This window comes from Adiantum capillus-veneris, chromosome 27 (genome assembly GCF_014529385.1).
Source record: "Adiantum capillus-veneris isolate H3 chromosome 27, ASM1452938v2, whole genome shotgun sequence".
Lineage (NCBI taxonomy): Eukaryota > Viridiplantae > Streptophyta > Polypodiopsida > Polypodiales > Pteridaceae > Adiantum > Adiantum capillus-veneris.
This window is the reverse complement of record NC_140957.1, coordinates 48,055,616-48,177,511: the sequence shown is the minus strand read 5'-3', so window position 1 is coordinate 48,177,511 and position 121,896 is coordinate 48,055,616. Positions and strand designations below refer to the sequence as shown.

General features: G+C 42.7%; 1 protein-coding gene across 1 annotated transcript; it reads right to left on the bottom strand.

Annotated features, from left to right (window-relative positions):
* Positions 1-301: 301 nt before the first annotated feature.
* LOC147421912 (uncharacterized) lies at positions 302-91,360 on the bottom strand. Its single transcript, XM_086502986.1, has 17 exons — positions 91,113-91,360; positions 90,756-90,934; positions 90,445-90,681; positions 63,545-63,641; positions 63,384-63,390; positions 62,900-63,009; positions 62,815-62,832; positions 62,415-62,711; positions 62,105-62,336; positions 5,656-5,731; positions 5,322-5,424; positions 4,379-4,447; positions 3,640-3,676; positions 3,486-3,560; positions 1,128-1,179; positions 1,009-1,053; positions 302-585 (listed from the first exon to the last, which is right to left on the bottom strand). The coding sequence occupies exons 1-17, from the start codon at positions 91,358-91,360 to the stop codon at positions 488-490; spliced, it is 1,980 nt and encodes a 659-aa protein (XP_086359112.1). The 3' UTR covers positions 302-487.
* Positions 91,361-121,896: the final 30,536 nt, after the last annotated feature.

Sequence of the window (121,896 nt, the reverse complement as noted above, 5' to 3'; positions counted from 1 at the left end):
TCATGACAGTCCTTTCCCCCGTAAAATCCAAGTGGTGTTCGTCTCCACTTGGTATATCAAACTTTCAACCATGCAGACGAAGAGAACCTTCACCACGACTATGACAGACTCGGCACAAGCATGGGTAACGCAGTACGTGGGGCTGAATACCTACGACGAGGTGAAGGAGTTTCTCGGTGCATTTTGAATGCAACCGACAGCTGCACACGTTCTGAATGCCCTGAACAACTTAAAGCAGAATGATTAAAGGAATGTGCCCACAAGAGATGCAAAGGAAGACTAAGGCCATGAACAACATACAGAACCACATAGAATTTGTATGGTTAATTTGATAAAACATAGTAAATAGGTCTCTATGATGATTACATATGGTCAAAAATTAACAAATAATGTGGGTATCCCCATCTGAGTAAAAACAATCCAATGGTGGTATTGTCAATAACACGTGCTTATAGGATCCAAATCATTTGATTTGGTTACACAAAAATTAGCTTGTTTGGAGTATTTGGGACAACTTTTCACCTATCTCCTCCTTTGCTCTGCTTGAGACAGGTGGGTCTCCAATATAGATGTCAAAAAATGCTCCTGCGGTAAACCCATTTCGTGTACTCAAGAGTTAGCCAAGAATACATGCATGTTGGCATTGCTTACAGACAACCACATGGGCCATGGACACACTTGAAAAACATACCACACACAGGACAAGAAGAAATCAAGTAACATTCACTGCGTAAATAAGTGAACACGCACAGGAACAGCAATTCATGTTGTTACATCCCTAGACATCAGGATGGACGCCTGAGCAGTGTCCGGCCAGTGTGAACCAGGCCCTTCAGCCTAGGGCAGTTATGGGTTTATAGCTTAGGCTAGGGTGGTTATGCAGTCCTATACACCCATAACCGCGCTAGGCTAAACACACTGGCCGGCAGGCGCCCATTCTGATGACTAGGAACGTAGCTCATGTTGTGCATTGAACATGGATGGATGTTTCGCAATGGTAAAGCTTACGGCAAAAATCACGGCTGTGAATGGTTCCAAGAAGCTGTCCATCAACTGCTCCAAACAATAAGCACAATTTCAGACACCCAAACCTTAATATTCATGTCTTTAGAAGTCAGTATACTTACTCTCAGTCCTTAATTGGCCACCAGACAGCCACCTAAAGTCAATAATTGTACCCTGCAGCACCATTGAAAATTGGATAAGTTGAAGAACAAGGCGAACACTCACGTTGGCATCTTAAAACAAAAAGTTAAAAGAGAAGCCCTATAAAAGGACCATTTACAAAGTCTTTTGAAACAAAAGACGTCATGAGGCTCTTCCATGAAGGGATCCATTTACAGACTAAACAAGTGAAACATTCACGAGGCCTGCTAAATTCCAATTAAAGGGTGTGATGAATGGGTAGCTCCTTAGCGTACCAAAAGTAAAATTAACTAAGATTTACTCATCTAGTCCTCGTTTGTAGTTGCATCTGCGAGTATAGCTTTGCTTGCTAAATTAATGTGGAGCAGCTGAGTGATTTATATCAATTTTAGCAAGGAGGAGGACTTCGGTGCCATAGCTGTTTCTTTGCTGATGACTGGCAGAATTGAAGAGCTGGGGTTTAACGGCGCCGATATAATTGCTTGCTGATGATTGGCAGCGTCAAATGTGATGGGGAGCTGCTTGCGTAAGTTTGGATTCTCCCCTACAGAGGTGATCACACTGTTGCAGGGTTTAGCACTGGGTTTGGCAATAAAAGGAGCTATAGAGCATGCTGCCATTGCTAAGATGGGGCAAGGAGGAGGACAGAGGGCAGGCTAATACCTTCTCAGCCTTCTGTCTCGGCACTTCCCAAAAGCCTGAAGAGAATATCGTGAGGTGCCTTCTTTGAGGATAAAAATGATCCCTATCAAAAATGTATCTAATTAGCTTTTTAAAAAAGCTACTCATGATCGGTCCACCACCCAACCAACCCCATCACTATAGATCATGTTTTAAACACGTTCGGACGATGGATCAGTCACACTCGTAAATACATGGAAAGAGGGACCTCTGTGTCATTTTCAGAAGGGTATCTGCCATCCACAAATTGCTCAGTATGCAGGCAAACTCTTCACGGTACAACTTGCTCGATTTCTTCAAGGAGCAGTTGGTGCAAAGAGCTGATTGAAAAGGTAGACTATGTGTTGGGCTACATACGATGGTGGCGTTGTGGGGTGTGGGTCCTACTCGCTCCCAGATCTGCAGAGCAAGCAAAAGCCATCAGCAAAGTAGTCACGCCCTCTGATCAGGCTCTACAGCCCTGCAGTGGCTCAAGCCATACCCTGCCACAGAGTCACCAATAGCATTTCATGGCTGTTGGTAAGCTCAATGAAGCTGAAGCCGATTGCTTTGCTCCCTCCAGTTGTCAAGGGCTGTCCCCCGATTGTAGCAACCCATCCATGGTGCGCTGCCCCTCGCCTCAAACAACCTCAGCAGCCCAGCAGCGGCACAAATACCAAATGTTGCTACCGCAATATACGCTGTTCTGGAGCCACCTCTCGACCTAGTCAATAGCTCCTGGGACCCGCTCATGATTGCACCGAAGCGGATCATCGTATTCATGATTAGCTCACCTGGCAGGCTCACCTGGCAGAGCTTCAAAATACAAGTTGATCTGCACATCCATTGTCAACAAGACTCCAACAAGACTCGTGCGGGCCCGTGTGGCTCACACAGAGGTCTTACTCCCCACTGTTGCCTCCAGGCTCCAAGAGGCCGCCTAATCTACCTTTGGTGAATGCGTTCTTCTACTTTATGCTGCTCCAATTACCCATGATTTATGGGACACATAAATCTTTGCATCATTACCTTTACCTCCATTCTCTCTCTTGATCGACCACTATCTCGTTCAACCAATGGTATATTTTCTACCAGAAACCAGAACAATATAATTTTAACGTCAATCAAAAAACTGTGCATCTAAATTAAAAAAACCTCTCCTTTTTCATTAGCAAAAAGGGGAAGCATCACGAAGGCCTCACCCCTTTGGGGCAGGTCAAAAATTGAATTCAAAAATTGGGTTTGTATAAGATCTGCTGCCACTACGTTGTGCAACTTATAGTTGTATTTTTTCTAAATCTGCAGCAGCCAACCCAACCCAATTCCAACACCCCTGGCTGGGACAAATAAGAGAGGGAGAGCTCCTAAGGCAGTGACCTAAGCCTGCTTTTTTCGAATGACAAATATAATTTGAACCTCATTAACCACTCATCCTGCCTGATTTTTGCCATGTCTCAAGCAAGAGTTTAAAAGAGAACAGTTGACATTGCCTTTTGGCCTTGCATGTAAAGCTATCCATCATTGCACACTTCATACTGATGACCCTGTTCTTTAGGGTTTATGCCTCAGTAGTTGTAAAGTCACTTACAGCCCAGCTTTTGCGACATAGGAGGTTCTTTAATTTGATTAAAGAAGCCTTGTTTTTGCTCAAAAAGAAAGAGTTTCAGAAAAAACAGTACCCGAGGTAGTAACAAATTTTGTGAAAAATAAGAGTTGAAAGCTTCCAGGCCCTCATCAGCTTCCGTGCCTTTCATCTACTACCATGTCCAAAGAAATATTATACCTCGAGTCTTTTAGCATGGGAACAACAAAGACATCCAGAAAAGAACTGACCTTTTTCAAGCGCTTTCTTAAGGACGTATCAAAAGCACTGCGAACAGGCAAAAACATCTCTTAGGTCCATATAGCTCAGTTGTTGCATAACCACTAGCTCCACATAACTCAATACTGAATAGCAAACCCCCTCTCCCCTTATTCTCTTTCTTTGAAGCAACCCAAAAAAACAAGAGTAGTTGTTTGAAAGTTTGCATTCTCTTCTTTAATGCCTGGACTGTCTGTATGGCACAAGGGCCATAGTGACATGTGAGAGAGCAACCTTGCTTTAACACCACTTCTTCGAAGAGGAACAGAGAGAACTCAGTAGAAACTCCACATGAAAGTTGGAGCATAAAAAAATCAAGGACTATTGATCCCTAAATTTTAGGTTTTGTGTCCCCAGTGCTCCCCCTTATGCTGGTTGTCGACACTTGCCCTCCTATAAAAAGACCCTACATGCCAGCTTTCAGTATATGAATATGAACCTCTGATTGGCCAATCATTGCTACTTTTGGCAAGCTACCCAACTTCTCCATGGCTTAAGGTGAGTTAACTGGTGTCAGCCAAATTGATATTTAAGGGGAGACCGGGTAGGTGCCGGGCCTCTGGCTGTGAGAGACACGAGAGAGAGAGAGATTGACACAGAGACGAAAACCACACAAAGACGTTAACCGATGTATCATTTATTTATAGAAAATAGGTACATGGAAGAAAGTAGAGCTTCTGCCTGTATCCAATACAAACACCAAACACATACCTTTTAACCATTCCCATTTTCAAAGCTTTGTAATGCACCATCAAACGCACAGTCATTCCCAGGTCATGGCTGGATATCACAAGACAAAGACAAAATATTGTCATCGACGATTATATTATAGCTTGATACTTAAAAGTCTTACTACATATACCACTCAATTCATAGGCACTTCAGAGGAAAAGGGAACAAAGGGTCCCTACAATATAGGAGAAACATACCAAAATACACATCGGAGAGCTCACACAGGTAAAGAAAAGAGTAGTAACAAACCAATGCTAGTAAGAAAAGCAGAAGCCCAGAGAGCACAACACATGGCCTTTCAAGCTAATTTACTGACTCAGTCAGCCAGGACTGCGGTGATCCTGAAAACATGTGGTGGGTGTCCAGCTGGAGGTCAGTTGGGCATGTCAATGCAACATAATTTAAAATATTTATGAGGTAAATTTCCGCATGCAATACCTTGGATAATTGTGAATTAGATGGTCAGCTGGTAATCCACTGGCCATGTTGATATGCTATGGCACAAAATGGTCATGCCACTCCCATGCACAATCAAACAAACAAGGTTTGGAGCAAAAATTTGGTGAAATGAATTTCACACAAAGAAGCAGAAGAGCATCGAGACAACCAAATAATTTGGTGATGAAGCATCAAGCCAACCAAGTAATGTAAGTTCATAAACAGTTTAATGCACTTGAATTAGAGGCTAACTATGTCACATCATTATAATAAAATTGAACATGGTATAGTGCCTTGTCCCCATGAATTTGTGTTAACAAGCTTCGTGCAACATAGCAAATTGATATCAACAAAAAAATGTGAATGGGAGACAAATGAGTTTAAGTGTTCATGACATTAATGCAGAAAAGCAAAAGTAAGCTGCTCCTTGAATATAATATAGTCAATGTTCAATTTACCATTTTCTCAAACCGTTTAATAATACCTTAGAAGGTCTGCAAAAAAACGTTGGTCATGTTTCAGCTCTTCAGAGGAAACAGCACCGTACTTATCACTCAGTTGGGCTTTAAGCATGTCTGGTCTGATATCTGCACTACTCGAGAAGCATCAATGGTGTCATAGATAAAAAAGGCCTAAAACCGCTAAGAGTTTTAAGAGGATGGGCAGATGCATAACATCACAGAAATTAAAGTTCTAAACACATTCATAGTAGGTAGGGTACTTGAACCACACAGATGCGTAACAGTGTCATTAAGCTTTCTTCATGAGAAAAGATACCCCACTGAAAGAATCTAAAAATTAAAGGCCATTGTACTTACACAAACCGAAGGCATAAATCTTGATGGACTTCAGCTTCATCACGGTCAATCCTCTGAGCCCTACTCCAGCTAGTACCTTCAGAAACAAAGTCCAAAACACAGTCAACTTCCAAAATGAAGGAGCTGCTTAGCATAAAATCCACGAAAAATTTCAGCTCAAAAGCACACAATTTGTTCGTTCGGCCATGAGAGATATTACAGCATACTTTAAATCTCCTTTTAGATATCTTGTAAGGAGAAAATAGACACTTTTTCACTAAGCTGCGAGCATTCTTGAATTTATATGGGTTTAAGGAGAAGCAGTGACAGAACTTAGCTCTCTCACCATTATCCACCCATTTGTTTTGGCAATGCCATATATCAAGGTAAATTGAATTCATCTCTGCAGATATGTGGAGCAAAGACCCAAACATCCCCACATTCCATCGTGGCACACTGTACTTTTACTTGCGATGGGCAAGGCAAGAAATAAAAGACTCTGATAGCACTGTAAGCAGCTTCTGCTCTGTCAGAAGGCGGTAAAGACAGGGAACCACTATATCTGAAATAAAACTTGCAAAAGATTGCAAGTTAAAAAATGGAGATAAGGTAAGAGAGAAAAGTATCAATTATACCCAAGCAGTCGTTGACACATTGTTTCCTAACCTTGATGTCACGTGACACATCCCAACCCTATGTGTCCGTGGACAAGCCATACCACAGCAGGGTTCAGTCAGTCCAGTCAGTTTTGATTAGCAGTGATCTGGCACTTTTGTGAGTCTATTCGTAGACAGTGCATGCCCAGTCACTTAGCATAGATGCATATCCTCTGGTTGCACAAAGCATGATTATCGGAATTCCCATCAGAATCCATTAGCATTAGTTAGGGGATTTTTCCAGTGCATTTAGCCTATTTTCCTATTTATTGGTTATTTTCACTTATTATTTTTAAGTGACTTTCCAACAAAAGTAGGTAGGGCAATTTTGCTAAGTTAATATATAAGCAAACCCAAGTTAGCACTAAATGGCAGAAGAGGCAGCACGAGCTTCCCGCTCAACAGGCAACTTCTCAGCAGTACCCCCCCTCAGCAGTAGAACCTCGCCATACCTCTCACCATCCCCTTGGCGTTTTCACTCCCAGCAAGCAATCGCCTACAAGTCCTCTTGCCTGGCGTTTTCCAACCTCAGCATATACATCCCAGCCAACGTTTTTCAGCCTTGACATAAACGCCAGCATCACTTGCAGATTCAGCATTTTTTCAGCCTTGTCAAAAACGCCAGCTCAACAGTAGCAAAAACGCAGAATTCAGCAGTTGGATTCTCGCAGTTTTCAGCTTAGCCTTGTCAAAAACGCCAGCTCAGCAGTAGCAAAAAACGCAGAATTCAGCAGTTGGATTCTCGCAGTTTTCAACCTATGACATAGTAGCAGATCAGCCCATAGACGGTTGCAGATGTTTCCCCCATTTTCAGCCATAAAAACGCAGCCAAAACAGTCATTTTCAGCCACCGAAACAATCCCGAAATTCAACGATCAGAAGATCTCAGATTTCAGCCATCAAGTCGTCGTCGTCATCAGCATAGTCCCATTGCATCAGTCCATTGCATTCGCATTGTACACCTTTGTGCAATCAAAGTAGACCACTCTCGCCGACGAGAGTGGGGCCTTCGGAGGAGGGTTTTACAAACTCTCGGGTGTCGTATCTCTTCTCTCTCCTTCTCTCAATCTCATTCACTTGCACGCACAATATCCACTCACTTTGTTCGTGATCATAGCACTCTCCATAAGACGGAAATCTCTCTCTTTCCTAAGAACTAAAAAGGAACCTTGAGCAATAAAGATCACTAATCTTGAGAAAATACAACATTCATTCCGCTGCACCTTACACTTGAAGTACTTTTCGATCACACAATCTCAGTTTTGCCACATTTCACAGCGCATTACAATTTCCACATACGCACAACATAGCATGTATGCAATATGTTTAGAGTATTTAGCACTCCTATTGCTTCACCTTTGTCTAGGGCATACTTGTCTAGCTAGTGTGTCTCCAAGGCTGGTAGCCGTTGCCCTCTTTGCCCTTTCATTTTAAGGGCGCCCCCATTTATTTTTGTAGGGTGTTGGGTAGTTTTGCCCTACCTCCACCTCTAAACCTTGCCCTTTCATTTTAAGGGCGCCCCCATTTATTTTTGTAGGGTGTTGGGTAGTTTTGCCCTACCTCCACCTCTAAACCTTACATATGTAGGGCATGTGGCAGGTTAGATGTGTATCTATCATTGTCCACTGCTTATTGCAAGCCAGTGGTTCATGGTGGTTATGGGGGCTCTCTCTCTAAACTTACACGAGGATATCCAGCCTCTAGACTTACACGAGATATGCAGCCCCCGCACGTCTGGAGCAGATGCATTCACTAGTACAGTTCCAAGAGCCCCGAACTAAGCTATGGCTGTTTGATACGCTGGTGACATCCACACAATTGTATGGTTCAGATTTGGGGACCTAGTCTTGACCACTGCATGCACTCTGGAGAAACCTCTAACGGGTGGAGGGTGATGAAGAAACCACTTGTCACTATGATCTCCAAGCTGATCCAATGCAAGGCAGCAATACCCCATGAGATTGTTAGAACAGAATTGCAGCTACTCCGATGGTGGTTGAGGCACTTACCAAGTCAGTTATGTATGTACATGGCTTGTGGGACTTGCCATCTTATCGCTACGCTAGATTGGCCCTCAAATCATCCCGCCAACTAGCTTTGAGGGGCGACTCCAGATGTTGGTATGCACAGATGTCCACGTGGTTTCAGTTACATGATTTCACGATGGACAAATTGCCACCTTTTCAGTACTCCTTGGATGCACCATCGCTCGCACTCACTCGCCTGGAGATCAACAAGACAGTCTGACAGGATGTTACAGGGACGGGCACCACGTGCCAATGGAAAAAAACAGAATGAACAACTTTTAGCACTTCAAATAACAACTGATTGAAAGAGATGCCCAACACACGAGATGAGGGTTCCACCCCGAGAGAGCACTGGTCCCAAACGTTGGAGAGAGCACTGGCTCCAAACATTGGAGAGAGCCCTTTCGGTGTTCTTTATATTATATATACCTTCTAAGTTCAGAATAGTCTGAACTCACGAATTATAAGAGGGAATAAAGCACTCATAAAACTATAAAAGCAAGGGACACACGAAAAGAAAAGAAAAACAAAAACAAACAAACAAACAAACTAAATCACTTTGTTTGCTACGAAACAAAACTAGATAAAACAAAACATTATTAACTTAAAAATGTTTTTAGAAAAGGCATGTCTAAAATAAGTTGACGCAACTTACTTGGCTTAAAACAAGTACTCAACTTTAAGCAAAAAAAGGATAAGACATCTTAAAAACATAATCCTAGAAATCAAACTTCACACAACTTATAACGGAACACATTCTTAAGTCCTCAGGTAAGCTAAATATGAAATCGAAAAATGAATACTACTACAAACCTACGAAGAGCAAAGAACCAAACTTGACAATATGTGATCTCAACTTCACTGCTTGTCCAAACAGGAAAAATAAGATTATCACCTTTATCATGCATAGCTTGGACAATAGCTATGACATCCCTACTCACATCGTCAGTGCCCAAGAGTAGGTGCAGGTTTATATAGAGGCCATTCATGCTTTGACCGTACTCTACAAAACCAACGAGCTGAGTTTCTATCACCCTCCGGAGGTGATGGGCATACTCAGCCATGATAAAGGCTAGCAATTGTCAAGCTATAGTGAAAATACTAGAAGCGCTAAAGATCAAAACAACAAAATAAGGTGTTATTAAGTCAAACAATAAGTGGGCTTTTTAGCTCCCCACTTCTATTGAATTTACTACTGATTATCTTAAACATTCCAAAGGAAGAAACACTAAAAATAAACTTACTACGATGCAAAAATGAACGAAATTTTTTCATGATTCTTTTGAATGAGTATCCTTTTTCAACTAGTAAAGAAATAAGATGGCAAGATTGAACAACAAAAGTAGATTTACTAGAACAAAGACTAGAAAATCTAAATAGTTGAGAGCAAATGACACCGTACTTAGCTAAAAGAGAAATGTTCGAAGAAATGTGAGGCCTGGGGATGATTTTTAGATTGGCATATTCTGGTTCAAGGCGCTTATCATAGATATCTACTTCTAATCCCAAGGGAGTCTGAAAAATCTTAAGGTCTAAAAAGGCACAACAATCACTATTTGTGGTATAGTTAAGTTCACAAAACTCCTTGGGATAAATTCCTCCGCCTACAGAACTCGAATTCAAGTACGTAAAATCTTGAAAAGAAGGAATGTCAGGGACAAAAAGATCGTCTACAAAGCGTCTTACATTGCATAACTTGTGCAAAAATATTGGGCAAGTGTTAGCAAGGATAAGACGCTCCATAAAATCAAACTCATAAGTAAAAAGATAGAAATTAGCAAGAAAAACAGCACAATTGGTTAAACTCAGTACAACGCCGGTATTCCATCCTCTGCACATTCACACTGAAGCGTGCCAAAGAATGGGCCCTTGGCTCATATTTTAAGCCCTTTTTTAAGCCCTTGGCCTATGAAAAGCAGTTTACATGAAAAGCATCGATATTTAAAAGCATCTGGCCCAGAAGTTGGTGCCCAAAAGCAACCATCACATTTTGCAGAAATCCGTACAGCTGCCACATGGCACTGTCAACGCGAATTGTGGGACTATCCGTACAGTTTGCCACGTCAACATGTCAACGGAAATTATGGAGTTCCGTACATCTACCACGTGGTGCAATCCAACGCTAATTGTGGCAATCCGGTACAGTTGCCACGTCATCATCTTTGATTGTGTATGTATGTCGACTTTACTTCTAGTGACTTGGGCCCCCATCGGACGGGGTCCAATAAGTTGGTAAAACTTCTTTTGCTACTTTTGCTTCGTCTGCTGCTTCTAGGGTTTAGGCTCCTCGATTGGGATTTGCAGGTGGGCTCCATTTTTCAGTGGCTTGACACGTCAGCAGTTTGTGGCATCCCCCCTTCTTGAAAGAGAGTGATCGTCCGCAATTACAACATATCTGCAAAACAACTCAAGTTAGCTCAAAAACTTTCGAGGGTCATTCCGAGGGACAATCAGTTTTCTTAATCCAAATTGGAGCTCTTGATATCCTGGGTTGTTGGTTTCCCAAAAAAATCTCATCAATAAGGAGTCTCATTTCAAATTGGAGCTCTTGATATTATGGCTAGTAAAATTAGCCATCATACCCAAACCGTGCTAATCTCCAACAGGTGTCTTGATACACTAAAATTACATACCCCAGCAATCTCATTCAACTAGGAATATTTCAATAGTTGGCACATCACAATGCAACACAAATGCTCACATATGCATGTTAGAAACATCTAGCCACCGATGAACACTCCCCCCGCAAATAACCATCTCAATCCGAGCCATGAGCTGTTCAACGACTCCCTCATCACTCCTCCCGCAAATAACCTAAAAAGGTCCGAGCCATGAGCCGTTCAACGACTCCCTCATCACTCCTCCCACAAATAACCTAAAAAGGTCCGGGCCATGAGATATAGAGGCCTTTTGCAACCAAACGTGCCCAAACCACAACCTACGTCGTTTGGAGGTGCGGAGAGTAATATATATACCTTCATAAGTTCAGAATAGTCTGAACTCACGAATTATAAGAGGGAATAAAGCACTCATAAAACTATAAAAGCAAGGGACACATGAAAAGAAAAGAAAAACAAAAACAAAAAAACAAACAAACAAACAAACTAAATCACTTTGTTTGCTACGAAACAAAACTAGGTAAAACAAAACATTATTAACTTAAAAATGTTTTTTAGAAAAGGCATGTGTAAAATAAGTTGACGCGACTTACTTGGCTTAAAACAAGTACTCAACTTTAAGCAAAAAAAAAGGATAAGACATCTTAAAAACTTAATCCTAGAAATCAAACTTCACACAACAACTTATAACAGAACACATTCTTAAGTCCTCAGGTAAGCTAAATATGAAATCGAAAATTGAATATGAAATCGAAAATTGAATACTACTACAAACCTACGAAGAGCAAAGAACCAAACTTGACAATATGTGATCTCAACTTCACTGCTTGTCCAAACAGGAAAAATAAGATTATCACCTTTATCATGCATAGCTTGGACAATAGCTATGACATCCCTACTCACATCGTCAGTGCCCAAGAGTAGGTGCAGGTTTATATAGAGGCCATTCATGCTTTGACCGTACTCTACAAAACCAACGAGCTCAGTTTCTATCACCCTCCGGAGGTGCGGAGAGTAACCACTACTCAGACTTCTTAATACTCCCGCCGTAAATAACCATCCAAGTCCGGGCCATGAGTAACAACAACAATACTCCCCCCGTAAATAACCACAAGGGTCCGGGCCATGAGTAAAAACAACACTTTTCAAACATTCAATACTCTCCCCGCAAATAACCACAAGGGTCCGAGCCATGAGTATGTGCAAGCATTCTCAAACGTCATTTCTCACTACTCCACCTAGGAGTAAATCACCAAGCATTGAAACTAGTATTCAAACCAAAGTCAAACAGTTCCAATCGGCACCAAGACAAGTTTAAAACAGATACCATCCATTTCAAACAAATTTCACAGTACTTCATCAAACCGTTCAAAGTATTTAAAACAACTAGATAATTCATTCAGGTAATTGTTCGGACAGCCAAACTTTGAGGACCACTGGCTTGTCCTTCTGCATCACGGTAATGGTTCGGTTACGGATCTGGAGAGTCGCCTCATTCTTGTCATGCTAACGCATGCCCAAAGAACATCGCAATTGCCCAACTTCATAGTGTGGAAATCGGCTTTTCCGTGATATCCTTGGATGGTCACTGGAAGAGCATCAATGAGAGGTACCACCTTCTGGGTCTGATCGGTGGCTAACTTAGCTTCAATTTCACCACCTTGTGGATCATAATCAAAATCCATCTGCTTCAGGAATTCTGGATGGATAAATTTTTCGTAGCTTCTGGGTCAAAGAAAATTAGGGCTTTCAAGCCGTTGACTTTGCCATATGCTCGACACAATTCATTTGTACTTTCAAGGTGTATGCCATAGACGTTAGGTACAAGTCCAATGGCCGCTTCAGCTCGTTTGGTTGAGGATGGTCCCGCAGTTCTGTCAACCGTCGACGCGAGCCTCGGCTCCGCTCGTCTATCAGTGCGTGGGGACAACCAAAATAGTTATGTCCTGTTTGAAAGCATCCAAAGCATCGGCCTTCTTGTAATAAGGTGTCTCGTTGTTGAGGCGTCAAACGAGGCCTTTGCGGTTGACTTTCATGAGAATCTCAAGAATTTGTTCGTTGTTTTCGCGAGTTCTGGTTATTAGCGTTGTTTTCGCGAGTTCTGGTTATTGGCCGGAGTTACTTCTATAGTAAACTCTAGCTTGCCTTTCATTAATATGTAGCCGACCGCGACATGGTCCATAAGCTCTTGCATAGTTGAGACTTGCTTGACCAGGTAATATTTCTGCAATGGTGATGGTAGTCCAATGGTGTATCTCTTGCACTGGTCCTCCAAAAAAATAAACTTAAAGGAGGACACCGCAAGGTAGACGTCGAGAAACCTTTGGTTATAGTCGTCTATGGTCTCTGTGGCAAGCATTTTCAAGTTGCCCCATTCTACCAAGATCCGAACTTCAAAGAGAGAATTCATATAACTTCATGCAAATATTGTCTTGTAAGCTTGCCAGGTCCTTGGAGCATGCAGTTGCGTCCTGATTGAACTCCACCAGTGCATGGCATTATCTTTAAGAAATCCCGTTGCTCAAGAAATCTTGGATTCTTCTGTATAGTTCCCCAAAACACAAATGTTGTCAAATTGTTGTAGGAACTGCAATGCTTTCTTTCGATCTTTCATCCCGGAAAAGGTAAAAAAAATTGACTTTCATGCCGCCATCCTTGAAATCTTTCGGTTGGTTAGGCGCGTATCTCGGGTTGAAAACTTTGCAGCACTGGAAGATTCTACTAAGGATGCCGCGAAAGAATGTCGCGAAGCTCGTAGAGGAGAAATGAGGAGAAATTGCAGGTACTCTGCCGAATCCATGAATGCCATGTGGTCTTGGGTTCTTTATGGCTTATGCCCCATAAGACAGAGCGATGAAGACAAGAGCGCGCCCATGCGCGATGGAGTAAGGGTGGGAGTGGCTAATAAGTCCGGGGTCGGGACACGAAGATTCTTTATAAAAAATTTGGAAGCGCCGGTTTTGCTCTATCTGCTCATTTATAGAACAAGTATGCTTTCAGAAAAGCACACGCTGGAAGCTCTGATACCACTGTCACGGGGACAGGCACCACGTGCCAACGGAAAAGAAAAGACTGAACAACTTTTAGCACTTCAAATAACATATATCTTCATAAGTTCAGAATAGTCTGAACTCACGAACTATAAGAGGAAATAAAGCACTCATAAAACTATAAAAGCAAGGGACACAAGAAAAGAAAAAACAAAAACAAAAAACAAAAACAAAAACAAACAAACAAACTAACTAAATCACTTTATTTCCAGCGAAACAAAACTAGATAAAACAAAACATTATTAACTTAAAAACGTTTTTAGAAAAGGCATGCATAAAATAAGTTGACGCAGCTGACTTGGCTTAAAACAAGTACTCAACTTTAAGCAAAAAAGGATGAGACATCTTAAAAACTTAATCCTAAAAATCAAACTTCACACAACAACTTCTAAAGGAACACATTCTTAAGTCCTCAGTTAAGCTAAATACGAAATCGAAAAATGAATGCTACTACAAACCTACGAAGAGCAAAGATCCAAACTTGACAATATGTGACCTCAACTTCGCTGCTTGTCCAAACAAGAAGAATAAGATTATCACCTTTATCATGCATAGCTTGGACAACAACTATGACATCCCTACTCACGTCGTCAGTGCCCAAGAGTAGGTGCAGGTTTGTTCTATAGAGGTCATTGATGCTTTGAACGTACTCTACAAAACCAACGAGCTGAGTTTCTATCACCCTCTGGAGGTGATGGGTATACTCAGCCATGATAAAGGCTAGCATTTGTCAAGCTATAGTAAAAATACTAGAATCATTAGAGATCAAAACAACAACATAATGTGTTATTAAGTCAAACAATAAATGGGCTTTTTAGCTCCCCACTTCTATTGAATTTACTATTGATTATCTTGAACATTCCAAAGGAAGAAACATTAAAAATAAACTTACTACGATGCAAAAATGAACGAACGTTTTTTATGATTCTTTTGAATGAGTATCCTTTTTTAACGAGTAAAGAAGTAAGATGGCAAGATTGAACAACAAAAGCAGATTTACTAGAACAAAGACGAGAAAATCTAAATAGTTGAGAGCAAATGACACCGTACTTGGTCAAAAAAGAAAAGAGCGAAGAAATGTGAGGCATACGGATATATTTAGATTGGCTTATTCTGGTTCAAAGCGCTTATCATAGATATCTACTTCCAATCCCAAGGAAGTCTGAAAGATCTTAAGGTCTAAAAAGGCACAACAATCACTATTTGCGGTATAGTTAAGTTCACAAAACTCCTCAGGATAAATTCCTCCACCTACAGAACTCAAATTCAAGTACATAAAATCTTGAAAAGAAGGAACGTCACAAACAAAGAGATCATCTGCAAAGCGTCTTACATTGCATAACTTGAGCAAAAATATTGGGCAAGTGTAGCAAGGACAAGACGCTCCATAAAATCAAACTCATAAGTAAAAAGATAGAAATTAGTAAGAAAAACAGCACAACTCGTGCCCATAGGGATATTAATGTTTGCCCGAAAAGAGTCACCGACGGTTATATATAAATTGTCCAAAAGAAAATCTAACCAAGATATGATGTCAATGTCATCTACAATCCTGATGAATCTCTTTCTTCCTTTGTCTACATCTACATTCTTACTTTTTAGCTATAAGAAGTCAAAGTTCAAGGCTGACTTTTCTATTAGCAATGCCTTGTACCTATCCTTCTCAAGCTTGTACGCAAAAACTTTTGAAATAAAAGACTTGACTCTAAATTTAAGGTCCTCCAAATTTAGCTTCGTGTATAGCGTTGTAAAGTCAAAAGTTTGGAGACATAAAGGAGAAGATTTCTCATTAAGGCTTCTTGAAGCGTTCAAAAACTTTATAACAAGAATCACACCTACTGAATCATTTATAATCCAACTTGAATCGGTAGGTACGTCTGTTTCCTTTAGCATATTTTTTCACAATTCATTTACGCTAGGTAAAATGGCTTTGAAACAATAACTAAGCCATTTGGAAACCTCAGTCAAAGAGGTGTTACAAGAAGCAGCTATAAATCTAGGCTTTATAGGATTCTTGTGGAACTTCCAAACGGTATATAAGGAAGGTAATTTAGGTTGGCACTTGAAACCAAAAGACTTACAAAAGTCTTGATGTTAGAACTTTTTGCATGTAACAACAAAGTTATTAGAGCACTTATCTACGTAAGAGATTACAAAATCACGATGAAATTTCCTAAGAGCATCACGATCAGAAGAAGATAAGCTATTTCTTCCTGAAAAAACGTTCCTAGAGCAAGATGCTAATTTCAAAGAAGCTTTCTTGAGGACTACAGACTTCCAATGGGTAAAAACACCTTGAACTCCTAAAGACTCCTCAAACTTTACTATGAAACTAGAAATTCCTTTCTCTATGGCTTTGAGAAGGCAAGAGTCATTCGAGGAAGGGAGCCTATATTTAGTACCTCTTGAGAAAAGGTCTTTCAAAGAATCCGAAGGAAGAGTAGAACAATCGGCAGTAACTACATGACCCAAAGCTCCATTTACGTAAGAAGAAAAGGTAGTTTTACTACAAGGGCAATCAATACTTGAGATTGCTAGCCTTTCTTGACTTTTAAGATTACGTCCAATGTCACTATAGTTGAAAGCTTTTTGTCCTAAAGTTTTCACAGATTTAAAAGCTACAACGGGCTGGTTCCATACCTTTCTCACACAAGGAAGGAGAGCATAGAAAGCTTCTTGAGATTTCAAAATAGAGCTTAATCCAATCTTGTCTAAGTCAAGGAAAGTGAAGATAGTAATCAACAAATCTTTCTTTCCAACCAAGAGATTTTTCAGACTAGAACACTTGGACTTCCAAACTTTGCCTAACAATACTCGGAGTTGAGTACTATGAGACTCTCTTAGCTCCAAATCTTCATAAGAGTAGTTCTCGAGGGTATACAAGAGCTTAAATAGGATCCTTATATTATACCTTTCAGATAATTTTTAAGAAAAAGAACCCAACTCCATGGCTCTAGATAGGTAAATCAATCTCCGTTTGAAATCCCCATAAGCAAAAAATTCTATGGTTAGAAGGGCCATCACTCTCAATTCTAGAGATGGAAGCCCTAGGGAGACCTTGTACTCTACTAGAAATAGTGTTGTGCAGGACAATTGGCTTCATTTCAAGGATAGAAGGTGGATTTGAACAAGAACCTTTAGGAATCCAAGTTCTTTTAAACTGACTTGAAGGGAGAACTAACTCGGGTTTGGGATGCCTTCGCCAAAGCATAGGTTTCTTATGGTAAATTGTCTTATTTTTACGTAAAGAAGACTTTCCTTCCAAGTTGAAACCTTTAGGGAAAAAAGTATGCAAAGTTCTCATCCAAAACAACTCTCGAGGCCACGTTGATTTATAGAACTCTTTAGAGTTTCTAAAATTACCCTCTATGTGCTCAATGGGAAAACAACGGAAAGATTCAAAGCCATGTTTTGGTATTGCCGCATACAAGGGTTTCACACTTTCACGTATGGTGCTCTTACTTTGAGCTTTTCTCGCTTCTTTTATGTCCCTGAAAACGGACAAAAGCTGTTCGAAAGGTTTGGCCAACATACACCATAGAACTATTATGAATACTATAAATAACATAAATAACTTGAGAGGTATGAGCCGAACTTAAAGGACGATCTACCGCAAGATCTTTTTTCCTTAAACGCCTCAAACGATTGAGGGCTTTTATGGAAGAACTTGTGTGATGAGTACTAACTAAGATATTCTTGAAAGAAGCCCAACGAATAGGACCATCACCAAAAACATGCAAATTCTTCAAATTAAACTTAGCTAAAAACTTAAAACTTTCTTGATACAAATTATGACTACTTCTAGCTACTCAAAAGAAAGAAGGGTCAAAAAGACGTACCTGAGAGTCATCAACATTGCTAGTTGAAGTTGAAGAAGAAGTAAAAGTGTTTTTCATTTTTGTAGTAAGGTCAGTGTTTCAGATCAACGCCCGCCTCAAGGCTAAAGATCCTAAGGCTAGATTGGTGCTAATCACACCCCTCATTTGTATAGCAGGGTTGCTGCCAAGCAATGAGGTCCTTAAATAAGGCTTCTTGCTACACTCAAAAGATCATCGACAATAGCGTGCAATCGAGTGTCTATGATCCCTTGCTAGAATCACTACTCAACCTCTCCTCTCACAACTTCAATTAACAATTGAACTAAAAGAGATGCACGACACACGAGACGAGGGTTCCACCCCGAGAGAGCACTGACTCCCAACGTTGGCACCCCTTTCGGTGTTTCTTTATATTGCTTGAACTTAGTACAACACCAGTACTCCATCCTCTACACCTTCACACTGAAGCGTGCCAGAGAATGAGCCCTTGGCTCATATTTCAAGGCCCTTGGTCTATAAAAAGCAGTTTACATGAAAAGCATCAAACTCTAAAAGCATTTAGCCCAGAAGAAGCTGATGCCCAAAAGCAACCAATGCGTTTTGCGAGAATCCATATAGCTGCCACGTGGCACGGCCAACGCGAATTGCAAGGTTGTCCGTACATTCTGCCATGTCAACATGTCAGTGGAAATTACGAAGTTTTGTACATCTGCCACGTCAGCAATCCAATGCAAATTGTGGCAGTGCGTACAGTTGCCACATCATCATCTTTGAGTGTGTGGGTGTGTGCCCGCTTTACTTCTAGTGACTTGGGCCTCCATCGGACGGGGTCCCATAAGTTGGTAAAACTTCTTCTGCTGCTTCTGCTTCTTCTAGGGTTTAGGCTCCTCGGCTGGGATTTGCAGGTTGGCACCCCCAATAGGACACCCCCTATAGCAGCGACCTCGAGCTCAACAGGCTGCCCTTATACCAACCACTCCCCTCCCCCCCCCCCCCTTTTTTAGTGGTTCAGTCTTTACTTCGATACATTATTTTTGTATTGGACACTTTGACACATGTGATGACGATGTGATGTATTGGTCTCATAGGTCTTTCAAGCCTTTTGTAGACATTAATAAACATTTCATCTCTCTCCATAGGTCTTACGGAGGACGGTTTCGTGACGAGGCCCACGTACATGGACACCCACTTGTCTCATGGGGTACGATGTGCTATTGGCTAGATACGCACATCTTCACACCAGCTGCGGATCGAGACTGGGAGATACAGCGGAGTACGAGCAGAGGCTAGGACATGCCCCCTATGTGACATAGAGCCTAAGACAGAGTTGCACTGCACATGCCACTGCCCCGTCTACTACGAGATACGAGGCCGCTTCCACTGCTTGTTCAGAGAGGGCTTTGGACCACTCTCCAAAGTCATGCGGTACGAGGATCAGAGATGCTTGGGTTTGTTTTTGCTCGAGCTGCGCTGACACAGAGAGAGCCTGATGAGAGGAGAGGCTAGCCAGTCTCAGAGACAGATCACAGACTTCTTTAGAGCACAGACTGGACACCCGGAGGAGTTACTACCACAGCAGAGCTTGCCGCCTCACGCCAGAGGCACACTGATCGACCGGGCGACCGAGCGACCGAGATCCAGACGCCCGCGACTACGGAGAACTACACAGCACCGACGGAGGCTGCATCAGAGGATTCGGATCACTTTGGCCCGACATGCACGACGCGCGGTCAGACTACTGGCCATGGAGGAGATTGATAAGATCCGCCAGCGACCGATGCTGGATCTCTTGTGATTTTAGCTATCCCAGCTAGCTAATTAGTTCACACCTTGGAGTTTAGGATTCCATAGTAGTCATTTAGTCATTTTGTCATATTGTCATTCTCATTTCATTTTGTTACTTTTATTACTCGGACTTTGTATCAGATCCACAACATTGTAACTTTTAGGTCTCATAGGTCACGTTGGCCTTTTGAAGACGTTAATATAACATTTCATTTCATCTCTCTCTCTCTCTCTCTCTCTCTCTCTCTCTCTCTCTCTCTCTCTCTCTCTCTCTCTCTCTCTCTCTCTCTCTCTCTCTCTGAGCGAAACAGACAAGAAACAGCAACATAAGGCATGGTTGTTGAACCAAGAGCAAAGCACTAGGGGCAGCGAGGATAAGGTCCTAGCACTCAAAACAGCAACGAGAGGAAGGCCTACATTCTGAGCGCAAGTGAAAAGGAAATCGCTCTTGGCAAAGGTCTCCTTAAAGCTGCAAAATTGGCAAGGACGGGGCGAGTTAAGCCCTTATTGGCTCTATGACACAAAAGGGGTCGCAGTGCATCTCTCTAGGACATCATCTCCATCGGTTGCACAGGTTTGTTGCTCCTTTGTATTTGTGATACTTTGGGACCATCGCCAGATTGGAGACTTGTAGTTGGGATTGTCGCTGCTTTGGCAATTGGCAGTAATAAGGCGGCACACAACAACAGACTTGCTGGTTCACGTAGCCCTACTTGCCTGCGCACAGGGGCCATTACGATAGAGGTCATGAGCACTTCACCAGTTTGCAAGTCACATACGAAGGCGACCTTCATGCTTACAAACAAGCGGATAACACAACTGGAAAGAGAGATGAAGGAATGGAAAGCAGAGATGGAAGGATGGTGGAAGGAGAAGACCAACCTTCTTCAAATGTTCCTCAACGAAGGCACGCAATGGAAGGAGAAAGAGGACCTGCACGTAGTGATACAAGCACTCAAAGAAGAGGTCTCAGCCCTCAAGCGAGAGCTTGCTAATAGAGCAAGCAATGGACTAGAGGAAGATGAATTCCAGCCCTCGGTGATAAGAGGAAATTAAGGTCATCAAGAGACAGGTACGGATGATCAAAGAGGAAGAGAAACAGAATGGGGCGAAGACGTCTTCGTGGGTGGATGTAATCACGAAGACACAGAAGAAGGCAGACGAGGCCAAGAAATGGATAGAAGTCGCTAAGAAAGGGAAAGGGAAAGAAACCACGTCTATCCCCACTCCTACAATCATCAACATGACTTTAGAAGAAGATCAACGAAGGAAGACTAGAGCCTTGCACATAAGAATAACCGGTCTAAAAGACCGAGATGATGTGGAAGGGGAAGTCAAAGAACTTCTCCGCATGATGGGTAGTGAGGCTACTCATACAAAGGCATGGAGGGTAGGGAAGAAGACACAAGGAAAAAGGGAGACTTCAAAAGAAAGAGCTCTAATCATGCGCTTCCCATCCATGGAGGCAAAGAAGGACTTCTTGAAGAAGCGTCCTACACTAAAGAAAACGGACATATTTCTTGGAGATGACCTCACACTCACACAGCTTGCTCAATGAAAGAAGTTATGCCCGAGATAATAACAGCTCGAGAGAAGGGGAAAGTGGCCTTCTACAAGGATGGACGAGTGGTTATTTTGGAGAAGCGCCCCGCATGACGGTGCGAGACCTGTGGGACCGCACTCAGAGTGGCTACATGGAATTGTAATGGATCTTTGCGCCTTGATGTAGGGGCCTTTGAGGATAGTTTCACAGGGAGAGACATCATTTTCTACTCTGAGACGCATCAAGCCCCGGGGGAGCGGATACAGATGCAAGACAACTTGCAAACAGGAGACTCGCTCAGAGCGCAGAGGACGAGGTTTAGGAGGAGTGGCAATCTTATTCAGGGAGGAGCTACAGTCTCTGATACATAAAGCTCGGAGGGATGAGCATGCGAGGTACATGTGGGTGAGACTGAAGGCAAAGACAAGGAGATATCTCTACATCACTATTTGCTATTTTCCTCCTAGTATGTTGTCAGGAGTTTTTTGGAGCAAGGGATTGCGCATATGTACATACACATGCATGGTGCATAAAATAAAGGATTGCCCATTTTCCAGAGCCAAGTGGTTACGTGGGGCCCATATGTGTACAGGTAGGACAGCATGTACATAGTGCATCGATTTTCACTATCATCAGTACCAGTGTGGTTTTTCTATAATAATGAGGAGTTGGTAACGCGTAAAACTTCTCGAGGAAGCTATCCGCGGGCTGACGACATGAGGTAAGCAGGTGCGTCAGATGGCATCTAGTTGCGTCAAGAGGACGAATGGGGTCAATATTTGCACGTGGATAAGTACGGACACAACGTGGGTGTTTTCTTGTGATAATTATGCAAAAAAGGTCATCATGAGGACCATCGTTTGGGGCCACTTCACGTGGTGGCCGGATGCATTATTGGAAAAAGTTGAGTGCCACGTGTGCGGATGGATGCAGCAAGGTGACAACTATGCACTGCGAGGCTAGTTTTTGGCCTGTTCGGGGTCCATTTGAGGTAAACTAAAAGGCCAAAGGTGCCCAAGTACTAAAGCTAAGTGTGGAAACTGAAAAAACTGAGAGAAGACCAGAAACAACGTGGAGAGAAGAGGAGGAACAGCCGCAACTGTGTTTTTGCTGTTTTTGAAGCCTGTTTTGACTGTAAACTGCTCATCCGATGTCGGATTTCAGTACTTTGACATTGTAGACTGGGGTTTTGGGCCGTTCCGGACGCGATGGCGCTGTCCATTTTGTCAAATTCCTCACTATTTTTCTGTTGTTTTGGCTGTGTAAGTTTCTCCTATGAGCAAAGCTTCTGCTCCAATTTGTGATTGTATCTGGCATATTTTACCCATATCGTGTGAGCTATTTGCCCCATTGGTGTTGGCCCAAGCTCAATTGTATCAAAACATCAGAAATTCTCCTCTTTTGAGCTGAGTTTTTGGGTGTGTGTGTCTCTCTCTCTCTGTATGGAGTGGGTAAATGGGTAGTCTCTCTCCTCTCGCTCCATAGGTGTGTTCCCTGTCTCGGCCAGGTGGGTTGTGTAAGCCGAGTGGTGTCCCATAGTGTGTATGTATATCATCCCAAGAGCGTATGTCGGGTCATTATAGAGGCGTTCTGTGTGTTTCCATCCCGCTCATATTCTTTTGGTGCCCCCACGAAAGATCTTCTTCAAGTACCTTCTGCTACGAGCTTCAGCTTCGAGATTCGGAATTACAGATTGCAGACTACAGGTTACAAGGACAGGTACAGGTACAGGTACAGGTGATTCACACAGGTACAAGTAGCTGGAGTAGAGTGATACACTGGCAAGTTGGAGTCAGTTGCAGTTGTTGTGGGCATGCATCATTTGGCGCCTGTTTGAGCGCATTGTCTGTTGGTATTGTACGTTACTTGTGGAAACTGCCAATTGTACGCCTTTGTGGAGCCATACTTTGTTTTATTTGGCAGTCCCAGCCATTGCTGAGACTTGGTCTAGAAGATAGTCATTTCTAAGACTTGATTATACGCAATTTGCATTAGCCTTCGTGAGAGGGTCGATAGCGTGAGGTTTATTGAGCTGGGGGATTCTCAAATGTGGAGATCCTTTCGGTGATACAGGTAGCTGGAGCACCCTTTTCGTGACCTCGCCATAGGCTATGTACTAGTGATTCCTACTTGATGCTCCGGTTCTATTGTTGACAGCTTATGCATACATATACAGTCTATATTTTGGGTTCTTACTGCTCTACTTCTAGGGAAACTCTGCCAAAATTTTTCCAAGATATGATAGCTGATTTTTTGGTCTTTTGAGCCATTTATGTTGCTATGCTGCTGAAATTTTGGCAAAATCAGAGAATAAGACAGGTGTGCCTTCTTGAGAGCTGCATGGTTGGCTTTAATGGATGATCAAAATGGCTATAAATTCACTCCTTTTCATTTAACTCAAAGAATCCAGATAAATGTTCATGTGTCCAAGAAGATTTTTTTCCAGCAGCGCATAGTCTTTATGTTCGGGCCAAGAAGATTACGAGAGATCTTGGAATGTCCTTTGCCTGTTGTAATTCCGATGATTAACTATGAAAACTCATTTGATGTGCATGTGTTTATCCTTATCTAAAGTTGAACTCCATTGAAGTTTCTAGGGATTGGGATCAGTAAAAAGTTTGGGTTCTTATACGTGTGTTCGAAGGGGTTCTCAAAGCATCGTAGCTTGGGTAGCCATGGCTTTCTCTTATCCGGAGTTTCATGGAAGAAGTGATGAAGATGTGGAAGACTTTTTGGAAAAGATGGAGGTTGCCTGCATTAGCAACCAGATTCATGACCCAGCGCACATGTTACGTCTTCTCCAAATCTGTTTGAAGAGTGATGCACGAGTTTGGTCCAAAGCATTTGAAGAGGAGTTGCATACGGCTAATCCACCTGTAAGATTGAGTTGGGACAATCTAAGGCATGTATTGGAAGTGGAGTTTGTGAAGATAGAAGATCCTGACAAAGTGTGGCAAAAAGTACAGGGTTTGGTGCAAAAGGAAGGTGAGCCGGTAGATGCGTACACACGAAAGTTTTCATTGGCATGGGAGAGGATGTGCAAGGCCTTAGCACCACAAGTACCCCCGCCTGACATGATGAAGAAGGACAGGTTCTTGGCTGGTCTTTGGGAGAATATATGTTGGAGAGTGGAGCTAAAGAAGCTTAGGACATATGAAGATGCACTAGAGGTAGCAAGGAACAAAGAGTGGAAGCTAGGAAAATGAGCCAGTTAGGGGTGGAGTCTTCGCCCATGAGGTCTGAATTTCAGCCTATGGGTTCTTTGCAAGGTCGCATGCCAGGGGTTCATCATGAACCAGTGGTTTCTATTACTCCTCAAGTTATGCCAGCAGTGGTCACTACAGCAATGCAAGATAATGGACTCAGGCAAAACATGAGGCAAGTGGTAGATTTAATGAAGAATCTCAACCTAAACATGCTAGGTCAAGTGGGAAATAATCGAGGTCAAGGGAGGTTTGCAAATCAGCCAGGAGGTGAAGAAAGACCTAGGAATGGTGTTGGACAAAGCAATAGTAGGTTTTGGAGGCAGACGTCCACGTGTTATAATTGCGGAGAGTTGGGCCACATCAACCCGCAATGTGATAAGCCACCAAGGATGGGGGGAGACATGTATCCATTGCCAAGACAGGTGCTAACTAGGTCAAATGATTATGGCATCGAAATTAAGGGAGAAGAAGCAACTAGTGGATTAACCCAAGAGGAAAAGAGAAAGACAAAAGTGATAAGTGTAGTCACCTTGGAGAAGGCATCAAAGCTAGAGGATACATTAGTGATGCCTATTGGGAAGAGGACCACAGAGGACAAGGAAGGAAGAAGTGCCACAGGTCCTAGTAAGAAGAAGGGAAAGAACCATGAAGGCGAGGATGTCAAGGCCAAGAGGAAAAGAAGGGCTCGTCGCAAGTTTCATGTTTCAAACTTTCCACTAGGGGATGGGCAATTAAGCTATGACTTGAAGGAGGATTTGACAAGTAGGAAAGAAGATGTTACTTTTGGGCAGCTCATAGAGATGGTGCCTAAGCTAAAGCGACAGTAAAAGAGGATGGTTAACCCAATGGAGAAAGAGCCAGAGAGAGGTTCAATAAAGGTGTTGGCAATGGATGAGCTACCAGACATTTGCCCAATAGTAGATATGTGACACAAAAGAAAAAATTTGGGACAAGGTTATGTGGATGGTGGAGCCCAAATATGTATAATAACACATTCATGCGTTGATAAGATGGGTCTTACAGTGACTGGGGTGTCAGGCTTTCGGATCAGATTGGCCAACCATCAAAAAGTAAAATGTTAAGGTGTTGTAAAGAGCTTAGTAGTGGAGGCATATGATGCAAAGGCGGTGGTTGATTTTTATGTGATGCCAGCGGGGTTGGGAGCATATCCTATTATACTAAGCAGACCATGGTTACGTGCAGTGGGAGCTGTTCAAGATTAGAAACGTGGTACGATTAGCCTCTATGGAAAGACAGGTGCCAAGAAGCTATTTAATATGGACACGAGGAAACGATTGGAGGAGCTTTATGAAGATGAGGATGAGTCTAGTGATGAAGACTATTCCACAATGACTGATGAGGACAGTGATAGTACTACCAGCAGTGATGAGGATGTTGATGTTGCATTCCTTTTGATGGACAAAGAAATCCAAGAGTCTGGTTTAGTTGCATTTGCGAATGAAGTTGAAGATGAAAGTGAGGGCCTTATGAAGTGATTGAAGGGCTGATGCAAACCAAGGTTGAAATGTCAAAGAAGCATGAATTGATGACACAAATGATCAGTGGAGACCTCTCAGCTATGGAGAAGGAGATATATTTGCACATGCTGGCTAGTTTTCCTGATTTGTTCATTACTTCATATGAAGAGATCAGAGGGTTCAAGGGTGAAGAGATGCATATAGAGCTGAAAGAAGGTGCTAAGCCAGTGAGGCAAGGCTAAGAAGGATGGGTCAAGAGCAGATAGAAGCCTTGCGGGAAGAGGTGGACAAGTTATTGAAGACAGGGTTCATAGTCCCTGTGGAGACCACAGAATGGGTGAGTCCAGTAGTAGTCAGTCCAAAGAAGGATGGAAAGTGGAGGATTTGTGTAGATTTTAAACCCTTAAATGCAGCCACTAAGAAGAACCCATATCCTCTTCCATTCATCGATCAGATCTTGGATTCAGTGATAGGTTATGAGAGGTATAGTGTGTGTGATTGTTTTTCAGGCTATTTTCAATTGAAGATTGCTCTTAAAGACCGAACAAAGACAGCTTTCATTACGCCATGGGGTTGTTATTGTTACACTGTATTGCCATTTGGGTTGACAAATGGACCATCCTTTTATCAAGAGAGAGGAAATTGGGTATTGGCACCATTCATTGGTAGTTGTGTTAAAGCTTTTATGGACGACTTCTGTGTCTACAGTAGTAGGGCTGAACACCATGAGAAGCTGCAGATGGTATTGGCTCGATATGATGAATGTGGAGGACAACTAAATCCAAAGAAATGTCATTTAGCACAACCAAGGGTGAAGTTATTGGGCCATATGGTGTCAGAAAATGGCATTGAGGCTAATCCAGACAAGGTTAAATCTATTATTCTTCTTCCATCACCTACGAGTACAAAGCAATTGGCAACCTTTATACACAAAGTGAAGTACATGGCACGGTTTATTACATTGTCTTCACAGCTTCTTTATCCATTACAACAAGTGGCAAAGCATGACCCATTGCAATGGGATGACAAGTGTAAAGAAGTGTTTCAAGAGGTAAAAGAGGTGTTAGGTGGGTTGTCAGCCATGCAGGCTCCTGATTGGGAAAAAGTGTTTTATGTAAATCCATCAGTAGGGGATGATGCCATTGGAGCCATGCTATTGCAAAAGAGGAAGGGCAGCCATTATATGAGGCCAGTGTATTGTGCAAGTCGAGTGAAGTTGATAGCAGAGAGAAAATTCTCGGAAGTAGAGCTAGTGATGGCCAGTGTAATATTTGCTTATCGACGATTTCGTCATTACTTGCTACCACGGCCTTCTGTTTTCTTGACGAGTTATGCCTTTTTGCCACAATTAATTAATGGCACTAACATGTCAAGTGTGGTCAAGAAATGGGCAATTGAGCTACAAGAGTTTGAATTCTCTTTTCTAGTGAAAGACAGTACAAGGGCTACCCTAGCTCATTTGTTGACTTACAAGGAGAATCCCCTTCTTGTTAAGGAAGAGGTGGTGAGAAAGGCAGTCGAAAAAGTGTCACAGATCAGCAATGCACATGTGTTGTTTTTTGATGGCTCATACAGGAAGAGCCATGATGCAGCTTCAGGGAGTATAGCACTTTATGATCCAAAGGGGAAGCTAGTATGCAAGAGAGGGTTCAAATTGGATACGCATAGTAATAATGAGGCTGAATATGCAACGTTGGAAGCCGGATTACACATTTGTTTGAAGCATGGGATTAGAAGATTGAGCATCAAAGGTGATGCCTTCTTAGTTGTGAAGCAAGTGTTGGGTGTGTGAAAGAGCAAGAACACCTCATTGAAGGAAATGTGTTTCAGAATTAAAGGCCTGTTAAAAAAGTTCGAAGCATGGAGCATCAGACACATTGAATGTGCTCTAAATGGAGAGGCACGTGAAGCAACTCAAAGCATGATTAAGGAGCTATTTGTGTTGAGGACCAATTTACCTCTTTATCATGGCCGGGAAAGTTTGGCTCAAGAAGAGGAGTTTTTGCTAACAAGAATCATTCCAAAGGACATTCAAAAGTCTAAGAAGTATGGTTTTGTGCGTAGAGCATACAGGTATAAATTGATTGGTGATGTATTATACATGAAAGGGACCGATCCCGTGTTGAGACGTGTACCTTGGCGGGAGGAGCTTTATAGAGTGCTGGAAGAGAATCATGAAGGCGCATGTGGCGGCCATTTTGCTCTAAAGATCACCTTGCATAAGATCTTGCAAGAGGGGTATGTATGGCCTAGTTTGCACAAGGATGTTCACCATTGGTGTAGGTCTTGCAATAGGTGTCAAGCATTTGGAAAGAGAGTGTTGAAGCCAGAGCTACGAAAAACCATTATGGCGTTTGATGTGTTTGAAAAGTGGGGGATTGATGCAATAGGCCCATTACCTATCACAAGCAGGGGCAAAAGCTATATTTTGACTGCAGTTGACTATCTCTCTAGATGGGCAGAGGCTATAGCAGTAAAACAAATCACTGCAAAGGATGTGGCAAAATTTGTGTATGATGAAATATGTTGCAAGTTTGGGGTGCCATTGGAGCTACTTTCAAATAAAGGGTCAAGATTTAGAGCTAAACTGCTAGACTTTTTATGCGCGAAGATGAAGATTAGGCACTAGCATACCACTTCTTATTACCCGCAGTGTAATGGCTTAAATAAAAGGTTCAATGGTGAGTTGGTACAAATCCTTTCGAAAGTGACAGAGCACCAAGGAAAGAATTGGGATTTAGAATTGCCTAGTGCATTATGGGTTTACCGTACTTCGGTGAAGACAGGTACAGGGTTTACTCCATTTCATTTGGTATATGGAAAAGAAGCACTATTGCCTGTGGAAGTAGAGTAGCCTGTAGTAAAGATGTTAGAAAAGTTGCTTGGGCCACCTCGTGATGCATTCAAAGAGAGGCTCTTACAGTTACAAGAGGTTCAGTTGGATAGGATGAGTACATTAGAACATTATGGGCAGATGCAAGATAAGGCTTTGGCAAAGATAAATGAAAAGGTAAAAGTAAGGGTATCAAGAAGCATGACTTGGTTTTGCGGTACAACAGTAAGCTGGATAACACTTTCCAAAAGAAGTTTCAAATTAAGTGGAAAGGCCCTTTCAAGGTAGTGGAGTGTTTTCCGAATGGTACATATGAACTGGCTAACCTGGATGGAATCCTACATAAGTCAAGGGTAAATGGATGGCGTCTTAAATTATATCATGCTAGGTTAATGATGGTGGAGTAAGATAAGTTGTCTAAAGAGCAAGTAATGTTGGTGAGGGATGAGGAGCCTTGTGACGCGGCGAGTCTCATATCTCTTTTTGATGCTGCTGATCATGAATGATCTAGCAGGCTAGGGGATGGGCAAATTATGTCACGAGTTTTTTGGAGCAAGGGATTGCGCATATGTACATACACATGCATGGTGCATAAAATAAAGAATTGCCCATTTTCCAGAGCCAGGTAGTTACATGGGGCCCACATGTGTACAGGTAGGACAGCATGTACATAGTGCATCGATTTTCACTATCATCAGTACCAGTGTGGTTTTTCTATAATAATGAGGAGTTGGTAGCGCGTAAAACTTCTTGAGGAAGCTATCCGCGGGCCGACGACATGAGGTAAGCAAGTGCATCAGATGGCATCTAGTGGCGTCAGGAGGACGAATGGGGTCAATATTTGCACGTGGATAAGTAAGGACACAACGTGGGTGTTTTCTTGTGATAATTATGCAAAAAAGGTCATCATGAGGACCATCTTTTGGGGCCACTTCACGTGGTGGCGGGATGCATTATTGGAAAAAGTTGAGTCCAGGTGTGCGGATGGATGCAGCAAGGTGACAACTATGCATTGCGAGGCCAGTTTTTGGCATGTTCGAGGTCCGTTTGAGATCAACTAAAAGGCCAAAGGTGCCCAAGTACTAAAGCTAAGTGTGGGAACTGAAAAAACTGAAAGAAGACTAGAAAAAACGTGGAGAGAAGAGGAGAAACAGCCGCGACTGTGTTTTTGCTGTTTTTGGAGTCTGTTTTGGCCGTAAACTGCTCATTTGAGGTCGGATTTGAGCACTTTGACATTGTAGACTGGGGTTTTGGGCCGTTCCAGACGCGATGGCACTATCCATTTTGTCAAATTCCTCACTATTTTTCTATTGTTTTGGTTGTGTAAGTTTCTCCTATGAGCGAAGCTTCTGCTTCAATTTGTGATTATATCTAGCATATTTTACCCATATCGTGTGAGCTATTTGACCCATTGGTGTTGGCCCAAGCTCAATTGTATCTAAACATCAAAAATTCTCATCTTTTGAGCTGAGTTTTTGGCTGTGTGTGTCTCTCTCTGTGTGGAGTGGGTAAATGGGTAGTCTCTCTCCTCTCGCTCCATAGGTGTGTTCCCTGTCTCGGCCAGGTGGGTTGTGTAAGCCGAGTGGTGCCCCATAGTGGGTGCGTATATCATCCCAAGAGTGTGTGTCGGGTCATTATAGAGACGTTCAATGTGTTTCCATCCCGCTCACAACGTCAGTATATGCATCACCTAGAGGACAGTCCCCCTTCTCTATTTTAGATGATGATATATGGGAGTTTTCTAGAGACGGCGACATTATTATCTTGGGGGATTTCAATGCTAGGACTGCCCACCACCAAACAGTATTCTATGATACCTCAGAGGAGTTGATGCGGGAGCTTGATATTACAGAAATGGGTCTGTCTAGATTATCACAGGATGAGGAGAATACTGAGTATGACAGATACTTGATTGGTATGGGGACTGCACATGGATTGGCCATTTTGAATGGCCTACAGAGATTCCTTGCAGATGGTGGTTTTACATGCTTTCCATATCGGCATGGAGCTAGTACAGTGGATTATGTTATGGCTCCGCCAGGACTCATTCCTTCCTTTCAAGATTTCGTGGTGGGAACTAGACCAGTTCGGGTAGCAGTCGATCATGCTATCCTGTCTTTCACTCTATCGTTCCAGTTCAACACAGCTTCATTGGGAGAGGCCTCCACACATACTCAGTATATCTTCACGAGGGAGACGGATCACGTGTACACTGATGAGATATACAAGAAGCTATGCACTCAGGAGCCAGGACGACCACTAGATGAGCTCACCCAAATTCTGACAGAGACGCTGCACCGGAGGCATATCCCCACAACCAACCTACACGCAGACGATCTGGGAGCATGCCTCAGAACAGTTGGTATAATAAGGAGTGTAGAGAGACGAGGATCAGATTACAGAGAGAGGTGCTCATGGGTACTACTACACATAGACAGTCACGTATTATCTTCCGCCGCCTAGTGGGACGAAAGAAGAGGGCTTACATATCTCAATTAGAGCATGATCTGTATCAGTTGTTTATGAGTTAGGACTGTAGTGAGGCATGGAGGCTTTTCAATGAGCACTCTCCACCCCCAGCCATCACTTCCACAGAAACATGGGGTGAATATGCTACATCTCTCTATACAGCATCGGGGAAGCCACCTTTGTCTGACCCTCCAGAAGCATGTCCAAACATGTTTGCACCAGGACGAGCCTCTCTTCGTGCTGCCAGTATGTGACGCCCCAATCGAACAGTGTACTGAAAGAAAGGGACCCTTGGGTGGTCCATTGAAGAGAAAGAGTCCAAAAAACCACTCTCCAGGATCCCACTGCACTCGTGCTAGAGGGCAGCTCTTCCAAGCCCAAAGCCTCCAATGGCTTGTCTCAAGAGCACACTCACTTGTGTGCACGATGTTTCTTTTTTATCCACCCTAGCTAGCACAATCCCATTCCCATCACTCTCTTCTACCTCGACCTAGCCTCACCATATGCCTAAATTCTCCAATACCATGGAGATAAGTGATAATTCTGACACAAATTCAGCCCGTGATTACAAAAGTACATCATGGGGATGAGACTAGCAATGGTGGTGAACCACTCGTCAAAAAGGAGTGGAGAGATTGGTCCAATTCTACTCCGGCGTAGATGATCAACCAATCCAAATACCTACCTTCCCTACCTTTCCCTCGAATCGGCAATTGAATGGAGACAACTATGCCATTTTGAAAGCAATCATGATGGCTGTCTTCGACTCTTACGAGCTTGAAGGCTTTGTTTCAAGCAACTTTCAAAAGCTAAAGGACCCTAAGGGAGCAAAGTTAAGGGAGCGTGTCAATGCTTGAATCAAGTCTTTCATTATCCTCAACATTACACCATCAGTTATTAGTCACATACGATTGATGAAAGATGCCAAGTTGATTTGGGATTGATTGTCTTCACTTTATGACCGAGTTTCTCCAATGAAGCGGATAGCCCTCAATGTGCAATTGAGGACCCTGGATATGAGGCAATCTTCCATGCGGGATCACATTAACAAGATGCAAGAGCTTCAACAAGAGATACTTCATACTTCATACTTCATATGAAGGAGGTATGCATACCTCCAAGGTACTTTATCCTCCGAAGCTGGGATTTCATCTTATGCCATGTGCACGAGGTGTGCAAGCTTGGCATGGAGGTTATTTTCAAAAAGGATGCGGTATCTAATCGAGATCGTGAATCCGGCAAGGAGGTCAGAGAGGGCTCAGTGGAGGACGGACACAGCACGCTCCATGCTCTTTCTTCAACGACACAAATACCTACAAGTGATCTTTGGCATTACAGATTCGGTCATTTGAACAATGATGCTCTTCAGCTTGCTTTTCGTGAGAAGATGCTTACAAGCTTACCAAATGTTGGGAGTAAGCATGAGAAATGCATTACTTGCATTCATGGGAAGCAACATCGAGAATCTATTCAAAGGCTTGCCACATACCGAGTCATTGCCGTTTTGGAGTTGATTCACACCGACCTTTGTGGCCTATGCAGACACCTTCCCTCTACAAGGCTCTCTATTTTATGTTACTAGTGTATCATTTCAATTGCTTTACTTACGTATACTTTCTACAGCACAAGTACGAGGCATTTGGCCTCTTCAAGAATTGATGTTCTCTTGTGGAGAAGGAATGCAATGAAGTGTTGAAGAATATTCGATCGGACAAAGGTGGGGAATTTACCTCTAATGCATTCATTCAATTTTGTGCGGATAATGGCATCAAGCGAGAGCTTGCGAATAATGATCGCCTTCAGAGAATGGAGTTGTGGAGCAGAAGAATAGGACAGTGGTAGAAATGGCACGGATCATCCTGGAGCATCGAGACTTGTCAAAGTCTTCATGGGCAGAGAGTTGCGACGGTAGTTCATACCATAAACCAATCTCCAACCTCTTCAATTCTTAGAAAGACCCCATTCGAAGCCTATTTTGGCAAGAAGCTCAGCGTCTCCTGAGAGGTGGAAGCACAAAACAGACCCGGTGGCCTCTACACCAAGACTATGCACAATAACCTCGTCATGGGAGGTACACAATAGGGGCACCACCTATCTTTGAATGCGGCTAGGACGCATGGTAAAGGGTCGGCACATAACACAAGGAGAATATGAGAGAAGGAGAGAGGAAGAGATCATTAGAGCTTCATTAATATAGGCTTCAGAAACACCATATAAGCATTCACGAGGGAAATTGCACATAATCAACATCTTACAAACGCATGAATGCATGGTAACTCAAACCTCTTGGCCATTAAGAACTATCTATGCGTAGAGGTGCATACACAAGGATGTATATATGAGAGTGTGAGTGCTAGAGCTTGACTATGTGTGTGTTTACGAAAGAGGAGGCCTCCTTTTATAGGCCAAGAGAGTGATTAGAAGAGAGATTATCAGGAAGAGGGGTTATTACAAAGTAACGTCAATTAGGAACATTCTCCCAATGAGAGAGCTCCGGGTGCCCTGCTTACTGACCAAGCGAACTTTGTCTCCATGCCACCTTCCATAGCTGGAGTCCAAGAGCTTCCATATAATATCTAAGAGAATCTTGATAAAATAAGAGAAAATCCGGCAATAATGGAGAGAAATCTATAAGAAATTGTGTGTGTGGAGTTTGATAATCTGACTTCTTTCCCATGTGGACAGATAGGCTTCACCATTCTGACCATATCTCCCAAACCGTAGCTCTAAAAATTATTAAAAAAATAAGGACAGAAAGATCGGCTCAACGCCTACAACTTTTCCGTTGAAAAGATTTTCCAATTCGGAATGGAAAAAATAGAGAGAAATTCCACAAAAAATATGTGTCCGTCTTTTCCTTCCAAAAGTCTTTCAAGTGGTTGCCTCTTGACTCCATGTGAAAGCCTTGTGCCCACAAGTGAATTATAATTGAATATGATAATATTTTATTGACTCCACAACTCCATAATGCATAAGATTCTCTTCCCTATTATTCACCTATAGTGACCGTTAGGTAGAATCAACATCCAATGAATTTTTTTTTGTTTTGATAGGGTTTGTTCCTCTCTCTCCTTATTTCCGAAATCCAAATGTGTCAAAACCATAGCTATGTACAAAATATATACATAGATTTTTTTGTGATTTTAATGCATCAGGTCCCTCCTCCTCCGCGAAGCCTTGAAGCCTTGCCATCAAGTGCATACAAAGAGAGAGAGGTGATCCAAAATTTGAAAAGCGGCACTCATTAGTCCTCTCCCTGAAGCTAGAGGCATTTATGTCTCTAGCTCTGTACTTGATTCTTTTTCAGTTGAGGTGGAGGAGTTTGTCTCCCTCCTCAGGGATATCCATCATAGGTGCTTGATCAAACCTCAAAAAGTATTATTTCAATCTCCATAAAAAATTCACATGTGTTTTGTGAAGCCTACCATCTGCATCCATCAATTGGTAAGTGTCATTGTTGTAGCGCTTTCTAAGAACAAATGGTCCCTCCCATCTGAGTGAAAACTTCTTATCCTTCTTAGTGTCAAATTTATTATCATACCTCAGGACCAATATACCTTTCTTGAAACCTTTTACCTTAAGTCCCTTCTTGAAGATAAGTCGACGTTGCTCTACTTGTGCTGCATAATAGTTGATAGCATCTTCTCTGTCTAGTTAAAGCCTCTCTAGATCAAGAATATGGTTGTGAAGATGAGCATTAGGGTGTTCCATCTACCTAACTAACACCCTGAGACTAGCCAATTGTACTTCAATGGCTCTTTACTATACACCAAGTGATATGGTGTGAACCCAAAGGATGTACGAAATGAAGTGCGATAAGTCCAAAGTGCAGTCATAAGATGTTTGTCCCAATCACTTTCGTGATTGCTTACATGCTTAGTAATGATCTTGCAGATTATACCATTTACCTTTTCCACCAAGCCGTTGCATAGTGGGTAGTAGGGAGTTGAGTGTTGTCGTGAAATACCCAGCTTCTCCGTCAACTCTCCTACTAGGCCTCCTTCAAAACATGGTCCCATGACAAAAGTTATTTCAAGAGGAGTGTCAAAACGGCAATAAATGTTTTCAAATAAAAACTTAGCCACTTCCTTAGCTGTAATCCGAGTGGCACAACTGTTTCAGTCCACCTTGTCATGTAGTCTACACCCATAATGATATACAATTTACCTGATTGGCTCCTTGGCAAAAGGCCAATGGAATCAATTCCCCATTTTTCAAATGGTCCATAAGAGATTATAAGAGTCTGTGGCTCATATGTGAGCCTTCTATCCCCTATCTTCTGACATTCCTTGCATGTTTTACACCAGTGATGCATATCTCTCTTCTATAAACCAGGCCACACAAACCCGGCTTATAGAACTTTCCTATTGTTGATTTCAAGTACAAAGTGTCCTCCACAAACACCATCATGGCAGCTTGAAATGATTTCAATGATCTCTCAAATTCTTAAGCGTGTACCTCTCTCTAGAGAGATCACCGAAATCATTTCAAGTTGCCATGATGGTGTTCATGGAAGGCACTTTGCACTTGAAATCATCAATAGGAAAGTTCTACAAGCCGGGTTTGTGTGGCCTAATTTACACAGAGATTTGCATCACTAGTGTAAAACATGCAAGAAATGTCAGAAGGCAGGGAATAGAAGACTATATAGAAAGGCTTACATTTGACATTTGAGCCACAGACTCCTATAACCTCTTATGGACCATTTGAGAAATGGGGAATTGATGCAAGGAGCCAATCAAGTAAATTGTATATCATTATGGGTGTAAACTACATGACAAGGTGAGCTGAAGCAGTCGCTACCACCCGGATTAAAGCTAAGGAAGTGTCTAAGTTTGTATTTGAAAACATTTATTGTCGTTTTGGCACTCCTCTTGAAATAATTTATGACCAGGGACCAGATTTTAGAGGAGACCTAGTAGGAGAGTTGATGGAGAAGCTGGATATCACACGACAATGACTAAACTCCCTACTACCCACAATGCAACGGCTTGGTGGAAAAGGTAAATGGTATGATCTATAAGATCATCACTAAGCATGTAAACAATCACAAAAGTGATTGGAACAAGCATCTTAGAGCTGCACTTGGGTTTATCGCACTTCATTTCGTACAACCCTTTGGTTCACACCATATCAATTGGTGTATGATAAGAAGACCATTTTACCCATTGAAGTACAATTGGCTAGTCTCAGGGTGCTAGTTAGACAGATGGAACACCCTAATGCTCATCTTCACAACTACATTCTTGATCTAGAGAGGCTTCAACTAAACAGAGAAGATGTTATCAGCTATTATGCAACATAGACAGAGCAACATTGACTTACCTTCAACAAGGCACTTAAGGTAAAAGGTCTCAAGAAAAGTATATAACATGTTTGACACTAGGAAGGATAAGAAGTTTTCACCCAGATGGGAGGGACCATTTGTCATTAGAAAGCGCTACAACAATGGCAGTTACCGATTGATGGATGCAGATGGTAAGCTTCACAAAACACATGTCAATTTTTTATGGAGATTGAAATAATACTTTTTGAGGTTTGATCAAGCAACTATGATGGATATCCCTGAGGAGGGAGACAAACTCCTCCACCTCAACTGACGAAGAATCAAGTACAGAGCTAGAGACATAAATGCCTCTAGCTTCAGGGAGAGGACTAATGAGGGCCGCTTTTCAAATTTTGGATCACCTCTCTCTTTGTATGCACTTGATGGCAAGGCTTCAAGGCTTCGCGGAGGAGAAGAGACCTGATGCATTACAATCACAAAAAAATCTATGTATTTATTTTGTACATAGCTATGGTTTTGACACATTTGGATCTCGAAAATAAGGAGAGGTAGGAACAAACCCTATGAAAAAAAAAAAGAAAAAAAATCATTGAATGTTGATTCTACCTGACGGTCACTATAGGTGAAGAATAAGAGTCAATAGTGAAAGGAAAGAGAATCTTATGCATTATGGAGTTCGAGTCAACAAATATTATCAAATTCAATCATAATTCACTTGTGGACACAAGGCTTGCACATGGGCTCAAGAAGGGACCACCTGCAAGATTTTTGGAAGGAAAAGACGGACACATATTTTTTGTGGAATTTCTCTCTATTTTTTATATTCCAAATTGGAAAAACTTTTCAACGGAAAAGTTGTAGGCGTTGAGCTGATCTTTCTGTCCCTATTTTTTTAATAATTTTTAGAGCTACGGTTTGGGAGATATGGCTAAAATGGTGGAGCCTATCTGTCCACATGGGGAAGAAGTCATGATTATGAAACTCCACACACACAATTTCTTATAGATTTCTCTCCATTATTGCTAGATTTTCTCTTATTTTATCAAGATTCTCTCAAATATTATAAAGAATCTCTTGGACTCGAGCTATGGGAGGTAGTATGGAGACAAAGCTCACAATGATGAAGGCGATTAGGAGGAAATTGGTCAATAAGCAGAACACACGGAACTCTCTCCTTGGGGAAATGCCCCTGATTGACGTTACTTTTTAATAACCCCTTTTGCTCATAATCTCTCTCCTAATCACTCTCTTGATCTATAAAAAGAGGCCGCCTCTTTTGTAAACACACACAGTCAAGCTTTAGCACTCACGCTCTCATATATACATCCTTATGTATGCACCTTTATGCACACATAGTTCTACTATGGTATAGTATTGGCTATGGTTATTCGTTTTTGTTTCTTAATGGCCAAGAAGTTTGAGTTACCATGCACACTTGAGTTTGTAAGATATTGATTATATGCAATTTCCCTCGTGAATACTTGTATCGTGTTTATGAAGCCTATATTAACGAAACTCTAATGATCTCTTCCTCTCTCTCTCTCCCTCTCTCCTTCTCTCATATTCTCCTTGTGTTATGTGTCGACCTCTTACCATGCATCCTAGCCGCATTCCAAGCTAAGTGGTGTCTCTATTGTGTACCTCCCATGGCGAGGCTATTGTGCATAGTCTTAGTGTAGAGGCCACCGGGTCTGTTTTGCGCTTCTGCCTCACACTCCCATTTTCGGATCTTTGGGAGCGATACATATGTCCATGTGCCGAAGGAGCAGAGGGAGAAGTTTGACCCCTAGTCCAAGAGAATGTATTTTGTCGACTAAAACTCTCTTTCCGAGGGATATGGACTTTATGATCCAGAGAAGAAGGATATTGTACTCAGTCGTGATGTTGTTTTCAACAAGTTCTTACCTTCAAAGGGGGCTCTTGCTCCCAAGTCTTCCACGACGACCCTTGATTTATCGATACTTGGAGACCCAGATTTTGTTTTGTGTCACAAACTACTGACGTATCAAGCCACTGCAGAACGGAGTCGACTTGCAGATCCCGACCGAGGGGACTAAGCCCTAAGTGAAGAAGCAAAAGAAGAAGAAGCAGAAGAAGTTTTACCAACTTGCAAAGTCTTGTTGAGTGGCCCATTTTTAAAGAAGAGTTCCCACCAACTTATGGGACCCCATCCGATGGAGCCCAGGTCACTAGGAAGAAAACAGACTCACACTCACGCAGAAACTTATGCGCAGCCAACTGATGACGTGACATGGCACTATACGAACACCAACGTTCTACGTTGCAGGCTGCTGATGTGGCAGACCTGTACGGATTTCCTGCTTTTGTGCTGGCAACTGTTTATGCTAGCTTTTGAAGACCAGATGCCTTTAGAACTTGAAGCTTTTGATGTAACTGTTTTTCATGGCCAAGGCCCTTTAAATAAGAGTCGAGCTCATTCTCTGGCCTCTCACGTGGAGGTGCAGAGAATGGAGTACCGGCAATGTACTAAGTTCAAGCAATATAAAGAAATACCGAAAAGGGCGCCAGGGTTTGGGGCCAGTGTTCTCTCAGGGTGGAACTCCCGTCACTCCTCGTCTCAAGTGTCGCGCATCTCTTTCAGTTCAATGGTTATTTGAAGTGCTTAAAGTTGTTCAGTCTGTTCTTTTCCGTTGGCATGTGATGCCCGTCCCGCTACATTTTGCCTCTTGATGAACCCTCTTCTCCTACCCCTGTCCTTCACGCTACAGAGAAGAATGCACCCATTCCAGATAATGCAGATCTCATCATGGTGCAGAGTTAGAGCCAGATATACCGCTAGCTCCTCCCCCAGGAAGCAAGTCAGACAAGTTGTTGAAGTGGTTGTTGGAGACTTTGCCAGATTTAGCAGCGTCAGATTTTCTACCCGATTGACGTGAAGCCGGTACTACACGACGATCTCAGTACCTTGAGAATTGTTGAGGTAGATGGGACTTTATTACATGAGAACTATGCTTTGATATCGATAGTGATCAAGGACAGAGATTCTCTGACAATTGAGGAGACACTTTCACAACCCAAGTGGAAGATGGCCATGGAGAAAGAACTTGATTCCATCAAGAAGAACCAACACTTGGGAGTTGATTCCGCGGCCTGCCAAGAGGAAGGTGATAGATGTCAAATGGGTCTACAAGACCAAGTACAAATCTAACGGTTCTTTGGACAAGCACAAGGCAAGACTAGTTGCCAAGGGCTTCTCTCAGAAACCTGATGTGGACCACGACGAGACCTTTTCACCAATGCGAGGATGGCGACCATTCGGATAGTTTTTTCCCTTGCTGCCTTTTTCGGGTGGCCTATGTTTCAGTCTTTAAATGGTGTCGTTTCCGCATTCTCAATGGTGACCTAGAGGAGGAGGTGATGTGGAACAATCTCCAGGGTTCCAGGATCCAAACTTCGCAGACATGGTTTGTAGGTTGCTAAAGGCTCTCTATGGCCTAAAGCGAGCCCCTCGAGCAAAAATGCCAACATTGGGAATAGTAAACTTACCAATCAATATTGATGGAAATAGTTGTCCTCATCAATTTTTCATAAGATAAGACTCTTTCTTCCTACGACACTTCTTTCGACCATCTTCTGTAGACCCAGATTTATACATTTACCGTGAGGGAGGATTGCTGACACTTTTTATCCTCTATGTGAATGAGCTTGTGATTACAGGTAGCCATGTTGAGCAATACCTGCAGTAGTATGGAGACCTTCGCTAAGAAGTTTGAGATGAAAGATCTCGGCTTGCTTCACTACTTTCTTGGATTGGAGATATGGCAGACAGAGGGGGACATCTTTCTCTCCCAAAAGCGCTATATCCAAGAATTGTTGGAAGCACTTGGTATGGCTGAGTGTAAAACTATTTCAACTTCTATGGATCCCAATCAGAAGTTGTCTGTAAGGTGCAGCAGAAGTGAATGTTGAACTTTGCTCAAGATGAGTGCTCCAAACTGTGCTCAAGGGCTCCTTTTACTTACGGAGGGAGAGCCTTCCGTTCCTTTAGTGAGAGAGTGCAAATGATCACAAACAAAGTGGTAAAACACTGTGAATGAAGGTGCTGAGACTGAGAGATAGAGAGAGAAGAATACGACACTAGAATGTTGTCAAACCCTCCTCCAAGGGCCCCACTCTCTATGGCGAGAGCGGTCTACTACAATGGTCTGAATGCAATGGTCTTGCTGACGATGATGATGGCCACGAGATGGGCTGAAAACTGAAAACGCTAAGGGCTGAAATCTGCAAATCTTGTATCTGCTGAATTCTAACTCATGTCGATGACGACGGCGACAGCGACGCACTGAAAACGCAGATTTCACGTTTTCTGAGCTGAATCTGTAAACGCTGGCTGATCTGACCATGCGGCAAGGGTCTGCTGCGGGAAGGTGAGATCTGCGAGGTTTGGGGCTTAATCTGCGAAGTCTATACGCTGAAAACTGAAAACGCTGATCTATATATATGCTGGTTCTGTCGCGAAGGAACTGCAAAACGCTGAGGCTGAATTGCTGTCCAAAAATGCTAGGCTGATTTGGGGTCCTGCTGCAAAAACGCTAGGTGTCGCTAGGTTGATCTGCAAGTTGCAAAACGCTGGGCTGATCTGCACTTGAGAAAAACGCTGGTTCTATTGGCTGAAAACGCTAGGTTGACTGCCCGGGGGGGAGTCTTGCCGAGAAGGTGCACTATTGAACACAAGGTTCCTGCTGCCTCTTCTGCCAGAAGGTGCTAGCACTGGGTTTTCTTATATACTTGCTTCTCAAATTGCCCTACCCAGTTTCCCAACAAAAGTCACTATAATAATAAGTGAAAAATGGCTAAAATAGGGAAAATAGGTTTATGCACTGTAAAAATGCTCCTGATGGGTTCTGACTATAATCTAATGATCATGCTGTCTGCAACCAGAGGATATGCATCCACTCTTAAGTGTCTGGACATGCACGATCTGCGAACAGACTCACAAAGGTGCTAGAACACTTCCTAAGCTAGGCTAATTGAAATGAACTGAACCCTAGTCATGAAGTAGCTTGTCCAGGTACATATAGGGTTAGATGTGCACGAGACATTGTCACAGAATGATTCCCCAGATGTAGCAGATGCTACAAAGAATCCGAAACTGGTCATTTCTCTTATTTGAGTTCTCAACACCTGGTTTGATGTCCGTTTCTCGGTGGGATTTCTCAATTCTGTTATGCAGAAACCCACCAAGTCATATTTGGAGCAAGCTCTTCGAACTCTACAGTATTTAAAGGCAACCAAGTCATTAGGCATTCACTGTGCGGCTGGAGATACAGACTCCAAGATCATTCTACGAGGACAGAGTGATTCAAATTGGGGTGGAGATCCAAATGGACGACGTTCGACTACAGGTTACACCTTTTCTTTTGGCTCATGAGCAGTTTCATGGAGCAACAAGAAAAAGCCTACAATTGCCTTATTTTCCACACAGGCAGAGTACCGAGATGTTTGCAGTGCTACATGCGAGTCAATGTGGGTTCAAAGGCTACTATTGGAGATGGGATTTCCCCACCAGACGACCATCATGTACTCTCAAAACCAAAGTTGTATAGCCATTGCGAGGAACCCGATGTTCCATGCCCGGACCAAGCATATAGGAGATAGAGTACCATTTTGTTCGTGAGAAGACCAACGATGGCTCTATCCGACTAGAGTACATCCCGACTTTGGATATCCCTGCTGACATCTTCACCAAACCTCTTCCACAGGCAACATTGTCCTCTCATGCCAGTTCCCTTGGACTTGTTTCCCATCGAGGATCTGAGAGGGGGTGTTAGAGCTCACATTCCTCTCCGGTGGTGACTCGAGTATCGCCCAGGAGCAGATTAGGGAGTGTGGGCTGTTTTCTGGCTGTGCCCGGCCGTATTTGAGGTAGGCGTACTTGTTCTCGACGATGCACTCCACGGTGTTGCTCACCCGGTAGGCTGACATGAGGCGGGACCCTTGTTCCTAGGGTTTCCCGAGGTGAGAGTCTCAAGTGTTTTGCAATTCTACTACTAAATATGTGTGTCAAGTCCCTTTTAGTGAGTTTACATGTTTATTAGCATTTTAGGGCCATCTATCAGGATCGTGGGTTTTTTGCAATAGGTAGGGAAAATTTCCTATTCGCCTATATATGCAACCCACCTCCTTGTACTTTTGGCATGTTGTGATCATTGCAGAGCTCCAACGTTTTGGCACTCTCTCTCTCTAGCATTTTCTCATTGCTAGCGTTTTTGCAGGGTGCCATCTCTCTCTCTCTCTCTCTCTCTCTCTCTCTCTCTCTCTCTCTCTCTCTCTCTCTCTCTCTCTCTCTCGTTTTCACCTGCAACCCCTCTTCCTCTTGCTAGCGCTCCCCTTGCCTTGCTGTGTGCACACCCTCTCAGTCCGTCATTGCTTGCAATTCGTTCCCGTGCCCGTACAGTGGGCAGTTCGTGCTAGGAGCTTGAGTACGAGGAGATCCATCGCAATAGATTCGAGATCTATTGGTTGCCTGGTCCGGAGAGGAGGTTTGATCACGGTTACAGACAAGCTAATCACCCAATTCACTCTTTTCCGCTGCACCTTTGACAGCATGGTTAGGATTGCTACTTCAGGACTTTGGAGTAAAGATACAGAGGCGGGTTGTCATCTATTGTGACAACCTCAATACCATACAATTGGCACGAAACCCAGTGTTGCATGTTAGAACAAAGCACATTGAGCTACATTACCACTTCATCCAAGAGAGGGTCTTAGCAGGCGACATCGACCTTGAGTACGTGGCAACAGATGAGCACGTTGTGGATATCTTCATGAAGGCCCTTCAAGCGGAGAAGCTGCGACGACTCCGAGCGATGCTTTGCATACGAGAGATGGCATTGTGTAACAAACTTGGACACCCTAAATCAAGATTCTGCCGCGACACAGCAGAGATTTACTTCAAATTAACTGACAGAACAAAAGAGAGACGACACGGCCCGACGTAGTTCCGTGCCAAGAGACATTGGCCCCAAAGACTGGCGCCCCTTTCGGTATTTATTTTTATATTAATCTGTGTGCAAAGTACAACTTAGCCCACGGGTGCTCGCTCTCAGACTCTGTGTCACAAACAAGAGCGCATAATAATATAAAATACATTCGGATAAATAGGATTTATCACTTATTACTGAAGCCAGAGGATATAGAGAGAAATAAATAGAGAGAGATAGAGAGGGACTAGAAGATGGGCTGGTCCCCCCCCGTGCAAAGTACAACTTAGCCCACGGGTGCTCGCTCTCAGACTCTGTGTCACAAACAAGAGCGCATAATAATATAAAATACATTCGGATAAATAGGATTTATCACTTATTACTGAAGCCAGAGGATATAGAGAGAAATAAATAGAGAGAGATAGAGAGGGACTAGAAGATGGGCTGGTCCCCCCCCGTAATAGTATCTTTATTACTAAGCAGAAGTCTATACAAGCACTTGAACCGAACGTATTACCACGTTCGTTCTAGAATAAGACTTTATGGTTCCCGGAAGCCTCAGCTTCCGATTCCTAGGGCAAAACCCTATTCCAAGGAACTTCCGTTCCTTATTCTAATTCCTCGAGAATCAAGGTTCTCGCCTCTGGATCTCACCTTCCAGACTCAGGGCATGGCATCCCTGCAAATCTTTTCCAACTCTCTTTCTAGAGTCCTCTTCCCGCAGAACAACTCTGCTTTCCCGGACACGAAGTCCTTACTTGGGAATCCCAACTTCCGGATCACAACTTGAGAGACTACCTCTCTCCGATCCGTGGATCTACTTCCCAAACTCGGGTACGAAACCCTTGGGCTGATCTGGCTCTAGTTCCTCAGAGTGCGTTTCTCCTGCAGAGGCTCATGCCTTCCTCTGCTCCTACTCCCTCACGAAGAGGAAGTACACCTGCAATCAAATACTAAAAGATCGTAGACATGAAAATCGTTTCCTTCCTCGCTCCAAACGCAACTCGATTCTCGAAAAGCAATTCCCCGGAAGAGATCTCTACATAGAAAATTCCTCTCTTCCAATCCTACACACAAAAGAGGTGTGTTCTCGGGTTCCTTCTCATAAATCAGCCCCGTCTACGACATTTATGTGCTGAAAACAGAGAAAAACAGCAGCTTGTCGCGATGGAAACACGCTCCGTAGGCACTTCTTCGCGAGGGAACTCGCGCACTGGGTCTTAGCGACATCGGGTACACTTGAAACAGCCATGGGCATCACCAGCAAACGTCTTCTTTGCGGGTGATCCTTCCCTCTGAGTGAGGGCATGAGATGCTTTTATAGCTCCCGGCCACGGGCACGAATAGCTGCTTGCGTAGAGATCGCGGCCGGGGTTTTTTTTTTTTTTTCGTTGTTCTGCCAAAAAGAGAGAGAGAGAGAGAGAGAGAGAGAGAGAGAGAGAGAGAGAGAGAGAGAGAGAGAGAGAACGCTGGCTGATCTGTGGCCTTATTTATCAGATGGCTGCCCACTTATTAAATGGGCGGCCGGCATATTTTAAAAATAGTCTGAATCTGTCCAAAAACTCAATAAAACCTTATAAGTTAAAAACAATGCTTTCACAACACTTCCCAGGCGTCCCTGGATGCAATCACACGCATAGTTGCAATGCAGACATCGACTTCCTCGCGGGAAAGCATCTGCTTTCCCGAAAAGCAATCCCGCTTTCTCAGAAAGCATCTGTTTTTCCTCAAAGTTTCCTCTGAACCCATCTTCATTCAAGTGCTTGCTTTTCCTTGTGCACAATTCTAACACAGTTCGGAATTTCCTCTCGACTATGGATATCCCCTTTTCGATGCACCCGTCACCCACCTTGTGACGCATCAAGAATACCCATCACCTAGTCCTTTCCTACGGAACTTACGGTACAATCTCCTTCGTGATGCTCTATGTCACCCATCCTATGACGCATCAGAGATGTCCGTTCCCGGATGGTCGGATACTTCTTTCCGATGCTCCCTGTCACCCATCCGATGTGACGCATCAGAAGCACCCGTTCTTGGTGGCCTTACAGATATTCCCTTTCACAGTGCTCCTATCATTACTTTGAATGACACACTATGAATACTCCGTACTCGGATGTCTCAAGTGAGAAAAACCCTCTCACTTAAAATTCCAATAATTCATTTAGAATTATTTTTCCTTGATGTTCCAAGCGAGAAAACCCTCTCACTTATAAATCCAATAATTCATTTAGAATTATTTTTCTGTCAGATAAAGCCAATTTAGCAACACTCTGCGTCCAGATGCTCTGAGAAGTGAGCCCCCTTGGGTCACTTATAAAGGTTTTACAAGGGTTGCTAAAAGCAGAGCCCCAAAAGCATTAAACTTCAAAAGCAATGTCTCCCAAAAGCTAGCGCTGCCAAAAGCAGCCAACGAAAATCGTGGAAATCGAAGAAATAGCAAAAATTGTAGAATTCCGTATAGTTTTGCAACGTCAACATGCTCTTTGCTTTTTATTAATGACACCTAGGCCCCTCGGCAAAGGTCCATAAGTTGGACATGCCCCATCATCACTTTGTGACATACCCGCCTCTTGAAAGGATTGTAATCGCCCTCGATTACGTGTGCAAAACAGACAGAGGCCATAAACCATCTTAGTAGACATTGACTGTTAGTACCGACGCACTAGACACGACACATCTCGCACTTGTACAAAACGACAGTCCCATCACCGGACATCACAGGACATTACATGACAAATCACAGACAGATTCATTCCAAATCTCAGACCATGACTGCCAGCAACGTATTTAGTAACCACAACTAGATCCATTCCAAACCTCATGGATGCCCGATTAACTAATCCTTATTGCAATTATGTCTATAGGGATTTATGAGACCTAAATGCTGCAGTCATTTCGTCTTTCAGTTCTTGCACTCAAACAAGTCAAGTACAAATCAATCTTATTCATTTTCGGGAATTCCTGTCATAAAGTCATACAGCAGAATACTACTCAGCCCATTAGGATCCCTGAAACCCTACGTGGACATCAATGACTCTATTCAAAATCGCGGTAATTCGTTGACAAAGGAGCGGAGTGACTCCCCTCTTGTGCAAACCCGCTGCACTAGATTTACCCTCGTTGAATTCGGGGTTCTATTGGAGTAGACTATGCTAAACCAAATGCTTCAAGGTAAAGTTCCAAAATCTGAGGATTATCTGCTAGGTCCTCCTCCTCCATCCACTTCGCATCTAATGCAGAATAGTTCTTGAATTTAACCAAGAACCACCTAATCGCTTTACCTTTATCTTTCTGTCCTTGTGCGCCAAAATCTGTTCTCGAACGAGTATCTCCTCACTTTCCTCCACTTCGGGTTGCTCATCAGGCTCCCCATCACCGGGCACATCGCCTTTAAAAGGCTTCAATAGACTCACATGAAATGCATTGTGAATCTTCCAAGTATCGGGCAGCTCGAGTCTAAAGGAGACGTCATTTATCTTTTCTTTTATCTAGAAAGGGCCATATTACCTCATGCTAAGCTTTGGAAAAAGCCGCTCCTTTCCCTTTTTCTTTCTTAGGCGTGCCTTCTCAAAACGTAAGAGCACCCAATCGTCTTCCTTTAATTTCAAATCTCGTCAATGTCGATCTGCTGCCTTCTTATGTCGTTCTTGAGATTTTTGTAAAGCCTCCCGGACCCTGGCAAAAGCAGTGTCGAAGTTCCTCGTGTACTAGTTGGCTTCAAAAATCTTATCTTTAGTCCTAAGGAAGGGTGGAACCTTCAAAGAACTTACAATGATCTCAATTGGTGCCTTTCCCGTCGAAGAGTGGATCGTGTTATTGTAGGCAAATTTCACCAAGGGCAAAAAAAAAATTCCATTGAGTCTTTTGATCGGAGATGTAAGACTTCAATAAATCCAGAACAATTGAACATCTGTCTGGACTCTGCAGATGGAATGATGATGAGAACTGCAACCGAGTGCCAATGTTCTCCCAAATAGCCCTCCGAAACAAACTCGTGAATCGCGGATCTCTGTCAGAGACTATTGTCTCAGGCATGCCATATAGTAAGAAAATCTATGCAATGAACAGTCTCGCTAAATGATCCGGCTTTATTGTTTTTTTCACTGGAATGAAGTGAGCTTGCTTGCTAAATCTGTCGACGACAGTCCAAATGCCATCATGCCCACTCTGTGTCTTCGGGAGATCAAAAATGAAATCCATTGCAATACTTTCCCGAGGACAGGTGGTAATGGGTAAAGGCTGTAGTAATCCTTGTGCCTTATGCCTGTCAAACTTGACCTTCTGGCATACTAAACAACTGCTGTTAGGTACAGCGGAATGAATGTTGTATTTTCTCAAGATTAGTGATCTTTATTGCTCAAGGTTCCTTTTAGTTCTTTAGGGAAAGAGAGAGCTTTCCGTCTTGTAGAGTGTTGTGGTCACGAACAAAGTGAGTGGATTGTGCGTGCAGGTGAATGAGACTGAGAGGAGGAGAGAGAAGAGATACGACACCCGAGAGGTTGTAAAACCCTCCTCCGAAGGCCCCACTCTCGTTGGCGAGAGTGGTCTATTCTTTGATTGCACAAAGGTGTACAATGCGTATGCAATGCACTATGCAACTTGGTCTATGCCGATGACGATGACGACGACGACAATGACGACGACGACGACGACGATGGCTGAAATCTGAGATCTTCTAATCGCTGAATTTCGGGACTGTTTTGGTGGCTGAAAATGACTGTTTTGGCTGCGTTTTCTTGGCTGAAAAATGAGGTTTCTTAGGGCTGAAAACTGATGGTCTTTACGGGCTGAATCTACTACACTTTAGGTGAATAATGCCGGTCTTAATTTGCTGCTGAAATCCAAAAACGCCAGGGGCTGAAATTGGTCCTTTTGTCGCCGGGGTTCTGCAAATTCAAAAACGCTAGGCTGGTCTGCTGTGTCGTGATGACGCGGGGGCTGATCTGCTGTGCACAAATCGCCAAGGCTGATCTGATGCAAAAACGCTAGGTCTTCTGTGGAGAAAACGCCAGAGTGGTCGCGGGGGTTGGTCTTGCTGAGAAATTGCCTGTTGAGCAAGGTGCTCCCGCTGCCTCTTCTGCCAGAAAGTGCTAACTTGGGTTTGCTTATATATTAACTTAGCAAAATTGCCCTACCTACTTTTGTTGGAAAGTCACTTAAAAATAATAAGTGAAAATCCCAATAAATAGGAAAATAGGCTAAATGCACTGGAAAATTCCCCTAATTGATGCTAATGGATTCTGATGGGAATTCCGATGATCATGTTGTGTGCAACCGAAGGATATGCATCTATGCTAAGTGACTGGGCATGCACGGTCTACGAATAAACTCACAAAAGTGTTAGATCACTGCTAATCTAACTTGATTGGACTGACTGAACCCTGTTGTGGTGTAGCTTGTCCACGGACACATAGGGTTGGGATGTGTCACGTGACATCCCCTCCTTTTCAAAGTGAGGTACTGGTACCGAATTGTATGGCGTCGAGGGGGAGATCGCCAACAGCATCCGGAATCCTGGAAGGGACTCTTCGCCGGCCCCCTCTAATGTGTGGGTCGTGCGGTACTTGAACTTCATAAAGGTCTGCAATGCTTGCTTCTTTGGGCCGCGCCGAAAGCGACTCAAAGTTTTCTGAATCTCCTTTCTTGCTTCAACTTCGTCTAGAGTCTTGCTTCTTTCGTCTTCAAGAATCTCCATGGCTGAAAATTCCTGAAACAATCTCCAGCACAAAACCATGAACATACCCATTCCATGTATAGTGAAGGAAAAAAATCTTGTCTTCTCTAAAGACTGTGTATGCAATGTTGATGAACATAGAGACGGAGTTACAACCCGTTCATCAAACACATGCAAACAATGCGGTCGAATCTTTTCTGTTTGATCGAAATCACTCAAGTGTGGCAAATCACAATGGAAATGCCCATGCTTTGTGCTCATACTATCATGTGCTCGTTCTACGAATGTGTCATGCCAAGGAAGAGACATGGAATGTGACTTCCTTACATACAAAATTTTCAGCTTTTCATGAACAATCCGTTCCGCATACATTCGTGCTCATCCATGAGAGAAACGTACTCAACATACAATATGTCATGCTTAGTAAAAGGGATCACATAACGATGCTGACTAAAATACAGGAAACCTTCACGAATGAAACACTCGAACAATGTGTATGTATCAAGCATGCGAACACATAATACTTCCTGTGATGGTTCTTTGGACCAAGGCTAGAGAGCCAAGATCGCTTCTTCCTGAATGATCGAATCGACCTGTGGGGGTTCTTTGGACCTCAACTCGAAAGCCAAGATCGGTTCTTCGTGATTGATCGAATCTACAACGAAGTTAGCTTCGCTAGAAAAAGCGTCAACTAACACATCATCCTTGTGAACAATCACATCATCTTCATGCAACTCATCATGCTTGTGAGAAATCACATCTTGATCATGCAAATCATCATGCTTGTCATTGTCATCAAATCATTATACAAATCATTGGCATCCAAATCATCATGCTTATCTTTGTCATTCAAATCATCATCATGCTTCACACAATCATGCAAATCCTGTGTATCATGCTTAGGAGAAGAAGAGACTGAGAGAGTCTCCTTTTCTCGGATCTCTTGCATTTGTGCCTGAGCTTGAGAAAAGAGTCGCAAGAGCTCTTCCCTTCTTGCTTTGGTCTCGCGATCAAATTCTGCTTGTCTTGCTTTGTTCGCTGCTTGTCTTTCTGCTTCGGCTTCTGCGTGTCTGCGTTCCATTTCTTTGAATTCACGATCCCATTTGGCTTGTCGTTCTTTGGCTTCCAAGCGTGCTTGCTCGTGCTCACACGCTATGGCTGCCATCCTTACGGCATATCTTGCTTTGCGTTGTAAATCCTATTCCATAAACAACAGTTTCAACTCCTCCTTTGGAGTTAATGCAATCGGTGTCGTAGATGGGGAAGGGTCGGAAAAACCTCCTGGTGGGGAAAATTCTTCTTCGCCTCTCTCATGCTCATCACTTCCAAGCGAACTATCCATTCCGCTTCGAGTGATGATCATTCTGAAGTCGTAGGTTCTTGTGTAACAAACTTGGACACTCCAAGTCAAGAATCAACCGCGACAGCACCAAATAACCACTTCAAAACAATTCACAGATCACAATAGATTTGCACTGGCCCGGCGGAGTTCCGTGCCTAGAGATATTGGCCCCAAAGACAGACGCCCCTTTCGGTATTTCTTTTTATATCAATCAAATCAAAGTACAAGAGAGTGGCTAGGGTTTCACTCTCAGACTCTGCGTCCAGATGCTCTGAGAAGTGCGGCCCTCACCACTAATTTAAAGGTTACAAGGGATGCCCAAAAGCAGAGCCCCAAAAGCTTGAAATCAAAAGCAATTGCTCTCTCTCTCTCTCTCTCATAGAGAGTCCAAACTTGAAAGCAAAAGCATTCTCTCTCTTTCTCATATTGTAGAGAAAAAGCAAAATTTGCGTCGCTCATCATTTTCTCCACAAAAAAAAAAGCCTCCGCGATTTCCGTAAATTAGGGTTTCTGGCAAAAATTAGGGTTTGCAGGAATTTGAGGGTTTCTGTTGTCTGCCACGTCATCACTTTGTGACATACCCCCCTCTTGAAAGCATTGTAATCGACCACGATTACGCCTGCAAAACCGACAAAAGCCATAAATCGTCTTAGCAGACACTGACTGTTAGTACCTACGTACTAGGAACACACATCTAGCACATGTACAAAATCGATAGTCACATCACACGACATCACAGGACATCACCAGACATCACAGGACATCACATGACATTCAACATTCATTCGGATCTTAGACCATGATTTATCGGCATGTAGCTAGCAATCACATCTAGGTCCAATCGGGACCTCATCGATGTCCGATTGACTAACCCCTATTGCAACCATGTCTATTCGAGATCAATCAGACCAAAATGCTGCAGTCATTTCGTCTGTCAGTTCCTGCACTCACAAGAAGTCAAGAACAAATCAGTATCATAATCAGGAATTCCATTTCATAAAGTCATCCAGCAGAATACTGTCAGCTCTCAGTATCCCTGAAGCTCAAAGAGACATCAATGACTTTAGTATCAAAATCAAGGCATCTGTTGACAAAGGAGCGGAGTAACTCCCCTCTTGTGCATCCCACTGCACCAGATCTTCGGCCAAGCTGAGTTTCTGGGTTCCGTTTGGAGTAGACTATGCTAAACCAAAACATCGAGGTAAAGTTTCAGAATCCGAGGAGTATCTGCTAGGTCCTCCTCCTCCATCCACTTCGCATCAAATGCAAGAAAGTTCTTGAACTAAACCAAGAACCGCCTTCGGACTTTACCTTTCTTCGTATCATTATGTGCCAAAATCTGTTCAGGAACAAGGATCTCCTCGTTTTCTTCCACTTTGGGTTGCTCATCAGGCTCCCCATCATCAGGCACATCACCCTTAACAGGTTTCAAGAGACTCACATGCAATGCATTGTGAATCCTCCAAGTATCTGGCAGTTTCAATCGGAAGGAGACATCATTTATCTTTTCAGTAATCTGGAAAGGTCCGTAGTATCGCATACTAAGCTTTGGAAAAAGCCTCTCCTTTCCCTTTTTCTTTCATAGGCGTGCCTTCTCAAAAGTAAGAACACCCAATCATCCTCCTTCAGTTTCAAGTCGCGACGATGGCGATTCGTTGCCTTTTTCTGTCGTTCTTGAGACTTCTGCAAAATCTCGCGAACCTTGGCAAAAGCCGTATCCAAATCTCGCGAATATTCATCCGCTTCCAATATCTAATCTTTCGTGCTCAGGAAGGATGGAACCTTCGCAGCACTTTCAACAATCTCACATGGCGTCTTCCCCGTCGAAGAGTGTATCGTGTTACTATAGGCAAATTCCACCAAAGGTAAGCTCTTTTCCCATTGAGTCTTCTGATCCGAGATACAAGACTTCAGTAAATCTAAAATCACCAAATTGGCAATCTCAAATTGCCCGTCAGTCTGCAAGTGGAACGATGACGAGAACTGCAACTGCGTGCCAATGTTCTCTCAAATTGCCTTCCAAAACAAACTCATAAATCTGGGATCTCTGTCGGAGACAATCGTCTCAGACGTGCCATGTAATCGGAAAATCATCGTGATCATTCTGTGTTCTCGGGAGATCAAAAATGAAATCCATTTCAATACTTTTCCAGGGGCGGGTGGGTATGGGTAAAGGCTGTAACAATCCCTATGCTTTATGCCTGTCAAACTTGACCTTCTGGCATACCAAGCAACTGCGCACAAACTCTTCCACATCTTTCTTGAGTCTCAGCCAAAAGAAATATCTCTCTACCTCTTTCATGGTGGTAGCAATGCCGCGGTGACCCGTAAAAGGTGGACAGTGGCATTCAGTCATAACCTTATCCCTCAACGGCTGTGTAACGCACAACATAGTCTTTTTCATCAAGTAGCCTTCCCGAGGGAGTATCCAGCTACTGTCTCCCCATCCCGTATCCGTGTGAAAATATCTGCAAAATCTGTATTTGTGGCATACTGATTGACTATATCCTCGAAGCTCCTATGATGTATCGCGGAAATAGCCAGAACCAACGGTTTCCGAGACAAAGCATCTGCCACCACATTCTTCTGTCCCTGCACATGGACAATCTGGAAGTGGAACTGTGACAAGATTGTCGCCCACCGCATCTGCTTTTCCGAAAGCTGCTTCTATGACAAGAAGTAGCGCCAACTCTGATGGTCTGTAAAGACACTGAAATCCGCTCCGAGTAGGTAATGCCGCCACTGAGTAAGAGCATGGATAACCGCCAAAATCTCTCTCTCATAAATCTGTGCTGTCATCTCCGGCCTAGAGAACAAACGGCTCTCGTAAGCTATGACATGGCCTTCTTGCATCAAGACCGCACCCAGACTACGACCACAAGCATCACAATATACTTCAAATGACTTCTGCAAGTCCGGCAAAGTCAAAATAGGTCCCGTAGTCAATTTCTCTTTCAATGTCCGCAAGGCAGTCACCTCTGTGGGTCCCCACGAAAAAGGTACTCCTTTCTGTGTCAAGGTATGCAAAGGGGAAGCTGAAACCGGCCCGTAGGGCGGTAGGCGTTGGCTTTCACCCGAAATTCTTTACTTTAAACACACACACAGAGCACTTTGCAAAGAGAACCTGCGACGGGAGTTAACACTTGAATACACACACGGCTCGGAAGCTAGAATGCTCCGAGCAGACGCCGACAACCTGTAGGCCCCAAAATTGGTGCCCCTTTCGGTATTTCTTTATTCTTTAGGAGGGTAAATTACAAGGTAAGGTCCTGGGAATCCTTCACGTGTATCCACCTAGATACCATTTGATTTGGCCAAATTTCGGCAACATAACAGCCCCAAAACTTGCGCGAAACCAATTCCCCTGCTGGAACTCGCTTGCACTGTCGTATACCCTCTGATTCCTGTCCAAAAACAGTAAATTCAGCACGCTGTATTTACTGGTTTTTGCCCTGTTTTCAGCCCCAAACAGTCCCCTAACTGTCCTTTGCCAGTGGGGCACGATTCCCAATGGTCCTGGCGTCCGTACGGCTGAAAAACAGTGAATTTACAGCGCATACACAGCGCTGATTTTGCACCTGTACGGTGAGGTTATGACCCTCACCAGTGCCTGCTTTGGAGCAGCAGCTAGCTACCCCTGTTCCTGCTCAAGGAGGCTCTTGCCTCAGCACAAAAGCATGAACCCACACAACTGTACATCAGTCAAATGAGTAGCCCTCTTGTGGGGCATCACATAACTGCACGTAGGGGAGAGAGAGAGCAGTGTGTAGTGTGCAGGGCATCACTCCTAGCACCACACTGTACATGAGAGGGAAAGGAAGCACTCCATAGCTCTTAACATGTGACAGGTTGCAAATGAAGTCTCTCCCAGCTTAAAAATCAGCGCCCATTTTTCTGCAAGAGGAAACTGCATGAAAAGTTGACACTTGGCGCATTTACAAGCATTTGCCCGTTTCGGGCTCGCCACTTAAAAATATCCTGACCGGTTGCCCAGTTGACTTCGCGGCAGAATTGTAAAATGTTCCCCTAGTCATACCGGAGGTAATGACGCGAACACATTTCACGGCCCAAAATAGCAGTTCCCTAAATTTTAGGAGATGCTTCCGTTGGGCTCCCACTGGTCTTCTGACCATCTATCCTCATTGGGACCGCATCCAAAAGTGCAATGTGGCCCAACTGTCGGATACTTTTTGTTAGTAGTCCCACCTTGACTTTACGCCTTAATTGAGTTCACTTCCTAGTATCCACCAACTTGCTAAGTGCGACGGGGGGACCTATATGATCTTGCTCTGAGCCTAGACATCCTCTTACCATACGAATTCCAGTGCCGACCACTTCCCGTCTGCGAGTGAATCTACCGTTCACATTGGCCATACAATGTCCGACCGTTTGCTACTTCAAAAAGAGGGTCTTAAACAAATAAAATAAACCCCATTGGAAAGAAACCAACAACCAAGGTTAGCAGTTGCCACATCTCTGTGACATGGTTAATAACTGCCACGTCCTCGTGACAGGAAGCAACCTCTGCAAACTTTCGTATGAACCGCCTATAGTACGAACACAGTCCCAAGAAGCTTCTAACTTCATGGACATTCCTCAAATCGGGCCAATCACGGATAGTCTCTATCTTGGCCGGGTCCATTTGCACTCCTGCTGCTGACACAATGTGTCCCAAAAAGTGTATCTCTGGTAGGAAAAATTCACTTTTCTTTGCATTAATCACTAACGTGTGATATCGTAATGCCTGAAAGACTTGAAGCAGATGATCTCTGTGTTCTGCCTCATTCTTGGAGAAAACAATGATGTCGTCAAAGAAAGTGCCAACAAATAGCCTGTACTCTCAAAAAATCCTGTCCATCATCCGGTTGAATGTCGCAGGAGCATTGGTTAAGCCAAAAGGCATCACCAAAAACTCAAATAACCCAAAAGTCGTCCGAAAAGCTATCTTGTAGACATCTCTTGGCGCTATCCTGATCTGATGATATCCACTCTTCAAGTCAATCCTGCTAAAGCACGAGGATCCCTGTAACCTGTCGAGTATATCATCGATCCTAGGAGTCGGAAATCTGTTCTTGATGGTGATTTCGTTGAGAGTGCTATAATCGATGCACATTCTCCAAGATCCGTCTTTCTTCAAAACCAACAACACTGGAGAGCAATACGGTGAAGTACTAGGCTGGACAAGACCCTTTTCCAAGAGGTCTTTCACTGGGTTCATAATCTTTTCATTCTGTACTCGGCTCACACGATAAGGTGGCCGATTCGGTGGCGTGCTTCCAGGTATCAGATCAATGGTTTGATCTTCAGGCCCTCTGAAAAGCAATCGGCATTAGTGTGGAGAAAAATCTTGGCGTTCTTTTGATCAGGTCAAAACATATTCAACCTTTATCCATCGTTCAGTTCTCTTCCAAAAGAATGAGTAAGAAACTGAAGTTCATCAAGTACAATCTCTAAGCCCTTCATTTATCAAAGTCGCTTTACCTCGGCCCGATAGTCAACCACGGCGTAGTTCTTGTGGTACCAAGGGATCCTCAGTAGAACGTCACTCGCGTGCCCTGAACACCCCTGTCATTGCAAACAAAGTTTGCCAATGCTCGGTGTAATGGCAACATCCCATCCGGGTGCCAATCGAACTACCTCTGCCTGTGGCGTCAGTCTGTCGAGCGTAATTCCAAATCGAGCCGCCAATTCCAAGTGAAAAGAAGTTGGCCTTGGCTCCTTCAAAAGAGCTTCCTGATCCTTAACTTTGCCCCAAAAGCGGCAAAGTTTGTACTTTCATTCATTAGATTCGGTGCAGGTCCCACGCCATGTGGTACCAGTTCTGCCTTTTCTGCCACATTCCTCAGCTGCTCTCGAACTCTCAGACCTGTCGTCGTCTTTATCATTCTGTTCTTTCTGTGCCTTATTAGGGCACTTCGCGGAGATATGTCCCTATTCCCCGCATCCAAAGCACTTCCCCTCTCTGATGAAGCGAGCTCTCTCCTCAGGAGTAAGCTTGGGTCGTGCATCCTTTTTTTCTCTGGGTTGCTCTTTTTCTTTCTACTTCATTCCCAGAAGTCTGTTCGGCTCGTTGTGTCATGGCCTCATCTGTGGGGTAGGTCAGACTACCAGGGTGAATGGCAAAGCCCCGCTTCGCATGACTCATCAACTCCTGAATAGAAGCTGACTTCTGTTCCAAGCAGTGATCTCCGATCTCTGTAGGTAGACCCAAGGTAAACCGCTCAATCTGTTCTCTGAATGAGATCTTCTTGAATGAAGAGGCGGGTAGAAAAGAGCTCCAGAATCTTTCACGATAAGCATTGATTGTATCTTTCTTGGTCATCAGAAGATGGTTCCAAGCAACTCGTATATCTCGTTCATATTCTTGCGTCAACCAAGAAGAAATAAAAAGCTTCTTAAATTTCAGCCATTTAACTGGCGCAGTTTTGTTTAAAAGAAGCGTGGACCACCAAGTACGAGCATTCCCCTTAAGGTAAGAGGTAGCTCTCCGAATCTTGGAGTGCTCTGAATAGCGTCCTCCCGCGAAAGCGATGTCAAACTGCTGTATAAAAGACAAAGCCTTCGAAGCATCTGAGTATCCTGAAAAGTATCAAACTTGATCGAGTGGCCACCTTCCTTAAACTCTCGGACTTTCTTGCTTTTATCTTCGAGAAAGTCATATTGGTTGGCTTTGTGAAATTCTTCTTGTTCGCATAAAAGTTTCCATGATCAGAATCTGAGCTGTCTGTAGACAAGTCCTCAGTAGAACTGTCAGTCTCTGGGCGAGATGTAGCCTTCTTCTTGCCCTTTCCGAAGCTTTGTTTCTTGCTTCGCTTTTTACCTTTTCTGTCTTCTTCGCTCGAATCTGAAGAGCTAGAAGAACTGTCAGAAGAAGAAGAAGAAGAAGAAGAAGAATTGGGTACTCCTTCAAATCGAACACGCTTCTTCTGTTTCTTTGCCTTGTCAAAAGTCGACTGACGACCCAAATAACCTGGAAAGTCATTGCTTTTCTTCTGCTTTTTGCCGTGCTTTTTGGCTTTCTTTTGCGCGTCAAAAAACTGAGCAATCCGTGCATCAACCACGTTCTCCAGTTCCTTCTCCGTATATTTCTTGGAGGTAGAAGGTTTCTTGAGAGCGGGTTTCGGGAGTGGTAATGTGGTTCTCTGCCACTCCAACTGTACCTCTTCCAAAGAGGTCTGGTTCATATATTTTGCCATCTTTGGGTCCTTGGCAAAATTGAGCATCATCTTTGTTGCATCGCCAATCAATTGATGACGCTCCTTCTCTCTTTGCTCCGCTTGAGTAGGCCGAGTCGGGCCATACTCTCTGTCTAGATCTTCGTTGTGATCCCAGCCCGCATCTCCAGATGCAGAGGGAGTCGACTGATCATTGCCTGAAGCCATAGGTGCCGCGGAAAAAAAAAATCGAGGATCGGATTTCCCGTAGAAGAGAAATCGGCCGTGCTCTGATACCAATGTAACAAACTTGGACACTCCAAGTCAAGAATCAACCACGACGGCACCAAATAACCACTTCAAAACAATTCACAGATCACAATAGATTTGCACTGGCCCGGCAGAGTTCCGTGCCTAGAGATATTGGCCCCAAAGACTGGCGCCCCTTTCGGTATTTCTTTTTATATTAATCAAATCAAAGTACAAGAGAGTGGCTAGGGTTTCACTCTCAGACTCTACGTCCAGAGGCTCTGAGAAGTGAGGCCCTCACCACTAATTTAAAGGTTACAAGGGATGCCCAAAAGCTTGAAATCAAAAGCAATTACTCTCTCTCTCTCTCTCTCTCTCTCATAGAGAGTCCAAACTTGAGAGCAAAAGCATTCTCTCTCTTTCTCATATTGTAGAGAAAAAGCAAAATTTGCGTCGCTCATAATTTTCTCAAAAAAAAAAAATAGCCTCCGCGATTTCCGAAAATTAGGGCTTCTGGCAAAAATTAGGGTTTGCAAGAATTTTAGGGTTTCTGTTGTCCGCCACGTCATCACTTTGTGACATCTTGTGGGTTCTTGGGGGTTCTTGAGTTCACGAGGAACTTGGGTTCTTGGGGGGTCTTGGGTTCTTAAGTTCACGAGGAACTTGGGTTCTTGGGGGTCTTGAGTTCTTGAGGTCCTTGATTCGTAAGAATCTTGGGTTCTTGAGGTTTTCTTTCGCTTGCAAATCGCGTTGAGAAGGATCTTCTCTTCACCCGAGTTCTACCCTTTTCTGCGGGCGCACCCCTTGGCGGCCTTGCGCTCACACCAAGGTTGCTTTTTCCCACCTCACATCGAGTGGCCGGCCGCTAAGTGCACGGTCCGCTCTCAATGAGTGAAAAGAGACACAAGGGGAGGCTGGACAAGCCCTTCTTTCTTGGGACTCCTGTCACTCTTCAACAAAACACGATTAGGAATCGCCACGCCCAAGTAAACTTTGGGTTCGTGCGATCACAAGCAGCAAAAAAATTCTTTCCTTGAGTAATGCAGAACACTTCCAAAGCTCTGATACCAATGTTAGGTGCAGCGGAATGAATGTTGTATTTTCTCAAGATTAGTGATCTTTATTGCTCAAGGTTCCTTTTAGTTCTTTAGGGAAAGAGAGAGCTTTTCGTCTTGTAGATTGCTGTGGTCACGAACAAAGTGAGTGGATTGTGCGTGCAAGTGAATGAGACTGAGAGGAGGAGAGAGAAGAGATACGACACCCGAGAGGTTGTAAAACCCTCCTCCGAAGGCCCCAAGCTCGTCAGCGAGAGTGGTCTATTCTTTGATTGCACAAAGGTGTACAATGCGTATGCAATGGACTATGCAACTTGGTCTATGCCGATGACGACGACGACGATGATGACGATGACGACGACGACGATGGCTGAAATCTGAGATCTTCTAATCGCTGAATTTCGGGACTGTTTTGGTGGCTGAAAATGATTGTTTTGGCTGCGTTTTCTTGGCTGAAAAATGAGGTTTCTTAGGGCTGAAAACTGATGGTCTTTACGGGCTGAATCTACTACACTTTAGGTGAATAATGCCGGTCTTAATTTGCTGCTGAAATCCAAAAACGCCACGGACTGAAATTGGTCCTTCTGTCGCCGGGGTTCTACAAATGCAAAAACGCTAGGCTGGTCTGCTGTGTCGTGATGACGCGGGGGCTGATCTGCTGTGCACAAATCGCCAAGGCTGATCTGATGCAAATACGCTAGGTCTTCTGTGGAGAAAACGCCAGAGTGGTCGCGAGGGTTGGTCTTGCTGAGAAGTTGCCTGTTGAGCAAGGTGCTCCCGTTGCCTCTTCTGCCAGAAAGTGCTAACTTGGGTTTGCTTATATATTAACTTAGCAAAATTGCCCTACCTACTTTTGTTGGAAAGTCACTTAAAAATAATAAGTGAAAATCCCAATAAATAGGAAAATAGGCTAAATGCACTGGAAAATTCCCCTAACTGATGCTAATGGATTCTGATGGGAATTCCAATGATCATGTTGTGTGCAACCGGAGGATATGCATCTATGCTAAGTGACTGGGCATGCACGGTCTACGAATAAACTCACAAAAGTGTCAGATCACTGCTAATCTAACTTGATCGGACTGACTGAACCCTGTTGTGGTGTAGCTTGTCCATGGACACATAGGGTTGGGATGTGTCACGTGACAACTGCGAACAAAGTCGTCTACATCTTTCTTGAGTCTCTGCCAAAAGAGTAACGCTCCACACCTTTCAAGGTGGTGTCGATGCCACGATGACCCATAGAAGGTGGACAATGGCACTCAATCAAAACCTTTTTACTCAACCGCTATGTGACGCACAACATCGTTTCCTTCATCAAGTAGCCATCCCGTAAGGAATATCCCGCTACTACCTCCCCGTTCTGTATTCGAGTGAATACATCGGTAAAATCCGGATCTATGGCGTACTGATCAACCATGTCCTCGAAGCGTCTATAATGAATCGCGGAAATAGCCAAGACTAGCGGCTCCCGAGACAGTGCATTTGCGACCAAGTTTTTCTGTCCCTGAACATGGAAAATCTAGAAGTGAAACAGTGACAAGATGTTAGCCCACCACATCTGCTTTTCCGAGAGGTGCTTCTGTGACAAAAAGTAGCGTAAACTCTGATGATCAGTGAAGACCGTGAAATCAGCTCCGAGTAAATAATGTCACCATTGAGTAAGAGCATGGATCACCGCCAAAAGCTCTTTCTCAAAAATCTGTGTTGTCAATTTTGGCCTTGAAAACAATCGGCTTTCATAGGCGATGACATGGCCTTCTTGCATTAAGACTGCTTCCAAACTACAACCACAAGCATCACAATATACTTCAAATGACACCATTGTAACAAACTTGGACAACCCAAGTCAAGATTCTGCCGCGATACAGCAAAGATTTACTTCAAATTAACTGACAGAACAAAAGAGAGACGACACGGCCCGGCATAGTTCCGTGCCAAGAGGTATTGGCCCCAAAGACCGGCGCCCCTTGCGTCCAGATGATCTGAGAAGTGAGCCCCCTTGGGTCACTTATTAAGGTTTTACAAGGGTTTCTAAAAGCAGAGCCCCAAAAGCATTAAACTTCAAAAGCAATGTCTCCCAAAAGCTAGCGTTGCCAAAAGCTGCCAACGAAATCGCGAAATTCCGTACAGTTTTGCCACGTCAGCATGCTCTTCACTTCTTATCAATGGCACCTAGGCCCGTCGGCAAAGGTCCATAAGTTGGACATGCCACGTCATCAGTTTGTGACACATTGAGCTTGAGGGAGAGTGTTGAGATGTCAAGCTCAATATGCACGACTCTTGGATGACTATCTCTGACAGTCATCATCACTGGCGCGCCTTGGTGGATACACTTATCTTTGCCAATGATACTACAGCTGTACTACACCGAGTTGGTCTACCTATCGGACTGATGGCACACTTATCCATTCACCTCACTCACTAGTAGTCCACACTAGACCCTTGTACCAGTTTCCCATTATGTTGTTATTTTTCCTTATGCTTTTATGTAGACCTCTTATCTTGAGTTAGTGAAGAAGAAGAAGAACAGGGTTTGCCACCATATATGTGAGTGTGTGTGCGCTTGCAAGAGCTCTCTCTCTCTCTCTCTCTCTCTCTCTCTCTCTCTCTCTCTCTCTCTCTCTCAGCCTTTCCTAGATCTCTCTCTCATTCTCAGATGTCTTGTTTCTTTCTACCTCACTCATGATTGATCTCTCTTCTCCGCAGGTGCCTTGTTCATGTATGTGGCATTGCAGGTGTTCTAGATCGAAGTCGAGGTGTCCGCCAGATCACGAGCCTAGTTCTTGTCTTCATTGCATCTTCCGCGACCACCTTTGACAGATGTAACTATTTGGGTCTCCACGGTCATTTTGGCCTTTTGAAGACATTTAATGTAACATTTCGTTTTCATCTCTCTCTCTCTCTCTCTCTCTCTCTCTCTCTCTCTCTCTCTCTCTCTCTCATTTCCGCCATGTGCGAGATTGTAGATTTCAGCCCTCATGGCTAGTGGGATTTTCCCTCGTAACCCCTGGCAACATGTCATGAAATAGGCTGCCTTAGAAGACCTACAAATTCCAGCTTAAGTGAGATGACCAAAAACTGTCACATCATTCTTAAGGTACATGCTATTGGACCAAAGTATGAGGTGACTAGCCTACACAAACTGCGAGATCAGCGACAAAATTTGTCTAAGGTGCACATTGGATGGCATTCTGTGAGCACAGATGGAATAACATTGATTAAAAGACAAATATTCATTAGCTGTCATTACTTAGTATGAAATAAGATGGAACCTACCTGTTTGCCACTTTCTGCTGATTGAAGGGAGAGTGGGTCAGGATACAACTCTGCAGGAAACTGAAACCCTGTTTTTGGTTCTACTACTAGTTTGTCTTGCCCACCGAGGTAGTGTGTTTGGATCTGGGATGTATCTACAGGCTCAACCTTTTCCTCCAAAAAGCCTTCTTTGTCAAGTGTAGCATCCCCTGCCTGATCGAGTTGAGTCGGAAGTAGCTTTGAGGACCTACCACTTTGCAGCCAAGAAAACTTCAGAGCTCATAAGCTGTAAACACACATTTGGTTACTAACGACAGCTACTTAAACTTACAAATTTTCAAGTGGTGGCATAATTGCACTGCTCCATGCCAATGCTGCTGGGTAGCAAAGTGAGTTTGCTTCTATAAAAAGATGCTCCAAAAGATAATACAAATCATATGACTGACTTGCTACTTTAAGGCTTTTTTTAGCACCCGCATGGGGAGATGAGCGATGACTTTTCATCTGACAATGTTTGTCCTTATCAGATGCTGTCTCTTTTCGATGAGTATCACTGAATTGCTGCCACGGTATGACTGCAATAGCAGATTGCAGAGCAGCTTTCCATGGTCCTCCAAAATCTCCAACTCTGGGCTTACGTAAGTGATCATGACTCCACGTGTTAACTAGGTTGAAAAATTGAATGTCCTGGAAAAAACTGCTGGAAAGGGTTGTGAACTTTTGCCTCTGACCTGAGGGGAGAAGAAATCCTGGGAGCTTCTCAAGAAGCCGATTGGGTAATGAACAATCACCCTGCATTGTGGCTTTATCAATCACATGAGGCAACCATCAATGTTTTGGCTTGTTGCATTCATGTATCCAACTGTCAAACAGCTACAAGTGTCTCCTTCCTTCTTCGGTAAAATGTACACTGCAGAATCACCTTCCTGTCTTGATCAGGTCAAAATCCATTGAACCATATACAGGTTTTGTGTTAGTCTTCATATCTTATTAAGTGAATAATGCAAGTATCAAATTCTAGAAAGGAGACAAACACACTAACAAATCGTCTCAAAGAGCACGCAGCCATGCCCTTGGGCACCTGCACACATTGGTGCGTGAGCACACCCACACACATACGAGACAAACACACTCAGACGTGGACCCAATAAGCTCCAACAAGCAGGCGCTTGGGCACCTGCATATATGGGTGCGTGAGTGTACACACACACAAATGCACTGGTGGATGCAAACCGAGATGTTTAAATTGACGATTAATCACCATGTAGAAACAGGGAAAAGGTTAAGAGAGAAGACTGACTTGGGATCTGCAGGTCCTCGAGCAAAGAAATGAGCGTCTACACGGTGTGTGTGTGTGTGTGTGTGTGTGCGTGTGTGTGTGTTCGCTCTTGAAGGAGAGCGAGAGAGCAAGAGCGCGCGCTCCTTTGCGAGCTCTTGCTCAACACTCGAGCAAGAGCTCACTTACTGTTGAGCCTGAGCTTTATAGCGTCAAATGCACGACCGTGTGCATTGAACGAAGGCTTTAGCTTTGTAAAGTGAAGCACTCCAGAAAAACTACCTGTGTTCGCATCCAATCGAAATTGAGAAAAGTATGGAAAATGTATGTGGCAATGTGCCATTTCAACATTTCTCTCATGAAATAGACTTGAGATTTTTTTACTAATTTTGTTTAAAATATTAAATTAAATGAGGGTAACCGCGTGAGAGATATTAAAATGAAGCAAAATGAAAGAGAGTTTCCTTTTCATCCGAGTGATCATGGTGTTTCAATGGTGTACTTCACAAAAAACCACAAAAAGGTTAAAGTTTTGTCAAGCTCAATATCCGCAATCATACCAAACATTAATTTTATTAATCTTTTGTTGTTTCTTTTTTGGTTTTTCAAAAGAAGTCTTAGTGTTGAGTTGAGTTAGGCATACTTTCATTGTTTTCAGTGTCATGATGGAGATTTATTTTGAATGTTATTTTCGTCTTAAAATATTAAAAATATTTTTATTTTCACCTTTCATTTCACATCCTTACACGGCTTGACTTCACTTGCATTCTATTCTTTAAAATGCTAAAGTGAAGCTTCACCTTGCATAAATTCTATACATATACATTGATACACATATTTATTTATTTTACACATACACATACACACACACACACACACACACACATATATATATATATATACATATATATATATATATATATATATATATATATACACACACACACTAAATGAACAAACCATGGTAAAGGGAAGAAAAAATGGTGAAATATGTGACAACTTAGTTCATAAATCTTGCAATTCAAAAATTTGTCTATTATTTTCGGTTTGTTTCTTTGCAAGGAGGAAACTCGGTCCCTTAATAAAAGAGATATTCATGAACAATTTACCTTATATAATTCTAGTTAAACTCAACCTAATGATTTTATCATTTTCTTATTGTTTTAGAAAGCCACCGTGATCCTTTCACTTGTTATGTTTCGGAACAAGATGAAAGTTCACTATGGTCTACATAAAACTATTAAGAGGAATTCAATAATAAGAGACTTCTTTATGAGAGAGAAAATGAGAACGTGACACTAACATTTTAAAATAATTGTTGTCACAATAAGGTATTATATTTTTTGAAAACAAGTGTAACAATGAATAATTTAGATTACAATATATTCCAAAAGCATAGAAAATAATGAACAAAAAACACTTGGAAGCATTGTAAGAAATTGAGAAAACAAGAGATAAAATCACGAGACTTGCCTCTCTTTCTCTCTAAATATAGATTTATTTGTTTATATTTATATTTATTTATTTATATAGCCTTACAAATAGAACACATATGTATAATTATAAATATACATATAATATATATATGTTCTATTTGTAAGGCTCCATATATATGTGTATATATATACTATCGTGTGATCCATCCGTTGCTTTGGTTAAGAAAGCATGGCCATTGGGTCACACACATATACATATTTGTAGAGGTGTACGTGTGTGTGCGCGCGCGAGTGCGTATGCACAAGCGCGAAGGGTGTACTTTAGTCCTTATAATCACTTCAAGAAGATTGCAATTCCCTCTCTCTTTCTTATTAGATCTTGAGATCAAGACTCATTGAGTAGACCTTTGATATCTGTTTGGATTGCTCTTATGACAGTAAAAATTCTCTTCTTCTTCCCCCTCCCCCACCTCTCTCTCTCTCTCTCTCTCTCTCTCTCTCACACACACACACACACACACACAAAGAAAGAGAATTTTGAGTTTAATAGTTGTCGGGTAGATCTTTGGATCTCTCTTAGTGAATAAGAAAAGGAAACTATAGTAACTTTTGAGTGTGGCAGATTGGTTATGACAATTCTCTCTTAAATACCAGGTCTTAAGTTCAAGACTTGTCAAATAGAGCTTTGAGATCTCTTGATGCGTTTCTATAACATCAAAACTTCTCTCTCTCTCTCTCTCTCTCTCTCTCTCTCTCTCTCTCTCTCTCTCTCTCTCTCTCTAGCTTCAAGTCTCGGCCAAATTGAAGTTTTTTGGAATTCTTAATTTTGGTGGGTTGGAATTCTCTCTCTCTCTCTCTCTCTCTCTCTCTCTCTCTCTCTCTCACACACACACACACACACACACACATTCAAGTTGTCGGTTACCTTTTGTATCTCCCTCCATCCCTCCATCAATATTTATCTCCCTATGGACAATTGTAGGCTCATAGGGAGATGCAACTATGTGTGTGTGTGTGAACGCACAAGTGAGGAGAGTGGATTGTAGTCCCTATAATCTCTCTCTCTCTCTCTCTCTCTCTCTCTCTCTCTCTCTCTCTCTCACACACACACTCTCACTCACACACACACACATGCACGTTCACACACACACACACAAAGTTTTGAGCTCTATACTTGTTGGCTAGATGTTTGGGATCTCTCTTAGTGAATAAGCATAGGAAACGATTGGTTATCACAATTCCCTCTTAAGTACCATGTCTTAAGTTCAAGAGATTTGAGGTCTCTTGATGTGTTCCTTTGGCATTAAAACCTCTCTCTCTCTCTCTCTCTCTCTCTCTCTCTCTCTCTACATTGCATGATGTGTAGAAGGGTCGAGCGCTCAGATTTTTTTAAGCTCTTTAAGATGAAAATATCAAAGTAGAGTCATCCATCAAATTTGAGGGCTGGATTTTCTTTATGGCCTTCAATAGGAAAAGAAGAGTCACGCTTTAAATAACACATGGATGCTTCTAGGGCTCCTCTCTCTCTCTCTCTCTCTCTCTCTCTCTCTCTCACACACACACACACACACACATCAATGCCCCATGGGAGGTTGTAATAGATATTCAATAGGTGTGCCCATTCTTTCTTGGCATAGCATGTCCTCGAGGTGGTGAGAGAGTGATCGTGGATATACCGGGCATTCAACTTTTCTATGTCTATTATGCTCTTTCATTTTGGGGCTATTTGAGATTCTCAATGTTTGCAATAAGCCAAGATTTAGTGTATTTTTACCACTAAAATTGCAAATTTATGGCTAGAGTTCAAGCTTGCCTTGAAGAAAATCTGTAAAGTTCTGTAAGTTATGTGTAAATATCCTCAATTTTTTTAATTTCAACTCAAAATTCAAAAGATTTATATTATGTAATCTTTTATTTTAAGATTTTCTCGATTAGATTTTTATTTTTTGGTAGGTCCCATTCGGGACCTCTCTCTCTCTCTCTCTCTCTCTCTCTCTCTCTCTCTCTCTCTCACACACACACACACACACACACACACACTTTTTTTTTGTAAACCTGCTTTGATTAATTTACAAGTGGAAAACCTCAAAACGAGGAAAACCCATGAAAAGAAAGGGATACAAAACACAGAGCACTATGAGGCTCTGAAGGCTAGAAACGATCAAAATAAATCCTGTAGGTATTAAAAAGTGATGTCTCCAACGTCATAGGCAAAATACAGTGCTTGACCAAGAGATAATTTGAAATAGGGAAAGGGGTCAACAAGAGTGCCCTGGAACATTACGGAGTTACTATGATGCCAGATGGCTCACATAGTCCAAAATCTGACCCAGGTGAAGAACACCGCAAACTGAGATTGCTGTGATCGAAGCACCTTGAAAAGCCAAAATTGTCTATGAAAAGAGCCGGAAGGAAAACGAAACCGAAGGGCAGTCTCAACACTTGCCGAATGAAGGCTCTGGAGTGACGACAACACCATAGTAAGTGTGGCACGGTCTCGTCAGCTTCAGGGCATCTGGGGTAGCGGGAAGGCGCAATATGCCGAGCATGCAACACACTGCCAATAGGTAGAGCTCCCACCAAGCACCGCCACAAAAAAACACGTTCCTTCAAAGGCAGATGACTCTACCAAATACGAGACAATGTGTGTTGCAACCACAAGGATGACTCGGAGAGCGACCACAGTTGATTACCCCGATGCACAATCCATACAAGAGACTGAAGGATGGCATAGACACTGGCAGTTGAGATGCAGTCCAATCTAGTAGTAGCCAGATTCCAACCAGAGAAGTGAGAGTCTTCATCCAGAGGAGGAATGGGCGAATGAGCAGCAAGCATGTTTTGAATGTCCCGCCAGAGAGGAGAATAGTGAAGACCCAACCGAAAGCGGGAGACGGCATCAGTGAAAGAAAGAACATAACCCGAGTCATCAACCACCTGATGCACTTGACATATTCCTTTTCGGGAAAGAAAATACGCTTGGCGAGGAGACTGTTGAACCAAAGTCAAAGCAAACACCCTGCTCCAATGTAGACTCTCCAAGCGAAGAGAGTTACCCGCAGAGGATTGTCGACCATCCAAAGCCAAATGCGAAGTGACAACCTTCCAATCAACAATTAGAGAAGAAGTAAAGGGACATCCAGGAATGTGTCCTTCAAGCTTCCCAAAAACAACATCATAATAAGTCAGTTTCCAATGACCAAGAAGGGGTGACAATGTGCGCACATAAATGTGTGACCATGAGAGCCCAAGGTTGCTGCTGCTCCACCAAAACTGGCAACAACATAGCTTCCCGAGCCAGAAGATGACGTCTCAAGTCCAAAATATTCAACCCTCCAAGCCACTTGGGAGAACATAGCTTGTCCATAGATAGAAGCCAAAGGCCCCTCTTGGTAGACGAGGTTTGCCAAAAATGTTCTAAAATATTGGACATGAGAGACTACAAGCGCAGCCGAGGCCAGGATAACAAAGGCAAGTAAAACTGCACATAAGCCACAAGGATGCATTGGACAATCCTGAGACGCACATGAAGTGGCCACATGGACAATTTCCAATAATTCAACTTGGAATGTAGACGTTGGAGCACCCAATCCATTTTCTTCATAGCCGATACATTCCAACCCATTGGATAACCTAAATGGCGAACCAGAACACGGGGAGGAACAATCTCCCTAGGCCACAATATCTTATGCCAGTCACACTCTTTCAAAGGCAATAGCTTGGATTTGCAAAAGTTAACTTTGAGACCTCCTGCCAATCCAAACAAGTGAAGAGTATGCATAATCTGTTGTACATCATCATAGTTATTACGAGGCATGAACAAAGAGTCATCCACATAAGTGTGACCAGCAAACTGTCGACCAGAAGGTAAAGTCAGGCCATGTAGCCTACCAGTGGAGGTCAAGGAATCCAAATACATAAACAAGGGATGAGTAGCGATCGCATAAAGCAAAGCACTCAGAGGGCAGCCTTGTCTTATCGACCGTCCCAAAGGCCAAGATTCTGTGAGAGAACCATCCAGCAAGCCTGCAAAAGTATTGTATGCATACAAGAAAAGCACGACACGGGATAGCCTAGGCCCAAAGCCCAAATGTCACATGGTATCCGCAATGTAATCCCAAAGAACAGTATCAAATGCCTTTTCAATGTCGACCTGCATGACAAATACATCCTGTCGAGTATATTTTGCATATTCTATACCAATAATGACATTCGAGAGGTTATCAGTAATTTGACATCGCGGAATGAAGCCGTATTGAGATTGATGCAAGTCTTCATGAAGAAAGCATTTGAGTCGGTTAGCAAGCATTTTTGCCATTAATTTATATACCACAGGCATAAGTGTAATAGGCCGCCAATGTGAAAATTCTTCACACAATGCATGCTTAGGGATCAGCTTGAGCAAACCTTCTTTCCAAGAGGAGGGTAATTCCTGTTGTTCCCAAGTTGTGTTCATCATGAACAATAGAGGCAACTTCAAATAATCCCAGAAAGACAAGAAGAATTCCACAGAGAGACCATCCCAACCAGGAGCTCTCCATCGACCCAAATCAAGCAAGCTGGCATACAATTCTGACTCAGTGAAACAACTTCCAAGTCTTGAGCCTGCCGCATCAAGAGAATAGAAGTAATATGCGATAGAAACATGTGACACGCTTGGCGAGCTTCTCTCATGGGAGAAGAAGGGGCCTCAAAAATCTTGCCATAATGAGAGTGTAGGGCTAGTGTTAGCTGTCGGAAAGTGGAGGTCCACTCCCCTAACGGTAATCTAACTCTCCGTATAGCTTGAGACTGCCTCGAGTGATGCAAATGCTGAAAGAATTGTTTAGAAGCATATCCTTTATCTGCAAAAGCCTGTTGAGGAGCTCAATTTTTCCATTTGGCCAATTTTCTCTCATCATTGTGCCTTAATATTGCGCGAGCAGAAAACAACTCAATCATTTGAGCGTCAGTAAGAGAAGAATGATTAGCCAAGTGCATTAAGTGGCTACAAGCATCCTTTGCCTGGTTAACCTGTTCCCTTAATTGAGACAAATAATCCCTGCCATAATCATGTATAACTGATTGAACACGCATAACAAAATGAAACCAGGCTATGTCCATGTCAACATACATCTGGGAGAGCAAAGGCGGGATGATATTCACAATCATAGTGCGAAAAGGCTCATGCTTGAGATAAGCATTATTGACATGCAGAAGTCTTTTCTTGGGTAGGCGATCATTGACATCAAAAGAGCCAAAACGAAGTTTCAAGCATACTGGAAAATGATCGGAGAGACACATAGCATAATCAATCCTCATCTCACATACAAAGTCATCATATTGTTGCATGTGAAAAAGATACCAACGATCCAGCTGAGCGCAATACATGGATTGAGCATTGTGTTGAAAAGTAAAGCCTGGATCAGTCGCATGCAAAAAGGGCCACAAATCAAGCCCATTACAGGTCGACATAAATTGGTCCCATGATTGCCGTTCCATATGAAGCATGTGAGAATGGCCAGTAGTATTATCCGCAAGGTTTGGTGCATTATTAAAATCCCCGCAGAGAAAGGCATTGGAACGCCAACAATAAGAAGAGATAGCACTCCACAATTGTGCTCTATCTGCAGAAGCTGTGTATGCATATAATCCTCCAAATTCAAAAACTTCTCCATTAACAATACATTGGATGACCATCCATCTCCCAACCGGGTCATTAAAGACCAAGGTCGGGAAGAGTTCATGTCGAACAAGCATAAGCACTCCAGAATGGCCAACTGATCCTGCATAAGCTATCCAGTAGCCCGCAAAGTAAGAAGTCTGTCCTGCAAATTGGTGTTGGTTATGCTCTTGAAGAACCACAATGTCTTCTTTACATGTATGTACACAGTGCCAGGTAAGCCGCCACTTGTCGTGATTGCGTAACCCACGCACATTATAGGGGATGCAATTCAAAGAACTATGCATTCTATGTGGTATATACAATGGACAAGGAAATAGGAAAAGAAAGGGGGAAATAAAACTCAACTACCAGTGCCCATCTCTCTCTCTCTCTCTCTCTCTCTCTCTCTCTCACACACACACACACACACACACACACACACACTAATTCAACTCTGAGACCATTCGACTCTGTCCCTTTGCACAAAGCTACAATGTGCAATGTGCACATTCTCGGGGCTAGAAGGACAATTATACATGGAGGTGCCAAGTGCGAGATTTTAACTCAACATTATACAATGCGTAGAATCTTTGAAAGTTCTACATTTTTTGAAGCTCAAGTATAAATTTCAAGGCTAGGTGTGCATTTGTATAGAAAGGAAAAGGGAGTTCTTTATCCTCTGCACTATCTAGCACGGGCACATTCAAATGGGCTGAACAGTGGGGGTCATTCGGATCATCAGATTCGAATTGTTGAGTAAAGGCATGGACTCTTACCAGGACGTCCGCATACTTTTACTGAAGATCATGGTACTCCAATGCATTATGTTGTAAGTGCGGGCTGATTTGTAATTTTGTGTGTTGATCGCATGGTCTACAATGCATGCATGTCGTGATCCGTCACCTCCACCCTTGATCCCATTTGAGCATGCACATGCCATGTAGTGCTCAGTGTTCTTTATGGCCTTCAAAATGCAAAGTAGAGCAACTCTTTACAAAAACAGAAGTAGTCACCCTTCAAATTTGAACGTTGGAGTCAATGTTCAAAAAAAATGTCTCTTAGATTCGCCTTGAGCGAGCTGAAAACTTAAAACAATTGGTTGAAGGGAGGGGGAGAAGAAAAATATCCGCTTGAAAATTTAAGAAAATAGAGGTGCATTGTCACAAATACCGATTATTTTGGAAAATTTCCTCTTTGAACCTACCCTAAAGAAAATTTTGTATGTTTGTGGAATTGACTTTTCCAAACACTGGCTGGAGTGAAAATCCATGACCTTGCCAATGACTATAAATAATATAGATATAGATGACCTTTTTGACAGATAACTCATAACTCAAAACTATGTCTTTTCATTTTCTACCATCATAGTTATTAGTACTTACCACTTGCCCTTCACTTTTGCATTTCAAACCAAAAGGTGTTTAAGGCTTTCTTTGAAATGAACCAGAGTGTGACATGTGGATGCCCTCTCCTTCCTATAAAATTTTAAGCTGCATTATATAGAGTATAGATTATATATAGTATAGATATAGCCTTACAAATAGAACATATACATATAGTTAAGAAATAGAGTGCCCATGCAAAGCACCCTTTCATTCACCACTAGTATATGTGTGACAAGCATGAGAATTCATGATGAGATTGCTAGTCAGGGACCATTGTAGAAAGAGTCCGAAAAAGCATGTAAGTCTGGCGGCAGTGATCCCCCCTTGGGATAAAACAAGCCAAGATGTAAAGTGCCACTCAAGTAGCGAAAAATCCTCTTGACAGCATGTCAATGCTTAGACCCGGGCTATGCATAAAGCTGATGACCTGTGAGACTGCAAATTGAATATCCGGCCTCGTGTTGCATACATGAATGAGGCAACCAGCAGCAATTTGGTAAAGAGTGACATCGGCAGGATCACCAACATCATGTAGACTCAACTTCAAACCTATTTCCATGGGAGTGGAAATAGGTTTGCCATCCTCAAGTCCAAACTTACATAGCAATGTCTCTATGTAACTTTTCTGACAAAAGGCAATACCACCATCACACTACTCAAACTGTATGCGCAAGTAATGATGCAACAACCCCAAATCTTTCATCTTGAAAGTAGCACTCAAATCAGCCTTAAATTCAGCAATATGTGCCTCATTGGGACCAGTGATCAGCAAATCATCCACATAAAGAACAACAATGAGAAGTACATCGCCCTCACGCTTAACATACAATGTGCTTTCTGTTGGAATGTTATGAAAGCGCAATTGAGTGTCAGTTTTCTCATACCAAGCACGAGGAGATTGCTTCAACCCATACAAAACCTTCTTACATCTGCACACTTTGTCCTCTTGTCCTTTCTTGAAAAAACCACAAGGCTGCGTTACATAGACTTCCTAAAAAATGTCACCATTCAAGAAAGCAGTAACAACGTCTGATTGATGTATATCCCAACTGAAATGAGTTGCCCATGCACATAGAAAACACATAGTAGTTATACGACAAGTGGAAGCAAAAGTCTCTTCATAATCTATGCCTTTGTGATCAATCTCACAATCTGGCTTGCGTTTCAACTTGTAAACCCACTTCGTACCAATGGCCTTTTTTTTAGGAGGTAAATCACATAAAGTCCATGTGTCATTTTTCTATAAGTGCATCATATTTTGATTGCATGGCAGCCATCCAATTTTTTGAATTTTGTGCTTCAAAGACAGAGGTTCCTCAACATCATGTAAGCTACACACAACCAAAGCATAACAATGTGATGCATAAGATGCATGGCGAGAGACTGAACGAGTACGACTAGATAAAGGTGCATCCAATTTACTGTCACGAATGTATGCACTAGCCATTTTGGCATACCTCTAGCGTGCTCATTTTCAGCCCTTTCCTCATCAAGTACATCATGTACATTTACATCAGTAATAGACTGATGTAGATCTGTAACATTTCAGAAACCCCCATAGGCTGTACATTTGCCTCATTGGAATTTACATTCGATCTTCCACCACTGAAAAGAGGCAACAAAGTGTCATAAATGTCCTGTAAGCTGACATTACTGTCTCTAGTACATGATAGCAAGGCCCGAACAGAATTTTTCACAAACACAACATCCCGTGAGACCAAGATACGCTTTGTTTGTAGATGATACAACCTGTAACCTTTGCTTTCAGCATTATAACCAACAAAAATACATTTGATAGCCTTATCATCCAATTTTTCAGCGTTGTGTTTGTGGCACCAAAGCATATGTCAAACAACCAAAACCATGCATGTGCTCAATAGAAGGCTTTCTATCATGTCATGCTTCATATGGAGTAATAGACTGCAAAGCTTTTTGTAGGACACATGTTTAGTACATAAGTGGCACACATGATGGCCTCGAGCCAGAACGAATGTGGTAAAGCTTGATTTTTGACCATACATCGTGCCATTTCCATAAGTGACATGTTTTTCCTCTTAGCAACACCATTTTGCTAAGGCATATAAGGCACTGTACATTGGTGTTTTATCCCACGACTAGCTAAAAATGCATTAAATTCATGAGATATATACTCCCCCCCTCGATTGGAGCGGAGGGTGCCCATAGTAAATTTCGAGACATTTTCAGCCATAGCCAGAAATTGTTTGAAGCACATAAAAACTTCAGAGTTTGCTTTAAGCGAAAATACCCATGCATGCCTAGAGTATTTATCAATGAAAGTCACGAAGTAAAGGTAATTTCCCAAGGACAGAGTTTGCATGGGCCCACAAACATCACTATGCACAAGCTGCAACGTGCATGTGGCCCTAATTGAATCATCCTTTGGAAACTTAGAACGCTGCATCTTACCCAAAATACAGCCTTCACAAACATGTTTGATAGGTGCTTAAAGAGGCGGCAAAGAAGCAACCATATCAGATTTCTGCAAACGCAGCAAATTGGCAAAGTTTAGATGCCCAAAACATGCATGCCAAAGTTTTGCATCTGAAATAGCCTTAGAATCCACAACTACATTTGCAAAATTCTGCCCACATTTGTCATATAAAGTGAGCTTATATAGCCCACGACATAATATGCCACATACAACAATTTCATCACCAAAACTGAGATCATGTACTGTACATTTGTCATCCACAAACTTGACTACAAGTCCAAGTCTAGCAAGTGCAGATACATACAAAAGATTCTTCTTGATCCCAGGTACATAAAGTGCATCAACAAGTGTGAAAGAACTGCCATTTGTACTGAGTAAGCACAATATTTCCAACTCCCTGAATCGGATAAGAGGCATTGTTGGCACAAGTGACTGAATTCTGATGAGGGATAGACTCAAGAGAGGTGAACAAATCACGATGTGAGGTAATATGCTTTGTTGCACCACTGTCAAAATACCACACATGTGAATCTGCAGCAACTGACATGTATGCATCATGGACAACAGGATTATAGGTACACTCTGTACCAAAAGCTCATTCTGCATCAACATCAGCATCACAGTCTCCTTTCACAGAAGACTCAACAGTAGCTACATTTGTAGTAGATCCAGCATTTGCAGTGGAACCACCCTCTTTCTTCTTAACCTCTTTGGCCTTCAACTTAGGACACTGCTTGATCAAGTTTTACAGTAATGGCAACGCATCTTCTTTTTTTCCGTATCACCACAACGCAACTTCTTTTTTTCCATATCACCAGAATTTCCAGACCAATTGCTGCCAACAGAAGCATTAGGAACATGTGATTTTCCACTCGTAGAAGAACCATAAGAAGTGGCTACATTGCTATTACCACCCTTTCTTTGAGCAGTAATAAAAGCTTGTTGAATTGCACGCCGTCTAGTTCTGTTTTTCTGGAAAGTGGCTCTTACAATAGCAATGTGCACAATGCATCAAACTTGACAACTTCAGGATTTCCTTAGGTCATAATTCTCCAAGTACTAGCAAAAGTTTGGTAAGAGTCTGGCAAGGCATCAAGAACAGTCTGCACAAGGGAACTGTCTGAAATGACTTCACCTGCAGAAATAAGTTGCTCATTGATATCCTTGACACCAACAAGGAAAGTGTCCATATCATCTTCCTCATGCACAATCTTTGATTCCAACTCTTCACGCAGGCAATTTTAGCCTCATTGCGACTTGCATAAAGACTAGCCAGAATATCCCAAGCCTGTTTGGCAAATTTTGCTGAACAAATGTGGGGAGTAATAGTGCGCTTCATAAACAACGCAATTTATGCACGAGTCTGCGCATCCTTTACATCCAAACGAGCTTGTTCTGTGGTACGCAAATCAACTCTTCCAGGAGCAATCCTTGCAGCAAGACCTGCAACATCCTCAACATCGCCTACATCCTCAGATTCAGGACGTACATCAATTCCTTGCACAATATTGCAGACACCCTTTGGCACAAGAATATGTTGCATCATGTAATTCCACATAGGGTAATTGTCCCCATTCAATCTGTATTCAACAACAAACATCTTGAACACATCTGTGTTGTTGTCAGCCATGGAAAATGTCTGCACCTGATGTGAAAACTGCCCAAAATGAGGAGAAACTGAGTGAGACCAGCATGTGCTATATAGCACAACCCGCAGTAGACTGTGTGGGACATGTTATGCAATAATTGGCACTGATAAAAAATTTGCACAAACTGACGAAATTGCCTATACAGGCCTGCTGACACTTGCCAAAGCTCATTGAAATCTGAGAAAATGAGCAGGGGTGCTCAGGCGACGTTGGCGACTAAGTCGGGGAGGATGTGACCTGCTTTGATACCAATTGTTGGAATTAGGGTTGCAGGGAAATGCACACAGCTTGGAGAGGACGAAGGAAGCTCAAGGCACACAATAGAGAGTGTATTACTTAGTGTGCAATGGAAAGATAGATAGCCCTAGAATGATGGGCGTATATACAATGCACGGGGGAAAAGACCTCCTAGTGAGGGAAACAATGCCCTGGTGGTCCTAAGTGTGTTCACACACATCACTACCACATGTATGGTAACATGTATTACATACGTGCAAAAATTTAAAGTCCACATATACAAGGTATATACAAAAAAGTTCTACAACCGTGCAACCCTACACCCCTGACTAAAAACCAAGCAAGGGGGTTCTCCAATCTCTTTAAAGAAGTGCAAACTCACTAGATAAGATGATGCCCATCGCTTGACTTGTGTTTTCAAATTATCACTAACATATGCCAAAGATGATTATTTAAGAAGTATGAAACCCTGTAACACCATGAATTTATTGAAATCTCTTTGAGCCATGTTATGGATAAGGGATATGTACATTTATTACTCAAGTGCTCATTATGAGCTATGGCCATTTATGCCCGGTCGGCTATTCATTTTTGAGCATTGAAGAATCTATAAATAGATACGTGCAAGAGGAAAATGCTCACTCTTGCACGGGGGGAGATTGCACCTAGTGTCCGTGTCTATTCTTCTCTCCTCTCCTCTCTTGTCTCTTGTTGTGTCGGTGTAGCACTCCACTCTAGGAAGTGCACCTCATGTGCTCTCTCGCTCTATGTCTCTCCCTGTTTCTGTATAGCTCGATTATGCACTTGTGAGATTGCCATGTATGTTGTTTTGTTGGTTTATGATGTGTATTGTGTTATTTTTGGTATTTTGAAGGGCCTTCCCTGGCTCTCATTGTAGTAATTAGAGCTATGTTGATGGTAGCTCTTGCCCTCGCGCATCCGCATGAGCTCCCTCTACTCGGTAAACTAGGGCTTGGGTGGATTACATGTGCAAAGAGACTTAGAGCTCTGTGTGTGTTTTGAGGGGAGGAGTGTGTGTGAGTATTGCAACAAAACCCACAAGGGGATGATTGTTGGGGTGCAATTTTTGTTGCACCACGAGAACTCCCTCTATCCATGTAGATTTCCCAATGTGTGCAGAGGCATGTGAAACCATGTGATGTCCTATAGCCAATTTGAAGATTCATGTGTAAAGGTCAAAGAGCCAAGGGGCACCTTGCCTCTTAGGGGAAAAGTATCTTGGGTCTTAGAGAGGTGGAATCAATACTGGTTGAGCCTACATAAGGTCTTGTAATCACGTGTGAATATGAACAAACATGAAGCTACTCTTGTCTACATTTTAGCTCATTGTTCATTAAGTTAATCTCTCTCTCTCTCAATCATTATCTAATCTACATGATTAATCCATAGATGCAACACTTACTTATCCTCCCCAAACCTAACAAAGAAGAGAAAAGAAGAGTATGCGGCCGTAAATGGGTGCGCATAAGAATTCATTTGAGAAGGCTTCAAAGAATGGATATGCAGATTGAATGCTAGATCAAAATAGGATTTGTTTGGGAGTGAGCCCCATATAGGGTACAATTACTATCATCCCAAGTAGGTGAGCCTACATTCATGCTACATGTTCTCTATTTTGGTCTTTAACAACCAAGGTTCTCAATTAAAGGAGCTGTGTATGCTTAGTGGCCATGGAGTTCCAAAGTGTGAAGTTTTGAAGTGGGTTACAGAGGTTTTGGGAGGTTTTCATCCATGCTTGAAATGTTATCTAGGAGGTTTTGGAGCACAACACATGAGAGTAGGACAAACTTAAGTGTACCACATGCTATAAATCCACCGCTTACTTAACATTGAAGCTTTAGATTGAGTAGATGGAAGCTGTAAGAGCCAAAATTTTGACTTTCAAAAACGCAAGGTTTTTGAAATGTTTCTCTAAGAACTTTGGTGGAAGATACGGGTTTCATGGCAACTACACTTGTAGGCAAACATGTTAAGCACTCCTCTCTCTTAGTTAGGTATGTAGTCCCCCTTCTTTTGTATGACAAGTTGTGAAGTAACCCATTAGGGTTAGTACGACTAGTTGCCATAGTTGCATGATACTACATACAAACCCTCTAACCACATGAACCTCTATCAAGTGTGGTTATGTGTGTGAGAAAAAGAGAGGATGATGTGAGAAATAGAGGATTACAGTATAGCAAGAGGCTTACGGTCTACCAAATAATGTAACTATAGAAAGGTGTAGCTGTAAGGAAAGGTGTGGTTAAGAATTCTTGGGGAAGGAATGTGGAAATGTACCCAATGCTAAGCTACAATTGCACCCAAGGTTTAGCCAAGACATTTTCATCTATATTAGTTTGTGTGTATGTGTGTGTAAGTTAAAGGTTGATAATGTAGACCCTCTATAAGTGTGTGTGTGTGCACATGTGCACAACTCTCTCTCTCTCTCTCTCTCTCTCTCTCTCTCTCTCTCTCTCTCTCTCTCTCTCTCTCTCTCTCTCTCTCTCTCTCTCTCTCTCTCTTCTCAGAGCTTGCAGATCTCTAAAAGCAAGGCATGGCACAAGGTGACGTTGGTTGAGTAGTCTCATGACAAGCTGCTAAGCATAATGTGACTCCCACAAGGTAGCAAAAAACTCTCCTCAAGCTCCCACTACATCAAGAACCAGCATGCTAACATGGGGGGAGCCCTAGTAGAGCAATACAACTGGCATTGCCTTATGGCAAGGGGCCCTTTTTTGCATTTTCCTCTCAAGCACTATGTGATCCCGAGAGTGTGTACTTTGGACACGAAGGATCATAGTTTCAGGGATGTGTTGAGGTTTTCATGCATAAACCTTTGGTATGTGACTAGAGCTCCCCTGAGCCGCCTCATTCAATAAGCCGATAGTCCCCATGAAACCAGAGCCTTTGCATTGTTTCAATATACTCTACATTCCTCCACATAGAAATTACTACTTCATAGGTATACCTCTACTCCCAGCTTGTTAAGACGATCTTAGTCTATCCAACAACTTCATTCTTACGAGACTTCCTTTACGATCAATTGTAAGAACCATTAGCTCATTGCAATTAAGCCAATAAGAAGCCAAGATATTTCACATATACATTTGATCCTAAAATGAACAAGGGACTTATAAGCCCACAACTGGGAATTTTTTTTGAGCCACCAAGTTAGGCTCTTGTGAGATTCCAAGCATTGGGTATCTAAAGAAGATGTCATCAAGGCAACGAGTAGAACTTATCAATGTTAGGAGTATTTTTTCAATTTATCATATATATTACAAGAAGGTTCTAGTAGGGGGTACCAATTGGAGTTTATTCTAATGTAACAGAGAATCATAGGAGATGCTTGGAGAGATATAGAGGAGCGAGAAGAGGAAGGAGGCTACGTGGAGGCCATGCTCCTCCCTTCCCAATTTGGGAATGTGGGATCGTTCTCTCTCTCTCTCTCTCTCTCTCTCTCTCTCTCTCTCTCTCTCTCTCTCTCTCTCTCTCTCTCTCTCTCTCTCTCTCTACGTGAGTCGCACACTTCATCGGGGTCTACTTGCAGCCTTGCGTTGTGTGCGTTGCTGATGAGTCGTCGGAGGGAGACGGCTTGAAGATGTCGAGGCATCTTCCACCTATTGCATTTTTTTTAAAGTCTACCAGTAGGTGAGTTGAATAATAGTAAGGAGCATTGTATAACTATTATTTGAACTCATCGTTACAAACTTCCCCCCAAAACAAAAGAAATTTGAGTCTTTTGATTTCCATATGCATTCTAAACATTGTATGTATCCACAAGCTTAGTACACAAATGTTGCACTTTAAATGTTACACTAAGAGAGAGAGAGAGAGAGAGAGAGAGAGAGAGAGAGAGAGAGAGAGAGAGAGAGGAATTGATGAACAAAAACTCATTTTCATTGCAAAATAGGGGTAACATGCTACGCATTGTAGAAATTTATAAAGAGAGTATACATCAATATAGGGCCATGACGAGTTCAATACACACATTGGGTGTTTAAGGCTCTACATTTTGGAAAGTATAACAATTTACAATGGGGATTTTTGTATTTTGATATAAAAGGGCTTGCACAACTTGTCCTCCAAGGTGACCAAGGTACCGAAAAACTTTGTCTTCGGCCTCCATGTCGTATTTAAAGTGTTACCATATACATGTAGTAGTGATGTGTGTGAACACACTAGGACCGCCGCAGCATTTTTTCCCTCTTTAGGAGGTTTTTTCCCCCGTGCATTGTATATACGCCCATCACTCTAGGGCTATCTATCTTTCCATTGCACACTAAGTAACATACTCTCTATTGTGTGCCTTGAGCTTCCTTCATCTTCTCCAAGCTGTGTGTGTTTCTCTGCAACCCTAATTCCATCAATTGGTATTGGAGTAGGTCACGTCCTCCCGGGCTTAGTCGCCAGCTGCTCCAACACACGCCTGCTCACTTTCTCAGATTTCAGTGAGCTTTGGCGAGCGTTCGCAGGTCGACAACAATTTTGGGAATACTCGAAGAGCTCGGTCTGCTCAGAATTTTGATTTGGGCTCATTTTGGCCTTTGTTTCCACTACAGGCAGTACTGCACAGGCTATTTCGTCATTTTGTGCAGAATTTCTGTCAGTGCCGTTTTCTGCATAACAGGTGCCTTATAGTCTTCTACGGTTTATGCTATATAGCACAGGTTGTTCCCGCTCCGTTTCTCCTATTTTTGGGCAGTTTTCGCATCAGGTGCAACATTTACCATGGCTAACAACAACAACACAGATGTGTTCAAGATGTTTGCTGTTGAGGACAGGTTGGATGGGGACAACTACCCTATGTGGGCTTATATGATGCAACATGTTCTTGTGTCAAAGGGTGTCTGGAACATTGTGCAGGGCATTGATGTACGTCTTGGTTCTGAGGATATAGGCGATGTTGAGGATGTTGCAGGTCTTGCTGCAAGGATTGCAGCTGTTAGAGTTGTTTTGCCTACGACAGAACAAGCTCATTGGGATGTTAAGGATGCGCAGGCTCATGCATTGATTGCGTTGTCTGTGAAGCGCACCATTGTTCCTCACATCCGTTTAGCAAAATCTGCAAAACAGGCTTGGGATATTTTAGCAGGTCTTTATGCAAGCCGCAATGATGCTAAAATTGCTTTGTTGCGTAAAAAGCTGGAGTCGAATATTATGCATGAGGAAGATGATATGGACACTTTCCTTGCTAGTGTCAAGGATATCAATGAGCAGCTTATTTCTGCAGGTGAAGTCATTTCAGACAGTTCCCTTGTGCAGACTGTTCTTGATGCCTTACCAGATTTCTACGAGACTTTTGCTAGTACTTGGAGACTCATGACCCAAGGAAATCCTAAAGTTGTCAAGTTTGATGCATTATGCACATTGCTGTTGCAAGAGTCACTTTCTAGAAAAAACAGGACTAGGCAGTGTGCAGTTGAACAGGCTTTTATTGCTTCTCAAAGAAAGGGTGGTAACAGTAATGCAACCACTTCTTATGGTTCTGCTGCGAGTGGCAAAAATTCTGTTCCTAATGCTTTTGCTGGCAGCACTTCGTCTGGCAATTATGGTGATAAGGGCAAAAAGAAGATGCGTTGCCATTATTGTAAAGCTAATGATCACTTGATCAAGTCGTGTCCTAAGTTGAAGGCCAAAGAGGCTAAGAAGAAAGAGGGTGGTTCCACTGCAAATGCTGGTTCCACTACAAATGCAGCCATTGTTGAGTCTTCTGTGAAAGGAGACTGTGTTGCTGATGTTGATGCAGAATGGGCTTTTAGCACAGAGTGCACTTACAATCCTGCTGTCCATGATGCATGCTTGTCAGTTGCTGCAGATTCACATGTGTGGTATTTCGACAGTGGTGCTACAAAGCACATTACCTCACATCGTGAATTGTTTACCTCTCTCGAGTCAGTCCCTCATGGGAATTCAGTCACTTGTGCCAACAACGCCTCTTATCCAGTTCAGGGAGTTGGAAAGATTGTGCTCACTGCTGCTAATGGCAGTTCCTTCACACTTGTTGATGCACTTTATGTACCTGGGATCAAGAAGAATCTCTTGTCTGTATCCGCACTTGCTAGACTTGGACTTGTAGTCAAATTTGTGGATGACAGATGTACAGTTCATGATCTCAGTTTTAGTGATGAAATTGTTCATCTGGGCTTTTGTGCTGTGGGCTGTATAAGCTCACTTTGTATGACAAGTGTGGACAAAATTTTGCAAATGCTGTTGCAAATTCAAGGGCTATTTCAGATGCAAAACTTTGGCATGCACGTTTTGGTCATCTGAATTTTGCCAGTTTGCTGCGTTTGCAGAAATCTGATATGGTTGCTTCTTTGCCGCCTCTTGAAGCACCTGTCAAACATGTTTGTGAAGGCTGTATTTTGGGTAAGATGCAGCGTTCTAAGTTTCCAAAGGATGGTTCAGTTCGGGCCACATGCAGGTTGCAGCTTGTACATAGTGATGTTTGTAGGCCCATGCAAACTCCGTCCTTGGGTAAATACCTGTACTTCGTGACTTTCATTGATGACTACTCCAGGCATGCATGGGTATTTCCGCTTAAAGAGAATTCCGAAGTTTTCATGTGCTTCAAACAATTTTTGGATATGGTTGAAAATGTCTCGAAATGTACTATGGACACCCTCCGTTCCGATCGAGGGGGGGAGTATATGTCTCATGAATTTAATGCATTTCTGGCTAGTCGTGGGATAAAACACCAATGTACAGTGCCTTATACGCCTCAACAAAATGGTGTTGCTGAGAGGAAAAACAGGTCATTGACGGAAATGGCACGATGTATGGTCAAAAGTCAAGCTTTATCGCATTCTTTTTGGCTTGAGGCCATCATGTGTGCCACTTATGTACTTAACAAGTGTCCTACGAAAGCTTTGGTGTCTATTACTCCATATGAAGCATGGCATGATAGAAAGACTTCTATTGAGCACATGCATGTTTTTGGCTGTTTGGCATATGCTTTGGTGCCACAAGTGCAGCGCAGAAAATTGGATGATAAGGCTGTCGAATGTATTTTTGTTGGTTATAGTGCTGAAAGCAAAGGTTACAGGTTGTATCATCTGCAAACAAAACGTATTCTGGTTTCTCGGGATGTAGTGTTTGTGGAAGATTCTGTTCAGCCCTTGCTGTCATGTACTAGAGACAATAATGTAAGCTCACAGGACATTTATGACACTTTGTTGCCTCTTTTCAGTGGTGGAAATACAAATGTAAGTTCCAATGAGGCAAATGTACAACCTATGGGGGTTTCTGAAAATGTTTTAGATCAGCCTATTACTGATGCAGATGTACATGATGTACTTGATGAGGAAAGGGCTGAAAATGAGCAGGCTAGAGGTATGCCAAAATGGCTGGCGCACACTTTGCATGACAGTAAATTGGATGCACCTTTGTCTAGTCGTACTCGTTCAGGCTCTCGCCATGCATCTTATGCATCAGATTGTTATGCTTTGGCTGTGTCTAGTTTACATGATGTTGAGGAGCCTCTGTCTTTTGATGAAGCACAGAATTCAGAAAATTGGATGGTTGCCATGCAATCAGAATATGATGCACGTATAGAAAATGACACATGGACTTTATGTGATTTGCCTCCTGGCAAAAAGGCCATTGGTACGAAGTGGGTTTACAAGTTGAAACGCAAGCCGGATGGTGAGATCGATCGCCATAAGGCTCGACTTGTTGCAAAGGGTTATGCACAACAAAAAGGCATAGATTATGAAGAGACTTTTGCTCCCACTTGTCGTATGACTACTGTGCGTTTTCTATGTGCATTGGCAGCTCATTTTGGTTGGGATGTACATCAATCAGACATTGTTACTGCTTTCTTGAATGGTGACATATTTGAGGAAGTTTATGTAACGCAACCTCGCGGTTTTGTCATAAAAGGACAAGAGGACAAAGTGTGCAGATGTAAGAAGGCTTTGTATGGGTTGAAGCAATCTCCTCGTGCTTGGTATGAGAAAGCTGACACTCATTTGGTTAAACGAGGCTTTCGCAACAGTCCAACAGAAAGCACATTGTATGTAAAGCGTGAGGGTGATGTACTTCTCATTGTGGTTCTTTATGTTGATGATTTGCTAATCACTGGACCAAATGAGAGACATATTGCTGAATTTAAGGCTGATTTGAATGCTACTTTCAAGATGAAAGATTTGGGGCTGTTGCATCATTATTTGGGTATACAGTTTAAGCAATGTGATGGTGGTATTGCCTTGTGTCAGAAAAGTTACATAAAGACATTGCTATGTAAGTTTGGACTTGAGGATTGCAAACCTATTGCCACTCTCATGGAAACAGGTTTGAAGTTGAGTCTACATGATGCTGGCGATCCTGCTGATGTCACTATTTACCAAATTGTTGTTGGCTACCTCATTTATGTATGCAACACGAGGCCGGATATTCAGTTTGCAGTCTCACAGGTCAGCAGATTTATGCATAGCCCAGGGTCTAAGCATTGGCAGGCTGTCAAGAGGATTTTCCGCTACCTTAGTGGCACTTTACATCTTGGCTTGTTTTATCCCAAGGGGGGATCATTGCCGCCAGACTTACATGCTTTTTCGGCCTCAGATTGGGCTGGTTGTTTTGACACGCGAGTGTCCACAAGTGGTTTTTGTTTCATGCTTGGCAGATCATGTATATCATGGTTGAGCAAGAAGCAACCTACTATGGCCACTTCGAGTTGTGAGGCTGAGTACAAGGCAGTCTTCACAGCTACGGTTGAGTGTGTATGGTTCAGACGCCTTATGGCTGATTTGGGTGTTGGACAAGACACTGCCAACACTATCTACACTGACAATCAGAGTGCATTGGCAGTTGCGAGGAACCCAATTTTTCATGCTCGCACAAAGCACATTGAGGTGCATTACCACTATGTCAGGGAGAGGCTCTCAGCAAGAGAGATCAACTTGAAGATCTTTTCACAAAGGCATTGTCTCGTGAGAAGCTTGAAGCTTTCCGCAAAGCTTTGGGCTTACTCCCCTTTGTGGACTGATCCTGTCCTCAGGGCATGGCACTTCCCTTTACTCATGTGCCAGCTCTTGTTCACCGCATCACTCCAGGGGGGATTTGTTACCATATACATGTGGTAGTGATGTGTGTGAACACACTAGGACCGCCGGGGCATTTTTTCCCTCTTTAGGAGGTTTTTTCCCCGGTGCATTGTATATATGCCCATCACTCTAGGGCTATCTATCTTTCCATTACACACTAAGTAACATACTCTCTATTGTGTGCCTTGAGCTTTCTTCGTCTTCTCCAAGCTGTGTGTGTTTCTCTGCAACCTAATTCCAACATAAAGTTATGGATCGCTATGACCAAACAATGTAAAAGGTTTCTATAGTTATAATGAGGCATGATCTACAAAACAAACAAAAAATATTGACAAGTTACTTAAATTATGTCTCAAACTGCATGGCAAGAACTTGGAATAATGAAAAATGAAAGTACTTACTATATCAAGAAGTGAAAGTCTACCATAGTTGTTTGCACACTAGTGAGGATAACATAGGAGTATAAGTAAGAGAAAATTTTACTTTGCACCAATTTGTTTGGGCAAAGGTTGAAGAAAACCATTGATCCAACATCCTCATGAAGTTATTTAAATATGCACAAGAGGATGTGAAGTGACCGCTCCTCTACCAAGGTAGAGAAAAAAATGACCACAAGATAACAAAATCACAACTAGGACAATGAAAAGACCTTACAATGTGACACCACACAAAACTCTATGTTGCTAGAAGAGATACTCACAATTTGGTGGAAGTTTTCCTTTGAGCAAGTTGTTGCAATCACAACTAGGACAATGAAAAGACCTTACAATGTGACACCGCACAAAACTCTATGTTGCTAGAAGAGGTACTCACAATTTGGTGGAAGTTTTCCTTTGATCAAGTTGTTGCAATCACTTGCTTGACATTGAAAAAACATATTATAGCTATGCTCCTCTTGTCCCTTCAATTCTTCAAACCAAGGAGAATTCCCTTCCAATGGCGATTGAAAATTCCACCGTCTCCAAACATGGTGAGAGTGAGGAGCGGATGGTTGTATGTATACATTTCCACCTTTGATGAGATCTTCTGGCACATAGACTTCATCTTGCTTGCTTGGTGTCAAAAAGGGAGGTGGGAGGGAGAGAGAAAGGAGAGGAGCTTTTTTGGTGTGAGAATGGGAGGTGGAGTGGGAGAGAAGGGGGAGGAGCTTTTCTGGTGCTACAATGGAGGTAAGAGAAGGTGGATGAGCTCACTAGGTGTGCCAATGATAGTGGAAGAGGGAGAGGAGGAGAAGCTTGCATGGTGCTCACCAATGGAAATGCGAGAAGGTGAGTAGAGAGAGAATGTTGGAGTAGAGTATGAGTATGATTGTTGCAGCAATGTAGGGCTTGGGAAAGAAGATCTAGAGAGAGACAATCACATTTTAGCTATGGGATAGGTTTGTAAAACCTTTTAAGAGTTTGAAATGATGTTTTGAAAAGCTTTAAAAAATCATTTTTTAGGATTTCAAGTGCATGTTTTTTACTTTTAAAGGTTCAAAAATGTTTTTTTGACCATAAAATGGGTTGGGTGGGTTGGGCGGAGGGGGGGGTTGAGGAATATATAAAATTTGAAAATTTTAAATTTTTAGAGTATTTTCAAATCCGGGTCAAAAATAGGAGGAAAGGAGGTCAAAGTAGTCCCCCATCTCCCTCTCCCCCTCCCCCCTCTCACCTTCTCACTAGGTAAGAAGCCTTTAAACTGTGCAAGACTACCTTGTCCCCTTACTTTTTTGAGGGTATAGAGTGTGTTTAGCACCCTCTTTCTATTGGTTTGCCTCTAATTAGGTTTACCTCTAATTAACCTTTATCCCAAATGACCCTAGAGGGTTCATATTTTTCCTAATGTGGTAGAGTGTGCCATGGGAATAAAAGAATTTATATTGATATATAGAGAAAATTGAGAAAATATTTTGTGTTGGCGATTCAAAAATTGTTACCGCAAGGGTGAAGCACAATCAAGGTCTAGATAATTCTCTTTGAGTCATACATTAATGGCCTTTAAGACGGCTCTTCAACAAGAGTTTTATATTATTCTCTTTCACTCATACACTAGAGGCCTTTAAGATGGCTCTTTCAAGGACATAATTTTTTAGTGAGCATTTTTCGGCGAGCGCTTTTTGGAATCCGACGAGCAGATTCCAAAAAGATTTTTTCTCCCTTTTCAACTTTGTTCTCTCTCTTTCTCTCTCTCTCTTTCTCTTAGATATGTGTGTGCTTTGACGATGGTTGTATGTGTGTAAAAAAAAAAGTGGTAAATGGTTCTATCACTATACCACCCAAGATTCTTCTTCTCCATCGTCATCTTCCTCTCTCTCTGTCTCTCTCTCTTAGATATGCGTGTGCTTTGACGATGGTTGTATGTATGTTAAAAAAGAAAGTGGTAAATGGTTCTATCACTACACCACCCAAACTTCTTTTTCTCCATCGTCTCATCTTCCTCTCTCTCTCTCTCTCTCTCTCTATCAAGCATTTATAATTTATAATTCTCTCTCTGTCAATATTCTCTTACTCAAACATGCGGCTTGTCTTCTCAAATGTTGTGACATATGTTTGGCAACAAGATAAACCACCAACAAGACAAGTGTCCTTCTATTTTGTAACACTTGTGAGCACTTGCACACATGCAACAAATTAATTTCAATGGTTTACACTCCATAATAATGGAAATCAATTTTGAACAACATTTAAAGATTGCAATAAAAACACCACAAACTGTTTTAAAAGGGTTTAGAGTACACAACTTAAAACAACAACTATAATAAGATAGATATGGAGAAAAAAAAGGTACAATATGCTTATATAGTGTCAAGACCTTATTTCTCCAATATTAGCAAGAAAAGGTGAGATCTAGTTGTTTTTGTTGGCTCCATTGGTTATTCCATGCCCGACAATGTGTGTCATCCACACTTCTACCCAAGCCTCCACATATCGTTCGAAGGATGCACACTCCTGTGGGGTGTGAAAACCATGTTCCCCCCAAACCATACTTGCATTGTTGGCTAGTGCTGCAACTTGTTCGATATCCCCTTCGGTTGGATGTGCATTGAAATCAAGGTTTTGCATGGTGTTGAATAAAGAGTTTGTGGCCTCATCGATTGCACGGAGAGAGTCCGTGTAGTTGTGTGCACTCTGTGCTGTGCATATTGCATTCATAGCATATACACTATTGAGAATATAATGGCATGCACGTTGTTGATGGGGTCAACACAGGGATGGGGTTAACCACTCCGATCGTGTTATCCTCAATTTCCCCTAGGCATGATAAATATGTGAATGAGAGAAAACTCAAGGAATAAGTTTAGAAAATACATACTCAGTGAAGAGACTTGCGCATGAATGAATGAATGAAACATTGTGTTCTTCTGGCTATTTATAAAAAAACCCCAAGAGTCTTTACTTCAAGGGTCATTCACACCATGTCCTTTGCAATATTTTCACTTAGAGTATTACGAGTACGAAAAACACACTAAAAGATTAACCACCATTGATTGACTTGCCTTCAAAAATTAAACTTAGTTACAAAAATAAAAATCAACATAGAGCAAACACATATGAGATTGAGCAAAAATTAAAACATAGTACGACCAACCTGTAAGTTCAGGTGTGCCATTACATAGAAATAAGTTAATATGGAGTAATCAATACAAGTCACGAATTAGGTTCTCGGTGGCCGCAAATCCTGTGGGGGTTGCACTACCGGAGCGTGTGCAGGTGGGGGCCCCATGGGCAGTGTGGGAAATAGTGGCCAATAGAGCGGTTGACCATAGCTTGGCTAACAAGGAACTATGGCTGCAGGTCTACTCAGAGGAGGAGCAGATGACACAACCAACTCTTGGCAAAGTCGTAAAGGAGACGGGGGTGGATGTGACTGTGCTCTACGAGATACCTCGCCCACATGAAGAGTCGATCCTAGACCAGTGGGAAGCCATTGTTGCGGTTGAATACATGCCAAGAACAATTTCTTGTTCCGATCAATGCTAATACAATGTCATTGTAGACGCTCGCACTCCATTTCCAAGCCACCACAACCTGCTAGACTATCTAAAACTGCATCCCCAACCTTTGTGAAGGTACCCAACAACCACCTATTTACAAAAGCACAAACATTAGCAGACATTTCAATGGCACATTAGCGGAGTAGTTCAATGGCAAGAACCAAGCATAAAGGTGCCCTTCTTGACTTATCGAGCAAAGAACTCGCTCTTCTCCACTCCAGACCGAAATGGTGCTCTAAGGACATCTAGCGTCTATGGCTTGTCCTGTAGTGGCTCTCGGATCATGTCACAATCAAACTTAAACCCATCATTGTCAGCTCCCACATCTCCTACTTAACGATCATACAGTGGAATCACTAGAAGGCCTTCAATTTTACGTGTGAACATGACTAGCAATAAGGTCGCGACCTGCAATATGAGTACTGTCTCAAAACAAAACACACACAAATATCTACCAACCGTGAAATTTGTGGTGAAAGAGAACTTACTGGATCCGTGAAGTCATCTATTACAGTGTATGTGAGTGACACCATACGAAGAAAGATAGTGCGAGGATGACAAAAATTGTTCAAGCGGGCCTCCTTGGTGATATGAGTGCCAAGTGGTCTTCCTGACACGCCGTGACTACTGCGCCATCCGATAGTGAAAACTTTGCAGCCAAGGTGAACACACTGGAAATAAGCTCGACAGAGAATTCCATTAGGGTATGCCACCAATGCTGAAATCAAGTTTGCAATGTGTGGGAAGGTCTGTCCACACAAGTCGCACCCCTACAAGCCGTTGATCAGGCTCCATTTTGCCGGAATGTGAGAGAGATCCAATCAAATAGTGGATCACTTGAAGGCTCCTGCAATACATAAATACCATGTAAAAGAAGATTGAGAGAGTGCTTGCCAAAGTCAAAGTGGGAGCCAAAGTGTCATAAACTCACTTAGAAGAAATCTTTGGATCCATGATAGCCTTTTGTAGATGGCATACACTAGCAAGTACTGCGAGATGTACTGGGTCTACCCTAACACTTAAGATTTTTGCCATTTGTGCATCAGAGTGAGTCAAAACTGTGTCAAACACAAAATTTAATGAAATGTTAGGTATCACAAATAATTTGTTGTCAAAACAGACATTTGTTTGTGGTGGCATTTCTTATCTAGTGGAAAGGAGTCAAGTGGTTCGGATGGCCGAATAGAAACTGGGTGGCTGCCCTCACTTTGAATAAAAAGGACTGGATCTCTGTGACTCCAAGTGACATTCAGAATCACCTTGCTCATAATCTGACCCGCCAACTTCGTGCTCGATCCTTTCGCTCTGAAACTCTGAAAACTCTAAAAAATTATTGATGACTGGTCGTCCTCTCTTCTTGCCCTGTTTATGTCTGTCCTGAGCAGTTTTTGGGCTTTGACGGCCTTTGGTCGTGCTAGGGAAAATGGCATCGATGGGAGGCTGATTGCTGGTGACACTTTCGCTTTTGCCCTTACCCTTAACCTTCTTGTGCAATGCTGCAAGTCCACAAAAAAGTGAGGACACTATATAAAATTAAACACATTACTTCAACAAGAAAAACATTACTTACCTTTGTATGCTTCAGCTTCGTCTTTGGGATAGTCTCTCCACATTTCCTTACCATGGAGCTTCTCTATCCAATTGTCAGGATAGAGACCACTCTCCTCTTTCTCAAACTCCACCCACACATAGCTAGGATGCTCGGGGTATGGACTGCGAAGGCATATTTTAATGGCGCCCAACCACAATCTACAAAAAACAAGAGGAATAACTCCACCATTCATAACAAAAAATTATAATATTGTATAATACAATACATATATAGCATGCATCAGTCAATACAAGTGAAATGGGGCTGCTCCTCTGCGTTGTGGATAGTTTGCTTCCATCACACAGAAGCCTTGCCAAAGTGCTTTTGTCAAAAAACCTGCAGTGCATCGCTAAGGGACGTGCCATATCCGCCATCTCCTCAAGGTCGCACTTCACAATTGTGCACTCAACCTTTGGTGTAGAGAATTCATCCAACCGCTCCCGCAATGCACAATCTTTCCACGCATGGAGCCAGTGGTTGCCATCCCAAACAATGAGTATTTTCTCCTCTATGTGAGAGAGCTCGAGGATGTCTCTAATTTGGTCATCAAATGTGGCAGCTTTGGACACAATGAAGCGAGCCATCGCGGGCTGGTAACCTCTTTCAACTATAGAGGTCACGAGTTCAGCCACACAGTCATCATTCATTCTAATGGCCAGTTTGACCAAAAGACGACAAACGGGGATGTGAGGTAACAAGTGATTGTATGACACAACATGTGCATCAATCCAACCCAATGAGATGTGGGTATCAACCACATATCCAACAAATCGGTAAGAGGATCATTACCCATGATTTTCGCCTCCACTGGTCAAATGAGGCACTTGCATCATCGTCAAAACGGACGTTTCATCCACGGCACCGCTCTCTTGAGTGGTGTGCACATGATTTTCTTCTTGGATGATTTGAATCGTCATCTCTTCTTGGCGGTCCATGTCTTTGGATTGTTTTCTTGTTAAAATTGGCAACTTGTTTGTTAATTAGGGTTCTTATGGTTTTTAAAGAAATGGAAGGCGAAAGTAGGCCTCCCCAATTTTGGTAAGCAATTGTTTAGATAGAATCTAGACAAATACTTTTGTTTAAAGGGATGTAAAAGTTAAGTGTTTTAGTTTTAATAGGAATGTAAGGAGCCATTCATGTGCATGTCTGTGAATAGGAAAGGGGCAGTGTCGCAGCTTAATATCGTTCCGCTTTCAACTTAAAAAATGCCAGTTGATGGCAAGGGAGAAAAGGAGAAATTCCGTCCCAAAATAGAGAAAAATAGTGTAAAATCCAAAAAATAATATTGATTTCTTGAAATTTCCTCGTGCCAAATTCAAGAAAAGGAATTTTGTATGTTCAGAAAAATGATTTTTTTCTGAACATTGGGGAGGGCCTATTATTTTTAAGGGCAAAATATCCCTGTAATTTGTGGAAATTCCCAAAATATCTTCGAGTTTCGAAATTTTCCAAAATGCCCTTTATTCAAGATTTTCTAATCTTTATTTCTTTTTTACAATTCATATCTGTTTTTGTGTGCTTAGCATTGGCTGGGCGATAGAGGAGACAGGGAATGGGGGTGGCTTCGCCTTGTTGCGAATTGGGCCATGGAGAGAGAGAGAGAGAGAGAGAGAGAGAGAGAGAGAGAGAGAGAGAGAGAGAGAGAGAGAGAGAGAGATGTCAGACGAGGAGGGTTGTTTTGTGCGTGTGCAGCAGGGGGCAGTGACAGGAGAGAGGGCACGCCAGAGAGGGTGGATCGGGTGCAGCGCTAGTGACCAAGGGCGACGTGGAGCAGAGCTCTGTAGGCCGGCCGGAGTGATCTCTTTCACAGTCACCGATCAGCGCAAGAGGAGGTGCTCCACAGTTGAAGAGGGCTTTTGAGCCTGCTGGTCGGGAACAATGAAGATGGAGGATAGGGGGTTACAGGTGGTGCGATAGGGAGGCTACCTATGCACCTGTCGTGGGCTGGGGGGAAATCTGTAGATGCAGTGAGGCAGAGAACGCCCGAGAGCTTCCAGGCAAGATGATGGCGATCACGAGGAGACTAGCTAGGGATTCGAGAGTGCGTTTGTCTGCATGCCATTACGGTCGATGGAGAGACGACTCAGGTTGGATCTTGTTTGCATCAATTGACGAGAGGGACAAAGAGAGAGGTTTGGTGTGCATCACCTCCGCACAGACCTTTCCCTGCAAGTCCAACAACAGGGTTGCCGAGCGATGGAAAGGGGGGGACTAGGGGGGCTGCACGCTATGGGTGCTTTTGCGTTCGTGGACTTGAGGGAATCTATGTAGATTTTGGTTAATGAGAGAGAGTAGACCCAATAGTGTAGTACAATATGAGAGTTTGAAGGTGTGGGAAGAAGGTTTAAGAGAAATGATAAAAGGTGAAAGTAATATGAGAGGTTTGAAGGTGGGAATAAGGTTTAAGAGAAATGAAATAGAAGACAATAGGAGTAGAAGGTTTTGAAAGGTATAAAGGAATGGAAAAAAAATTCTTTTCTAAAAGATGGAGATCACTATCACTTAAGGAAGAGTAGAACTATGAGGAAAAATAAAGAGTCCAAAAGTGAGCTTTTATAGACATTTGGGTCGGTGGGGGGGGGGGGGGGGGGGGGGGGGTGCGAGTGGTGCAGTTGGATGTAAGGGCGGGCGGGGACAGCTGGGCGTGGGGGGAGGGGCGGCAAGACCGGGGCGCAAGGGGGACAGGGATAGCTGGGACGCAAGGCAAGAGGGGGCAGGGGCGCAAGGCGAGCGGGGGCAGCTAGGCACGAGGGGGGTGCAGGGGGCAGGGCGAGCACGGAGGTAGGGGATGCATGGGGGACATGGACAGCTAGGACGCATGCCACGAGGGGACAGGGGAGGGGTACGAGGGGGTGGGGGCACAGGGTGGGCATGGGTAGTTGGACGCGAGGGGGACACGGGGGGAAGGGCGGCATGGCAAGCACGGGAACAAGGGGTGCGAGGGGAGCAGGGGAGCGCACGAGGGGGCGGCACAACAACTGGGCACGGGGGGGACAGGGGGCGGGGACGTGTGGAGGCGCGAGGGGGGGCATGGACTATGGCGACCCGCAGTCCACGTCGACTGCCACACAACGCTTTGCTATCCACGTGGAGTGCCACGCAGGTGCCATGTCAACCCAGCGCCTGCGGGGCACTCTACGTAGACATCAGAGCTTCGCATGGCAATCCACACCACAGTCCATGTGGACTGCGGGCCATTCGAGGTCCATGTGGACAACAATGGGCTCCCCACTGACCCTCCCTCGCTCTTGTCTCGCCGCCTCTTTGCCTACCCTTGCGTTTTTCCCCATCGCCTATCGCCCCGTCGCCCTTCTCCCCTCCCCCTGTATTTTTTGCCTCGTTACCTCCCCCTGTCGCCCCGTTTCCCTTCCCCTCTCTCCCTGCGTTTTTTGCCTCATCCCCTCTCCCTGTTGCCCCGTCCCTTGCGTGCCCCGTCCCCCCCGTCCCCCCCCCCCCCCCCCCCTGCGTCGCCCCTTGCGGCCCAGCTGGAGAGAGAGAGAGAGAGAGAGAGAGAGAGAGAGAGAGAGAGAGAGAGAGAGAGAGAGAGAGAGAGAGAAGGGGAATGGGGAGGGGAGATCTGGGTCCGTGTAATTCACATGGGGGGGGGGGGGAGAGAGAGAGAGGGGGGGGGGGGTGCGGTGCTTCACTCACATGGAGAGAGAGAGAGAGAGAGAGAGAGAGAGAGAGAGAGAGCGAACAGGAGAGAGAAATGCAATTTTAACAAAACTAATTTTAATGTGGATTTCAATTTTTTATATATATTATTAATAACTACTAAGATCAATATAAAATGCTCTTAAGTTCTCTAAACGCAACTAAACACTTTCACTCTCATCTTTTCAATCTCTTGCAAGAGATTTCTACTTGACTATTATGTCATGCACTATAGTCTTCCTTTCTTTCGAAAGGGATTTTTCCTTTACCAATGGAAAGATTAACTTTGGGGTTGAATATCTATAGGAGCATGTTTCGTCGCAAACTTTTTCTGCTTCGCATGCAATTGTCATGGTTGGTAGTGAAGAGTTGACATTGCCAATGGAGAGAACAAGAAATCACTTGGGAGAGGAGTTTTATGTTGTGGACGAATCTCTTTCTACAAAGGTGCTAGTCAAAGATGACATGGTCTCAAAGCCTAGTGGGATGGCTGCTCTATTGGTGGATGTTCCCTACATAGACCTTACTAGTCCAAGAAAGGAACAACTCTTTGGAGAGCAAACATTGCAAAACTCTATCGAGGTAATTAGTACAAATAGTATTTTGCCATTTTTTAATGCAATGACGAAGCCCAACACTTTGACGAAGCTTCTTTCAAAGATAGTGAAAATCAAACAAGTGTTGGAAATACCAAAGGTGTACAACGGTAACATGGTGTTTGAGTTTCCACTGACCTTAGGAAAGGTTCATCCAGCGGATGCTATGGAATCTAAGTATGATCCACACCATTGGACCAAACTGCAAACCTCAAATACTGCATTTGCTGAAGTGTGTCACAAAAGTCAATGTGCAGGTGCTCTAAAATGTCTCAATGAAAGTTGTCTCAAATTGGTCAATTTTGGGAAGTCAAACACAACGCACTTCAATGGTAGCATGCTAAAATTACCTTGCGTGGGCGAGTTTTGTGACGGGCTTGGTGGAAACCTTACTTGCCACTATTGCAATTAACCACCCATTTGTTTGCGTACATGTGATTGCTTCGTATATTATGTCATGCCAAGGGATGAGAGCATGAACAGATTAATAGTACATCAAGGAACTCATTAACATGACATGCGGGATGGGTCGTCAAAAGGGCTCACCGATAAAATTAAAAAAATGGTTACACAAGTTCTTAGTGTGGATAGACGTGCAGGCGCAAGAAAGGTGCAAATGTGTGTGGCAAAGGAAATTGTGACGACAACTTTGATGCAAGAGGGGGGCTCTAGCCATGTACTTGGTGAGCAAGAATTTCTAAATGTTGCTGAGGCAATGGGTCCCTAGTGGAGGACAATTGGTGAGGATTCTTTCATGTTTCTCTTGTTTGAACATAATATTTCAAAGTAAATTTAACTCTAAGTACATGTTTTGAAGGTCTGTGGCTGCAACTAGGAATGGGTCAACAAAATAGATCTGTGGTATGGACTCCTTGTTGCGGCTAAAAAGAGATTGCACATATGATTTTTTCCACAAAAGCAGGTTTCTCGGGCAAGGAGCGGAAGGGGAGCGTTGTTTTGTGTTCAAGATGTCTACAGTTGGTCCTGCATATGGATTGGAGTTAATCGAATGCGATGAAGTGGACCTGGAGATCTTCGACACGCTTGGGTGCAATTTGATCACATTCACCGAGTGGTGGATTGGGTGACCATGGCATGCCACGTTTACGATCTAGGGTTTGCTGTCTTAGAAACATATTTCAAAAGTTTGGCATATCTTAAGAAACAACCAGCAACGTGTTTACTAATGTGCTTATCTTATGTTGCAGCCTGCAGGATCTCTACACTATTGCAACATGTGAGATGAAAGAGAAAGACATGGAAGCACAAATTCTTTCTTCGCAGTGCATAAATGAAGTTATGGAGGGTCATGGATATGAGAGAGCGGATTTCCATGAATTCATGGCGGACAAAGCTCAAGCCAACTGGAATGCAGTTCTCACAATGTTCAATGGTGGCAAACAAAATGTTCTACACCATCGAGAGCAATCTTGCCTTTTTCATTGGAAACAAATCATGGTGGCACACACCACGAAGTACATTGTCTCTTCATCTCAACAAACTTACAAAGACATGTGCGAATAGTGGTGTCTAGCCCCCTCTAAAGAGGCAGCTGCAGCGGAGTCTCGTCTACTACGACAATGGTGGCAAAATGGAAAATGCATGGATAAAAACATCCCTGCAATGGACTCTTGGTTGTGTTGGTGGGAGGTGCGTATTGCACATTATTGGGGGAGCATCATGTTAGCAATAGAGAGGAGTGCTAATGGGGCAAACACTCTAAGAACCAACTTGGCCGAGAGCAAGCTTGGTAGCTAGCTTGCAGGCGAAGGGTTCAAAAGAAAAATCTCATTTAATGATGCATGTACTTCAGATATGGCAAATGCAATACTACAAAGCGCGAAGACAGTTTCTTACTCTCAAGGTAAAAATATTGGAAAGGGTCCCTCACTAGAGAGGCTCAAGGAAAGAGTTTCCTCTAGTCTAGCACAAGTGATAAGAGTAGTAAATGAAGCTACATCTGGAGCACCCATGTATAAGGCTCGTACCCCGCTTGAAGGAGACAAAGAAATCATTCGGAAAAAGCGGGGGCCATCGATTGTGATTGATGTTGAAGATGAATCAACACATAGGCCAGAGTACAATGCAAAAACACGAGACCGCACAATACACAAAAGCCCAAGGAAGATCATTTTCACGGAAGATTCAGGGGTAGTAGATGGAAGTGAGAATTCCAAAGAGAAGATGAAGTTTTGTGTTTTGGAATGAAGGTCAATGAAGCTATGTGGGGAATCAGAAGAACCCTGACGATCAGTAGTCGTGTGACATGCAGTGGCACCCCTAGCGGTGGAAAAAGATGTGGATAAAATATTGTGGCATGTAGTAAAGGGACCCCTGCACCATCCTTTGAGGGATATAGAAAACATCAAAATAGGCTACTCAGACAATGGCTTTGATTTTCTCCCAGACATGTTATTCATTGGGATGTGGTGGATCATAATATAGAACCAGGGCCAGCTCCTCCTCCAATAACTTGGCTGGTTGATCTAGGAACAAATCTCACAGATGAAGAAGTTGAGGTACTACTTGAAGGAGGATTTCGATTGGAGACAGTTGGAAGAGATCGAAAGAGTGCAACAACCATGCGAACTCCTCCTAGGGGTGGAGGTGATTCCTCTTCTGCTTCAACAGAAGCAAGTAGCAGTGGTTCAATACTAAGAAATGGCATAAGAGTCAAATTGCGGACTTCCATTTTAGAGGAGGCAGCTAAGAAAATTGGGCTCGCTCTTTGTTTAAAGGCTAAGGTGATTGAAGAGAAATGCATTGTAGACAAAGCACATGAAGTCTTCAAGGTTGAGCATCATGCAGTAGATGGACATGTGGGGGTGTATGAGGTGCACATCAAGGATGAACCCTATTGCACATGCCTTGATTTCAATGATCGGGAGGCCAAGAAAAAATCTTTTTTGGCTTGCAAGCACTTGTACTTCATTTTCTTGAGAGTTCTTGGATTGAGCCAAAATCAAAACATGGTCATACATCAACCCGTACTAAGCAAAGTACATGTCTACAATGCTCTTAGCCGTGAACACACATATCCAAACTTAGAGTGAAGCCCAAGATTGTAGAATTTTGTGACACATTTTTCGCCATGTATTGTAGCTGGCGAAGTTGATATAGATTGGGTAGGAACTTGAGCTTTGGCAAAGATGTTTTGGATTATCTTGGGTTATACAACTTTTAATCTCTCTTTTTGCTAGCAATAATCTTGATGTAAATTGATTTAGGTGTATACTTCTCCTTTTGTGTGTGAGTGTGAGTGTGTGTGTGTGTGTGTGTGTGTGAGAGAGAGAGAGAGAGAGAGAGAGAGAGAGAGAGAGAGAGAGAGAACCGATGGGTGGGGTAAGGGAGAAGAGAAAGAGGGGGAGAGATGAGAGAGAGGCGGATAGGTTAGGGGGGTAGAGAGAGAGAGAGGGAGAGAGGATCAAGGGAGAGGAAAAAGGAGCAAAAGCAATGGTGATGACAATGTGGGGTCGAGGTGTGTTTATCAAGGAAAAAAAATCTAAGAGAGAGAGAGAGAGAGAGAGAGAGAGAGAGAGAGAGAGAGAGAGAGAGACAGAGAGAGAGAGAGAAGGAGCAAAAGCGATGGTGACGACGATGTGGGATTGAGGTGTGTTTGTCAAGGGAAAAAATGAGAGAGAGAGAGAGAGAGAGAGAGAGAGAGAGAGAGAGAGAGAGAGAGAGAGAGAGAGAGAGAGGCCGAGGCCGAGGTTGACAAAGGATTAAGAGAGAGAATAAAGTTGAGAAGAGAGGAAAGAATCTTTTTCAAATTTGCCCTTCCAAAAAAGAGATCACCAAAAAATGCTTGCCAAAAAATATCCCCCCTCTTTCCACAAGACAAAAGGAAACCACTTGACATGGTATGCAAAAAGGTGTGTGGAAAAAGCATATTTGATGAAAGAAAGTTACAATTATATAAGAGAAACCATTGTAATTTACCTCTACAACAAGTGATGGAAATGCACTCTAATATAAGAACCAACCTTTGAATGATAAGATTGTACAGGTAATTGTTGTACTTTTTTCTTATAAAAAAGTTATCTTGTCTAATTAGATTTTTTCAAAGCCTATAATTTATCTTTGAAGTTTATAGCATCTTTTTATTTGGTAAAATTCTATAGTAAGATTTTATTTTAGGATAGGACAATTGAAGCTAATCTTTTTTTTTTTGCAATATTCACAAATGTGAGATAATGTAAATTAACGAAAAAGAATTACATAGAAAGGCCTGCTGAAGTTGAGCCAAGACATAGCAATACACCACGTTCCAAGGAGATCATTAATACAAATGTTAGCACATAGCTAACATCGGAGCCTATATATGTCCAACCTATGATGTAATTTTTCACTTGTTTGATCAATTTGGACATCCATAGCTTGTAACCCATTATGTGATCATGAGCCAGATAGAGTGGAGCTAAACGCTTCCAGATTGTATCAATGGAATTCGAGGCCGCAAAAGAGTTAGAAAGTTTCTCATTTTTGAACCCAGAACCTTTGGCTCAGGTATAAAAGCCATTTTTTGTAAAACCTAAAGGAGACTTTTTGGCTAATAACCGGTACAATTGTTTCTCAGAGCACTCTGTACTCTCCTATTTTCTTTTCAAGCTCATAAATCCCTCATGAAGTGTTCGTTTAAAGTATCGTCTACTTCATTGCGCTCACAAGTGAAAGCTCTTCGCGCCATTGTGTTTCTCTCATGGTAAAATTGTGTTTTTGTTGTTGCTCACCTACTCCTTAATATGCTCATAGCTCAAGATTTACTTAACAAAATTGCATTTTATGCATTGGAGGGGTGTAGGAACATCATTGCTAATCTCTAGGGTGTATTCGGGACTAAAAATAGTTAGGCCAAATCTACCATGTAGATAATAAGAACGATTTTGAAAAGTGGACAAAAGGGGGATTTGAGGGCATAGTTATGTGTCATTAGATGTTGTCCACCCGTCCTATAAGTTTTCTCTTGTTCAAACTTCATTTGCTCAGTGAACCATTGACATTTGTCTATGGTGTCGTAGTTAGTGTTTACTGCCTGACATGTAGTAGACTGTAGAATTGACTAAGATATGAATTGAGTGTGTTTTTTGAGAGATAGACAACCTCTCGTAGCCTCCATGCACTAGTAGAGTTGACCTCGTCCCATGGTATGACATTTATGTTCGTCGCTCTCACTCATAGGGAAAACCTCAGTGCTCAGTAGAACTATCCAAAAACTTCCTCTAAGTTTGCTTGGAGTACCAAAACAAACTTTTAGAAATTGCACGATTGAGGTGTGTCTACTTCAGCTGTGTAGAGGTTTCTTGGGAGTAGTCATACTTGTCGAGAACATTTAAGCTTAGGTTATGTTGTTTTTGAGTGGTTGATATCTTAGACTATGTTAGAGTTTGAGGATCGACGCACTTTTCAAGCAAAAAACAGAGAAAAACTAGCATTGGTGGACACTTTTCACTTTTTGACTGATGTGATTAGGAGTAGGGTAAGTAAGAATCAAGGAAAATTTCTGATCTATTTCACCCTATAAATTGACATCATTGAAGTCTCTCATGGAAAATTTTAGAGTTTTCAAGTATGGGACTCATAAGGTTTCAAAATAGCATTTCTAGTCATCACCAATCTTGGAAAGTCTATAACAACCTACCGGTAATTCAAAAATCAACTTTCAAGAAAATTTTCAAAGTTTGGCAAAAAATCAGCTTATTATCTCCCCATTGATAGATGCATGCAAAGTGAGTTTTATTGGCTAAAAGTGTTTGCATTAGCTTGTATAAGACTTGATTGCCATCAAACTCCCAAAGAAGTGCAGATTCTATCATGTAGATAGTAAGCGATTTTTTTCCTTAGGCCTGAAATCGATCCATCCATATCCTCATCTAAGTTCAAGCCACGCAAAACCCACAGTAGGCCTTTGATTCTTCTCAATTTGAAAGTGTGGCCGCACTCCTTCAGCTACATTAACTTCAGAGTGGCAAAGTAACTTTGATTATTGTTTAACATATCCCATTTGGAATAGCATCTAGTGCACCCATCCAAGTACCAAATATGCACATTTCAGACGATAGCCCACCATCCAACACATAAAAAAAAATTGCATTGGGAAATATATTATGACAGATAAGCTGCATTCAAGCTAGTTAACAACACTGCCAATTAATTTGAAAGATGATAAATCAAGCCACTTTAGAAGCCAGGCTAGTAGATAGTTTGCAATACTTTGTTTAACTAAAAACTTGTACGTGGTTTGGCACCAACCTGAGAGGTAGCATTTTAATTAGCAAGTTCCATTTCAAGATAGCAGATATGACAACAAACTTCACACTCTATTGCAATTGATTAGTGCAAATAATCACGACCCTCATTCACTTTCTAAAACACACACCATGCAGAGAGCAAGGCTAAGTGAGGGAGCAGAGAGTCCCTCGCCAGGTTAAATAGGCTGTTTGTCTACAAGTGGATTCCATTCAGCATCCCTCAAGATGTGTAATGCATTCATCACAATGAGCACATGCCCGGAGCTTCAATATGCATTACAGGACTGCACAATAGGTTAGTCTTTCAAGATGGCAAGGGGGGGGGGGGGGGGGGGGGGGGGGGAGAGAGAGAGAGAGAGAGAGAGAGAGAGAGAGAGAGAGAGAGAGAGAGATGTACAGGAGAATAGGTAAAAACTGATGAACTAATGGGCAAGGTCTATAGTTAGGAAAAATTTTGTACTGGGGGAGGAAGCCTTTTAATGAAGCTCATAGGCCATGTCCATCACCTTAAAAAAGTAGGTGGAGTGGGGAGTTCCCACAATATATGATCTTTTTCCAAGGGGTGAGGACCCACCAAAAACCCAAACCATAACACCCACTACTAGCACGATTTTAGTTTTGAGAGCAAAGGGTTAATATGGATATTGATCTAAATGTAAAGAAAGGCAGAGCAATAGATATATTAGCACAATCTAGTGCATTAATCAAAAGTGCATTAGGTATTCAAAACTTAGCTTAGCAGGACAACTATTCAAGGGTTATTAGTGACACACAAGCTTAGCGGATTATCAAATATAAATTCAAGCCCAATAAATTGACCAAGTGACTTGGTAAGAAGCCTAAACATAAGTACAAATTCTAGAAAAAAGCATTAGGTATGCAAATAAGAGCAATTAGAAAGACAGGTATCCCAAGGTATTATACCTTGACAAAGAACACTCCACATATAGAGGACCCATGGTCAACATATAGTTGCTGTTTGAGGACTGACCAAACGGGTGCCCACCTGGCCGAACACGTAGCCAGACACCACATTTGTAGTTTATTATTTTGCCGAGCTAGTGTAGTGATACTATGTGTAAATCCTGATTCCAGAGTAGGAGTCGATTCCCTAAGTTGTAATTCTATCATGACAAATGTAAAGGTCCGTGTGAGCTGGCCATTGGCCATTTAGAATCCCCTAGGTATAAAGGTCAATAACTTTAATGTGAAAGAAGGCTTATCTCTACAAGAGGAAAGAGTTCTGTTGTACGTACGCTCAAGCTACGAAGCTACTCCAACTTGTAATCATCATAGCTAATGATTGGGTAATCCGTTTTCAATTTTGAAACTTGCATTGTGTTCCTCTCTCTTTGCTCTTTCATGTAAGTGTAAGCATCGTCAGTTTTGTTGTGGTTTGCGACTACGCGTCTGTGAGTCTAAATTGCAGATTTTAGTGCTTAAATCACTATTTTGAGTCATTTTGACCATAGAAGAGTGTTCCTAGACCATAGGGCGACCTTTCAAGATAATTTTGTTGCAGTTTACATGACCTTTTTCATGATGGATCGTGATTTTGGTACCTTGTTGGATAGCAACCAAAAATGGTAGGATAGTGCCCATAAGTGTCCTAGACCTCCTCCTAAAGTTTCGTTGCGTTTCGAGTCCGTTCGAGCGCCGAAATGGCATGATGACCTAGAGTTGTGAGAAAGGATATATGCAGATTTCCCTTATCATTGAGTGATTGATTTGCTTGTTGACTTGTTGCGTTAGCTTGTTAGGTTTTCTTCTTGAGATTGACAATCTCAAAGAGTCTTTGTGCCCCATCTGAGTCACTTCCTTGAGTATTGACATTATGTTAGTACCAGATCGCTATGCTACAAACGTTCGTAACGCGACCCGCTAACATTGGTGCTGCTGTCGGGGACATGATCCTTAGATGGTGAGTGGTCTAGTGCATATTTAGAGCGTTCTTTTTTAAGGGTTTGCCTTCCATTCCATTTACACTTTAGCAGTGAAGCAACTAGACATGGGATATAGTGCTCGGTAGAGTCTAGAAGTCAAGGATTTGCTAGGTCTATTCTTGAGAGGTAAAGAGGGTTGTGAATGAGATAGCCAAAAGCATTTCACTCTTTGATTTTATCTATGCTTTCAGAGTGCTGTTCTGTTTTCCGTTTCGACTTTATTTTGTACCATTTTGTTTATTTTTGTTTCATGTTTCAATTCAGTACTTAGGAGTAGGATAAGTAGGAACTACCATCATAAAAAAATTGGGCTAAAAGATTGAGGGAAAATAGAGTGAAAACCATATTTTGGCCAAAATGACCATAACTCTGAAATTCTGATAATTTGATGGTAGAGACCTCAAAACTGATCCAAATTGAAAATTTGTGGATCTAGAACATCAACATACTTTTTAGAAGCAATCTAGAAATTTTGGCTAGAATTTGTGGAGGAACATGGATCGCGATCCATGTACCCAGAGACCATTTTTGGTGAAAAGTGATCAGTGACATTGAGCATTAATGGGATATTACTTTGATCAAGTTTTCTTGAAAGAAAAACTCAAAAATCACATCAGAATTGGATGTTATGGCAAAAACAACAAAACAGGCATTGCAGACACAAAATTTGGATTTTCAACTTTATGAGATCCAAATTCAAAAAGAGGTGAGATTTGGCTTCTACAGGGGATAGAGAACCTACATAACAAAATTCATGAAAAGATGATGTCAAACATGGATCGCGATCCATGTACCTTTTGACATTTGCGGCTGATATTTGACAAGTACATCCTTGATAACTAGTGAAACAACTTTGCCAAAAGGGACCTTGTCAAAAAAAAGAAAAAAGCTAGTCAAAATAGCCAAATATAGAAACTATTCAAAAACCGCAAAGCAGACATAAAAACTCACTTTTGATTGGGAATTCCTTGTCCAAATTTAAAAAGAAGTGGTGGAATAGCAACTGACATTGCAAGTAACCAACAGACCAAATTTGGTGTTCAATCTGATTGAACATGGATCGTGATCCATGTATCACATCAAATTTTTTTGGCTAAGATTTGAGCAGTAGGAAGCTGGTATCATTTGGAACAAATTTCCCAAAAGAACTATATGCAAAAAAAGTAGTCAAAAGAGCCAAAAACAGCTCATTGTCAAAATTGTCACAACAGATTGTAGAAGTCAGTTTGGGTTGGGCAAAACTGATCCAAATCCAAAAAATCTTTGTGGAGCAAGCTACAAAGAGCATAAGCTATTAACACACCAAAGATCAAGTCCAAAAGTGGTGGAACATGGATCGCGATCCATGTACCTCTTGAGAAATTTTTGGATTGAGACTTTTCCAGCATGTAGCAGAGAACATTGTAAACAAATGTCCCCAAAGAATTTTTGTCAAAAAAGTTCAAAAAGTGGGTGAAAAGAGAAAAAAACAGTTCAAGGAGAAAACCCTAAAACAAACCTATGAATTGACTTTTGCTTGACCTAAAGCTAGCATCAAGAGACCAAGGACAAGATGTGAGTCAAGTTTCATTACCATCTAACACAAAGGTACATGGATCACGATCCATGTTCCTCTGTCGCAAACTGAGACTACACTTGCACCATAGCTAGATGACATCACAAGGAGTCTAGTGGTCTTTTCAAAACTGAATTCTGATATAAAAAACCAGACGAAAAGCCCAGAACTGTCAAGCATTCTGAAAAAGTGCCAGAACTAGCCTAACTTTTAATCTAGAGGTCCATTTTAAAACAAATTGATACCATAGGACCTCCTAATCATGCTGAATCTGACGGTACCAATAGAAGTCAATTTGGGCTCCAAACATGGATCGCGATCCATGTACCCATAGTGACAACTTGACTTGAAATTTTTCAAATCATTAGGGTACACATAAGAAAACATATCCACAAGTCTAGGTTTGAAAAAAATTGAACAAATTTGGGTCAAAAGGGAGCAAAATAGGCGACATACTAAAAACCGCACTACAAACCTAGTGTTGGCTATTTGACCTATCAAACCAAGTCCAAATCCAGAAATATTTAAGATTTGACTTGTGGACATAGTCAGGAACAAGCTGCCAAGAGATCAAGTCCAAATGTGGTTGAACATGGATCGCGATCCATGTACCTTAACCTCAGAATTTGATGAAAATTGACACAGAGCTTGCACATGACCTTGTCTACACAATCAAAATTTGGAGAAAAAAACTTGACAGAGGAACATGGATTGCGATCCATGTACCCCAACATAGGGGGGTATCTGAATTAATGATCTTATAGACATACTTGAGAACATCCCAAAATCTCAAGTTTGAGCTAAAAATACCTTTGGGGGGCCAAGATACAAGCCAAAATTCTTGTGTTCTGGTCCTGAAACTGTTTTGAGTGCTGTTTCATGTGTAGCTCACTAAAATTGCTCTAACTTTTGATAGACAACTCCAAATTGAGTCAGGTATAGCCAGGAAGAAAGCTTGCGGGTTTGGTTTTAGAGTTGGATTTTTCTAGGTTTTCTAATTTCAAACTTTTAGGGTACCCCAAGACCAGTTTCTAGAGATCAAAAAGTCACAAATTCCTGACTTTTGAGAGACCTGATCAGAGGCAAAAAGGGATAAGATGCACATTAAGCCAAAGTGGGCTTATAAGAGACTATCTTGAGAGTTTAGAGTGAGACTTGACCATGACAAATCATCCACCACTAGGGTTTTCTACTCCACTTAGAGACATGAAAAATGTAACAAACATAGTAATGCCTTCAACAGTGGGATTGGGAGAATACCTAGAGGAGAGGCATCCTCTGATCAACAAACCAAATGTGAGATTCATCACAACCAACAAAGCCATGAGAGTGCTTATAGATTATGCTTATGAGTGCTTATATGGATTCACAAACGGGGATCCATATATCTTCTACATGTGTGTAGAACCCAATGTGAGAGAGTTGACCATCCATAAGAATCTCTATGCATTCACGTATTTAGATGTCCATGGTGTGCAAGTTTTGATGGTAGATAAGTATGGACGTGAATATATACTTGTCGATCCAATTGACCTAGAGAGATATATGTACAAGGGTACTCTGATCTCGACTTACTTTCAGCCAATAATGATGCTGTTACGGCATAAGCCCCACAGTGTGGTCCTGCGGTCTTGCAGAGGTATGGACATTGCGGACTAGGAGTCATGTGGCTTTGAGACAGTTCTTCATAGGATATCATGGGACAAGACGGGGTTTTGCACCATTCCCAATCTGCGCTGGAGCAGCGGTTGTATATGGGGGGGCATACCAGTCTTTGGGGATATCTCTAATATTTATGCTATCAATATATCTTCTCTCTTGTACTATGTGTTCGGTTGCATATCAATGAAGAAGACGGTGTTCTGTTTCTGTAACTTGTATTCTGTTGTGCCTTCCTATGTTTTGATGTTCATATAATGTAAGGCAGTGTGAGGGTAATCATTCCCGTAATGCTTATTGCTCCTCTGCGGGCAATAGACATTACATCTGGCGACCACGATGCGCGACCTGCGGTGAACATACATGTGCACTAGGTCACAGGGTCCTCCTGACCCTGTGGTTCCAATTGTGGGGAGACGTCAGAGGAGAGGCGGTTTGGATGAATTTGTTTTTTCTACACTGTAGGCTGAGAAACATGTATCTCCATCACCAAGTCTGGTGCGTGGTAGGCGTATTCGGCGTACTCCACGTAGTCAGTCATGTCCTCCTGCTGTGCGTTCACCCTTACCCACTCATGTTGCTCCACCACCATCTCTAGTAAGCAGTTCTTGGGTTTCACCTCCATTGTCCCCACCTCCTAGTGCTCGTTAGCTTTTTCTGGGAGGGGGTACAATTGGGCAAGGGACGATGGCACAACCTCAAATTAAGTATAGCCATTTTCGAGGTATTTCAAAGGAAGACCCTGATGCACATTTGCGATAAAGTGTATGGATTGAATCATCCTGGGGTGGTGATTCCTCTTCATCAACAATCAGTGTTTGAATCTACACTTTCAGGGAAAGCTGCCAAATGGTTGTCACAATACCCTGATGATCACTTTTAGACGTATGACAAAGGGTCCAGAGCATTTTTGCGACGGTTCAGAATGGAAAAGACGTTCCCTCAACATCAGAAAAAGCTTCGTACGTTGCGTCAAAAGTCGTTTCCAGTGGAGGATTATGCTACATTGTAGCAGGTACCTCAGGCACAAAGACCAGCAGTCGAGGTGTTGAATGATTATTTTCTACGAGGACTCAATAAGGATCTCAGATCTGCTATGGAAACAGTGGATAAGGTAACTACTCCACTGGATAATGTAATTGCAAGGGCTGTTGTAGCAGGAGAAGCTTTGGAGGATACGGAATCCCCAAAGAAATCAAAGAAAAAAGAGCGGAAGAAATCTCATCGTAAGTCTCAGGGAAGTGGCAGTGATAGTTCGGAGTCAGAGACTGTAGACTCAGATTCCTCAGACTTAGGCAGTAGCGATTCGGGGAAAGAATTGGAGGAGGCACCTAAGAGAAAATCCCTGCATCAAGGGAAAGGTGTTCCATCCGGATCGTTAGAATCTGCTGTGGTGGTTAAAAGTCTGAAAGAACTATGGTGTACTCAGTGCCGAAATTTGGGACATGTTGCTCAAGAGTGTGCAATGAGTCAGAAATGGTGTGCGATCTGCACGGCCAACACTCATAATATAGTGGGGTGTCAAATCTATGGTCGGGGTCGTAGGAGTCGGGATTCTTCTACATGGCACCCACCACAGTCAGGGCAGGGACAAGAGCCTGCGGTGGCAATGTCTCATGCTCATACATCAGAGGCGCCCATTCAAGAACAAGCAGGGGGACATGGTCAAGGAGGGAGTCGCGATCACGAAAGAGGTGGCCGAGATCCTAATCGACCCAAGACCTGCCTTTTTTGTTTGGGGGATGGGCATTGGCGGTCCGAGTGTTTAGAGGCTATGGAATATGATCGGAAGAAACAGGAACGTGCTGCTGGAAAGCAGCCTAGTGTGGATATGGTTCAGATTGAAGGGTTGGAGGAGTCAGATCTGGTGGTTTCACTAATTACATGTTCTGGACATTATTAAGCAAGAACGTGTATTTGGAGCACAAATGGGAAAAGTTACAAGGGTCAAGGAAGATGAATTGGAGAAGGTCTTTCTAGGGGAGCAAGCGGAGTCTCAACCCATCTATATTAATAAGCAGCTTGAGGCAAGTTTCCAAGGAGACTTAATTAATTTGATGACAAAATTTAAGGATGTTTTTGCATGGGAATATGCGGATATGCAAGGATTGGATCCAAAGTTTTATCAGCATACCATTAATTTGAAACCAGATGCGGTGCCAGTGAAGCAGCATTCATATAGGATGAATCCGAATGTGGCAAAGCAAGTTAATGTGCAAATTGATCGTCTCTTGGAGGTGGGTTTTATTACCCCTATTGATAATTCCGAGTGGATTTCTCCCATTGTGGTGGTACCAAAGAAAAACAAGCAAATTCGCATTTGTGTGGATTATCAGAAGCTGAATGCAGCTACTTCTGGATCCTTTTCCTCTTTCATTTTTGGACTCTATTTTGGATGATGTGGTAGGGCACGAGATGTATACTTTTCTGGATGGGTTTAGTGGATATAACCAAATTCGAATGGCGTTGTGTGATCAGCCTAAAATAGCTTTTATTACAGCATGGGGCATTTTTGCATGCATAGTGATGTGGTTCGGATTAAGAAATGCGCCCTCAACTTTTCAAAGGGATATGTTCCAAATTTGTGGTCCCTATTTTTTGATGGGTTTTATGAAAGTTTTTCCGGATGATCTCAGTGTTTTTGGAGCGCAATTAGAGCATTTGAAGTAATTGCGGTTATGTTTTATGAAATGTCGAGAGGTGAAATTCAGTTTAAATCCTCTAAAATGTGCATTTGCAATTCAAAGTGGAAGGTTATTGGGTCATCTAATCTCTGAGGATGGCATTTCCATGGATCCAGATAAAAAAGTCACAATTATGGAAGCGCCTCCGCCGGTGAATTTAAAACAGTGTCAAGTCTTTCTGGGCCAAGCTCGTTGGCATGGGAGGCATTTGAGGTTTGTTGCGCATTTGGCAATCCCTATTAATCAGGCAATGCATGCTAAAGTTTTTGAATGAACGTAGGAATGTGATCTGGCTTTTTCGGAGATTAAACTTCAGCTGTCCAAAGCTTCCTGTCCAAAGCTTCGATTATGATCCCTCCGAACTGGGGTTAGGATTTTCATGTATTTATGGATGCTTCTGACCGGGCCATTGGCAGTGTGCTGATGCAGGAACAAAGTCAAAGGTGGTTTTGACCTGTCTATTATGCCAGTTGAAAATTATCATTCACATAAATGAATTATCCAGTGATAGAAAGAGAATGTTTAGGGATGATTTATTTAGTGAAAAAGTTCTATCATTATCTGTTGGGCCGGCGGTTTTTCTTTCATGTGGATCATTTGGCTCTTCTATACATGGTGCGCCAATAAAATTTCACAGGGAGATTGGCCAGATGGGTGCTCTTGTTGCAAGAATTTGATTTTGAGATCATACATCGTCCAGGAGCCCAGCATGAGGTAGTTGATTACCTATCTAGGCTAGATTCTGGTGAGCCGCCGACGAGGGTGGCTGATGAATTTTAGGATGCGTCTCTCTTTTTAACAGGAGCTGTTGTGGATGATCTTAGAGTTACGCAACAACCATGGATCATCCCCAACATTCCATGGACTTGGTATGAGGAGATGTTTTATTTTCTCGACAGTGGGAAAATGCCTTCATTCTTGTCCAGCCATAAAAGGAAATGTATGGCTATTAGAAGCAGGAATTTTGAGATTATCATGGGGAAGTTGTATTATCGCATGGTTGCAGAGGTCTTGCTCAGATGTGCTCTACCACAAGAACATGAATCGGTTTTGGAGGAAGTCCATACTGACATTGCAAGGGGCCACTTTGCAGCATTGATCACGGCTAGGAAAGTTCTACAATCAGGATTATGGTGGCCTACATTGTTTCAAGATGCGAGAAGCTTTGTGCAACAGTGTGATGTGTGTCAGCGGTTGGGCAACCTACTAAAATGTCCAGAATGCCTTTTCAACCGGTATTGCCTTTGGAGCCTTTTCAAAAATGGGGATTGGATTTTATTGGACCTTTTAAACCAGTAGCAGCTCACACTGGTAATAAGTATATCTTGACAGCCACGGATTATGCGACTAAATGGGTGGAGGCATGGCCTTTGAAAGATAATACGGCGGTTTCTGTTGCGCTGGTTGTTTATATAAGGATGTTTTTTCCAGATATGGCTCTCCTATTGAGTTGGTTAGTGATCGGGGTAGCCATTTTTTGAATAAGGTGATGGAGAGAATGCTACGATTTTACTTTGTATTGCATAGGAAATCTTCTCCATATTAACCTCAGGCGAATGGGAAGGCGGAATCAACTAATAAGCAATTGGTTCGTATTCTAATAAAGTTAGTGAATATGCATAGAACGGATTGGGATGTGAAACTTCCTTCTGCATTATGGGCTTATCCGAAAGCATATAAAGTGGCAACATGATTGACTCCTTTTAAGTTGGCATTTCGTATGGAGGCAATTACCCGGGTGGAGCATGTGGTTCCAAGTTTACGGATGCTGATTGCGGATAAGCTTCTTCCGAAAGATTATGTTATTTATCGTTTGGATGTTTTGCAGGAATTAGATGAAGAGTGGTTGCGCAGTTTTGCGGTGTTGCAAGATCTGCAGTTTAGGCGAAAGAAATGGCTGGATCTCCCTAAAGCATGGCAATTTTTACGGGGACAGTTGGTCCTTGTATTTAATTGTCGCCTTGGGAAGATGCCCGGGAAGCTAAAATTACGGTTGTCGGGACCATTCTGGATTTTTAAAGCATGCGGACCCACTTTATTTTATTTGGCAGATTTGCGGGGGGAGGTGATTTCTGTGCCGGTGAATGGATTTTGACTACGCCATTATTTTTCACCTACCTTGATTCAATGCCCCTTTGCTGTGGTACAAGAGCTGGAAGCCACCTTAATCATGATCGGGAATTCTTTTGCATGCAATCTTGAAAAGCGGAAAAAGGGCAATGATGATTGCGACACCATGGCATGCCCTATTTTGAGAACTCTTTGTGACTGGTTTAGTGCATGCAGTCAATACCTTATACTCTCCTCCCGTTTTTTGCATCGCGCTCGCAAGGTTCTACTGTATCATTTCTCTGCTCTTCTATGTCTCTTTGCTACCATGACGGCTTCCTTGCTACAATGCATTCCATTTACTCCAGTGCAGCAGCTAGTTCTTTGCAGGGTGGACGCTTGGTTGCAGGATTTGCGCCTGCATGTCTTCGCCAACCTGGATTGGCAAGATATCCCTATTCACCCGCAGGCCACAACATTGATAGAGCAGCTAGCTACTGGTGATGTGGTGCAAATCAACAACCAGCAGATTCAATTGACAGCAGAGAGGATTTCAAGATGTTGCTGCTTACTTACTGATGGTGTTGTGCGAGCATCGCATGTTATTCCTGCTGCAGAGATCGAACAAGAGTTTGGCTTGAAAGTAAAGGGGGAATACAAATTATCAGGGCTCACATATACAACGATAAGGGATGCCTTCGCTGGTTTCTTGAGGCAATTTGGCTGCAGGCCAAAACATATACGATTTCAGCCAAAGCACGCAATGTGTTATTCGGCCAACTTTGGGCCGGTGGCATGGGCAACGATCGTCCGAGAACGGTTGCTAGCAGAATGCCAAAGAGTGGTAGCACAGATGGGGTGTAGTACTCCAACAAATACCAAAGTCGGCCAGCTGCTTACATTGGTGTTTCCATTGAGGGAAGTTTTCCCTCTCACCCTTTGCCCTTTGTGTCACTTTGAAGATGACAGATTTGTAGTACGTGGTACTACTACGCCCTTGCCACAAACTCAGAGTCAGGAAGTGCCTCTTGTGCAAGTAACTGAAACCCCTGTTCGCATAGTGGATATGCCGTGTACATCGACTGCAGTGGTAGCCTCTAGTGCACAGAAGATGGCCACTGCAGAAACATCAAACCAAAAGTGAGGTCGGGAGGAGAACCTATTTTCCACACCACCTCCTGCTGCGACATCCGCCTTGCCGGAGGATTCCACTGTTGCTTGTTGGAGACGCAGAATGCAGGAAAGGGCGGCAACATCCACTCCGACTGGGACTGGCTCTGCAGGTGTGGATACTTCCTCGCAACTAGAAAATTTTGGAGTTACAATCACCGCTCCTCCAACGGAGGGCACTCTTTCAGCAATTTTGCCCTGGGACACGTTTGCCGCAAACCCCTCTAATCAGCTCAAGGCGTGCGGAACATTTTTGTAATGTCTTGCGGAGTCTTTACGTCGTTCGGCCTTGCCAGCTCCAGCAACTAAGGCACGCATCACTGAGCTGGAAATGCAGGTAACGGCTTTGGAGGCTAGCATCGCCGATTTACTAAATAAAATGTAGCATTAACTACGGCAGCTCGGTGGCAAACTAAAGAAATGCAGATAGTGAGGGAGGCTAACTTTGTGTTTGTTGCTTGTATTCAAGAGAAATTTCTTCAATTGCGAACGCAGAACAGCCTTGCCACTTACTTAGCATCTCATCCTGGTGATGTGATGATTAACATGAATGATCTGGATGCCTTAGAAGTGGAGATGCAACAGGACCTCCACAATTTTTTGGAGAGTCAAATGCAGAGTTGGAGATCAAGGCTGTCTGCCGAGTTGATAACGCAGCAACCAACTCAACAGGTTGTGATGAGGCATCCTGAGCCATCGAATAATGACAGAGATAAGAATATTGTCCTAGAAGGTTTTGATATTGGTGATTGGGTGAAAGCTACAGAAGATTGTGCTGAGGCCCAAGCTCATGTCGCTCATTTGCAGCGAGTGATTCATCACCTTTGTAAGGAGCGGCACAGAGTATGTTTTTGGGTGGAGACTTTGGCTCATTCATTCTCACTCAGTCTTCCGCCATGTCCTCCTTTTTGGCATGCACTAAACAAATATCTATCTCGGTATTATCCTCTGCATACGCCTCTTGCTCCCTTGCCACAAGCACCTCAGTCTATTTCTTTGCCAACACAATTCATTCCATTCCAAGGGATCCTTGGCTGGAGCAACTTGAGACAGATCCACAGCTATTGGCCGAGGTGTATCGTGCTCATCGCCAGGATTTTCAAGGATTTGGCTATATTGATGTTTCCTCCTCACTAGAGCAGATGGAGGAACAACAACCGGAACCTTCGACATGGAGGGGCTAAGGTGTGGGTTTGCGCAATCCAGCGTGCGTGCCAGGTGTTACGGCATAAGCCGCACATTGCGGTCCTGTGGAGGTCTGGACATATCGGACTGGGAGTCATGCGGCTTTGAGATAGTTCTTCATAGGATACATGGGACAGGACGGGGTTTTGCACCGTTCCCAATCTGCACTGGAGCAGCGGTTGTATATGGGGGGGCATACCAACCTTTGGGGATATCTCTAATATTTATGTTATCAATATATCTTTCCTCTTGTACTCTGTGTTTGGTTGCATATCAATGAAGAAGACGGTGTTCTGTTTCTGTAACTTGTCTTTTGTTCTGCCTTCTTGTGTTTTGATGTTTATATAATGTAAGGCAGTGTGAGGGTAATCATTCCCATAATGCTTATTGCTCCTCTGTGGGAAATAGACATTACAGATGCCAGGGATGTTCTCCAAGACAAGACGAGAGAGCTATAGACGTCTTACCACCACAAGACCACAAATTTGTTAGATTGGTGACTAGACCACAACAATTAAGACCATATCAAGTGGATCAATGTGTCAAGACAAAGTACAGTGGGTCAGTGGATCCATATGCTAACGTCTCACTCTTCGAACAAGTTTTGAGAGCTGAACATATTGCGGATTTCCATACTCAATAAGAGGGATTTGGATTGAAATTGGAAGGAACAACCTTGAGTTGGTTACAAGCACTATATAGAGATGATTTTCCCAACATAGCACAACTCTTGCAAGAATTTATGGAGGAGCTCTTGAAAAATGGAATCAAGCACAACACAGTGTCACAGATCTACGGTTTCAAATAGAGAAAGAACAAAAGAGTAAAGGAAGCTTTGGATCGATTCAAACATTACATAGATAGATGTCCTGTGAGAGAGCTACCACAAGATGAGAGATTATCATTTCTCTTCATAGAGGGCTTGAGGAATGAAACTCTCAAAAAGGGCCTATATTTGAAAGGATGCATAACAATTGAGCAAGTCACTAGAGAAGCTCTTTATCTAGTTGACAATTGCAAGGCCCACGGAGAGGTGACTGAAAATGTGGAAAACACGACTAGTAGCACCTCATCCCCAAAGAACGAGCCCACAACAAAGCAAGATGTTCAAACTCCTTGGGAACCAATCATTGATTAAGTGGTTGAGGGGGTGATTAGAAGAATAAACCAAGGCTACAAATAGAACTTGAACATACGACAACCACATTTGAGAAGATGTAATACTTGTGGATGGGATCACCCTACTCCATGGTGTAACACTCAACCAAAGCTACAACAAATGCTAGGCCAACAACCACCTCTTTTGAATGATGGTAGAGTAGTAGTCAACTACACTCAACCAACACATGTGCCACAACCTAGAAGAAATCAGTACTCCATGGATACAAATACGCTCATGTTGATAGCCAATCAGGAGTATGGTTCAAAGAACATCCTCACAAGGCAAGAAAAACCATTAGCTACATCACCAACTATGAACCAAGAAGGTCCACACTATGAGTGTGGAGGTGAACATTGGGCATAAGGTTGTCCAAACAATGGTCCACAAACATGATTTTTTGTATTCTGTGAATGTTGTGGAAGAGACCATCTACTCCAACACTGTGCTAAGAATCCAGATTACAAAGGGAAAGCTACAATGAATATTGTAGGCGTGATGCATTCTTCAAGCGGATTCGAGGTAGAACCCAGAATACCTTTAAACGTGATGACTTGAGCTCAAACTCAAAAAGCTACCAAAAATGCAATCGTCGAGGAGGAAGCCACATTGCCTGTTCAAACAAAAATTAAGAACATCTCGGTGAGAACAAGAAGAAAATCATGGAAAGCCAAAAGAGATAAAATGGAAGGGAAGAGGTTGCAAGAGAAAGCTTCTTTAGAAACTCAATTAAACCAAACTAAAGAATAGCTTAAACATGAGCAAGAAAGCAAGAAAAACACAAAGGGACCTAAAGAGTCAAAGAGTAACTCGAGAGGTTCAGTTTTGGTTGACAAAGTCTTTGAACCCTTAGAAGCAATTTTGAAAGCCTATGAAGCTAGGCTAAAACCCAATCAAACCCAAGAGCATAGATGGCTGACATATCCTCATTCTGGGTATGAAAAAGAGAGGTTGCAAATGAGCCAGGAGCTCATCTGGAAGGCCCAAGCTCTTATGTAACCACATATTCCAGATGCTCCAAAACGGAGGTGCTAATCCGTAAAAGAATCGAGGAAATGGAGAGCCATGGTATTGTCAATAGAGACCAGGAAGAGCCGGGAGTTGAGGCACCTTTAGATACAAGGAAAGTAGCCAATACCACAGATGGGGTTGGCTCACAATCAGTGATGCCTATTTCGAAGGTAGAAGAACCGTGGCCACAATCCTTATGGGAATCGATCGAAAACCAAAAAGATGGTAGTGATACTTTACAATCAATACCTATCTCTGAGATAAACATGGACCACAAAATTTTCCCAAAGGATATAAGATCTTTATATGAGGATTTTGAGTCTCTCAGATCTGACCACACTCTCTACAAACTTTGTCATTTTTCATATGAGAACTCAAAACAAAGTTAGAGGTTAAAATGGTACCTTCTTGGTGAAAAGCCACACCAAAAATGATGGATACCAAGAGATTGCATGAATTGATGTCTTCTCCTATACAATGCACACTTTTATCTCTCATAGCTACTAAAAATCAGACCGCACCTATGGAGCCAAATGGGAAAACACCTAGAAGGATGGCGTTAAAAATCCCTTCACATGACCAGATTGTGGACATGAAACCTCGCCTAAGAAGGCACCCAAAGAAATGTGGGTAAAATGGGAAAAGCCTGCTCTTAGAAAAACTTGATTGAAATTGCAATTAGTGGATGGATATATGGAGAAACCAATAGGAATATTAGAACAAATCATTGTATCCTTCTGTGGCATAGAGTATCAGCACACCTTTTCCATAATGAATTTTGACAAGAGCAACAACTTTGACATCATATTGGGCAGACCATTCATGCATCATCTCAAAATGGTACAAGATTGGGGCTATGACTATATCTACTTGAGACACAAAGAGGTCACTACAAAAATCAGTGTCAAAGATCATAGTTATAGAGATGTAGAGCGAACCGTGGGGGAAGAATTACACTCCACAAGTGAACAAGAAATCAAGATACCTGCTTGGTTGCAAAACAAAGCGCATATTTGGATGTGCGGAGCTCCGTAGTGTGGGAGTCTTAGAAAGGAAGATTGAATCCTAGAGCGTTCAGTAGAAGATGAAGCTTACATTAAGGAGCCATTTCTAGAGGATTTGTTTGAACCCTTTGGATGGGATCAAATACTGGCGACTCTTGATATCTGCATAAAGGAGGTAACCATTACCAAATTTTACGACAAAGATGGTTTTGACATAACTCCCTTATTTACGATAAGGGTGTTGAAGGAAGCTAACAAAGTTTGTGAGTATGAAAGCAAAAAAGGTGAGATAGATAGATGCATCATGGAGCATGGTGCCAAAGTGAAAAAAAAAGGAAGCACAACAACCACGATAATATGTCATCATTGACATACCCAAAGAATCAACAAAAGTTTTTTCACAGAAGTTGACTCGAGAAAAAGCGCAAATGAAATTAGATGAAGGAGAAAATTTTCCAAATTCAATCTCAAATGTTCAAAAAATGCAATATCAAGAGAAAAACAGGGATAAGGAAGAAGATAGACTATCTCCTACGATAATCAAATTCAGCATATGCGAAGAAACATGACGCAAAATCACATGTTCAGCTGTGATAGATCCAAAAGCGACCAAGAATCTAATGTCTTATGGAATGTGGATCATGATGGGAAAACCACCAATCAAAGAGCTAGAGGAGATAGTGTACACAAGTTCAAAATTTTTGGTTCCTAGCTTTGGCGTGGCCGAGACCGTACTCAAGTTGAGTACCGGGAGTATAAGGATACTTTCCACATAATGGACTCCCATCATATCAAAGAGATTATGATCCTGACAAAAAGCTGGAGGAACATCTTCTTTCAACAACAACTAAAAGCTTCAACAACAACATCATCAAAAGCCCCAAAAGCACCTCAAGTTAATGCAAAAAAAGGAGCAAAAAAAAAGTTGAGTACCGGGAGTATAAGGATACTTTCCACATAATGGACTCCCATCATATCAAAGAGATTATGATCCTGACAAAAAGCTGGAGGAACATCTTCTTTCAACATCAACCAAAAGCTTCAACAACAACATCATCAAAAGCCCCAAAAGCACCTCAAGTTAATGCAAAAAAGGAGCAACCAACATAACAAAAAAAGGTAAAGCTAAGGTAAACTTTGAAGTATATCAACCTCGCAAGACGACTTTACCTTCAATCAGCCTCCATCAAACTTCCCATGAAGCCTCTACATCAAGAGCCAAACCATCAACAATGCAATGGATACCAAAGCAAAAAGTCTATCAACCAAAGTTTCCATCACAAAAAAACATCCAAAAAAAGCCAAAGAAAATCAACCAAGTCTTAGTATCCAAAGAGCACATCCAAGTCAAAGACCCAATTTGGATACATGAAGCACAAGTTCAACCACAACAACAAAGGATGATAGGGTGGGTAGCATCCAATGAGTCAACCATTGCTCCGGGCTACTTCCAAGGAAGCACCGGTGTTTGGGCCAAAAAGCCTAAAGTAATAGCTTGGATCTACTTACCTAAACCAACGACTTCTACAAAGAACAAGACGCGCTATCAATGAAATAGAAACTAATCTAGCAGGACAAAGAACAACCACAATAGGCAAAAGACAAGATCAAAGAAACAAGTAAGGGGACAAGTTTGGGTAGCGAAGCTAGAATTCAACAAAGCTACCCGGCAAAGACAAGTGAATCAAAGGTTGATTCCAGTCAAGCTACTCGAAGCACAAGGATTCTATGAAGGTAACAATAAAATATGGTTACCAAAATTTGTAGCTCAATCTGGAACAACCAAGATAATCATGCGCCACAAGCTTCTACCTAAAGGCAAGCAATGATAACCGGTAGCCAACAGAAGCCAATTGCAACCAAGGATACTATAATATCTAGATGGATATCTTGTCATCAATTGCAAAAGCAAGGCTTCTACAATGGAAATCATCAAATCTGGCTACCAAAGCCTAGTTTCCATAAAGTCATTGAGCAAAAGGAGCAAATACAAAAAACGGTCACACACAGACCAAAGATGAGATGGGTTCCAAAATCGCTCGTGGAAACTCAATCACAGAAAATCCACACATCTTGACAACCGCTTCTCTTGCAAGATAAAGCAAAGGCTACATCAGAGCCTACAAGAGTTGAAGAACTTGTTCACAAAGCAGTGTGAACACACAATAAGCAAGTCAACAGGAGCCAAGTTTGCCAACTACTCAACAAAATGGTGGCATCCAAAGACCAACAGAATGGAAGAGGTCTAAATTTCCAAAACTTATGGAATTGGGTTTCTGGCCTTGAATAGGTAAGTCCAAGTTGCCATTAAACATGCATGGCATAAAAGTCAGAGTCGGGCAGCTAAGCCACTAAATGAGCGAGGCGTTAGTCCCAAAGCTTCATGTAATATTTTTTGTGGTTTAAGCGTTGTAGCTACTCTAGGTACTACTCAAGCTGGAAAAGTTGTCTCGCAATGATTTCGACATTTTTTGGCATTGAAGTCTCCCATAAGGAAGACTTCCCCTAGTGTAGAGTACTCCATAATCTAATTTGAAAGGCATGTGTATGGGGATGATCTCTCCCCCCTTCCCCTTTCGTCTTTGTGGTAGCAAATCCGGAGCCTGAGGGGGGGAAGTAGTAGAGAGATATGTGGATAATCTTAGCCTGTGATAGCTCAAAGCAAATCCAAAGGTAACAAGCATGTGGGTCCCGTGCAACAATCCATATCTTGCTCTGGAGTCCCTTTTTGAAGAGTATAGCCACACCTCTTGTCCCTGGTGTGGTGTGTTGGTGAGTGCTCCCTCGATGTGAAGACTCCCACCGAAAGCCCTGGATCTTTGGTAGACTTTGCTTTGGACTCTCATGTGTCTCTGTCAGAAGGATGAGGTCCCATCCTCTCATCACCTCCTCAAGCCTCTCTGGGTGTGTCTATAGATCCTCCTTGCAGTTCCAAACCACGAGGTGGATCTCCTCATGTGTTCCATAGGCCACGAATCCCTATGTGATGGTCTTGACATCAATGATGGCCCTACCATCTTGGTATACCGCATTATTCCCTTCTTTACAAGCTTTCTTGACTCTAGGTATGCATGCTCGATGATGGTTCTACTGCATCTTTGTGAGTTTGTCAACAAGGTAGATAGAAGGCCCCTCGAGCTCTCTCATGATAACCCTCTTTTGGATGAAGGATGTTTGAGACTCTTTCGAGGTGAATTGGAGGATGAGGGCTCTTTTATGTATATTTTTGCTGACTCTCGAAGCTTTGAGAGAGAGAGAGAGAGAGAGAGAGAGAGAGAGAGAGAGAGAGAGAGTGGGGGGGGGGGGAGTTGTCTGGGGTCAAGATCAAGCCCCGTGCACATCTCCTTCTGTGAACCGCTCATGCAGATCACCCAATTTGTCACTCATCTCGTGCATTGATCCCACTGGAAAGTGAAGACAGATACGGTAAAGCACCATGATGTCTATGTGCAACAGAAGGATACAAAGGACATCAATAGTCTCTCTCTCTCTCTCTCTAAACCACCTCTTTCTCTCAGAAACAATTACAGATGTGTGTTTCACTAGCTAAGATCGATCAGAGAGTGGGGAATTCTAGAGTCTTGGGAAGCTCTGGAGTGACATTCTAGAGTGCCTGCCTAGCAATGTGTGTGTGTGTGTGTGTGTGTGTGTGAGAGAGAGAGAGAGAGAGAGAGAGAGAGAGAGAGAGAGAGAGAGAGAGAGAGAGAGAGAGAGAGAGAGAGATTTTATTATCGTCCTCGGAGGTCAAATATGAACTATGGGACCAAAGTTACATGTGATGTAGTATGTTTGTGGCTGATGAGTGACTCTCAATGCTCCAAATTTGTGGTGATGAGAGTCACAATCGGGAGCCCACATTGTGGTTGGGAGAGGAAAATGTGTAGGCCTAAGTCATGGCTAAGAATGTGAGCGAAGCAAGTTTGGACGTGACAAAAGCTGAGCACTCTAGTAGTGTGTGGTACTCAAACTCTCGAACTTGCAGTGAGCATAATGTGCACAATCGACTTGACTCTTCTCCATTGCTCCAATGCCCTGTCTCACATAGAAGGGAGTGGGAGCTAAGCTAAATGGCTGTGATAATTCCTATCGCTAACAAGAGGATAGGCTCAAGCATGTAATTGTGAGTACGATCTTCCCTTTCAGCAAAGAACATCATTTTGTAGTTGGGGGAAATATTGGTGGTGTAACGTATGAAGCGTGACCCAGCGGATTCCTCCCAAGCTGTAATACATTGGCGTTACAGAAAATCTTCATTCACTTGGGAGTCAATTGAGGCATCATGTAGTAAGTGTAATGCATCCCATCTCCCAAACCACTTCTTTATGTCTTGCATCTATCGCGTGCTCAAGATCTTGCTTTTATGCGTCTTTTGAAATTTTTTGCTTCCTTCCAATGCAATTGTAGGAAGTTGATGTGAGAGGTTTTGAGGCATCTTTATCATGTAATCCACAACCCTTTCCATGCCCATAACCTCAATTGGAAGAGATCCCGACTCAAGAAGTAGGAGCATATATGGTGTTTGTGTCTTAACTTGGAGAAAGTTTGTAAGAAAACACATTTGGATATTCTCAAACTCTTTCCAAGTAGACTTTGAGATGCTCCCATCCCACACTTCAACTCCAAAGAAGAACCGGTGTCACCAATGTGTCAAAACGGTACTTCTTGAGAACCCAACACTTGATGTTTCCTGCATCACACATGTTCTCAAACGCATAGTATGCTCTCTTTCCTTCTTCCAAACGACGCATAGCACATTCATGCCACTTGTGATTGGCCGGAACCTCAAGGCTAAGGTACTTAAAGCTCTCAACAACTTCAAGTGTCTCATTGTTGTACACAATGCATGGATTCTCCTTATGGTTGGTTTTCACAAGCATAACCTTTGTTTTGGATTCATTCAAAATCAGCCAACTACGCAAGCAAAAGTTCTCAAGGACAACCATAAGCTTTTGTGCATCTTCTAAAGTGTGTGCTAGAAGCACTACATCATCCGCGTACAACAAAAGCATGATTACCGCATTGCAAATAGTGACCTCTTCAATGCCTTATTCTTCCATAAAGTAAAGTACCATTTATTCCAATTGATTGATGCTTAGACCAAAGAGAGTTGGTGACACTACAATTTTTTTTTGAAATTCCTCTTCCCATGCGCAACTCCACATCACCTTCTCATATATTCAAGAAACCGCAAGTATAAACTCAC

What these genes read in the sequence shown, in the direction of transcription:
- LOC147421912 (XM_086502986.1), bottom strand. Translation starts at nt 91,360, where the DNA reads ATGGCTCGCTTCATTGTGTCCAAAGCTGCCACATTTGATGACCAAATT. An exon ending in ATGCCACCACTTGAAAATTT is followed by an intron (nt 62,337 to 62,414) that starts GTAAGTTTAAGT and finishes TTGGCTGCAAAG; the next exon opens with TGGTAGGTCCTCAAAGCTAC. An exon ending in GATTTATGCCTTCGGTTTGT is followed by an intron (nt 5,425 to 5,655) that starts GTAAGTACAATG and finishes CGAGTAGTGCAG; the next exon opens with ATATCAGACCAGACATGCTT.